Consider the following 116,199-nt stretch of genomic DNA (forward strand, 5'->3'; position numbering starts at 1 on the left):
TTCTCCTCCATTTGAAAACGTGGACGTCTGATTCCAATCAATGCAAGTCATCAGAATCAGGTAATACACCAATTTATATTCTTGTCTTCATGAAAGATAGGAATCTATATGTTAAACATGCATGTATATTCATTAAAACACCTTTAACATGTCAACAAAAACAGCAAAATAAATAAATATAAATTATATACTGTATATATAAATGTATGTGTATATATATGTGTGTGTATAAATGATGTGTGTGTATGTATGATATGTGTGTGTATGTATATATATATATGAGGTAGATCACCTCGACTTGATCATTTATTAAGTAATTGATTAACGTTGAAAAACTTATTGGGGTGTTACCATTTAGTGGTCAATTGTACGGAATATGTACTGTACTGTGCAATCTACTAATACAAGTTTCAATCAATCAATCAATCAATCAATCAATCAATCAATCAATCAATCAATCAATCAATCAAATCAATGAATGCCTACTGAAGCTATGGTGCTGTTAAGTTATTGTGGCTCAATGTGCCATTTTTTAATTTTATTTTAATGTACTATTATTTAATATATATTATTGTTTTAGTTGCTTAAGAGATATTCCTGGCTATGAATTTGCTCATTGCTATTTTTATGTTTTTGTGCATTATTTGTTGCCGTAATCATTAAACAAACAGGTTACTCATCAGTTACTCAGTACTTGAGTAGTTTTTTCACAACATACTTTTTACTTTTACTCAAGTAAATATTTGGGTGACTACTCCTTGCTTTTACTTGAGTAATAAATCTCTAAAGTAACAGTACTCTTACTTGAGTACAATTTCTGGCTACTCTACCCACCTCTACCCGTGAACACACACATCTGACTATCAGGTACTGTTAAACTCACTAAGACACTAGCAACACAATAGAAAGATAAGGGATTTCCCAGAATTATCCAAGTAAATGTGTTTAAAAACATCTGAATCCGTCCCAATGCAATCGCGTTTTTTTTTTTTTACTTGTTATTTTTTTTATTGTCCTTAGCTATCAATATCCTCAAACACGAATCTTTCATCCTCGCTCAAACTAATGGGGAAATTGTCGTTTTCTCTGTCCGAATAGTTGTTTTTGTTGGAGGCTCCCATTAAAATCAATGTGAAGATGTGAGGAGCCATCAACATGTGACGTCATCGTCTGAGACTTCCGGTAAAGGCAGGGCTTTTTTATCAGCACCAAAAGTTGCGAACTTTATCGTGGATGTTCTCTACTAAATCCTTTCAGCAAAAATATGGCAATATCGCGAAATGATCAAGTATGACACATCGTTTAAATAAGAAAATCTCATTTCAGTAGGCCTTTAAACATATATATATATGTAGGATTTTTTTTATATATATATATATATATATATATATATATATATATATATATATATATATATATAATCCTACATATTGGCAGCCATAGTGATTCATTTATTCAGCGGAGCAATACAACCTGGATCCGACAAAAAAGTAAACACAAATGCTGTCTTCCTCGCTGATAAAACATGATAGCAACATGCATCTGCTAGCTCAGGATTGCCCCCACTTCTCAGTGTGGCGAGTTGGAGTACTACAAGAGGCACTCTAATACAGTACTTAAATCTGTATTTTGATAATGATAACGATGATGATGATGTGTCCGTTCAAGTGAACAAATGGATCCACAAGGGACAACAACACTTTCCACAGACTACACACACACATCATAAACATCAATATTAGAAGCCTACAACAATGTATTTTAAGAAGACTTTAGGATTAAAAGTGAAGATGTGAGGTGAAATAAGTACAAATGCAACAATAAAAACAAGCAACTCCACTCACGGTGACTCTAAAGTTCAGTGATGTGTTGCTAACTTCAGCCTTTTTCTTCTTTGTTGATGTTTTGCTGTAGTTAACATCCATGATGTAACAATGCTGCTCATCTACCAGAGTCCACGTTTTGATTCATTCATACTTTTAATTGGATAATAATATTAATAAAATGCAATGGAAAAAATGTGTGGAAAAAAACAAATGAAAATAATAAAATGTCGCTACATATATAATGTTTAATACATGCACACAACTTAAAAAGTAACTACAGGACAACATATAACCTACTCAGTGACTTAGTAGTTAGAGTGTCCGTCCTGAGATGGGTAGGTCGTGAGTTCAAATCCCGGCCAAGTCATACCAAAGACTCAGCATTAAGGGTTGGAATTGGGGGTTAAATCACCAAAAAATGATTCCCAGGCGCGGCACCGCTGCTGCCCACTGCTCCCCTCAGCTCCCAGGGGGTGATCAAGGGTGATTGGTCAAATGAAGGGAATAATTTCGCCACACCTAGTGTGTGTGTGACAATCATTGCTACTTTAACTTTAGAAGCCTACTGAAATTAGATTTTCTAATTTAAACGGGAATAGCAGGTGCATTTTATGTATCATAATTGATCATTTCGCGATATTGCCATATTTTTGCTGAAAGTATTTAGTAGAGAACATCCACGATAAAGTAGGCAACTTTTGGTCGCTAATAAAAAAGCCCTGCCTTTACTGGAAGTATGTGCGCGTGACGTCACGAGTTGCAGGACTCCACGCATATTCACATTGTTTTTAATGGGAGCCACCAGCAGTAACAACAATTCGGACCAAGAAAGCGACAATTTCCCCATTAATTTGAGCGAGGATGAAAGATTTGTGAATTAGGATATTGATAGTAAAGGACTAGAAGAAAAAAAAAAAAAAAACGCGACGGCTCCGGGAGACGGCAGTGTGAGCGTTTCAGATGTAATTAGACACATTTACTAGGATAATTGTGGAAGATCACTTATCTGCTTATTGTTTTAATAGTGTTTTAGTAAGATTGTAAAAACATACCTCGAGGTCGGATGGCTGCGGTGAACACGCCAGTGTCTCAGAGAGAAGCCGAGGAGCCAAGCTCACAGCTGCTGCAGGGCGACAAATAATCCAATGATTTCTCCGGTAAGATATATATCACAATTTCCCCATCCAAAAACATGCTGGTTGACGTAGAGAAAACATGTTCGCTTGACCGCTCTGTGTTAAAAACAAACAAAGAAACACCGGCTGTGTCTCGGTGCTAAAGACAGCTGCAATCCACCGCTTTCCACCAACAGCATTCTTCTTTATAATCTCCATTATTAAATGAACAAATTGCAAAAGATTCAGCAACACAGATGTCCAAAATACTTTGTAATTGCGCGATGAAAAGAGACGACTTTTAGCCGTGTTTGGTGCTACGCTAATATGTCCCCTCCAACAGGTGATGTCACGCGTATGCGTCATCATTCCGCGACATTTTTAACAAGTAACTGGAGAGAAATTTAAAGGGTAACATTATCACAATTTCAGAAGGGTTAAAACCAATAAAAATCAGTTCCCAGTGGTTTATTTTATTTTTTGAAGTTTTTTTCAAAATGCTATCCATCATGGATTATCCCGAAAAAAGGCTTTAAGTGCCTGATTTTCGCTATCTGTAAATCCACCCGTCCATTTTCCTGTGACGTCATATAGTGACGCCAATACAAACAAACATGGCGGATAGAACAGCAAGATATAGCGACATTAGCACGGATTCAGACGTGGATTTCAGCAGATTCAACAGATTACGAATGTTTTGAAACGGATGGTTGGAGTGTGGAGGCAGATAGCGAAAACGAAATTGAAGAAGAAACTGAAGCTATTGAGCGAATAGCTATTGAAGCTATTCGGCGATCGCCTTCTAACCAACGATTGCATCTTTTGACCACAGGAGCAACTTAAATCCATCGATTAGTAAGTGTTTGTTTAGCATAACATGTGGGTGGAGGGAAAGGCTGGAGGCAAATATAGCTACAAATGTACATACAGCTAGACTAAATAGCATGTTAACATCGATTAGCTACCAGTCATGCCGTGACCAAATATGTCTGATTAGCACATAAGTCAATAACATCAACAAAACTCACCTTTGGGATTTCGTAGACTTTATCGTTGGAAATGCATCTGCTTTGAGTGTCGCAGGATATCCACACATCTCTGTGCCATCTGTCGTAGCATAGCTGTCGTCGGTAAAATGTGCAGAACAAACAAGGGCCTTTCGCATCTTTTGACCTTTGGTGTACTTGAATTCGTCGATTGGTATGTGTTTGTTTGGCATTAAATGTGGGTGGAGGGAAAGGCTGGATGCAAATATAGCTACAAATGAGGCATAACGATGCAATATGTACATACAGCTAGCCTAAATAGCATGTTAGCATCGATTAGCATGCCATGCTAATCGATGCACACGCCACGTAAGTCACCTTGAATCCGTCCCTGATCATGTTGTTACACCTCCGACAACACACCGACGAGGCATGATGTCTCCAAGGGACGGAAAACAGTAGAAAAAACGGAAAATAACAGAGCTGATTTGACTTGTGTGTGTAATGTGTTTGAAAAAATGGTGGATTGCTTCCCGTTGTAACGTCACAGGTGAAAGGTCATTGCTCCGACAGCAAACAATTGAAAGGCGTTTAAAATCGCCAAATTCACCCTTTTAGAGTTCGGAAATGGGTTAAAAAAACATATGGTCTTTTTTCTGCAATATCAAGGTATATATTGACTCTTACATAGGTCTGGTGATAATGTTCTCCTTTAAAATTGCAATTTAGTAAACTAAAGCGGCCGTATTGGCATGTGTTGCAATGTTAATATTTCATCATTGATATGTAAACTATCAGACTGCGTGGTCGGTAGTAGTGGCTTTCAGTAGGCCTTGAATTTAACAGTAGAAGATGAGAGGCACTACATACAACATCAAATATACATTCATATTAAACATGCTGTGTTTTTAAAGTACATTTAGCACAATCACTAAGTGTTTTTAAATCCCTGCAGCTTCCATGACTGTTACACACTTGTGTTTACTGTCCTGACACTTATGCCGGAACATCTTATCACACACAGTGCAACTAAATGTTTTTTCTCCAGTGTGTGTTCTCATGTGTGTGGTCATGACAAGATTTGTGGAGAAATGCTTCTTACAAACAGGGCAAGTCAAATGTTTCTCTCCAGTATGTGTTCTCATGTGTGCGGGCATCTTAGGCTTTGTGGAGAAACTCTTCTTACAAACAGAACAAGTAAAAGGTTTCTCTCCAGTGTGTGTTCTCATGTGTATGGAGATGTCAGGCTTTCTGGAGAAACACTTCTTACAAACAGAGCAAGTAAAAGGTTTCTCTCCAGTATGTGTTCTCATGTGTGAGATCATATGTTGCGTTGTGGAGAAATGCTTCTTACAAACAGAGCAAGTCAAAGGTTTCTCTCCAGTATGTGTTTTCATGTGTGAGGACATGTTAGACTTTGTGGAGAAACTCTTCTTACAAACAGAACAAGTAAAAGGTTTCTCTCCAGTGTGTGTTCTCATGTGTATGGAGATGTCAGGCTTTCTGGAGAAACACTTCTTACAAACAGAGCAAGTAAAAGGTTTCTCTCCAGTATGTGTTCTAATGTGTGTGATCATATGTTGCGTTGTGGAGAAACGCTTCTTACAAACAGAACAAGTCAAAGGTTTCTCTCCAGTATGTGTTCTCATGTGTGAGGACATGTTAGACTTTCTGGAGAAATTATTCTTACAAACAGAGCAAGTAAAAGGTTTCTCTCCAGTGTGTGTTCTCATGTGTCTGGTCATGGCAGGCTTAATGGAAAAACTCTTCTTACAAACAGAGCAAGTAAAAGGTTTCTCTCCAGTATGTATTCTCATGTGTATTGTAATATAACTCTTGTGTCTAAATGATTTCCCACATTCAGAGCAGTCCAAGTGTTTGTTGTTAGTGTGATGTCTCGTATCACCTTTGGAGTCATTTTTACTCTCCAAAGGTTTTTGGATGTGGTCACTGTGATCAGAAGAGTGTGACATCATGTGGTCCATGTCTGACAGTGGAGCAAAGATGCTGTCTGGTTCTGACTTTATATCTTCACAATGCTCTCCATCAGCTTCTGTGATGTGTTGACTTACAAGCTCCGCCCCTCTGTTCTCCTCACTTTGACTGTGATGAAGCTGTAAGGACTGAGCTTCATCTTCATCATTAGCCTCCTCCACCCTTTGAAGCTGCTTCCACAGTTCCTCCTCTTCCTCTTTAATGTGGGAGGGGGCCTGTAGCTCCTTCTGTCCCACACTGGAGCTCCACTCCTGCTGTTTGGAGGGAATCTCTTCATGACTCTCTGCTGACACCTGCTGGACGTCTGCAGAACATAAAACACAAATGAGGTGTTACTGTATTGAAGTTTGCAGTATTCAAACTATTCACATGTGAGCTAGGCCAAACAGACAGTGATGGGCAAGCGACCTGGAAAATGTAGTAAGCTAAGCTACAAGTTACTCTCCATTAAATGTAGCAAAGCTATCCTCAGAGAATTGTAGCAAGCTACACTACACACTACACTGCAAAAGCAGCGTAAAAATACCCATCATCTCAAACAGGTAAATTCCCAAACAAAATGAAAATAGCTAAAATTGCACCAATTTATCAGACTGGAGACAAACACCAATTTACAAATTATAGACCTGTTTCTTTACTTCCACAATTTTGTAAAATCATTGAAAAACTGTCGGATTAGAGAGTTTTACAAACAAACATAAAATATTAGATGAGAACCAATATGTATACAGAGCTAATATTTCAACTTCGATGGCTGTAATAGAAATGACAGAAGAAATGACCAATGCAATAGATAGTAAAAAAAAAAATATGCAGCAGCAGTGTTTATTGATCCAACTAAAGCATTTGACACTATTAATCACAATATTTTAATCAAAAAACTATACTGGTATGGCATCAGAGGGTTGGTCTTAAACTGGATTCGAAGATATTTAACCAACAGGAAACAATACGTGAAGCTAGACGAACACACTTCTACAACACTAAATATATCCTGTGGTGTACCTAAGGCAGGGGTGCCCACACTTTTTCTGCAGGTGAGCCACTTTTCAATTGACCAACTCGAGGGTATCTACCTCATTTATATATATCATTTATATTTATTTATTTATGAAAGAGACATTTTTGTAAACAAGTTAAATGTGTTTAATGATAATACAAGCATGTGTAACACATATAGATGTCTTTCTTTCACAAAGACAAGAATATAAGTTGGTGTATTACCTGATTCTGATGACTTGCATTGATTGGAATCAGACAGTAATGATGATAACGCCCACATTTTCAAATGGAGGAGAAAAAAAGTTGTCCTTTCTGTACAATACCACATGAAAGTAGTTGGTTTTTGGCATCTAATTCATCCAGCTTCCATACACTTTACAAGAAAAACATTGGCGGCAAATTCCGTAGCTTGCTTGATTGACATTCACGGCACCCGAGGGTCTTGTGAGATGACGCTGGCTGCTGCCAGTTCATTATTATGAAAAAATGACAGAGAGGAAGGCGAGAAACACTTTTTATTTCAACAGACTTTCGCGCCGTCCCTTCCGTCAAAACTCTAAAGGCCGACTGCACATTTCCTATCTTCACAATAAAAGCCCTGCTTCATGCTGCCTGCGCTAACAAAATAAGAGTCTCGGAAAGCTGGCGTGCACAAGTGATGTGCACGCCAGCTTTCTGAGGGATCGCTTGTGCACGCCAGTTTTCCGAGACTCTGTATTTAGTTAGCGCAGGCAGCATGAAGCAGGGCTTTTATTGTGAAGATAGGAAATGTGCAGTCGGCCTTTAGAGTTTTGACGGAAGGTACGGCACGAGAGTCTGTTGAAATAAAAAGTGTTTCTCACCTTCCTCTTGGTCATATTTTCATAATAATGATCTTGCAGCAGCCAGCGTCATCTCACAAGACCCTCCGGTACCGTGAATGTCATTTAAGTGACGTCTTGGTGAAGATTGATGATCACTCATTTTTAGGTCTATTTTTTTTAAAAGCCTGGCTGGAGATCGACTGACACACCCCCCGCGGTCGACTGGTAGCTCGCGATTGACGTAATGGGCACCCCTGATCTAAGGGATCAAAACTAGGACCAACATGGTTCAAGCTTTATATAAATGACATTTGTAAAGTTATAAAATATTTAAAATTAGTATTATTTGCGGATGATACAACAGTGTTTTGTTCAGGAGAGAACACACAGAAGATAATACAAATAATAACAGAAGAAATGAACAAATTAAAAAGATGGTTTGACAAAAACAGACTATCTTTGAATTTCGGTAAAACTAAAATAATGCTATTTGGTAGAAGTAGAAAAGAAGTGTCAAACACAAATACAAATAGACGGAATAGAAATTGAAAGAGTAAATGAAACTAAATTTCTAGGTATAATGATTGATGATAAAATGAACTGAAAATCTTATGTAAAAAATTTACAACATAAAGTAGCAAGAAACACGGCAATAATGAATGAAGCAAAACATGTTCTGGCCCAAAAATCACTTCATATTCTCTACTGCTCACTAGTGATACCATATCTGAGTTATTGTGCAGAAAAATGGGTAAATAATTACAAAAGTACACTTCATTCACTAACAGTGTTACAAAAAAGATCAGTTTGAATAATACATAATGTTGGATATAGACAACATACAAACCCTTTATTTATTGAATCAAAGATACTGAAATTCCACCACATAGTGAATTTGCAAACAGATAAAATTATACACAAAGCAAACTATAACCTGCTAGCCAAGAATATACAACAATTTTTCTCAAAAAAAAGAGGAGAAATATAATCTTAGAGAAAAATGTAATTTAAAACATTTGTATGCACGTACAACACTTAAGACCTTCAGTATATCAGGATGTGGAATTAAATGATGGGATGCATTAAGCAAAGCAATCAAACAATGTACTAATATCATCCACTTCAAGAAACTCTTCAAACTTCAAGTCTTTACAAAGTAGAAAGAAGAAGAACCATGATAATGAACATTCTGAATGTATTTCATCAATCCATTTGTTCATTTTCTAGATAATCTTACTCATCTCACCATATGAAATGTAACTTACTTCACCGGCTATTATTTATTTATTTTTATTGTGATTACTTATGGAGTATTTTGTCAATAAATTAAGAACTGGAAGTGAACAAAAGTTTTAGCAACTGTTATGTAAAAGAATCAATCATCAATCAATCAATGTTTATTTATATAGCCCCAAATCACAAATGTCTCAAAGGACTGCACAAATCATTACGACTACAACATCCTCGGAAGAACCCACAAAAGGGCAAGGAAAACTCACACCCAGTGGGCAGGGAGAATTCACATCCAGTGGGACTTCAGTGACAATGCTGACTATGAGAAACCTTGGAGAGGACCTCAGATGTGGGCAACCCCCCCCCCCCCCTCTAGGGGACCGAAAGCAATGGATGTCGAGCGGGTCTAACATGATACTGTGAAAGTTCAATCCATAGTGGCTCCAACACAGCCGCGAGAGTTCAGTTCAAGCGGATCCAAGACAGCAGCGAGAGTCCAGTCCACAGGAAACCATCCCAAGCGGAGGCGGAGGCTGGCAGGCCAGGGAGACCATTTCAGTATTGTAAAAGCCACAGGAGGCTTATTAGTAATAAGTACCATTTTAGAAGCATGTATATTTATGCTGAAACCCAGGATCGATCCAGGGAGCATTGGATCTTCAGTCTGACGCTCTCCCAACTGAGCTATTTCAGCTATACAACACCTTCTTGGGTTTACATATTCAAATGTAACCAAGGTCTGCCCTATTGGTGACTTTTGAGGGGTGGAAGGAGGTCTTTCCAAGGGGTCTCAAAGCCTAGTATTGGTCAGCAGAACAGGTACTTGAATCCCGGAAGCTCAAAAAGAATGTCTTGCGCTCCATGACTGAGCATGTCAGGGTCTCTAAAAAATGTACCAAAATGCTTCTGAAGAATGTTTTACTACCGAGAATGTTATGATTATTGCAAACATTTGGCAGATTTTTCAGAAATTTTCAAAAGTTTTTAGCAGGCTAATAAATAAGTCTTCAAGTATAGATGAAAAATGCTGAAAAGAAAAGCAGTTTAAGCGTCATGACCCGGAATTGAACCAGGGTTGCTGTGACCACAACACAGAGTACTAACCACTATACCATCACGGCTGTTCCTACTCATCTTGATTGATAATGTGTTTGCTCTCCTGATGTCTAATGTTAAACCATCTGCTCAAGCCACATTCTGTTTGAACGACATCATGGAAGAGAATCTCAATCAGTGTGCTAATACTTGATGTTCTGGGGAAATATTTAGGTTTTACTCCATTGTGGTGTAAAGAACAACTGCTAAGATGTAAAATAGTCACATTTATATTGTTGTGCTCACCTTTTTCCTCACCCACTTTATTCTGATTGAATGCCCCGAGTATAAGAACAGATACAAATACCAGTTATACATTCACAATAATAAAGAGAAAAAAAACACATTTTTCAGTTTGTAGATTTAGAAAAGCCAAAGCAAAGTAAACTCCCCCCAAAAATCACACAGAATACTGTTTCAGTTGAGTTAACAAACAACAGCACGCTGGCTAGGAGTTGAACCTAGAATCTTCTAGTCCGTAGTGAGACACATAATCCATTGCATCACTATCCCTACAGAAAGAAACATCTTACTGTAGGACAGGTTGTGTTTCGTAAACATCTTACGCCAAAACAACACACAGTTTACATCCTCAGGATGTAAGACATTATTCTGATTCTTATTTGAACCACATCACACAGAAATGTAATGTATGAATGAGTGAGAATGAGTGAGGGACAGTTTTTGGGTTGGTGCACTAATTGTAAGTGTATCTTGTGTTGTTTATCTTGATTTAATTTAAAAAAAAGAAGCGTAACGGGTGATCCTTCGAGCCAGATTTGAACCAGCGACCTAAGGATTTCAGCATGAGCAACTACAGTCCTCCGCTCTACCAACTGAGCTATCGAAGGTTAGTATCAAACAATACTAATTCTGATTTTTGAGTCACTTTAGTATCAAGCAATTAATCAATCAAAGTTGACTTCTATAGACCTAAATCACAAGTGTCTCAAAGGGCTGCACAAGCCACAATGACATCCTCGGCTCAGATCCCACATCAGGGCAAGAAAAAACTCAACCCAATGGGATGACAATGAGAAACCTTGTAGAGCAGTGGTCCCCAACCACCGGGCCGCGGCCACAGAATAAATGTTTATTTATTTATTTTTTAATCACAGTCAGTTTTTTACTGCATGCCACTGGTAAGCGCACGGGTGAGAAGAGGTTTTAAAATGATTAGCTCCTGCTTACTTTTACCGCATGCCTTGATTAAGCGCAGGAGTGAGAAGAGGTTTTAATCAATCAATCAATCAATCAATGTTTATTTATATAGCCCCAAATCACAAATGTCTCAAAGGACTGCACAAATCATTACGACTACAACATCCTCGGAAGAACCCACAAAAGGGCAAGGAAAACTCACACCCAGTGGGCAGGGAGAATTCACATTCAGTGGGACGCCAGCGACAATGCTGACTATGAGAAACCTTGGAGAGGACCTCAGATGTGGGCAACCCCCCCCCTCTAGGGGACCGAAAGCAATGGATGTCGAGCGGGTCCAACATGATACTGCGAAAGTTCAATCCACAGTGGCTCCAAGACAGCAGCGAGAGTCCCGTCCACAGGAAACCATCTCGAGCGGATCAGCAGCGTAGAGATGTCCCCAACCGATACAGGCGAGCGGTCCATCCTGGGTCCCGACGAGCGGTCCATCCTGGGTCTCGACTCTGGACAGCCAGTACTTCATCCATGGTCATCGGACCGGACCCCCTCCACAAGGGAGGGGGGGACATAGGAGAAAGAAAAGAAGCGGCAGATCAACTGGTCTAAAAAGGAGGTCTATTTAAAGGCTAGAGTATACAGATGAGTTTTAAGATGAGACTTAAATGCTTCTACTGAGGTAGCATCTCGAACTGTTACCGGGAGGGCATTCCAGAGTACTGGAGCCCGAACGGAAAACGCTCTATAGCCCGCAGACTTTTTTTGAGCTCTAGGAATCACTAATAAGCCGGAGTCTTTTGAACGCAGATTTCTTGCCGGGACATACGGTACAATACAATCGGCAAGATAGGCTGGAGCTAGACCGTGTAGTATTTTATACGTAAGTAGTAAAACCTTAAAGTCACATCTTAAGTGCACATCTTAAATTAATTAGCGCCCCGGCACCTATTCAAGGAACTACGGTATATTATCACACAACTCTTATGCTTAAAGGCTGTTGCTATGGTTATTATCAAGTGTGCTGACATTATTTTTTCTTTGTCTGTGCAAAGCTGGCAATCCACAAGATTGCAAGCAAGTCTCTTATCAGTGTTTGTTTCCAGAACCGGCCTGCTGACTGCCAAGACCGAACATCGAGTACCGTGACGTAGACAGAACAGAGACAAGGTGATATCACGACTGTCAGCACATTTGCATTTATGTATAATTATATATTGTGTCTAGCTGGAGCTGTGAAGATGACCCCCTTCCCTCAGCGACAGCCTCAGTGATGTAACCAGGGACCTCCCAAATAAATAGAGGCAGCACGTGGGCTGGACTTTTAGAACGTAGTTTGGATCTGTAACTAGAGTACAGCCCAAAACACATCTCTCCTCAATTGAGCAAAATGTAACTCTGTCTGTGCATGATTTCTTCCTTCTCGTCTGTTTAATAGACGCATCAGTGTTTGAACCTGACACCACTATAATCTTTTTCCTCTTTTCTACTCTTTTAGCACTCGACTTACCTTCATGACCTTCTCTCCCCTCTAGTCCTATCCATGTCCATACCTTCCTCATACATCAGCTCACTATCCCCTTCCATCTCTTTTCAACCAGCTACCACAATCCATAGCTGGATAATGGAGAGGTTTTGTGAAAAGATAATAATATAAAAAATTGCCTGAAACCAAAAATTAAAATGAAATACATCTCCTCTGTTCTGTACATCATTGTCCAAGTGACATTATATTGTCATCTTCCTCTTTATGCCATTTCCTCAAGGTGACAGAAAAACATGATACAACCTGCCTATCATGTGATTCTACCATGTTGGCAAAATACAAACACACAATATATTGACATATATAACACATAAAACATGGAATTAGAAGTGAACAGTACCCATCCCTACCAGCAAGTGTTGTTGTACTGGAAACTAATTTACAAACACAACTTCATCACACACAATACTCCACTATGGAATTGTTCTTATATTAAAATGAGAAACAAATCCATCTTTGTACAGCAATGGTTTGAAAAAGGCATTTGGTCACTGATGCACTTATTGAATGATAAAACTATTTTAATATTTCAAGATTTAATTAAGTATGACCTGCAAATAAGAAATATTACAAAATTTAAATAGGCTTTTATTTAAAATATTCTAGTTACTGCATCTTTTTTAATTGTTTTCTGTTTCTTCTTATTATTATTTTCTCTGAAACAAAAAAATACTTAAACGTTTCCATTCTTTCTGAGATAAAAGAGTTAATCTAAATTTTAAAAAAGGATGGAATTGACCACTTAAAATTATATTATGGATGTTATTTTGCAATTGAAGACAGCACTTGTTGGTTCTGTGATTGGGAAACACAATAAACAGTTTATTTTAAGAATGTATGCAAAGTAAATCTCTGTGGGATGATGTACAATATTGGCTTTTGTCTGACACTCCAAACTTTGACTGATATTGATGTTGTTTTGGGGATGTTGAAAAAAGAAAAAAATACATAAAACATGTTTAGAACACAATACTGGATTTATTTGATGTATCCACAAATGTAAGTTTGTAAAAACAAAATCCTTTCACAAAAACAAAAAAAAAATCTGCTATTTTCTCTCACTTGTATATTGCATAAAGGTCTGGGGACATACATATAAAACAATCACAACACAATCACTATAATACAGAGTAATAACGGTAATTAATAAAATAGATTATAGAGACCCAACAAATGAATCATAAAGTTGTTAGAAAGTCAAAATGAAAGTCTTGACAGTTTATTTCAAATCCTGCAGTTTCATTTGCTGCTGCTGTTCTCACCAGCACACTTGTGTTTCTTACACTGGTACTTAGAAGACAATCTTTCACCACACACACTGCAACTCAACACTTTCTCTCCTGGGTGTCTTCTCATGTGTGCTAAAAGGTTTGATCGGTCACAAAAGCTTCTGTTGCAGATTGAACAAGAATGTGATTTTTCACCAGTGTGTGTTCTAGTGTGTACTTTCAAACTGTTACTTTGTACAAAACCTTTACTGCAGATTGAACAGGAAAAAGGTTTTTCGCCAGTGTGTGTTCTCATGTGTACTTTCAAATATTGATTTTGTGTAAAACCTTTACCGCAGGTTGAACAGGAAAAAGGTTTTTCGCCAGTGTGTGTTCTCATGTGTACTTTCAAATATTGATTTTGTGTAAAACCTTTACCACAGGTTGAACAGGGAAAAGGTTTTTCTCCAGTGTGCGTTCTCATGTGCACTTTCAAATATTGACTTTGTGTAAAACCTTTACCACAGATTGAACAAGAAAACGTTTTTTCGCCAGTGTGTGTTCTCATGTGTACTTTCACATTATGACTTCGAACAAAACGTTTACCACAGACTGAACAGATAAAAGCTTTTTCACCAGTGTGTGTTCTCATGTGCACTTTCACATTGTGACTTCGAACAAAACGTTTACCACAGACTGAACAGATAAAAGGTTTTTCTCCAGTGTGTGTTCTCATGTGTCTTTTCAGATGACTATGGTTTTTAAATGTTTTGTGACAGTGAGAAGATGTGAAGTGAGTGTTGTCAGTGTGACATGTCTTATCATCTTTAGAGTCTTCATCATCAGTGTCAGGAGAGTGTGACGTTGTGTCCTCACTATCTGATAGTGGAGCTAAGAGCTTGTCTGCTTGTGATCCTCCACAGTGGTCTCCATCAGCTTCTGTTGTCATGTGTTGTGTTGAGCTGCTGCTTGGAGGCTCCCCCCCTCCCCTCTCCTCACTTTCACCTTTCACCTCATCATCTTCACTCTTCACAGGGACACCAGTCACTGGGAACTCATCCAGTCCTTCAAGATGATCTCCCTCTTGAGTGATGCTGTGTTCCTCCTCTTCCTCTTTAATGTGGGGCGTCAGTGAGTCTTCCTCTTCCTTTTTACAGGGAAGGGTCTGTGTCAAAGAGGAAAAGGAGACGCCAGAGGGTCCGTGGCGCCTGGTCTTCCTCTTTGAAGGATCCTCCTTCACCATCCTGAAGCTACTCTCCTTTTTTTCAGGCAGACGTTGTTCTCCACAGACGTCTGCAGGACACACAATGACAAACATGCTTGAGAAATGTCCAGATTTGCTCAGTCACATGAGACATTCAGTAAGTTTACATGTACTTAAAATAAAAAGTGATTATATTAATTGGCCTGAAAACAAACACATTGCTCTTTACAACATTATTCACAGGAATAGAAGACCACTTTTTACGAGGGATGGGCAATATGGCCTAAAATCTAAATTGTGATAAATTCCCTTTAACCTGAATGCAGCTGGGATAGGCTCCAGCGCCCCCTGTGATGTTAATGTCACTTACTGATGTATAAGCTTGGAGAAAAGATGAGGTTGTTTACAGTGTAAATCTGTATTCTGTATTGTTGTCTCAGCTATGATGGAAAGTTTGATCTCCGGGAATTTTAAACAAGGAATCACCATGTGTTTGTGTGGCTAAAGGCTAAAGCTTCCCAACTCCATCTTTCTACTTTGACTTCTGAAATATTAATTGAACAAATTGCAAAAGATTCAGCAACACAGATCTCCAAAATACTGTGTAATTATGCCGTTAAAGCAGACGACTTTTAGCTGTGTGTGTGTGCAGCGCTCATACTTCCTAAAAACCCGTGACGTCTTGCGTACACGTCATCATTACACAACGTTTTTAAGACGAAACTCCCGGGAAATTTTAAATTGCAATTTAGTAAACTAAAAAGGCCGTATTGGCATGTGTTGCAATGTTAATATTTCATCATTGATATATAAACTATCAGACTGCGTGGTCGCTAGTAGTGGCTTTCAGTAGACCTTTAGGAACCAGTACTAAAAAAAAAAAATGGTACTTGGTATACAGCTCTTATCTTCATCACTAAACCTTTGAAATATGCTGACATATGTGCTGCCAAAAGTAAATAAACAGTAGCCATATTGAATGATTGCCTTCATCTGACCACGTGAGGTAAGGAGGACGGCCTCTAGGTCACATGGTTACACCCCAGCAATTACACTGTTGATGATTGATGAGCATTCATTTTTGAATGGTGGTGTTAAAAAGCAAATATATCTCCATCTTTAGTGATAAATGTGGCCCCCGGATGAACATGTGTCACAAACATTGTATTAGATGATATGTGGATGTTGTGCTTACTTGGACTGTGATGAAGCTGTGAGGACTCAGGTGGTTTGTCTTCATGCTCTTCAGTCTTCACAGAGACAACAGTCAGTGGAAACTTGCTGACATCAGCCTCCTCCTGCCCTACAGGACACTCTCCCTCCTGACTGATCCACACTTCCTCCTCTTCCTCTTTAATGTGGGGGGGCTGTGGATCCTCCTGCTGCTGAAGGGGACGTTCTTCTTGACGAGCGTTCATCTGTTGGACGTCCGCAAGACAACACAAACAAACTTCAGCTCAGATGTGTCGAATATTTTTTAGTCTATCAAATATAATATTTTCCAAGTGGACTGACACCACTCTGTGGTGATGTTCTTCTACACATGGAATAATCATCAGTTATTGATTATTATGAATTGTGTCATTGATCCTGTTTTCTGCATTTACATTAATTATTGTTTAAAAAGTAACAACTTATAGAAAACCTCCTGCTGGGATTTTAATACCGTCATGACTGCATGAAGTCAGTCTGCACGTATAAAAGTGTCATTGTGCTGCAGCATCAAGTGACGCCAACTGGCTCCTCCCACTACCAACCTACCAGCCAACCTTGACGTGCACCTCCAAAATAGTCCCACCTCACGTCAACGGTGACCAGGACTACAGAGCTGTGGTCGGTTGGCTTTACTTTTACGCACAATATCCTCTCCTTGTTCTCCATTACCTCCCTGCTTGGCACTCAGCATCAAGGGTTGTGATTGGGGGTTAAATCACCATAAATGATTCCCGGGCGCAGCACTGCTGCTGCCCACTGCTCCCCTCACCTCCCAGGGTGTGATCAAGGGGATGGGTCAAATGCAGAGGACACATTTCACCACACCTAGTGTGTGTGTGACAATCATTGCTACTTTAACTTTCTTCTGCGAAAGCAACATTTTTAACCCAACAGAAAACAGCGAAGCACTTGGAACAAGTGCCAGCGAGTATCCATCCATCCATCCATTTTCTACCGCTTATTCCCTTTCGGGGTCGCGGGGGGCGCTGGCGCCTATCTCAGCTACAATCGGGCGGAAGGCGGGGTACACCCTGGACAAGTCGCCACCTCATCGCAGGGCCAACACGGATAGACAGACAACATTCACACTCACATTCACACACTAGGGCCAATTTAGTGTTGCCAATCAACCTATCCCCAGGTGCATGTCTTTGGAAGTGGGAGGAAGCCGGAGTACCCGGAGGGAACCCACGCATTCACGGGGAGAACATGCAAACTCCACACAGAAAGATCCCGAGCCTGGATTTGAACCCAGGACTGCAGGACCTTCGTATTGTGAGGCAGACGCCAGCGAGTATATATATATATATATATATATATATATATATATATGTATGTGTATATATATATATGTATATATATATATATATATATATATATATATATATATATATATATATATATATATATATAAATTCATAAATGTAAACAATTATTTAAAATATTTGGGTACCTCATGTTCTGACTACATACAAAATATTGATGCAAATTTTTTTAAATTTTATTTTAATATTCTATTCTTTTCTCCTACCCCCACCCCCCCCAACCCCATCTTTTTTGTAAGGGGCGCTGGAAGCCGGCAGACCCGTCAGCGATCCTGTTCTGTCTCCCTATAATGTTTGTCTGATCTTGAATGGGATTGTGCTGAAAATTGTAATTTTCCTGAAGGAACTCTCCTGACGGAATAAATAAAGTACTATCTAATCTAATTTAAATTCATTTTGTGTGCAGTATATTAAAGCTATTTTTAATATTTAACATTTATTTAATTAAATATTTATTTTAGTCTGACTGAATAAGCATTAGTCACTTACAATTGTGCAAATAGTGTTTTCGTAATAACAAACATCAGTTGATTTAATTTCCATATGTCCACCCAATGCAGCTGATAGGCTCCAACACCCCCTGTCCCCCTCGCAACCCCAAATAGGGACAAGCGGTAGAAAAATGGATGGATGGATGTTATCAAGGTAATAGAAGTGCGTGCAAACATCATTTGTATTTATTGCTAATACAGTTGACACCAACATAAAGCAGACCACTGCAATAGTACATTATATTACACTGTCATTACAATAACAATAATATTTTTTTTCATCCTGTAAAGCATCTTTGAGTACACTGAAAAGCGCTATACCAAATAAAATGTATTATTATTATTATTATACCTTGTGACTTATTCCAGACTTAAATTTCGAGACGTTCGTTTCTTTCTAGTAACAAATATTCAATGATGTTAAGCGTGACTGTAATATACAACAAAAAAACAGTTAAAAGTATTAAATAAGTCAATATAATTCTTACATAGAACATATAAAATACACTCCTCAAAAAAAAACGCTCGCATTTGCTACAAAGGCCTGCTAGCGGGCTAACGCTAGCACGTTAGCTTCGAACAACATATGAGGTAAATAAGATAAATAATATGAAAATATATCATGTATATTACCTCATAAGCCGCGTGTACAAGAGAGGAGTGGAATATATTCTTCCTATTGTTACACCAGCAACTCTTTTTTGTCTTCTGTGGCCGGGCGAAGGAAGTGTGCACCACTCACTATTGTCCCAGTGAAACACGTGTTTGAAGGAAGTGTGCACCACTCACTATTGTCCCAGTGAAACACGTGCTGGGCCAACATTTGTTCCGCGGTTGAGAACACCTCGATGACGTCACACAGGAGGAAGCACAAAACAAGATGGCGTCTGGCGGAGAATACGTTGTTTTGGTTATTATGGTTACATGTTTTAATTACAACGTACATGTGCACATGTGTGTCGTTTAACAGAGTAAACGTCCTTATTAATTGTTTGTATGCGGATACATTAGTCTGAGTGCACTTTGACGTGCTAGCCTAGCCTGCTGGTTAGCTTAGCTTGTTAGCTGCTAACAAAGAGAGGCGGAAGTGATCGACACATCAAAGCAGAGATCCAATGTAAGTGTAAAGTGTTTTTATTGTGTGAACATGTCTACATTACAAATGATGTGAGTGTTGGTGAATCAGCGACTAACTGCTGCCGTTGAAGAAATATTTGTGATTTTAGAAAAAAAAAAAAAAAACGACAACAGAATAAGAGGAGGAACTTTGTCCAACAAAAGAGGAGAAGGAGCGACAACATCAACTACTGGATGCTGTTTTCAAGAAACATCAAGTTGTGTTACACATCCAATCATCTATCTTCTTCTGCTTATCTGAGGTCGGGTCGCGGGGCCAGCAGCCTAAGTAGGGAAGCCCAGCCTTTCCTTTCCCCAGCCACGTCATACAGCTCTTCCCGGGGGATCCCGAGGCGTTCCCAGGCCAGCCAGTTTCTAACATAATAGTGAGAGTCCAGTCCATAGTGGGGCCAGCTGGAGACCATCCCGAGCGCAGACAGGTCAGCAACGCAGAGATGTCCCCAACCGTTGCACAGGCGAGCGGTCCACCCCAGGTCCCGACTCTGGACATATATATATATATATATATATATATATATATATATATATATATATATAAAATTAAAAACAAAATAAGATAAGGCTCTGAATTGGTTTCTTAACAAAACCTTTCTACTTATAAAATGCAACATTTTAACGTATAAAGTGCAACATAAAACTGCTTCAAGTTGTATCTCAGATTAAATAAAATGACAAAACTTTTCTTCTACATACAAAAAGTGCAACATTAAACAGTTTCAAGTCAACTCAGCCTCAGATTAACTTTTCTTCCCCCTCCCCACCCTATAACCCTGATGACTTTCACTCAATTTTCATGTTTTCTGCCAGAAAAATTAGTTTAACCACCTTGTCTGCAGAAAGAGCAGACTTGCTTGCAGTTACAATGTCTCCAGCTGTGAAAAATACCCTTTCGCTGGACACAGAGGTAGCAGGTATCGCGAGGTAGTGTCTGGCTAACTTGGCAGTAAGAGGATATATGGGCTCATTGTATTTCCACCATAGAAGTGTGTCAAAATCTAGTTTTTAATGCACTATGGTCTTAAATCTGCTGCTGTAAAAACACCAACAGCATTTGTTATTGCTTTAGCCCTGCCTGAGTTGCCGAGTAGAAGCTGCTTGAATGCAGTGGGAGCTGCGTTTGTTCGTCTTTCTCTTTGTTGAAGCCATGTTATCCATTGTTGTATCGCACTGCAAAGCCGAAGTGTTCCCAAACGGGAGATCTTAACGAGGCAGGAGTGTCTTTCAGCTCTGGTTTTTACTCTTTGTAGTAGCCCGGTCATTGCTAGCATGCCGTGTGTTGTGCCTCAGTGTTCATTGTTTACACAACGTGTGGTGCTCTACTTAATATGTCCGTGTGGAAACTTGTTCGATACACCACCGAACCGAACCCAAACCCCCGTACCGAAACGGTTCAATACAAATACACGTACCGTTACACCCTTAATACACACACATCTGAAGATTATAAAAAAATAAATATATTTGGTGAACTAAACAAAATGACTCGGCGAACCAATGTTTGGTATGAGTGATATGACCTCAAATCTATATCCTAATAACAATATATGTCACGATACATCATTTGGTATATGATTGATGACAGAAGAATTTCAAAACTGTTTACAAAAGCTCTTAATTTGGCAGCTGACATATGCAGTAACATATTGTGTCATTTCTAATTGTATTATTTTGTCGAAACGATTATTATTAATGTACTTGTTTATTTACTGTTAATATCTGGTTACTTTATTTGAGAACATAGTACTGGGAATGATGTAATAATAGGGACGGCGTGGCGCAGTGGGAGAGTGGCCGTGCGCAACTCGAGGGTCCCTGGTTCAATCCCCACCTAGTACTAACCTCGTCACGTCCATTGTGTCCTGAGCAAGACACTTCACCCTTGCTCCTGATGGGTGCTGGTTAGCACCTTGCATGGCAGCTCCCTCCATCAGTGTGTGAATGGGTAAATGTGGAAGTAGTGTCAAAGAGTACCTTGAAAGTAGAAAAGCGCGATACAAGTACAACCCATTTATAGAGGTTGTCGTCTGAAAACACACATGTCGTCTGAAAACACACATGAGCAGACACACTGGAGAAAAACCTTTTATCCGTTCAATATGTGGTAATGGTTTTACACAAAATTGGAGTTTGAAAGTGCACATGAGAATACACAGTGGTAAAAAACATTTTGTCTGTTCAACCTGTGTCAAAGGTTTTGTAGAAAGTCACAATTTGAAAATACACATGAGAACACACACTGGTAAAAAACCTTTTTCCTGTTCAACCTGTGGTAAAGGTTTTACAGAAAGTCAAAATTTGAAAAGACACATGAGAACGCACACTGGTGAAAAACCTTTTACCTGCTCAACCTGTGGTAAAGGTTTTACAGAAAGTCAAAATTTGAAAAGACACATGAGAACACACACTGGTGAAAAACCTTTTTCTTGCTCAGAATGTGGTAAAGATTTTGTACAAAGTCCCCTTTTAAAAGCACACATGAGAACACACACTGGTGAAAAACCTTTTGTCTGTTCAATCTGTGGTAAAGATTTTACAGAAAGTCGATGGTTAAAAGTGCACATGAGAACACACACTGGTGAAAAACCGTTTTCCTGTTCAGTCTGTGGTAAAGGTTTTACACAAAGTCATCATTTAAAACTGCACGACAGAACACACACTGGTGAAAAACCTTTTTCCTGTTCAATCTGTGATAAAGGTTTTACAGAAAACTGGTGTTTGAAAGTACACAAGAGAACACACACTGGTGAAAATTCACATTCCTGTTCAATCTGTAACAGAAGCTTTTGTCAACAATCAAAGCTTGTAGCACACATGAGAAGACACCCAGGAGAGAAAGTGTTGAGTTGCAGTGTGTGTGGTGAAAGATTGTCTTCTAAGTACCAGTGTAAGAAACACAAGTGTGCTGGTGAGAACAGCAGCAGCAAATGAAACTGCAGGATTTGAAATAAACTGTCAGGACTTTCATTTTGACTTTCTAACAACATCAGCACATATAACATGTGTGACATTGTTGTTTTTCCAACAATCTTTTTAAAATGCTTCCACATTTATAGATTAGATATTTTATATTAATCCTTTTTTCAGTCAAGCACATGCATTAATATGCAACATTGTGTACTTTTATTAAAAAATGGACAGAACAATTTGAGTAAAAAGCTGAGTAAACAGTACAACACACATTTTACATGCAATAAACATTTTGTGCGTATGTATACACACACACACATACACACACACACACATATATATATATATATATATATATATATATATATACATATATCCTGTATATTCATCATACAATTTTAGACTTAATTATATGAAATATTGTATTTGTAATTGTTAATAATCCCATAGATTATCACCTTTATATGATATACATATGTACTGGTTCACATCTGAAACATCTTCTGGACCACTTCAGGAAGCGTATTATTATTTACTTTATACATCATTTAAACAGTTGTCTTTTATACAATTTTAAAATGTGTCTTTTTAAACCATTTGTTGGGTCTCTACAATCATTTTTATTCATTATCGTCATTACTCTGTATTATGATGATTGTGTTGTGATTGTTTTATATGTATGTCCCCAGACCTTTATGCAGTATAAAAGTGAGAGAAAATGGCAGATTTTTTTTGTTGTGAAAGGATGGTTTTGTTTTTACAAACTTACATTTGTGTATTATATATATTGTGTTTTAAACATTTGTTTTAATGTTTTTTATTTTCTTTTTTAACATCCCCAAAACAACATCAATATCAGTCAAAGTTTGGAGTGTCAGACAAAAGCCAATATTGTACATCATCCCACAGAGATTTACTTTGCATACATTCTTAAAAAAAACAGTTTATTGTGTTTTCCTATCACAGATCGAACAAGTGTTGTCTTCAATTGCAAAACAACATCCAAAATATTACTTTAAGTGGTCAATTCCGTCGTTTTTTTCTCAAACTATTTATTTTGCCTTAGAAAGAATGGAAAATTTTAAGTTATGAGTTTTTTTCTTGTTCCAGGTTGTACTTAATGAAATCTTCAAATAATAAACTATTTTTATCAGTCAATAAGTGCATCAGTGACCAAATGCCTTTTTCAAACCATTGCTGTTCAAAGATGGATTTGTTTCTCATTTTAATGTACGAACAATTCCATAGTGGAGTATTGTGTGTGATGAAGTTGTGTTTGTAAATTAGTTTCCAATACAACAACACTTGCTGGTAGGGATGGGTACTGTTCACTTTTCAACTGATTCGGAACACATTCCACTACCTCCAAATCAATACCAGTCCTCAACAGTACGACTTTTTGGTACTTTTGTGTCTGTTAATAATTTTGATTGTTTGCGATAAATTTATATTGCAACGTTTAAAAATAAGATTATTATTGATAACTGTGGTCCTTTCGTTACCCTTTGTTTTTTGTTTTTTTGTTTTCATATCATCATTTACATGTAGCTTTATTTACATTTGCAAGTCCAGTACGCTAGATGGCTGTAGTGTAAATTCATAATGTTTTTTGAAGAGCCCAAAAAAGTGTCAATACTGTAAATATTGGATTTATTATGCACCAGCTGTCTGATTCTAACATTTATCTTAGTTATAGTTTTAATTAACTCATTTGGTGGGTGTTGACGTCATGAGAAATTGCTAATGCTAATCAGTAGCATGTCAATAGCAAAGCCAATGTATATTAGCATCAAGCTACCATAACTTTTATAGCGTTTTTTTGAGTCCATTTCTTTGTTGGCATTGACAATTGCAACATTTATCTCAAGGTAGTTTGACTCAGACTGCTCTCAGTGCTGCTGGAGTGATCTCCAAATGCCAAACAGAGGTCAAATGAGTTCCAAGTTGGATATTCAACAGACATTCAACATACAGCCAGGCTGACTGTTTGTTCCCGGCACTGAAAACTCATGCCACGTCTGTCAGTCCCTGCTGACAAGTGCTTTAGTTTAAGGGACCGTCAATAAAGTACTTGTCATTGGCTCACTAAGAACATTTCAATTGTCAGTAGCTTTAGTCATGTGACCTAGAACCTCAAACCTACTTTCATATTGTTTGTTCATCACTGCTGTAGTCGGCTCATGCCTTGAATTGTCCAGTTTTAAGGGATAAACAGTAGAAAATGGATGGATGGATGTTTAGTGACAGAGTGGAAACTGTCAAACCTCAAGCCCACCAAGTGCTTGAACCCAAGGCAGTTTTGGGAGAAAAGTTTACAGGTCAGATGAGACTTTGCCTCACCTCCAATCAAGAGTGAAAAGGCTGATCTTTGTACACAAGCAGCTTTTCCAACAAGACAACAATATTAAACACACATAAAAACTGTTTTCAAAGGGTTTCAGGCAGGTTTCTGGAATGTCCGTTCCAGAGACTGGACCTTAACCCTGCTAAACATTTGAGAACATTGCTTTGAACTGGCTCTGTGTCAAGAAAGCAACACATGTCAATCAAATCTACCAGTATTTCCAAGAACGGGGTCAAATATGCAAGTAAAATGTTGCCAGAAGCATCTTGCTTCATTTTTATTTATTGTTACGTGTTGTGAAGAAACCCTGAATCGCTCTGTTATAAGAACATCAGACTTTCATTCTGACTTCCAGGATTCAAGTCCATAACTTTTATGGACAGAATTTCGAGGCGCAGTCAAGGCGTTAAGGGGATCGCGTTTGGTGACTGCAGGATTAGGTCTCTGCTTTTTGCAGATGATGTGGTCCTGATGGCTTCATCTGGCCAGGATCTTCAGCTCTCACTGGATCGGTTCGCAGCCGAATGTGAAGCGACTGGGATGAGAATTGGCACCTCCAAGTGTGAGTCCATGGTTCTTGCCCGGAAAAGGGTGGAGTGCCATCTGCGCGTTGGGGAGGAGACCCTGCCCCAAGTGGAGGAGTTCAAGTACCTCGGAGTCTTGTTCACGAGTGAGGGAAGAGTGGATGGTGAGATCGACAGGCGGATCGTAATGCGGACGCTGTATCGATCTGTTGTGGTGAAGAAGGAGCTGAGCCGAGAGGCAAAGCTCTCAATTTACCGGTCGATCTACGTTCCCATCCTCACCTATGGTGATGAGCTTTGGGTTGTGACCGAAAGGACAAGATCACGGGTACAAGCGGCACAAATGAGTTTCCTCCGCCTGGGTGGTGGGTCTCTCCCTTAGAGATAGGGTGAGAAGCTCTGTCATCCGAGGGGACCTCAAAGTAAAGCCGCTGCTACTCCACATGGAGAGGAGCCAGATGAGGTGGTTCGGGCATCTGGTCAGGATTTAGGGCACACCTAACCGATAGGAGGCCACGGGGAAGACCCAGGACACGTTGGGAAGACTATGTCTCCCGGCTGGCCTGGGAACGCCTTGGGTTCCCCCGGGAAGAGCTGGACAAATTGACTGGGGAGAGGGAAGTCTGGGCTTCCCTGCTTAGGCTGCTGCCCCCGTGACCTGACCTCGGTTAAGTGGAAGAAGATGGGTGGATTGATGGATTAAGTAATGAAGTTAAAAATTGTACTGATATGATCCAGTTTAAGATGTTGTTCAGATTAATAGTGCTTATAAAGTACAAAGAAGAGGAAAAACTTCAACCTTATTGAAAATAAGATATTCTTCATCTCAGTATGCTAATAATGACTGAATTAATGAATTACATATTACAAAACTGTTGTATTACTCATTCACGGATGTCATTTCACTATTTGACTACAAAAAAGGTCAGTAAATGAATGTATATATTTGTAAACGCTCTGAAGTGGGAAAGGGGTAGGATTAAATAAGCTTTGCTTCATCCTACTCCTTTTCGGACATGATGTAATGTGAAATGGTATTAAAGTGTCTGATGTATTATGTTGTAAGTATGTTCATGTTCGAAATAAACTAAAGAAAGAAATAAAAGAAAGAAAGTATTGATCGATTGACTGAGTTTATAATGCAATTTTACCAAGTGATAAAGTAACAGCACAAAGCACACATCAGTCATATTAAATGATGCATCAAGGACAATACTGTAATGACATCAAATAGATATTTTTAATTTCACCAGAGTACCTGGTTGGTTTCACATCTTGTTCAACCACTTACCAGAGGGAACAAGATACCTCTTTTTTCAAAAATCATCAAAAAAGTACAGGAAGGGTATGGTGCCATGACCCGGAGTCACACCAGGGTTGCTGCAGCCACAACACAGAGTACTAACCACTATACCATCACAGCTGTAACAAACTATCCTGACTGATAATGTGTTTGCTTCCCTGTTCATGTTCATAGACAGAATAGTCACATCTAGTTTGAATGCTAGTGACCAAGCCCCAACATGTTTTACTCTAACAAGAGGAAGGCGTGCTCAGGTAAGATTTGTTTTGTTTCACCTTTTTCCTCTCCCACTTTATTCTAAATGAATGTCCCGAGTATAACAACAGATACAACTTCCAGTTATCTATTCACAATGATAACAAGACAAAAAAATGCATGTTCCAGTTAGTAGATATTTATTTTAAATGCAAAAAAACACTCTCAAAGAAACAGCACTGAATTTTGTTTCAGTTCAATTAACAAAAAACAGCGAGCTAGTCAGGAGTTGAACCTAGAATCTTCTGATCCGTAGTCAGACATGTTATCCAGTGCACCACTAGCTCCGTGCCCTGTAATTTCGTACAAGTTGTATATTGTAAACATCTTAGGCCAAAGGAACACACAGTTTACATGAGGCTTACTACCAAAACAGGGCTTTACTGACTGCTTATGTTGGACTTTAAAATCTAGTGACCTTCTATTTGTTGCAGCCTGGGCCTTCACCAGCTCTACCTGTTGCAGCTAACCTCCACTAAAAAATAAAACAAAATGCTTCTGGCAATATTTTGGGGAGCATCCAAGTTAAATCCAGCTCAGAGTTGGCAACTTCGGGAGAGGAGCTTCTTTTTTGGTCAAAACCTTCTTTGTTGATGACGATGTAAAACTGGCCTATCTGTCAAAAATGAGCTTTGGGTTCAAGCACTTGGGGAGCTTGAACTTTGACAGTTCCCAGCTTGTCACTGAACATGCTGACTAATTCGCTTTCACCTGAGATTGCCAATATGGATGTTATCTCAGATGTTGGACATATCAGCACATCAAAGGTCCTGGGTAGCTCAGTCGGCAGAGCATCAGACTTTTAATCTGAGGGTTCAAGTGGCTGATGCTGACCTCCATACATTTCTCAAAAAATGTCCCTTTGCCCCCCTGCAGCAGTCTTTCGAATCTATTTTTAATTTAAATAGTTTTCAAAAATGATTGTTTTTTCTCTATTTCATTTGAAAAACTGAAATTCAAAAACATCCCTCACATCCACTTTAGTTCAGGTGGGAGAGCGTTAGTGTGATCATCTGAAGGTTTAACCGCAATACCTTAAACACAAATTGTTAGACAGTGTATCTGTATGAAAAAGTTGTGGTTAATATTTTGCTGTAGGTGTGTTAGATGCACCTTCACCTCACACTGAGCTCAGCTTTATTACTCTCAGTTTCAAGTTATACAGTACAAGAAATACCACTAAGGCAACAAATTTGTGTTTGAAACAGCCCGATGTAAGGCTCAGTTAAAGACCAAACATTGGCTTAAGGAACGATACACCGTTAAACCACGTAACGGTTGTCCAAATTAAAAAGAGAGGAAAGGTGTGTCACTACTGATACTAGGATTCCACCAGCAAGGCTGGCAGGCCAGGGAGACCATTTCAGTATTGTAAGAGCCACAGAAGGCTTATTAGTAAAATGAATTGATTTGGAAACTCACCGAGTTGTGCTGAAACCCAGGATTGAACCAGGGACCTTCAGAACTTCAGTCTGACGCTCTCCCAACTGAGCTATTTCACCTATACAACAATTTCTTGGGTTTACACATTCAAATGTAACCAAGGTCTGCCCTATTGGTGACTTTTGAGGGGTGGAAGGAGGTCTTTCCAAGGGGTCTCAAAGTCTAGTATTGGTCAGCAGAACAGGTACTTGAATCCCGGAAGCTCAAAAAGAATGTCTTACGCTCCATGACTGAGCATGTCAGGGTCTCTAAAAAATGTACCAAAATGCTTCTGAAGAATGTTTTATTACCGAGAATGTTATGATTATTGCAAACATTTGGCAGATTTTTCAGAAATGTTCAAAAGTTCTTAGCAGGCTAATAATTAATTCTTCAAGTGTAGATGAACCTTGCTTAGAAGAAAGATAGTTTAAATGGTATAAGAACAGATACAACTACCAGTTATACATTCGCAATAATAAAGAGAAAACAAACACATGTTTCAGTTAGTAGATTTAAAAAAAAAAAAAAAAAAAAGCAAAATAAACTCCCCCCAAAATTGTACCGAATACTGTTTCAGTTGAGTTAACAAACAACAGCAGGCTGGCTAGGAGTTGAACCTAGAATCTTCTAGTCCGTAGTGAGACACATAATCCATTGCATCACTATCCCTACAGAAAGAAACATCTTACTGTAGGACAGGTTGTGTTTCGTAAATATCTTACGCCAAAACAACACACAGTTTACATCCTCAGGATGTAAGACATTATTTGGATTCTTATTTGAACGACGTCACACAGAAATGTAATGTATGAATGAGTGAGAATGAGGGAGGGATGTTTTGGGTTGGTGCACTAATTGTAAGTGTATCTTGTGTTGTTTATCTTGATTTAATCATTTTAAAAAAAAGAGTAATCCTTCGAGCCGGATTTGAACCAGCAACCTAAGGATTCCAGCATGAGCAACTACAGTCCTCCGCTCTACCAACTGAGCTATCGAAGGTTAGTATCACCACATACTTACTCTGATGTTTGAGTCACTTTAGTATCAAAGTTGACTTAGTTGACCTAAGTTGACTTAGTTGACCTAAATCACAAGTGTCTCAAAGGGCTGCACAAGCCCCAACAACGTCTTTGGCTCAGATCCCAAATCAGGGCAAGAAAAAACTCAACCCAATGGGATGACAATGAGAAACCTTGGAGGGGACCGCAGATGTAATTAAAAATATACCAAAATGAGGCCACGTCATTGAAGAATGTTTTACTACCATGAATGTTAGGAATATTGCATACAATTAAACTTCATGTAACCTGCCTGAAACCCTTTGAAACCATCCTGTTTAAATACCCTGTTGTGTACCTTGTTCATTTCGCTGTCAATTGGACTTCAACAAAAGTAGCTGACTATTTGTATGGCGTCACATTAGTGCCAAAAATCCAAGCGCATAAAAACTGTTATCGCGTGCTGATTCTCCACTTCGTGCGCGCGGTGCATTTTCGTTTTGGCACTTTGGGCGCGGGTATGCTTAGACGGCCCCTCCTTTCTGATTGGTCAGGCGAAAAAAGCTGAGCGTCAATCAGAAGTATAGCAGAGCGGGTCATGGTCAATATGTATCAAGATAATACAGCTCCTGTCGACAAACACATTCTAAATCATCCAAATTTAGTGGAGTTGTGGAAAATGTCAATTGAATTTGATCTAAAAGTCTTTGACGAAGGTAATGTCTCATCTGTTGAGAGAACATCACATAGTTAATGTGATTAATTTATTAATTTTCTTTCCTCTATCTACTTGAAGTTTACACCAGAGTCTACCCGAACCCACTTATCTATGCCTACTTCATATCAGGACCACATGATTAGCATTCTGTGGGTTCTTCCGAGGATGTCGTAGTCGTAGTGGTTTGTACAGTCCTTTGAGACATTTGTGATTTAGGGCTATATAAATAAACATTGATTGATATGGGCCTAATTATTCATGTTATGATTGCAATGACTATTTTAGTAGAATAATGAATGACAGGCTATCACTACAATTAATGAATATGGTTTTAATATTACTATAAAAAGTATTTACGTTTCTGCAAACAACTCAAATTATGGAACATGAGATATCAGCCCAGATCAGTACAGATGGCAGAGTTTAAAATATGTATTTAAAAAACAACCAAAAAAGCTAGCTCCCTACATTAGGCAAATTAATGAATGATATGATATGAATAAACACTCCATGTTTCTTCATTTTACCTCGGACTGCTGGTCCCCATCATTTTATTGGTGTCAATGGTACATGTACTATTTAAATATACAATACTCTGACATTTATAACAAATCGAACTGTTTGGAAAAGAGTTGAAGTGGAGAATCAGCGCGGGACAACAGTTTTTATGTGCTTGGATTTTTGGCACTAATGTGACGCCATACATGTACTATTTAAATAACCATAACTTTCTCAATTTTCAACTAATTTCCAAACGGTTCGATTTTTTATAAATGTCTGAGTATCGTATGTATGTGTATAATTAAATAGTACATGTATCATTGACATCAATAAAATGATGGGGGCCAGCAGTCCGAGGTAAGATGGAGAAACATGGAGTGTTTATTCATATCTATGATGGAAGGTCCATGGCAGTTCCCTGGGATTAAAAAGAAAGGAAATCAGGTTTTCATGGCTGAACAAGTAGGTCTTTAATACTATTATCTCTCAGATTGAATTTGCCTAATGTATGGAGCTAGCTTTTTTTGTTGTTTTTTTAAATACATATTTTAAACTCTGCCATCTATACTGATCTGGGCTGATATCTCATTTTCCATAGTTTGAGTTGTTTGCAGAAACGTAAATACTTTTTATAGTAATATTAAAACCATATTACTTAGTTGTAGTGATAACCTGTCATTCATTATTCTACTAAAATAGTCATTGCAATCATAACATCAATAATTAGGCCCATATGCTAATCATGTGGTCCTGATAAGAAGTACGCATAGATAAGTGGCTTCAGGTAGACTCTGGTGTAAACTTAAAGTAGATAGAGGAAAGAAAATTAATAGTCCCCCATTGTGGCATACATTCAATATTTACATATACAAATATTAAATGAATAAAAATATTTTTTTAAAACAGACAAGTGACGAAAGAAAACATTTGAAAATATAATTTCCATCATTGACTGACATGTGTGGACTGATTGTATGAAAAGAGAGATATTGATCTTGACTCTTCATTAACTATGTGATGTTCTCTCAACAGATGAGACATTACCTTCTTTAAAGACTTTTAGATCAAATTCAATTGGCATTTTCCACAACTCCACTAATTTGGACTTTTCTAATGTGTTTGTCGACAGGAGCTGTATCATCTTGATACATATTGACCATGACCCGCCCTGCTATACGTCTGATTGGCCTGCAGCTATTTTCGCCTGACCAATCAGAAAGGAGGGGCGGTCTAAACATAATCGCCCCCAAAGTGCCAAAACCAAGACGGCGCACAAAGACACTGGGCGCAAGCAAAAAGGACGCCATGCGCGTGCACAAAGGCACCAGACGCGCGCAAATGGGTGTCGCGCGCGTGTACGAAGTGGAGAATCAGCGCGCGATAACAGTTTTTATGCGCTTGGATTTTTGGCACTAATGTGACGCCATAGATTTGTCTCAACTGACCATTAAACTTGTGTCCCCAAGGCATTTGGCTCCAACTTCGGGAGAGTAGCTTCTTTTTTGGTCAAAACCTTCTTACTTGATGAGGATGTAAAAGTGTCTTAATTGTCATTAATGAGGTTTGTGTTCAAGCAATTGGTGAGTTGAGCTTTGACAGTTCCCAGCTTGTCACTGAACATCCTAACTAATTCACGTTCATCTGAGGTTGCCAATATGGCTGTTCTCTTAGATGTTGGGCAAATCAGGTTTGAAGAGGGACTGGGTAGCTCAGACAGCAGAGCATCACACTTTTAATCTGAGGGTCCAGGGTTCAAGTCCTTGTTCCAGCAACTGATGCTAGCCTCTTTACATTTCTGCAAAAACTTCACTTAGCAGTCCTGTAACCTGTATTTAGTGTGAGTAGTTTTCAAAAGCAGCCAACAAGATGCCTTACAACCACTTTAGCTCAGGTGGCAGAGCATTAAACTGATCATCTGAAGGTTAAGACGCAAAGTGTTAAAGTGAAGTTGTTAGACAGTGTATGAAAGTTGTGCTTCATCTCTTGCTGTAAGTGTGTTGGATGCACCCTCACGTCACACTGAGCCCCGCTTTACTACTCTCACTTTCAACTCATACATGTTTGTTTACTTTGGACTGTAAGTGTGTTGGATGCACCCTCACGTCACACTGAGCCCCGCTTTACTACTCTCACTTTCAACTCATACATGTTTGTTTACTTTGGACTGGCTTTGAGATTGATTGCAAGGTTTGCAGTATCACCAACAGTGACCCACGTGCCATCAAGGCACTTCAGTGCTAGCAGTGGCGTAAACGTCCAAAGAGTTGGAGAGGCTGAGAAAAAGAGCAGTGATTATTGTATCACACGCACCTTGCTCATTGCAGAAAGGTCCTGTCAAGCAGCTTGTCACATTTAACAATCTGATGTTGAGGTTATTTGCTCAGTTTACGGCCAGACTACACTGAGCATGCCGGATCTGGTCAGCTCTGAGAATGTAAGCCCGGTCAGGCCTGCTTAGTATTTGGATGGGAGAGTGAGCGGGAATACCATGTGCTTTACGCCTTTGGCAATGCACCCTTTTGCTTTTCTTACAACGCTTACAGGAACTTGCCATACTTGTCAATACAGCTACATATTGCTCGTCCAAACAAAACCTTGCTCTTCTGACAGAAAAACATGATACAACCTGCCTATCATGTGATTCTACCATGTTGGCAAAATACAAACACACAATATATTGACATATATAACACATAAAACATGGAATTAGAAGTGAACAGTACCCATCCCTACCAGCAAGTGTTGTTGTACTGGAAACTAATTTACAAACACAACTTCATCACACACAATACTCCACTGTGGAATTGTTCTTATATTAAAATGAGAAACAAATCCATCTTTGTACAGCAATGGTTTGAAAAAGGCATTTGGTCACTGATGCACTTATTGACTGATAAAGTATTTTATTATTAGAAGATTTCATTAAGTACGACCTGCAAACAGACAAAATATTTTAAGCAATTATAAAGGCTTTTGTTCAAAATATTGTAATTCCTGTAAATCTTTTTTTTTTTTACTTCTTTACTATTTCTTCTTTACTGTATTTTCTCTGGAACAAAAAAAAATAGAAAATACCCATAATTTGAAAGTTTCCATTCTTCCAAACGCCAAAGGGTTAATTTAAGAAAAAAAGCCCCGGATTGATAACTTTAAATAATCTTTAAGATGTTGTTTTGCAATTGAAGACAACACTTGCTCATTCTGTGATAGGGAAACAAAATAAACACTATATTTTATGAATGAAATGAATGAATGAAATCCCTGTGAGACGATGTACAATATCGGCTTTTGCCTGAAATTCCAAACTTTGATTGATATTAATATTGTTTTGGGGATGTTGAAAAAGAAGAAGAAAAAAAAAATGTCTAAAACACAATAAGGGATCTTTCTGTGTGGAGTTTGCATGTTCTCCCCGTGACTGCGTGGGTTCCCTCCGGGTACTCCGGCTTCCTCCCACCTCCAAAGACATGCACCTGGGGATAGGCCCCTCCCACCTCCACAGACATGCACCTGGGGATAGGCCCCTCCCACCTCCAAAGACATGCACCAGGGGATAGGCCCCTCCCACCTCCAAAGACATGCACCAGGGGATAGGCCCCTCCCACCTCCAAAAACATGCACCAGGGGATAGGCCCCTCCCACCTCCAAAGACATGCACCTGGGGATAGGCCCCTCCCACCTCCAAAGACATGCACCAGGGGATAGGCCCCTCCCACCTCCAAAGACATGCACCTGGGGATAGGTTGATTGGCAACACTAAATGGTCCCTAGTGTGTGAATGTGAGTGTGAATGTTGTCTGTCTATCTGTGTTGGCCCTGCCACGAGGTGGCGACTTGTCCAGGGTGTACACTGCCTTCCGCCTGATTGTAGCTGAGATAGGCACCAGCGCCCCCCGTGACCCCAAAGGGAAAAGTGGTAGAAAATGGATGGATGGATGTTTTTAATTCACAAATGTATGTTTGAAAAACAAAACCATCCTTCCACAAACAATTCAGACATTTTCTCTCACTTTTTATTGCATAAAGGTCTGGGGACATACATTTAAAATAATCACAACACAATTATCAGAATACAAAAGAGAGTAATAAAGATAATAATAAAATGGATTACAGATTCCCAACAAATGATTCATAAAATCACACATTTTAAAATTGTATAAAAGACAACTGTTCAACTGATGTATAAAGTAAATAATAATATGCTTCCTGAAGTGGTCCAGAAGATGTTTCAGATGTGAACCAGTACATATGTATATCATATAAAGGTGATAATCTATGGGATGATTAATAATTACAAGTCTAAATAAGTAATACCTTTATTTTTCAAACGGTCTAATCTATCAATGTAGAAGCATATTGAACAGATTGTTAGACAAACAACAATGTCACACATGTTATATGTGCTGATGTTGTTAGAAAGTCAAAATGAAAGTCTGGACAGTTTATTTCAAATCCTGCAGTTTCATTTGCTGCTGCTGTTCTCACCAGCACACTTGTGTTTCTTACACTGGTACTTAGAAGACAATCTTTCACCACACACACTGCAACTCAACACTTTCTCTCCTGGGTGTCTTCTCATGTGTCTTACAAGGTTTGGTCGTCGACAAAAGATTCTGTTGCAGATTGAACAGGAATGCGATTTTTTACCAGTGTGGGTTCTAGTGTGTCTTTTCACATCTGTACTTCTTGTAAAACCTTTACCACAGATTGAACAGGAAAAAGCTTTTTCACCAGTGTGTGTTCTCATGTGTCTTTTCACATCCTGACTTTGTGCAAAACCTTTACCACAGGTTGAACAGAAAAAAGGCTTTTCACCAGTGTGTGTTCTCATGTGTACTTTCAATTTCTGACTTTCTGTAAAACCTTTACCACAGGTTGAACATGAAAAAGGTTTTTCACCAGTGTGTGTTCTCATGTGTACTTTCAAATGTTGACTTTCTGTAAAACCTTTACCACATATTGAACAGGTAAAAAGGTTTTCTCCAGTGTGTGTTTTCATGTGTCTTTTCAAATTCTGACTTTGTGCATAACCTTTACTACAGATTGAACAAGAGAAAGGTTTTTCTCCAGTGTGTGTTCTCATGTGTCTTTTCAGACGACAATGGTATTTAAAGGTTTTGTGACAGTGAGAACATGTGAAGGGAGTGTTGTCAGTGTGACATGTCTTATCATCTTTAGAGTCTTCATCATCAGTGTCAGGAGAGTGTGACGTTGTGTCCTCACTATCTGATAGTGGAGCTAAGAGCTTGTCTGCTTGTGATCCTCCACAGTGGTCTCCATCAGCTTCTGTTGTCATGTGTTGTGTTGAGCTGCTGCTTGGAGGCTCCCCCCCTCCCCTCTCCTCACTTTCACCTTTCACCTCATCATCTTCACTCTTCACAGGGACACCAGTCACTGGGAACTCCTCCAACCATTTAGGCTGACTGATGCCCTCTTCCTCCTCTTCCTCTTTAATGTGCGGCGGCTCTTGGTCCTCCTCTTCCTCTTTAATGTGCGGCACCTCTTGGTCCTCCTCTTCCTCTTTAATGTGCGGCGCCTCTTGGTCCTCCTCTTCCTCTTTAAAGTAGGGGGTCAGTGGGTCCTCCTCTTCCTTTTTAATGTGAGCGGTCAGCAGGTTCTCTTGCTCCTTAAAGTGAGGAATCAGTGGGTCCACCTCTTCATTTTTGATGTGTAAGATCAGTGGGTCCTCCGCTTGCCCTTTAATGTGAAGGGTCAGTTTAACATTATGGGTCTGTGGCGTCTTGCCTTCCTCTTTAATGTGGGGGGGATGTGGCTCCTCTCCTCCCTCTTTGCTGTGCTGGGAATGTGGTACCTCTTCTTTCTCGCGTATGTTGGGGGACTGTGGTTCCTTCTCCTGCTCATGGGGTAGAGGTTCTTCTTCAACGTCTGCGGGACAGGAGAAAACAAACATTCTTTAGAAAAGTCCAGCTTTGCTCAAATCAAACCAAATCAACTTTACTTATAAAGCACATTTAATATTTACCACAAAGTGCTGTACAATAGACAGGTTAAAAGATAACACAAGGGAAACTAGCAAACACACCACAACACAAACAAAGCCCGATAGATAATAAATAAAACATAGAAACAGGTTCACAGCAGGTGCATAATGGGCTGCCATAGCAAAATGGAGATCACAGAATGTTAAAGGCCATGGAATAAAAGTGTGTTTTTAAGAGTGATTTAAAAACAGGAAGAGAGGAGGCCTGTCTAACACTCAAAGTTAAGTTGTTCCAGAGCTTGCGAGTAGCAGCGGCGAAAGCTCTGTCACCGCTTAGCTTCAGCCTTGTGTAAGAGAACGTCAACAGCAGCTGACGTTACTGCCCCCCCCCCCCCATTATCTAAGGGATCAGGTGGGGGTGGGGGGGCGTGTTCAGCAAGGCCGAAGGAGGTCGGAGATGTATGAACCACACACAGACTGTACAAAGTTAAATGAGTCAATTACATTCAGGAAGCTCCTGGAAAGCGACTCGTCTGGGCTTAGGTGTGAATATTAAAATCACCAGCAATAAGGACAAGATTATATTTAGGCAGGATTTCAGGCCAAATTTCAGAAAAGTCAGTTATAAAGTCTTTGTGGTACTTGGGTGGTCGATGGACGACGGCACACAGGACGACATCAGAAAGACCCAGTTCAAACATGCACAGTTCCAAGCTTGAAAAGGAGGATTGCAGGCGTATCAGACGGCATTTAAATTCATTTTTAAAAACCACTGCTAATCCTCCTCCTTTTCGACCAGACGACCGCGGAGAATAAACGTAGGAACACTCTGGAAGCAGAAGTTCATTAAGAGGGGCGGACTCACCGGCTCTCAGCCATGTTTCCGTCACACAGAATTGGTCAAGTCTGCGGGAAGTTCAGGATAATCGTTTTGTTTGTCAAAGATTTTGCGTTCACAAGACTGAACCTGGCAGGGGCCACCACGTCCAAGGCCGCAGCTATTCCAGGTGGGGCCCGACAGACAGCCCGCAGGTGGCGGGAATCCACCCCGCGCCTCCGGGGGCGGGGACAGCAGGAGCAACGGCGGCAAGTCTCATCCTCCAAACCAACGATATAGGAACAAGCCAGGAACTGATGGGATCCAGCGAGCATGGGTGCAGGAGGAGACCGGATACCGCACCATTCCTCCTTCGGGAAGCCATGGGAAGCCGGGCCAGGAGTGCCCTAAATTTCACCAGCTGGCCGCCACGTTTACCACGGCGCCGGAGACACTGCCGCTGGGGGAGAGGAACCAGGGGGCGGGAAAGGAAGGCAGGAATCCATGCAGGTGAAAAAGCTGACTTGGACCCCAGCAATTACACAGTCGATGCTTGTCCTGGACTGTGGTGCCGGGGAACCACACAGTGATGGAGGAGGTGAGGATGGACTCGATGATGGCTGAATAAAACTGCACCAGCATCTTGGTCGGCACCTTAAGTTACCTCAGCTGCCGCAGGAAGTACATCCTTTGTTGGGCCTTTTTCGTCATACACAAGCAGTGAGCTGACAGAGACGAAAATAGACGCAAACAACACAAAAACGAACAGAGCTGACAGCGAGACACAGCAGGCCAAAGCACATACTAGCGCCATCTTTGAAATACCTAAAACTCATTGTTATATCAACGATCAGAGACAGAAACTCTTCATTTAACATAATGTCCTTGTTTGATGCTTCAAAACAGCTCAATTAACACATAAAAAGGAAAAGTGAAATAACAGACGGACAGGGCTTTGCTGTTTGTAACACACACACACACACAGCAAAATGCGCTAATGTTAAAAGCTAATTAGCCTTCACCTCAAGCCAGGACTGCGAGCGAGCTGAGCTGCTGTTTGTTTCTAGAACGTCAACGGGCTCATAGTGATGTTACTAGTACAAACCTTGTTTCCATATGAGTTGGGAAATTGTGTTAGATGTAAATATAAACGGAATACAATGATTTGCAAATCCTTTTCAACCCATATTCAATTGAATGCACTACAAAGACAAGATAGTTGATGTTCAAAGTCATAAACTTTATTTTTTTTACAAATAATAATTAACTTAGAATATCATGGCTGCAACACGTGCCAAAGTAGTTGGGAAAGGGCATATTCACCACTGTGTTACATCACCTTTTCTTTTAACAACACTCAATAAACATTTGGGAACTGAGGAAACTAATTTTTGAAGCTTTGAAAGTGGATCATTTTTTACCATTCTTGTTTTATGGAGAGCTTCATTCGTTCAACAGTCCGGGGTCTCCACTGTCGTATTTTACGGTTCATAATGCGCCACACATTTTCCATGGGAGACAGGTCTGGACTGCAGGCAGGCTAGGAAAGTACCCGCACTCTTTTTTTACGAAGCCACACTGTTGTAACACTTGTCTTGCTGAAATAAGCAGGAGCGTCCTTGATAACGTTGCTTGGATGACAATATATGGTGCTCCAAAACCTGTATGGACCTTTCAGCATTAATGGTGCCTTCACAGATGTGTAAGTTACCTATGCCTTGGGCACTAATACACACCCATACTATCACAGATGCTGGCTTTTCAACTTTGCGCCTACAACAATCCGAATGGTTATTTTCCTCTTTGCTCTGGAGGACACCACGTCCTCTGTTTCCAAATATGATTTGAAATGTAGTTACTGACAGTGGTTTTATGAAGTATTCCTGAGCCCATGTGGTGATATCCTTTACACACTGATGTCGCTTTTTGATGCAGTAACGCCTGAGGGGTCAAAAGTCCGTAATATCATCGCTTACGTGCAGTGATTTCTCCAGATTCTCAAAACTTTTTGATGATTTTACGGACCGTAGATGGCAAAATCCCTAAATTCATTGCAATAGGTCGTTGAGAAATTTTGTTCTAAAACTGTTCGACAATATGCATACAAATTGGTGACCCTCAGCCCATTGTTGTTTGTGAATTACTTAGCATTTCATGGAAGCTGCTTTTATACCCAACCATGGCACTGAACTGTTCCCAATTAGCCTGCACACCTGTGGGATGTTCCACATAAGTGTTTGATGAGCATTCCTCAACTTTATCAGTATTTATTGCCACCGTTCCCAACTTCTTTGCTTCTTTGTCACATGTTGCTGGCATCAAATTCTAAAGTTAATGATTTGCGGAAAAAAAAAAAAAAGGTTTATCAGTTTGAACATCAAATATGTTGTCTTTGTAGCATATTCAACTGAATGTGGCTTGAAAATGATTTGCAAATCATTGTATTCCGTTTATATTTACATCTAACACAATTTCCCAACTCATATGGAAACGGGGTTTGTAGTTGACTGGGAGGTGTTTACTATAATTTGGGGGGAGTCCGCTGGCTGATGCTTACCTGCTAAACACCTACCTGCTCATGACGAAGGTGGAGCACTAACTCCTTGCACTGTGAATACACACTGCTGATTGGCTGTTACTGCTCTGTCTGTAACCAATCAGATGGTTGTGTGGGTGGGACAATGCTGGGTGCTGTGTAGAGTACTGATGGAAACAGGCAGAACGAAGCAGCGCAGCTTGTTAAGACTTTAGATTAATATGTTCGTGTGGAAACTCGTTCGTTACACATCCGAACCGAACCGAAACTCCCATACCGAAACGGTTCAATACAAATACACGTATACACAAATACATCCCCAATCTTCACTACTAAACCTTTGAAATGTGCTGACATATGTGCTGCTAAAGGTAAATAAATAGTAGCCATATTGAATGTTTGCCTTCATTTGACCACGTGAGGTAAGGAGGACGGCCTCTAGGTCACATGGTTACACCCCAGCAATTACACTGTTGATGATTGATTTTTAAATGGTGGTGTTAAAAAGCAAGTTTATCTCCATCTTTAGTGATAAATGTGGCCCCCGGAAGAATATGTGTCACAAACATTGTATTAGATGATATGTGGATGTTGTGCTTACTTGGACTGTGATGAAGCTGTGAGGACTCAGGTGGTTTGTCTTCATGCTCTTCAGTCTTCACAGAGACAACAGTCAGTGGAAACTTGCTGACATCAGCCTCCTCCTGCCCTAAAATAAGAGGGCTGTGGCTCATCTTTGTCCCCTTTAAAATGTGAGGGCTGTGGATACTCTAAAGTGAAACTGTCCCCCTGCAGATGAGGGAGACATTCTTCTTGGTGTCCAATCAGCTGACGGATGTCTACAGGACACAAACAAATCACATTTTAACTCCTACATGCTATGAAATAATGTGCTGTGGCTATTGAAAATGTTATTAATCAAGTGTTCCACTAAGAACGTTTTCGATTAATCGAGTAACTGGATAAAACATAGTGTTGCTTGGTTAAAAACAAATTTAAGCAACTATAAGACCCTTCACTTAATAATGAACGGCCAATTAGTCTGAGATGGTATGAGATCAAGATGTCATCTTTAGATCAGGCTTGGTTTTTCCACAATCACTGCCCCGTTAAAAAGTTAAAGTACCAATGATTGTCACACACACACTAGGTGTGGGGAGATTATTCTCTGCATTTGGCCCATTACCCTTGATCAACCCTTGGGAGGTGAAGTGAGCAGTGAGCAGCAGCGGTGGCCGCGCCCAGGAATCTGTTTTATGGGGATTTAACCCCCAATTCCAAACCCAATTCCAACCCTTGATGCTGAGTCCCAAGCAGGAAAGTAATGGGTCCAATTTTTATAGTCTTTGGTATGACTCAGTTGGGGTTTGAAATCACAACCTACCCATCTCAGGGCAGAAACTCTAACCACTAGAACACTGAGTAGGTGGATGTAGTAGGTGTTGTAGTAGGTTAATGGCTGCACCAATATGAAGGAAATAATAGCTTTGACACACATATATAACTTGTCAAACCTGCCAGCTAGCAGGCTAGGTTAACAGAGTCAGTCACCATGGTAACTGACTCTGACTTTGTCTTACCTTTCTTATTTTTCGAGGTAAAACTCTTAAGCTTTCCATACTCAGGACTTTGCACTTAACCAGCTCTCTGGAATATTCCCCCGGTGACTGTGTGAGTTTTGTGTAAACATGTTGATACACATTGTTACAAACATCAACCTCTCATAAATATTGTGTGTCTGAAACTGTCTCGTTTTTATGAACAACATAAAACAATTAGTGCATCATCCTCACATAACAATTCATCTTCCTACAGACAATCTATTTAGGAATAGTGTTAATAATGAATTATAAAGTTAGTAAAGATGTGAGAGTAAGAAGTAAACAAACCTGTTCTGTGTAACACAACTTGATGTTTTTCATGTTGTCGCTCCTTCTCCTCTTTTGTTGGACAAAGTTCCTCCTCGTACTCTGCTGTGGTTCTTTGGCACATTTTCACACAATCACAACACTTTACACTCACACTTGATCTCTACTTAGTGATGTGTTTTGATCACTTCCGCCTCTCTTTGTTAGCAGCTAACAAGCTAAGCTAACTAGCAGGCTAAGCTAGCTCGAGAAGCATCAAAGTGCGCTCAGACTAATATAACCGGATGCAAACAGTTATTAACGATGTTTACCCTATTTACAAGAGTCTAATAAAGGACATATATGTGTACATGGAGGCCCAGATTAAGAACACTGAACTGTGACGACTGCAATAACGTCTTCACCGTCAGACGCCATCTTGCTTTGTCCTCGCCGTGTTTGGTTCGCGCGCAGTGTTGTCAGATCTCGCGAGAGAAACAAGTAACCAGCTCTTTTCCAAATCTCGCGAGAGGAATAAGTACAACCAGCTTTCCACCCCCGGTTTACTTCTTGTGAAAATAAAAGTAAACTTGTCCATTTCAAATCAACCAAAAAAAAACAAAAAACAAAACCTATTTCCATAAAAATATTTAAATATTTGAAAATGTTTTGAAACAACAGTAGCATCAGGAAAGAAAAACAAGAAACAAAATAAATATTACACTCATGGTATTCTTTTTGTCTTTGATGGTAATCGTTTTTATAATGTATTTTAGAATGTGGGAGGTTTTCATGTCCTTTTAAAATTTCCTTTGTCGTTATTTATATTATATCTATCTATATACCTATATATCGATATATATATATATATATATATATATATATATATATATATATATATATATATATATATATATATTAGGACTGGGCAACAATTTAAAATTTTAATCAAAGTTAATCGCACTATTTCTCCGATTAATCGCGATTAACTGCATTGTATACGCAAAGCCCAATAATGAATTCAAAAGTAGTGTGTAGTGCACCTTTATTGGAATTTTCTCTCACATGAAGAAAAGGGCCAAAACATTTGTTGTGCAAACACAATTTAAATCAGTCCTTGTTAAACAGTAGCAGTTAAATAGCATATTTTATGAAAATCAACTCAAAAAATTTAAATACAAACATTTAAGCTTATTGCCACTGCCAGGGTATTAAAGTTATCCTGTTTGTTATGGAAAATAAATATAATCTACATACAAATCTCTGAGCCACAATCATAACATCTGAACAGGCAATTTCTGAGGTAACAGCAGAAACATTTTTTTTTATCAGGGATCTTATGTTTAAAAAACCTATATTACAGGTAGTGGGCTGTTTTAGGGAATGTTTGATCAAATTATCCGTAGTAGCAATATTAATAATGTTGTGTTTATTCTGCGTAGTGCACTTAAAATAATTATGACCATATCTAGGAATTGATATGATGGGAATTTTCCGATTGTTTGCTTGGTGCTTTGATAAACTGAACGCATCATATACATGGTACTATATTGTGATGTTATGAGCCAGGGAAAAAAAGAACTACCCTACCCAGCATGCAACAGGAGTGAGGAGCATGCGTGGTAGCCCGGTATAGGTTGTGTCGCCATGATGGCATCTTGTATGTTGTGATATGCACGCTCTGAAAGCAAACGTTAAGAACTCAGCCAACACTCCTGGTCTGCATTATTCATAAATAGACAGACAACACATATACTCCGCTGCTTCACAGGCCGCTGGATGTAGCCGGCAAAGTATTCCCATGCTAGCTAGCCGGTCTAGCAAGCACGCGTCATTCAGTCCAAAACGGCCCGATCCATCCACATTCAGAATTGTCTGGCGGTCGTAAGTGATCCCGGAGTGACCACGCTGTAAGCCAGCCAGGAAATTTGCAGAATTGTCCGGTATTTTTGCCAAATGTTCCATCTTTACCAAGAGCCCATCGACGCCGAAGTACATCCGGGAGATGCCATCTTGTTAAGAAAAGGCGTTAACAAAATAAAAGCATGTAAACAACATACGCAAATGTGAGATAAAATAATTGTCGGTGTTAATAGATTGATGAGTTAACGCATAATTAACCCATTAATTTGCCCACCCCTAATATATATATATATATATATATATATATATATATATATATATATATATATATATATACATATATAGTTTTTTTATATAAATAGTTGGCAGCAGAGGCTCCATGTATTACCTGAAGAAACATTTGACTTCTGACCTTTCCACATTATTTCTCTCATCTTTACTGCTGAAGTTCAGCTCACTGAGGATGTAAGCTCTGTTTTTTGTATTTTAATTATCTTTAATTCTTCATAAACAGGCTAAAAACAAACCATTATTATGACTACTTCCTCATTTGTTTCACTCTCTACTAATTAAAACTATTCCAGCATGAAAACATTCAGGATGTTAATTCAAACAATATTACACATCCCCAAACGTACCATTTTATTATTGTATTAATATCATACGATATTACATTGAATATTCACATGTTAATGAAAATGTTTATTTCCACTCAGGGATTAATAAAGTATTTCTGATTCTGATTCTGATAATTACATCACTCTCATAAAGCCTTCAAAGCTGAATATGTTTTTACCATAGCTCAGCTTCACAATGTTGGAATATTGACTGCGGATATTGATATTCTTCTATTGTTTACAATATTACACTTTACTCTCTTTCTTTGCTCAAATGAACAGGATGAAAGTGTCTTTAATTGTCACTACTATCTATATATAATTATGTATATAATAATCTTCCATTCTTCACCTTCATTACCGCTTGATTTAACTCTCATCTTATTTTATCCAGAGAGAACTTGACCATAAAAAGATGGCTTAACATCAATAAACTGTCACTAAACTTCAATAATCCAATCAATCCACTTTATTTATATAGCACATTTAAACAACAATAACGTTTCCAAAGTGCTGCACAGCCATGTTAAAAACAATATTATGCTCCACCAATGACTGAATAAAACAAAAATAAATACAAATAAAACCAATAAAAACAATACAAAAACAATTATAATTAAAAACTATTTTAAAGGGTAAAATCAATTAAAACTGTAAAATAAAAATCAAAGTGTATAAAAAACACAGAGGACAACAGAGGACAGAGGACCACACAACTCACGTAGTGTTAAAAGCCAAAGAATAAAAGTGGGATTTAAGACGAGACTTAAAACACTCCACTGTGGAAGCAGTTTGAACATGGAGGGGCAGAGTGTTCCAGAGCTTAGGGCCGACCACAGAGAGGGCCCTGTCTCCCCTGGTCTTAAGTCTGGTCTTGGGCACCACGAGCTGAAGCTGGCTCTCGGACCTCAGAGCGCGCGCAGGAATGTAAATTTGGATGAAGTCCGAGATATATTGAGGTGCCAGTCCATGTAAAGATTTAAAAACAAACAGCAATGTTTTAAAATCAATTCTAAAATGAACAGGGAGCCAGTGCAAACTCTGAAGAATTGGGGTTATATGCTGGCGTTTCCTGGCCCCTGTTAAAAGTCCTGCTGCCGCGTTCTGGACTAACTGCAACCGGGAGAGAGCTGTTTGGCTAATGCCAGCATAAAGTGCATTGCAGTAGTCCAGGCCACTTCAAATAAAAGCATGCACGACTTCTTCAAAAAGGTTAAAAAATAAAAACGGTTTAACCTTTACTAAAAGACGAAGGTGATAGAAACACGATTTTAAAACGCACTTGACTTGTTTGTCTAGTTTAAAATGGCTGTGTATAGTGACGCCAAGGCTGGTGACTTTGGGACGCACATCATTTTGCAATAGTCCCAAGTCAGTGAGGGCCAGACCAAAAACTAAAATTTCCGTTTTTCCCTCATTCATTATTAAAAAATTCTGGGCTAACCAAGCCTTGACGTGGCATAGACAGTTAAGGAGGGGTGTCAGGGGGCCGTGGCCTTTTGAAATCAGCATATAAATTTGGCAGTCTTCTGCATAAAAGTGATAAAACACTCCATGTTTCTTAAAGATATCTCCAAGAGGGAGGAAATAAAGAGCGAACAGGATGGGGCCTAAAATAGATTCCTGGGGGACACCACAGTAAAGCGGGGCAGAAGAGGAGGTGGCGTCCCCCAGCCTGACAGAGAAGGACCTCTCAGACAGGTAAGATCTGAACCACGCTAACGCAGTCCCCCTGACAGCCACACAGTCTCTCAGGCGCTCTAAAAGAATTGTGTGGTCGACTGTGTCAAAGGCAGCTGTAAGATCTAAAAGCACTAAAATGGCAGAGCTGCCAGAATCAGACATTAAAAGCAAGTCATTAAAAACCTTTAAAAGTGCAGATTCAGTACTGTGCAAAGCTTTGTATCCAGACTGAAATGGATCTAAAGTGCTATTTTCATCTAAAAAAGGCTGCAGTTGTGCAGAACACATTTCTACAAAATCTTTGACACAAAAGGTAATTTGGAAATGGGCCGATAATTTGACAAACTTGTCGAATCAAGACCTGGTTTTTTAATCAAAGGCTCAACAACAGCTCTTTCACAAAAGGAGGGGACACAGCCAGAAATCAAGCTGCTGTTGATGATGTTCCTAACAGACACATCAATAGTGTCCCAGATTTCTTTAAAAAAGCGAGGGGGGACTGGGTCTGTGGAACATAACGAGGGTTTTAGCTTGCCGACTATTCCTGTAAGTTCAGGCATGGACACAGGCTCAAAGTGACAGAACACAGTCGAGCACTGAGTGGCCACATTAAAACTTAATGGAAAACGAGAAAGATTTGCCAGAATAGAAGCAACCTTATCATTAAAAAAGGAGAGAAATTTTTCACAAGTTTCACTTGTCATCTCCAGTGAAGTGGCTGGATTCGGTTTAAGAACATTACTGATGTTATTAAAAAGAACACATGGCTTACTGATGCTACTTAAAATTAAGTCTGACAAATATTTTGTTTTCTCAGCTTTAACCACACTTTGATAATTTCAACAGTTTTCTTTTAAAATTTGATAGGAGACTTCCAATTGATCCCCTTTCCACTTGTTTCCACTTAAAACTAAATATACCATATTTGGAGATTGTAAAAATGTAAAACACAAATTATGATGGATAATATTGAAATGAAAGGAATAAAGGTCATCACATTTTTAGGAGTTAATATAGATGATGAAGTAAGCTGGACACTACATGTAAGTCATATAAAGAAAACATTAAAAAATGGAGTGCGTTACTAAATAGAACAAAATACATACTTATGAATATTAACTATAATTATTGTACCCAACTTTAGTTGAGTCATACAGTGTTTATTGCATAAAGGTCTGGGGACATACATATAAAACAATCACACATCAATATTCATATTACACAAGAAAGTAAAAAGGACAATTAATAGAATGGATTATAGAGACCCAACAAATAATTCATAAAGTCACACATTTTAAAAGTAAATGATCTTGTATAAAAAAACAATTGTTCAAATGATAGATAGATAGATAGATAGATAGATAGAGAGATAGATAGATAGATGGATAGATAGATAGATAGATAGATAGATAGATAGATAGATAGATAGATAGATAGATAGATAGATAGATAGATAGATAGATAGATAGATAGATAGATAGATAGATAGATAGACAGATAGATAGATGGATAGATAGATAGATAGATAGATAGATAGATAGATAGATAGATAGATGGATAGTACTTTATTGATTCCTTCAGGAAAATTAAAAATTCCAGCAGCAGTATACAGAGTTGAGATCAATTAAAAAAAAAAAATAGTAAAAAGTAAATAATGGGGGTTTAAAAGGAAACAAAATAGAGAAATATTACAAAAAGAATAAAAACAATGGGAATAAAAAATATAACAGTAAAATAAGAATATAACAAGACAAAGTAGGCAGTAGTGACCATGTTATGAAAACGTATTGCACTGTTAATGTTTTGCATCCCCTGTCATCCTAGTACCCCCCGCCCCCCGCCCCAGAGAGGAGTTGTACAGTCTAATGGCGTGTGGGACAAAGGAGTTCTTGAGTCTATTAGTCCTGCACTTGGGATGAAGCAGTCTAGAACTGAACAGGCTCCTCTGGCTGCTGATAACACTATGCAGAGGGTGACTGGCATCATCCAGGATGCTCACCAGTTTGTCCACAGTCCTCTTCTCTGCCACCATCACCAGTGAGTCCAGTTTCATTCCCATTGTAGAACCGGCCCGCCTGATCAGTTTCTCAAGTCTGGAGCTGTCCTTCTTAGATGTACTGCCCCCCCCAGCACACTACCATGTAGAACAGAACACTGGCAACCACAGACTGGTAGTACATCCACAGGAGTTTTCTACAAATGTTGAAGGAGTGCAGTCTCCTGAGGAAGTACAGCCTGCTCTGTCCTTTCTTGTACTGGTGGTCCGTGTTAACAGTCCAGTCCAGCTTATTGTCCACCCAAACCCCGAGGTACTTGAATGAGTCCACGGTCTGTACCTCAACTCCCTCGATCACAATAGGTTGTGACCGTGGACTCGACCTCCCAAAGTCAATGACCAGCTCCTTGGTCTTTGACGGATTGAGCTGCAAGACGTTCGTGTGGCACCTGACAACAATGTCCCTCACCAGGTTCCGAAACTCCTCCTCTCTGCCGTCCCTGATGCACCCGACGATGGCTGTGTCATCCGCGTACTTCTGGATGTGACACAGCTCTGAGTTGTAGCAGAAGTCAGCGGTGTACAGGGTGAAGAGAAGAGGGGCCAGCACCATTCCCTGCACCAATGATGTATAAAGTCAATAATAATATGCTTCCAGAAGTGGTCCAGAAGATGTTTCAGATGTGAACCAGTACATATGAACTAAGAGGGATTTATGTGTACTCAAAAGCAAAGGTATGAACACATGTAAAACAAATATGTACATCATATATAAGAGTTCATCTATGGAATCATCTACAATTAGAAAATAAAATATGCAACTCTTCATTATTACAAAAAACATATGAAACACTATTATAAATAAGTATAAAAGTAAATTATGGATATCTGCACTTAAAATGTTTACTGTAAGTAACATATTTTATATACTATTTATTCTCACATTTTCAGTCAAAAATCTGTTCATTTCAAAGTACACAAATGTGTATATTAACTCATGTACTTGACTGAAATAAAAGCACTAGTCTGAAGTGTCTAATCTATAAATGTTAGAAACATATTAACATTATTGTACACACACAACAATGATGTCACACATGTTATATGTGCTGATGTTGTTAGAAAGTCAAAATGAAAGTCCTGACAGTTTATTTCAAATCCTGCAGTTTCATTTGCTGCTGCTGTTCTCACCAGCACACTTGTGTTTCTTACACTGGTACTTAGAAGACAATCTTTCACCACACACACTGCAACTCAACACTTTCTCTCCTGGGTGTCTTCTCATGTGTACTGTGAAAGATTGTCGGTGACGAAAGCTTTTGTTGCATCTTGAACAGGAGTATGGTTTTTCACCAGAGTGTGTTCTCACGTGTGTTTTTAAAAGGGGCCTTAGAGTAAAATTTTTACCGCAGATTGAACCCGAAAAAGGTTTTTCACCAGTGTGTGTTCTCATGTGTGCTTTTAAGGTTTGATTTGTTACAAAACTTTTACCACATTCTGAGCAGGAAAAAGTTTTTTCTCTAGTGTGTATTCTCATGTGTACTTTTAACCTTTGATTTATTACAAAACTTTTGCCACATTCTGAGCAGGAAAAAGGTTTTTCACCAGTGTGTATTCTCATGTGTGTTTTCAAATTGTGCCAATGCGTAAAATCTTTACTGCAGATTGAACATGAAAAAGGTTTTTCTCCAGTGTGTGTTCTCATGTGTCTTTTTAAATCGTGCCTCTGAATAAAATCTTTACAGCAGATTGAACATGAAAAGGTTTTTCTCCAGTGTGTGTTCTCATGTGTCTTTTCAATTTACTAGGATATTTAAAAGTTTTGTGAGAGTGAGAAGATGTGAAGTGAGTGTTGTCAGTGTGACATGTCTTATCATCTTTAGAGTCTTCATCATCAGTGTCAGGAGAGTGTGACGTTGTGTCCTCACTATCTGATAGTGGAGCTAAGAGCTTGTCTGCTTGTGATCCTCCACAGTGGTCTCCATCAGCTTCTGTTGTCATGTGTTGTGTTGAGCTGCTGCTTGGAGGCTCCCCCCCTCCCCTCTCCTCACTTTCACCTTTCACCTCATCATCTTCACTCTTCACAGGGACACCAGTCACTGGCATCTTGGTGACATCAACCTCCTCCAGTCCTTCAAGATGCTCTCTCTGCTGACTGATGCTGTGCTCTTCCTCTTCCTCTTGAATGTGAGGGGTCAGTGGATCCACATATTCCTCTTTAAATCGGGGTGTCAGTGGGTCCTCCTCTTCCTTTTTAAAATGGGGCATCAGTAGGTATTTCTCTTCCTTCTTAATGTGGGAGGGCTGTGGCTCCTCCGTCCGCATCCTGAAGCTGCACTTCTGTTGCTCAGGGTGAAGATGTTCTTCACAGACGTCTGCAAGACAAACACACACCATGTCTGCTCAGTCACACAATGCATTCAGTACTTTTACATGCACTTAGGAAAAACAAGTTATCGTATGAAGTGTCTTGAAATCTCAGTGACGCACAAACACGCTGCTCTTTACAACATTATTTACAGGAATAGAAAAACAAACCAGGACGACAGGACTTTCTACTATGGATAGACGATATGGTTTAAAATGTATTTTGCGATACATTATTTCATATAGAATTACTAATAAAACCATTTTAAAACAGGCTACATGTCAGGTTCAAACACTGATGACATCAATTAAACAAGACAAGATGCAAAGAATCAAACAGAGACATAATTCAATTTGGATTCAATTGAGGAGAAACGTGTCGACCTCTAACTTTTTACAGTGTCACCCACGCTCTGGCGAAAGATTGTACTCCCCCTTCTTTATTTTACTTTCTTCGACCACATGACCACAGCTACTTCGAGAGGGAAGTGTGTCGTAAACAGCGTTGCCTTTGGTTACGGAACAGTTCAAAAGAAAAGGTCGGAAATGAGTTCAAAAAGAGGTTCGTAAAACAGTTCAAAAAGACGTTCGTAAAACAGTTGAAAAAGGAGGTTCAAAAAGAGGTCCCCTGGAGGGGACACTGGTTCTGCTTCCTCTTTGCTTTTGTAGTACTTGGGTCAGACAATATCTTTATGTTTGATTATAATACATGAAAGAAAACAGGAACACCTTCATCTTGCTTTCCCCAACACAGTGGAGTTTTACGAGCCTTACTCTTGGTAGGTTTCAAAGACAGCTTTTGCTTCTCACCAGTCACTCAATGCAACACAAAGTTTTTGTGATAACTTAGAAACAATTATTCTAACACTACACAGGCTCCTAATTTAGTTGCTGAAATATGCAGTCAAATATTACATAATTTCCAGTATTATTTTGTCAAATAAATTAACCAGATATTAATAGTAAATAAACAAGTACATTAATAATAATCGTTTCGACAAAATAATACAATTAGAAAAGACACAATATGATACTGCATATGTCAGCTGCCAAATTAGGAGCTTTTGTAACCCGCTTTGAATTTTTTCTATCATCAATCATATATCAAATGATGTATCGTGACATATATTGTTATTAAGATATAGATTTGAGGTCATATCACTCATACCAAACTTTGGTTTGCCGAGTCATTTTGTTTGGCCCACCAAATATATTTATTTTTTTATAATCTTCAGATGTGTGTGTATTAAGGGTGTAACGGTACGTGTATTTGTATTGAACCGTTTCGGTACGGGGGTTCTGGTTCGGAGGTGTATCGAACAAGTTTCCACACGGACATATTAAGTAGTGCACCACACGTTGTGTCAACAATGCACACTGAGGCACAACACACAGCATGCTAACAACGACCGGGCTACTACAAAGTGTAAAAGCCAGAGCTGGAAGACCCTCCTGCATCGTTAAGATCTCCCGTTTGGGAACACTTCGGCTTTGCAGTGCGATACAACAATGGGTAACATGGCTTCAACGAAGAGAAAGACGAACAAACGCAGCTCCCACTGCATTCAAGCAGCTTCTACTCGGCAACTCAGGCAGGGCTAAAGCAATAACAAATGCCGTTGGTGTTTTTACAGCAGCAGATTTAAGACCATAGTGCATTAAAAACTCGATTTTGACCCACTTCTGTGGTGGAAGAACAATGAGCCCACATATCTTCTTACTGCCAAGTTAGCCAGGCACTACCTCACCATACCTGCTACCTCTGTGTCCAGCGAAAGGGTATTTTTCACAGCTGGGGACATTGTAACTGCAAGCAGGTCTGCTCTTTCTGCAGACAATGTGGATAAACTGATTTTTCTGGCAGAAAACATGAAAATTGATTGAAAGTCATCAGGGTTAAAGGCTGGAGGATGGGAAAAAGAAAAGTTAATATGAGGCTGAGTTGACTTGAAATTGTTTAATGCTGCACTTTTTGTATGTAGAAGAAAAGTTTTGTCATTTTATTTAATCTGAGCAACAACTTGAAGCAGTTTAATGTTGCACTTTATATGTGAGAATGTTGCACTTTATATGTAGAAAGGTGTCATGACGCGGAGTCGAACCCGCGTTACCTCAGCGGCTGGAGCTGCGTGTGCCTCTGCTGACAGTGAGCCAAGAGGCGCCTCTGCTGACAGCGCACCAAGAAGCGCCCTCGCTCGTGCTGAGGGCACCACGCCCACGCAGCAACGAGCCTACACGCTATCAATAATCAACACACCTGGACTTGATGAGAGGGAGCAGCATAAAGACCAGCAGACCCGAGGACCCTTTGCCAGAACGTCGCTAACCTTCCAGTAAGCATCATGTCTGACATTCCCTGTTTTCCCAGTGAATTTCTTGCCCTTGTTTTGCTCTATCTCTCTGTTTTCCCCTGGTTCATGTCCTTTTGTATTTCCTCAGTGACTACGCTATCCTTCCTTATTTGTGCCTTGTCACTCAACTCGCATCCGGATTCCTGACTGCTCTCCTCGATCCACGACCTCCCTGCTCGGACCCAGACCACGCTGCCCTGCTCTTGCCCATGACCTCTTGCCTGTCCACGACCTGCCTCTTCGCCTTGCCCTCTTGGATTACGCCGAAAGATACAACCAACATTTACAGACAACAACCCTTGGTAACATTTACATATTTAATATTACACATAGTGAAGTGAAGTGAATTATATTTATATAGCGCTTTTCTCTAGTGACTCAAAGCGCTTAACATAGTGAAACCCAATATTTAAGTTACAGTTAAACCAGTGTGGGTGGCACTGGGAGCAGGTGGGTACTCATTCACTTTGAGTAGCATACACACGCCACGCATTCATCAAAGGTTTTAAATCAACCTTGTAAACCGCAGTCCTGCCCTGGTTGTTGCCTCCTTCCCTGCTCTGGTACACAACAAAAGGTTTGGTTAAGAAACCAATTCTGAGCCTTATCTTATTTAGTTTTTATTGTGTGTGTGTATATATATATATATATATATATATATATATATATATATATATATATATATCTCTGCCTAGAGTCGGGACCCAGGGTGGTCTGCTCGTCTGTGCATCGGTTGGGGGCATCTCTGCGTTGCTGACCTGTCCCTGCTCGGGATGGTCTCCGGCTGGCCCCACTATGGATTGGACTCTCACTATTATGTTAGAAACTGGCTGGCCTGGGAACGCTTTGGGATCCCCCGGGAAGAGCTGTACGAAGCGGCTGGGGAAAAGAAAGGCTGGGCCTCTCTTCTTAGGCTGCTGCCCCCGCAATCCGACCTCAGATAAGCAGAAGAAGATGGACGGATGGTTGGATGGATGGAAGGATGTGTAACACAACTTGATGTTTCTTGAAAACAGCGTCCAGTAGTTGATGTTGTCGCTCCTTCTCCTCTCTTGTTGAACAAAGTTCCTCCTTGTACTCTGCTATCGTTTTTTTTTTCTAACATCACAAATATTTCTTCAACAGCAGCAGTTAGTCGCAGATTCAGCAACACTCACATCATTTGTAATGTAGACATGTTCACACAATAAAAACACTTTACACTTACATTGGATCTCTGCTTTGATGTGTCGATCACTTCCGCCTCTCTTTGTTAGCAGCTAACAAGCTAAGCTAACCAGCAGGCTAGGCTAGCACGTCAAAGTGCACTCAGACTAATGTATCCGCATACAAACAATTAATAAGGACGTTTACTCTGTTAAACGACACACATGTGCACATGTACGTTGTAATTAAGACCTAGAAACCATAATAACCAAAACAACGTATTCTCCGCCAGACGCCATCTTGTTTTGTGCTTCCTCCTGTGTGACGTCATCGACGTGTTCTCAACCGCGGAACAAAATGTTGGCCCAGCACGTGTTTCACTGGGACAATAGTGAGTGGTGCACACTTCCTTCAAACACGTGTTTCACTGGGACAATAGTGAGTGGTGCACACTTCCTTCAAACACGCGTTTCACTGGGACAATAGTGAGTGGTGCACACTTCCTTCAAACACGTGTTTCACTGGGACAATAGTGGGTGGTGCACACTTCCTTCGCCCGGCCACAGAAGACAAAAAAGAGTTGCTGGTGTAACAATAGGAAGAATATATTCCACTCCTCTCTTGTACACGCGGCTTATGAGGTAATATACATGATATATTTTCATATTATTTATCTTATTTACCTCATATGTTGTTCGAAGCTAACGTGCTAGCGTTAGCCCGCTAGCAGGCCTTTGTAGCAAATGCGAGCGTTTTTTTTTGAGGAGTGTATTTTATATGTTCTCTATGAGAATTATATTGACTTATTTAATACTTTAACTGTTTTTTGTTGTATATTACAGTCACGCTTAACATCATTAAATATTTGTTACTAGAAAGAAACGAACGTCTCGTAATTTAAGTCTGGAATAAGTCACATGGTATAATAATAATAATAATACATTTTATTTGGTATAGCGCTTTTCAGTGTACTCAAAGATGCTTTACAGGATGAAAAAATAATTACAAATATTATTATTATAATGACAGTAGAATATTATTGCAGTGGTCTATTTTGTGTTGGTGTCAACTTTATTAACAATAAATATAAATTATGTTTGCATGCACTTCTATTCCTTTGATAACGTCCATCCATTTTCTACCGCTTGTCCCTATTTGGGGTTGCGAGGGGGGACAGGGGGTGTTGGAGCCTATCTCAGCTGCATTTGGTGGACATATCATGGAAATTAAATCAACTGGTGTTTGTTATTACGAAAACACTATTTGCACAATTGTAAGCGATTAATGCTTATTCAGTCAGACTAAAATAAATATTTAATTAAATAAATGTTAAATATGAAAAATGGCTTTAATATACTGCACACAAATTGAATATGCATCAATATTTTGTTTGTAATCAAATCATGAGGTACCCAAATATTCTGATATATATATATATATATATATATATATATATATATATATATATATTAGGGCTGGGTAACGATTAAAAATTGTAATCGAAGTTAATCGCACTATTTCTCCGAGTAATCGCGATTAACTGCATTGTATACACAAAGCCCAATAATGAATTCAAAAGTAGTGTGTAGTGCACCTTTATTGGAATATTCTCTCACATGAACAAAAGCGCCAAAACATTTGTTGTGCAAACACAATTTAAATCAGTCTTTGTTAAACAGTAGCAGTTAAATAGCATATTTTATGAAAATCAACTCAAAAAATGTAAATACAAACATTTAAGCTAATTGCCACTGCCAGGGTATTTAAGTTATCCTGTTTGTTATGGAAAATAAATATAATCTACATACAAATCTCTGAGCCACAATCATAACATCTGAACAGGCAATTTCTGAGGTAACAGCAGAAACATTTTTTTTTATCAGGGTCTTATGTTTAAAAAACCTATATTATAGGTAGTGGGCTGTTTTAGGGAATTTTTTATCAAATTATCCGTAGTAGCAATATTAATAATGTTGTGTTTATTCTGCGTAGTGCACTTAAAATAATTAAGACCATATCTAGGAATTGATATGATGGGAATTTTCCGATTGTTTGCTTGGTGCTTTGATAAACTGAACGCATCATATACATGGTACTATATTGTGATGTTATGAGCCAGGGAAAAAAAGAACTACCCTACCCAGCATGCAACAGGAGTGACGAGCATGCGCGGTAGCCCGGTATAGGTTGTGTCGCCATGACGGAATCTTGTATGTTGTGATATGCACGCTCTGAAAGCAAACGTTAAGAACTCAGCCAACACTCCTGGTCTGCATTATTGATAAATAGACAGACAACACAAATACTCCGCTGCTTCACAGGCCGCTGGATGTAGCCGGCAAAGTATTCCCATGCTAGCTAGCCGGTCTAGCAAGCACGCGTCATTCAGTCCAAAACGGCCCGATCTATCCACATCCAGAATTGTCTGGCGGTCGTAAGTGATCCCGGAGTGACCACGCTGTAAGCCAGCCAGGAAATTTGCAGAATCGTCCGGTATTTTTGCCAAATGTTCCATCTTTACCAAGAGCCCCTCGACGCCGGGCGACGCCATCTTGTTACGAAAAGGCGTTAACAAAATAAAAGCATGTAAACAACATACGCAAATGTGAGATAAAATAATTGTCGGTGTTAATAGAGTGATGAATTAACTCGTAATTAATTTGCCCACCCCTAATATATATATATATATATATATATATATATATATATATTCTCACGCCAGCACATTCCTTAAGGTGTGAGTGAGGTTCAAGCAACATACTATCACACGGCCACACTCGCTGGCACTTGTTACACGTGCTTCGCTGCACTTCTGTTTCTTGTCTGTTGGGCTAAAAATGTTGCTTTTGCAGAAGGAAAAACAAGGAGAGGATATTGCGCGTAAAAGTAAAGCCAACCGACCACAGCTCTGTAGTCCTGGTCACCGTTGACGTGAGGTGGGACTATTTTGGAGGTGCACGTCAAGGTTGGCTGGTAGGTTGGTAGTGGGAGGAGCCAGTTGGCGTCACTTGATGCTGCAGCACAATGACACTTTTATACGTGCAGACTGACTTCATGCAGTCATGACGGTATTAAAATCCCAGCAGGAGGTTTTCCATAAGTTGTTACTTTTTAATCAATAATTAATGTAAATGCAGAAAACAGGATCAATGACACAATTCATAATAATCAATAACTGATGATTATTCCATGTGTAGAAGAACATCACCACAAAGTGGTGTCAGTCCACTTGGAAAATTTTATATTTGATAGACTAAAAAACATTTGACACATCTGAGCTGAAGTTTGTTTGTGTTGTCTTGCGGACGTCCAACAGATGAACGCTCGTCAAGAAGAACGTCCCCTTCAGCAGCAGGAGGATCCACAGCCCCCCCACATTAAAGAGGAAGAGGAGGAAGTGTGGATGAGTCAGGAGGGAGAGTGTCCTGTAGGGCAGGAGGAGGCTGATGTCAGCAAGTTTCCACTGACTGTTGTCTCTGTGAAGACTGAAGAGCATGAAGACAAACCACCTGAGTCCTCACAGCTTCATCACAGTCCAAGTAAGCACAACATCCACATATCATCTAATACAATGTTTGTGACACATGTTCATCCGGGGGACACATTTATCACTAAAGATGGAGATATATTTGCTTTTTAACACCACCATTTAAAAATGAATGCTCATCAATCATCAACAGTGTAATTGCTGGGGTGTAACCATGTGACCTAGAGGCCGTCCTCCTTACCTCACGTGGTCAAATGAAGGCACACATTCAATATGGCTACTATTTATTTACCTTTGGCAGCACATATGTCAGCATATTTCAAAGGTTTAGTGATGAAGATAAGAGCTGTATACCAAGTACCATTTTTTTTTTTTAGTACTGGTTCCTAAAGGCCTACTGAAAGCCACTACTAGCCACCACGCAGTCTGATAGTTTATATATCAATGATGAAATATTAACATTGCAACACATGCCAATACGGCCTTTTTAGTTTACTAAATTGAAATTTTACATTTCCAGGGAGTTTCGTCTTAAAAACGTTGTGTTACGATGACGTCTACGCAAGACGTCACGGGTTTATAGGAAGTATGAGCGCTGCACACACACACAGCTAAAAGTCGTCTGCTTTAACGGCATAATTACACAGTATTTTGGAGATCTGTGTTGCTGAATCTTTTGCAATTTGTTCAATTAATATTGGAGAAGTCACAGTAGAAAGATGGAGTTGGGAAGCTTTACCCTTTAGCCACACAAACACACGGTGATTCCTTGTTTAAAATTCCCGGAGGTGAAACTTTCCTATGGATCAGAGCGCGGTCAAGAGAACATGAATCACGACCACACGTCAACCAGCAGGTTTCGGTGAGATAATTGTGGTTAAAACGTCGCTTCTTACCGGAGAAAAGCTGAGCTTGTGCCATCCATAAAGCTGCCGTCAACTCCTCTGAGACACTGGCGTCAAGACACCCGTGGAGACACACCTCCGACTATCAGGTACTATTTAACTCACTAAAACAATAGCAACACAATAGAAAGATAAGGGATTTCCCAGAATTATCCTAGTAAATGTGTCTAAAAACATCAGAATCCGTCCCAATGCAATCGCGTTTTTTTTTTTTTCTAGTCCGTCGCTATCAATATCTTCAACCACAAATCTTTCATCCTCACTCAAATTAAAGGGGAAATTGTCGTTTTCTCCTGTCCGAATAGCACTTTTTGTTGGAGGCTCCCATTAAAATCAATGTGAATATGTGAGGAGCCCCCACACTTGTGACGTCATCGTCTGCGACTTCCGTTAGAGTCAGGGCTTTTCTCTTAGCACCGAAAGTTGCAAACTTTATCGTGGATGTTCTCTACTAAATCCTTTCAGCAAAAATATGGCAATATCGCGAAATGATCAAGTATGACACATAGAATGGACCTGCTATCCCCGTTTAAATAAGAAAATCTCATTTCAGTAGGCCTTTAATTATGTTGTCCATGAAGACCGTGAAGATTCTGGACTAACGACACAACTATTTGTATTTTTAATTCCAGCTGACTGAGGTAACTATGACACGTTGTCACATTGAGTTCAGCTGCCGCTGCTACACATTACAATCAGCTTTGAATGATGACAAATAAGGAAGCAACCAAAGTTTGATGTGTGTGTTATTGAGAAGAAGATGACATAACTGCATTTCACCTTGCACTGCACACATAGTTGACTTCTTTAAGACTTCAACCTCTTCTGCAAATAGGAATGCTATTTAAAATGCCTCTTTTCCACTTTTTTATTTCCACAAATGACATGTAGTACCGACAAGAGTACCGATAAATACTGGTATCGATAAGGAATATTGATTAGGGTATCATATCCATAAATCTATAAATGTACATCCCTACTGAAGATACAAGCCAGATATTGGTCTCAAGATGGCGGCGCCCTGCTCGGCTGCGGCTGCAGAGGCTCTTGGTAGTAATAGAACATTTTGGCAAATCTACCAGTAATTTCTGTGAATTTCATGGCTGGCTTCCAGCGTGGACACTCCGTAGTAACGTACGACCGCCAGACAATTTTGGATGTGGATGGATCGGGCAGTATTAGACCGAAAGATGCGTATACGTTGGACCTCCTCGCTATCCTGGGAATACTACGCCGGCTACATCCAGCGGCCCGTGAGGCAGCGGAGCCTAGTACCAGAGGGGACCGCAGACAGAGGAGACATAAGCGGTGGGATCAGAAACAGAAACGGAGATGCCGAGCGGGGCTAACAACAAAGCTAAAGGCTAATCCTCACAGAACGCCGCTTCCTTCCATCCTGCTCTCAAATGTCCGCTCACTGGAGAACAAACTGGACTACCTGACGCTGGATTCATATGCAAGACACTGCTGCTGGAATTGTAATTTTCCTGAAGGAACTCTCCTGAAGGAATCAATAAAGTACTATCTATCTATCTATCTAGATGAGAGACTGCTGCGCCATATTTCTCACAGAAACGTGGCTGAAACCATTCTTCCCGGGCGAGGCAGTTAGCATCGAGGAGCTAACTATGTTTCGGTCGGATAGGAGCAGCACTCTCTCTGGTAAATCCCGAGGCGGTGGTGTTTGTATATACATCAATAACAACTGGTGCAACAACGGGAAGAACGTCTCATGTCACTGCTCTCCCGATGTAGAAATATTAACTATAAAATGCAGGCCATTTTATTTACCTCGAGAATTCAGTGCTATGATCTTCACAACAGTGTACATTCCCCCCAGTGCTCACACCAAAGAAGCTTTGAATGCTTTGTGCTGCTCCATCAATGAACTGCAAACTACACATCCAGAGGAAGTTTTCATCGTTGCAGGGGATTTTAATCAAGCTTACATGAAAACAGTTTTCCCTCATTTCCATCAATATGTGAATTTTGCAACCAGGGATGGAAGCAAGCTGGACTTGGTTTATAGTAATATTAAACAGGCGTATAAAGCTGCACCACGCCCCCACCTGGGCTCCTCAGACCATCTATATGTGATGCTAATTCCTGCATACAAGCCCCTGCTGATCAGAAAGCAAGCTACAGTGAAGCAGGTGAGGACCTGGCCAGAGGGAGCAATGGAAGCATTACAAGACTGCTTCGGAACCACAGACTGGGACATGTTCAAGGCAGCCGTCACCGATAATCATAACACATGTGTGGAGGAGTATGCAAAGTCTGTGTCCGCATACATTCAGAAGTGCATGGAGGATGTCAGTGTGATCAGATTAGGGGCGGCATGGCGTAGTGGGTAGAGCGGCCGTGCCAGAAACCTGGGGGTTGCAGGTTCGCTTCCCACCTATTAACATCCAAATCGCTGCCGTTGTGTCCTTGGGCAGGACACTTCACCCTTGCCCGTGGTGCCGCTCACACTGGTGAATGAATGATGAATGAATGATTGGTGGTGGTAGGAGGGGCCGTAGGCGCAAATTGGCAGCCACGCTTCCGTTGGTCTACCCCAGGGCAGCTACAGATGTAACTTACCACCACCAGGTGTGAATGAATGATGGCTTCCCACTTCTCTGTGAGCGCTTTGAGTATTTAACAATAGAAAAGCGCGATATAAATCGAATCCATTATTATTATTATTATTATTATTATCAAGAACATCCCCACACGGGCCAACGAGAAACTCTGGATGGATGAACAGTGAGGTACTGCGTGCAATGCTGAAGGCTCGGAACAAGGCGTTTAAGTCTAGCGACATGGTAGCAGTAAAAACAGCCAGAGCTAACCTGAACCGTGCCATTAAGGTTGCAAAGGTGCTCACAGTCAGAAAGTGCAGGACTTCTTCCAGAACCCCACGAACACTCGACAAATGTGGCAGGGCATACAGGTCATCACGGACTATAAAGCTGCCCCCCGTCCCTGTGACAACAGTATCAGCTTCCTAAATGACCTAAACAACTACTTTGAAAGGTTTGAGGCACTTAACACCCCCCTGGCGAGAAAATCCATCACTCCGGCGAGAAAAAACACCCCTCGCTCTGATGAGCAGCCGCTCAACTTGGACACAGCGGATGTCCTGAATACCCTGAGGAAAGTGAACCCCCGGACCTGATGACATTCCGGGCCAGGTGCTTCAGGGATGTGCAGACCAGTTGGCGGGGGTTCTCACAGACATCTTCAACATCTCGCAGGGAGGTGGTGAAACATCTGGTTGACTGGTGCAGAACCAACAACCTGGTCCTGAACGTCGACAAGACCAAGGAGATCATCGTTGACTTCAGGAAGCACCAGTCCAGCCACACTTCACTCATCATCAACGGCACAGCGGTGGAGATGGTAAGCAGCACCAAGTTCCTGGGGGTGCAGATTACTGACAATATAACCTTGTCCCTACACACCGGAGATCTTGTAAAAAGAGCTCAGCAGCGCATGCACTTTTTGCGTCGGATGTAAAGAGCACAGCTCCCTCCCCCCATTCTCAGCACATTCTACAGAGGAACTATAGAGAGCCTGCTGACCAACAGCATCTCTGTCTGGACTGGAGCCTGCAATGGCTCAGACTGGAAGTCTCTCCAGAGAGTGGTGAGGACGACGGAAAAGATTATCAGGTACCTGAGGCAGAGCAACAGTCCCAGAGCATGATTGACCCCCCACCATGCTTAACAGTAGGAATGGTGTTCTTCTCTTTGTAAGCTTCATTTTTTTCTCCTCCAGACATAACGTTGATTCATAGGCCCAAAGAGTTCCAGTTTTGTCTCATCACTCCATAGAACAGTTTCCTAAAACATTTGGGGTTTGTCCAGATGATTTTTTGGCATACTGGAGTCTATTTTTCTTGTGCCTGGTAGTCAGAAGTGGGGTGCGCCTGGGAGTTTTGGCATGGAGGCCTTCATCTCGTAGTGCGCGCCTTATTGTCTGGGACGAAACCTGCGTTCCCCCCTCTGCAATGTCCTGTTGTAGTTCCTCAGTTGTTACCCGGGGGTTTTTCATCACTGTACGCACACAGCATCCTCTTTCTACCACGCCCAGGTAGTGTTTCCACTGTGCCTTTAGCTTTAAACTTGCGAATTATGCTCCCAACTGTGTCTCTTGGAATGTGTAATGTCTTTGCTATTTTCTTATATCCATATCCTTTCTTATGAAGAGAAATGACCTCCTCTCTTGACTTCTTTGACCACTCCCTGGACTTCACCATGTTGCAAATACACCATTGACCATCTACAAGAAGCTGAGCGTCAGTCTTTTTCAATCACTTTAATTGTTGCTCGTTATGGTTCTAATCACATCTACAGGTGTGTTCAACACCTGATTGAAAAGACCTTATTCAAATTCTGTTCTTAAGAGTTATGATCTGCAAGGGGTTGAATAATTTTGTCAATGAGATATTAAGAAAAATGTCCTTTTTTGGTATTTTGTAAAATACAGTGTTACGATTTGAGTTGCATTTATCTATTTGAAACATCTTTATTTGATATGACTATAAACAAAATACGGAATAAATGTCCAACTTTCTAAAACACCAAAATTGTGTGGCGGTTTAATAATTTGGATCACAACTGTATATCTGCACCTTATTGTTTTTTTTATCCTGCACTACCAAGAGATAATTCAACAAAATTGCGTTCTTATTTGTACTGTAAAGTTCAACTTTGAATGACAATAAAAAGGAAGTCTAAGTCTAAATATCTTATAAAAAAATAAAATCATTTTTTTATTTGGATTTAGTTACTTCTCCGCTGTCCAGCAATGTCTCAACACCTTTGAGAGATGATTTAATCTAGTTCATTTCTACTAATTAGCTATGTTTTGTTGATATCAAACATCAGAATCAGACATACTTTATTAATCCCTGAGGGGAAATAAACATTTTCAGCACAATCCCATTCAAGGTCAGACAAACATTCCAGGGAGACAGAACAGGATCGCTGACGGGTCTGCCAACTTGCGGCGCCCCTTGCAAAAAAGGTGAGATACATACATGTAAACAAGTGGGGGCAATGTGAGAAAAAATTAAAAATCGGTCTCAGCCTGGGCCCCTGGAGAGGGGGTCCAGACTGAGGCCAAGGGAAAAAAACAACTTATAGCCCTAGCATACATCCCTCTTTCATGTGTAAGAGGGAAACATCAAAGAAGACAAAGGACATTAAAAGAGCAGAGCTGATGCAACCAGACACTTCTACATACATACATGAATAAAAAGTAAAAGAAACAAATACACTGTGGTGGCTTTTGCGGTGTCCCACGCCATCGTCTGCTGGGGTGGAGGGAGGATGGCCAGAGACGGGAGCAGACCCAACAAAGCAACCAAGAGAGCCGACTCCACTCTCGGCCGCCGACCAAGTCTCGGCCAGTGTCCAGTCCGCATGGATGAGTGAGGATATGTCCAAAGAGACCGAGGTGTCCGATACCTGCTCATTCAGCCAAGACACTGTGAAGCTTTTCCGTCCCGGCGCTCAGTGCTAGCTCCACAGTCCTGTCTCTTCATCTGCATCTCCTCCAGTCTCTCCAAACGGATTCTGGTGTGGCAGAGACCCAGCAGCTGGTCTCCATGGCCAAAACGCTCCAAGGAGGCAGATCCAGAAGTTCACAAAAAAGCTTCGCAGAAGTCACGAAAGTGCCACCCCTTGTCACACAGTCCCAAAGGGTCCGGACCAAAAGGCAAAAAAAAAAATATATATATATATGTATATATATATATATATATATATATATATATATATATATATATATATATATATATATATATATATATATATATGTATATATGTATATATATATGTATATATGTATATATGTGTATATGTATATATGTATATGTATATATATATATATATATATATATGTATATGTATATGTATATATGTATATGTATATATATATATATATATGCATATGTATATGTATATAAACACATGAAAAGAAGATGGAAACACAAAAGGATGACACAAGAGCACAGAGCTCCTGCCAACAGCAGCCACTACAGGGTCGCCATCTTGGGGGGGGAATTGCAGCATACAAGCTACAACAACACAGAAATCGTAAAAGTTTCCTAAAGGAAAATGTTCATATTTAAATAAGTAGAGTAAATAAATCATAAACAGGATTTTACAGTTTAAATGCAAATGTTGATGCTCCTCTTAGACACTGTTCTTTGTTCTCTTTCGGGTGTACAAGCAGCTGTCTTGTTTGTATGTAAGTGTTTTACTGCTGTGTTTATTTTTTTCATGAGTTTTTGTATTGCTTCCCTGATGTACCGTATGGTTTTGACATCTTGAAAGTCAACGTGGGGACTGATAAAATCCTCAGAGACATTATCAGAATATATGCAGGACAAAGTGTCATGTGACTGGGTAAATCTGGACTTTTCTAAAGCATTTGTTCGTCTAACTTGTGTATTGAAGAACATTTCCCTGAGCAGCAAGAGCGGACCTCAAGGATGGAGCAGAATCAGTCACAACCCCTTGTATTAAAAAGGAAATGGAGGTTCTGCAGTACCCCAAGATTAAAGAGGAAGAGGATTCAAAGCAACCCCACATTAAAGGGAAGGAGGAGCCAGATAGCTCTCACATTAAGGAGACAAATGAATCACAGCCCTCCCTTACCTTACAGAGAAAGAGGAGTCACAGCTCTACTCACAATAAAGAGGAAGAGTAGGACTCACTGACTTTTTGCTGCGTCAACACAGAAAAAGGTTAAGTGAAATAACTTAGATGTTAACTATCGGTCAATAATGCTTGTCTTTCTCTCAAACAGACAGGGCTTTACTGTCCGTAACACACACACACGCACGCACACGCACGCACGCACACATCGCAAAATGAGCTAACGTTACGCTAAAAGCTAATCAGCCTTCACCTCAAGGACTGTGAGCGAGCTGAGCTACCGCCTATACCTCCAGATCGTCAACGGGCTCATAGTGATGTTACAAGTAGTTGACTGGGAGGTGTTTATTATGATATGGGGATCGTCCGCTGCATTATGCTCACCTGCTGAACACCTTTCTGCTAACATGCACCGTCTCTCCTCTCTGCCTGCCTCTGCCGTGAGCCCTGATTCCATGCACTCTGAATACGCACTGCTGATTGGCTCTTACCGCTTTGCCTGTAACCAATCAGATGGTTGTGTGGGTGGGACAATGCTGGGGGCTGCAGAGACATAGTGACAGAGACAGAGGCAGTACGAAGCGTACCAGCTTGTTAAGACTTTAGTTTAGCACAAAATGATAATATCAATACGTCTAATGAAGTCAAATACAAATAAGGCAACAAGAGAAGTATCCTACACTTCTCTTTTGTAAAGTAAATGTGAACATGCGATATGGGCATCTACATCGACTATATGATTTGCCTGAGAAGCCGGACAGGACAAAAAAACAAAAAATGTTTTGGTTTTTTTAAGACTTTAGTTTAGGCGGTGGGTAATGTGTTGATGTTGTTAACGTGGCCTGGCAGTATAGCTCGGTTGGTAGCGCGGCCATGCCAGCAACTTGAGGGTTCCAGGTTCAATCCCAGCTTCTGCCATCTGAGCCATTGTGTCCTTGGGAAGGACACTTTACCCACCTGCTCCCAGTGCCACCCACATTGGTTTAAATGTACACTTCCACGTGATGTAGAACAGTAGTACCACATTTTAAACATACACACACATCTAAAGAATATAAAAATAAATATATTTGGTGGGCCAAACAAAATGACTCGGGGAAACAATGTTTGGTATGGGCCATATGACTTAAAATCTATATCTTAATAACAATATATGTCACGATATATCATTTGGTATATGATTGCTAATAAAATAATTTCAAAATGGGTTACAAAAGCTCCTAATTTGGCAGCTGACATATGCAGTAACATATTGTGTCTTTTCTAATTGTATTAATTTGGCGAAACAATTATTATTAATGTACTTGTTTATTTACTGTTAATATCTGGTTGCTTTATTTGAGAAAATAATACTGGAAATGATGAAATATTTTACTGCATATTTCATCAACTAAATTAGGAGCCTGTGTAGCCTGTTTTAAAACGGTTCTATTAATAATTCTATAAGAAATAATATATGACAGAATCAATTTTAAACCATCAACCGTCTATCCATAGTAGAAAGTCCTGTTGTGCTGGTTTGTTTTTCCTTCCTGTGAATAATGTTGTAAAGAGCAGCGTGTTTGTGCGTCACTGAGATTTCAAGACAGTTCATACGATAACTTGTTTTTCCTAAGTGCATGTAAAAGTACTGAATGCATTGTGTGACTGAGCAGAGATGGATGTTTCTAAAACGTGTTTGTCTTCTTGTGGCCTGCAGACGTCTGTGAAGAACATCTTCTCCCTGAGCAACAGAAGTGGAGCTTCAGGATGGAGCCACAGCCCTCCCACATTAAAAAGGAAAAGAAACACCCACTGATCCCCCATTTTAAAGCGGAAGAGGATGACCCACTGACCACTCACATCAAAGAGGAAGAGGAGGACTCATTGACCCCCAATTTTAAAAAGGAAGAGGAGAAGCCACTAATAACCCATTTTAAAGAGGAAGAGGAGGACCTACTGACCCCTTACTTTAAAGAGGAAGAGGAGGACCAAGAGCCGCCGCACATTAAAGAGGAAGAGGAGGACCAAGAGCCGCCGCAGATTAAAGAGGAAGAGGAGGAAAAGGGCATCAGTCAGCCTAAATGGTTGGAGGAGTTCCCAGTGACTGGTGTCCCTGTGAAGAGTGAAGATGATGAGGTGAAAGGTGAAAGTGAGGAGAGGGGAGGGGGGGAGCCTCCAAGCAGCAGCTCAACACAACACATGACAACAGAAGCTGATGGAGACCACTGTGGAGGATCACAAGCAGACAAGCTCTTAGCTCCACTATCAGATAGTGAGGACACAACGTCACACTCTCCTGACACTGATGATGAAGACTCTAAAGATGATAAGACATGTCACACTGACAACACTCACTTCAAATGTTCTCACTGTCACAAAACTTTTAAATATCCTAGTAAATTGAAAAGACACATGAGAACACACACTGGAGAAAAACCTTTTTCATGTTCAATCTGTAGTAAAGGTTTTGCAGAAAGTCGATATTTGAAAGAACATATGAGAACACACACTTGTGAAAAACGTTTTTCCTGTTCAACCTGTGGTAAAGGTTTTACACAAAATCAGAGTTTGAAAATACATATTAGAACACACACTAGAGAAAAACCTTTTTCTTGTTCACTCTGTAGTAAAGGTTTTACACAAAGTATCAATTTGAAGGTACACATGAGAACACACACCAGTGAAAAACATTTTTCCTGTTCAATCTGTGGTAAAGGTTTTAGAGAAAGTCAACATTTGAAAAGACACATGAGAACACACACTGGTGAAAAACCTTTTTCATGTTCAAACTGCGGTAAACATTTTACTCAGAGGCCAGATTTAAAAGTACACATGAGAACACACACTGGAGAAAAACCTTTTTCATGTTCTATCTGTGGTAAAGATTTTACTCAGAGGCCACATTTGAAAGTACACATGAGAACACACACTGGAGAAAAACCTTTTTCATGTTCAATCTGCGGTAAAGATTTTACTCGAAGGGAAAATTTCAAAAAGCACATGAGAATACACACTGGAGAAAAACCTTTTCCTGTTCAATCTGCAGTAAATATTTTGCGCAACGGCACTATTTGAAAGAACACGTGAGAACACACACTGGAGAAAAACCTTTTACATGTTCAGTATGTTGTAAAAGTTTTTTACAAAGTCAGCATTTGAAAAGACACATGAGAAGACACCCAGGAGAGAAAGTGTTGAGTTGCAGTGTGTGTGGTGAAAGATTGTCTTCTAAGTACCAGTGTAAGAAACACAAGTGTGCTGGTGAGAACAGCAGCAGCAAATGAAACTGCAGGATTTGAAATAAACTGTCCAGACTTTAACTTTGACCTTCTAAAAACATCAGCACATAGTTTCTAAGATTTATAGATGAGATATTTTAGATTATTACCTTTTTTCAGTCAAGTACTACACATGACAAGTGTTTTTTAAAGTTGTTCATGATTTATCCCCCTTTTTTAGAATTCCTCAAACATTATCAATTTCAGAAAACATGGGAACGTTTGGAATGTTTGGGAAAAGTTAATTATGTACATCATCCCACAGAGCTTTACTGTACATCCATCCATTTGTTCTACCACTTGTCTCTTTCATTTTATATGTATAGCATTTAATCACATACTTTTCCGCCAAAGGGTGTTGTGTTTTGGAGGAACTCCTTCTGTCAGAGTGCTGTTCACACTTCTTTTACTGCGGAAATCTACTCACAAAAACAATCCAAACAGTAGGTAACAAAAAACGATGGTGCGAAAAAGAGAAGACTAAATGTGCATTTTGGAAAAAATAACAAAAGCTACTTCTATACACAAATAAAGTCAACTTGGTTTGGAGTTACAAGACGTGCACACTACAAAACAACACCAAGATGGATGGCACTGGGAATGGCCAAGGTAGCAAAATACTCAAAGCATAGAATCAACTGGCGTGGAGTAGAATCGCCGAGTGCCATCCAGCTGTCAAGGTGCTGCTTAAGTAGCACCAGGGTCAATTGGAAGCAGCTGTGCACGTCCCACAACTCCGCCCACAAGGGCAACACAGGGACTTTAGGAGGAAGGAGAAATGTAAGAACAAGGTCAACTGCACCAAAAGACGAAAACTGACTGTTGGAGCCAAATTTCCTTATTTGCTTATATTGTTTTTATTTTGTTTTCTCTGATTGATAGCTGGCTTCAGTTCATGCTGAATGTCCCTTTCTGCAGATTGCTCCGTCCACTTCCTGTTGAGAACCAGGAAGTGTTGACAGGGATGGGACTGTTGCTATGGTGCGGTTGCCATGGTAGCCTCCTTTAATTGTGTTCAGCTGGGAACACTGGGGGGTGATTGCATGGAGGACAAACAGTTTTGGAGCGTGTGGTGTGGTGTGTGGTCAGGTCTCACTGCTGTGACAATGTGCCATTCAAGGTCAGCATACATAATGTTCTAGAACCTACTTTTCATTTCATTTTGATAGCTTGGAATAAAGGGATTGTCATATCCAAACACATTTCTACAGTACTGGACATTCAATCATCAAACTGGTCAACACAGTATCAGTATCAGTATCAGTATCAGCCCAAAGGTAAGTGCTGTACAATGAGAATAAAATGCCTCATAGCCGATTATACAAATGTGATCAATTCATCTAGATACTGTCCTGCCACAGTGAATAGGTTTCCCTGCGAAAGGGCAAAGTCCTTGCAGGGTCTTTTGTCCTAATGACTGTCTGGATAAAGTGAGGAGACTATAATATAGGAAAACAATTTATTTTTACAAATAAACTAGAATAAATAACACATTTTTACAGGAAGCTAAATTGGACAGAACACCTGCATCATCTTCTCAACAACACCCACATTCTTACAAACAACATATTTAAGAATGGTGGTGTTAAATACAAAGTGCATTCAGATACAAATATTTTTGATGTTTACTCTATTAAAGGACATATATGTGCACATGTATGCACTGATTAAAATATTTTCACACAACAAAGTGTGAATACATGTTATAAAGTGTGGGGTTGAGTTATAATTGATATAATACAACTAGGTATGGCAAAGGCATTTTGTTTACTTGCCAACTATTCAAATTATATTTAATATACATATTTATATAATGTCATGTAATATGACTTCAACATTATTTTTGTTAAAATAAGAGTTTATTTGCTAACCAGTTCTACTTCTATTTATTTTATTTTGTTATTGAACAATTAAACACACATAAACAATGTTTAGACACATTAAGGTACTTTCAATACAATATGAGTGTCAGGCCTTGACATGGATTGAGTGTGCTCCTTCGACGCAGCGGGATTACAGGACGAGCCAGGCGTGAATTCAGGTACATGTTTTTATTTAAACACTCTAATCAAAAATAATCAAACTAAGGGCGCTCACAAAGAGGAAGAAACTTGGCTAAACAGTACAAACGTGAAACAAAAACACCTGCTCAAGGGCATGAAAGAAAATTTAACTATAAACTTAAACAGCACGATGGCAAGACTAAAGACATGAAACAAAAGAGTGCACTGTGGCATAAATATATAAACTTACTCGGCATGGAACTGTGGACAGGGCGTAAAGGTTTGGACAGCATGGGTAGGGTGCGTGTGAGTGTGAAGATCCCAGGACGAAGACAAGAAAAAGAGTGACTTAAATAGCTGTGACTATTAGTGAAAACAGGTGTGAGGCTGAGAACAGGGATGTGACAGGTGAAAACTCATGAGGTTGGCATGGAAACAAACAAAACCAGGAAGTGCAAAACGTGACTGATTGTCCAAAATCAAAAACATAACATGACAAAACAAAACATGATCCATAGGTGTGACAATGAGTCAATGTTTTTTCAATATTTTACACAGCAATATAAAAAAAAACATCACCATCCATCCATCCATCCATCTTCTTCCGCTTATCCGAGGTCGGGTCGCGGGGGCAACAGCCTAAGCAGGGAAACCCAGACTTCCCTTTCCCCAGCCACTTCGTCTAGCTCTTCCCGGGGGATCCCGAGGCGTTCCCAGGACAGCCGGGAGACATAGTCTTCCCAACGTGTCCTGGGTCTTCCCCGTGGCCTCCTACCGGTTGGACGTGCCCTAAACACCTCCCTAGGGAGGCGTTCGGGTGGCATCCTGACCAGATGCCCGAACCACCTCATCTGGCTCCTCTCCATGTGAAGGAGCAGCGGCTTTACTTTGAGTTCCTCCCAGATGGCAGATCTTCTCACCCTATCTCTAAGGGAGAGACCCGCCACACGGCGGAGGAAACTCATTTGGGCCGCTTGTACCCGTGATCTTATCCTTTTGGTCATGACCCAAAGCTCATGACCATAGGTGAGGATGGGAACGTAGATCGACCGGTAAATTGAGAGCTTTGCCTTCCTGCTCAGCTCCTTCTTCACCACAACGGATCGGTACAACGTCCGCATTACTGAAGACACCGCACCGATCCGCCTGTCGATCTCACGATCCACTCTTCCCCCACTCGTGAACAAGACTCCTAGGTACTTGAACTCCTCCACTTGGGGCAGGGTCTCCTCCCCAACCCGGAGATGGCACTCCACCCTTTTCCGGATGAGAACCGTGGCCTCGGACTTGGAGGTGCTGATTCTCATTCCGGTCGCTTCACACTCGGCTGCGAACCGATCCAGTGAGAGCTGAAGATCCCGGTCAGATGAAGCCATCAGGACCACATCATCTGCAAAAAGCAGAGACCTAATCCTGCGGTCACCAAACCGGAACCCCTCAACGCCTTGACTGTGCCTAGAAATTATGTCCATAAAAGTTATGAATGAACAGAATCGGTGACAAAGGACAGCCTTGGCGGAGTCCAACCCTCACTGGAAATGTGTTCGACTTACTGCCAGCAATGCGGACCAAGCTCTGGCACTGATCGTACAGGGATCGGACCGCCACAATAACACAGTCCGATACCCCATACTCTCTGAGCACTCCCCACAGGACTCCCCGAGGGACACGGTCGAATGCCTTCTCCAAGTCCACAAAGCACATGTAGACTGGTTGGGCAAACTCCCATGCACCCTCAAGAACCCTGCCGAGAGTGTAGAGCTGGTCCACAGTTCCACGACCAGGACGAAAACCACACTGTTCCTCCTGAATCCGAGGTTCGACTATCCGACGTAGCCTCCTCTCCAGTACACCTGAATAAACCTTACCGGGAAGGCTGAGGAGTGTGATCCCACGATAGTTGGAACACACCCTCCGGTCCCCCTTCGTAAAGAGAGGAACCACCACCCCGGTCTGCCAATCCAGAGGTACCGCCCCCGATGTCCACGTGATGCTGCAGAGTCTTGTCAACCAAGACAGCCCCACAGCATCCAGAGCCTTAAGGAACTCCGGGCGGACCTCATCCACCCCTGGGGCCTTGCCACCGAGGAGCTTTTTAACTTCCTCAGGGACCTCAGCCCCAGAAATATGAGAGTCCAGAATCGCTTCGAAGCCGTCCGGAAGTCGTTTTCCATGGCTTCCCCGAACTCCTCCCATGTCCGAGTTTTTGCCTCCGCTTCCGCTGAAGCTGCACACCGCTTGGCCTGTCGGTACTTGTCCACTGCCTCCGGAGTCCTATGAGCCAAAAGGACCCGATAGGACTCCTTCTTCAGCTTGACGGCATCCCTCACCGCTGGTGTCCACCAAGGGGTTCTGGGATTGCCGCCCCGACAGGCACCAACTACCTTGCAGCCACAGCTCTGATCTGTCGCCTCGACAATAGAGGTGCGGAACATGGTCCACTCGGACTCAATGTCCAGCACCTCCCTCGTGACATGTTCAAAGTTCTTCCGGAGGTGGGAATTGAAACTTTGTCTGACAGGAGACTCTGCCAGACGTTCCCAGCAGACCCTCAAAATGCGTTTGGGCCTCCCAGGTCTGTCCGGCATCCTCCCCCACCATCGCAGCCAACTCACCACCAGGTGGTGATCGGTAGAAAGCTCCGCCCCTCTCTTCACCCGAGTGTCCAAAACATATTATTGTACATGTTATACTGTACAATTGAATAAATCAGAAACTGATGACATAGTGCTGTATTTTACTTCTTTATCTTTTTTTCAACCAAAAATGCTTTGCTCTGATTTACTTGAATTAAAAAAAATGTTCCCAGGGGGTACATCACTGAAAAAAGGTTGAGAACCACTGTTGTAGTAATTTGCTCCCTGGCCCCCAAAGTCCTAGTGGCAGGTGCTAACCACCGACAGGCAATCAGCCTAATTCTTACCTGTATGATAAGGCTATGGAACGCCTCTACCTTGGAAGTCTGGTGTTTACTCGACAGCATGGCGATATCTTTCAGCAGGGACTTGTTGTTGACAACCTCCTCCAGTTTCACTGCTGAGCGTGAGACTAAACATACATTTAAAATAGAACAATGTTTATACAAAATGTTCCAGTCAACTTGAAAACTGGTTATCTATTCACAAGTTTATCTGAATTTTTTGACTTTCAAAAGATCCATCCATCCATTTTTCTACCGCTTATTCCCTTTGGGTTTGCGGGGGGAGCTGGTGCCTACCTCAGCTACAATCGGGCGGAAGGCGGCGTACAGCCTGTACAAGTCGCCACCTCAACGCAGGGCACTTTCAAAAGATGTGCAGTAAAATATTGCTATTCCCTCACTGCTTTCGGGCAACTTATTTGCCTACTTACTTGGTTTGAGACATTTCTTTTGCATACTTCTACCGTGCAGTTGTCCAAGAGCACAAATTGGGAAGAGGTGGCCATGGTCCTTGTGGATGTTCTGAATGTGTCTCTCCACAGACTTCCACTAGGCAACCAGAAGTTCCCCCTCTCCAGGCGGTGTAGACGCTGCACTCCCATGCTGTTCAGCACTTGCAATACCTTGCCAGAAGATCCGCCAGCCAAGAGAATGCCAGCAGATAGCAGGATGTTGCCCGCGGCATAAGGGCCAATGTTTGGCTGGCTGCTCCACCTACTCCTCCGGTCACATGATGTACATTGTATGGTCATGATCAGCTGTGTACCGTTCCAATCCCAAGAAGGGCTTATGTCCTGGCTGCCACAGGCTGGACAGTGACACCACTTGACGAGACTCTGGAGGCACGACTCAAAGATGATGTACTTCGGTACCTTGTGGGCGCCCTCTTCCCGCATCTTGGGAGTACGTGTGGGATCTGGCGGCCCGTCAGATTGACACGGATCCGACGTCGATGACCCACTCGGCACGTAGCTGACATCGGAAGAACCACTATCAGGACTTGATGCTGGTCCTTCATCAAACAATGCAGGAGGTGGTCGTAGCTTGGCTTGCATTCCAGACACACCTGGAGATGCTATGTTGGGCTGCATCTCGGGGCTGCTGCACTTGACGATGGGACTTCACTAACCCTGGCTGGCCCAGCTCTAACCCTCTCGAGGATCTCTGGGGTCACCTGCTGTCCTAGCAATAAAATAAAACACAAGTTGTTTTATATAATCTGTTAAATTTGAACTAGGATCACATACTAATTATTATCTTTGAATCCACTGCTTTCCACCAACAGCTTTCTTCTTCGTAGTCTCCATTATTAATTGAACAAGTTGCAAAAGATTCAGCAACACAGATGTCCAAAATACTCTGTAATTACGCGTTGAACAGAGACGACTATTAGCCGTGTGTGGACGTGAGCCAAGATGTCCCCAACAATTTGTGACGTCACGCGCACGCGTAATCATAAACGTCATCATTCCGCCACGTTTTAACTCCGAGGGAAATTTAAAATTGCAATTTAGTAAACTAAAAAGGCCGTATTTGCATGTGTTGCAATGTTAATATTTCATCATTGATATATAAACTATCAGACTGCGTGGTGGCTAGTAGTGGCTTTCAGTAGGCCTTTAAAGATGTTCTGTGAAAAACTTGAACAAAATAATGCACAATGAAGAAAAACAATTAATGTGCTCAGTTTGTAATAAAATATTTTCTGTGAAAAACTTGATAAACAAAAGTATGCGGATTGGAGAATAAACATTCAAAAGCTCAGTTTGTAAACAAGGATTCTCTGCGAATAATCTATTGATAACAGATTAAAAAAATACACACAGAAGTAAAAACATTATTGTGCTCAGTTTGTAATAAAATAGTCTTTGTGAAAAAACTTGATGAACAAAATAATGCACACTGAAGAAAAAACATTAATGTACTCAGTTTGTGATAAAAGATGCTCTGTAAAAAAAAGTGCTAACAGACAAAAGAATGCACACTCGGGAAAAACCATTAATGTACTCAGTTTGTGAAAAAGGATTCTGCGTGAAGAAACTTTTGATAACAGACAAAATAATACAAACTAAAGAAAAACCATTAAAGTGCTTGGTTTGTAATAAAAGATGCTCTGGAAAAAAACATGATAACAAGCAAAATAATGTACACTGGGGAAACACTCATGTGCTCAGTTTGTAAAAAAAAGGATTATCTGTGAAGAAACTATTGATAACAAATAAAACAAATGACACACTGGGTAAAACCATAAATGTGCTTAGTTTGTAATAAAAATATTATCTGTGAAGAAACGTATGATAACAGACAAAAAATTACACAAAGTAGAAAAACCATTAATGTGCTCAGTTTGTAATAAAAGACTCTGTGAATAAAATTTAGCTAACAAACAAAATAATACACACTGGAGAAAAACATTAAAGTGCTCAGTTTGTAATCAAATGTTATCTGTGAAGAAAGTCTTGATAACAGAAAAAATTATGCACACTGAAGAAAAGCCATTAATGTGCTCAGTTTGTTACAAAGATGCTGTGTAAACAAAACTTGATAAACAAACAAATTCACACAGGAGAAAAACACATTAATGTGCTCAGTTTGTAATACAAGATTCTGTGTTGAAGACTTTAAGATTCTATGCACACATGGAGACAAACCATTAATGTGCTCAGTTTGTAATACAAGATTCTGTGTTGAAGACTTTAAGATTCTATGCACACATGGAGACAAACCATTAATGTGCTCAGTTTGTGAAAAAAAAAAAAAAAAGATGCTCTAAGAAAAACTTGATAAACAAAAGAATGCACACTGGAAAATCAAGTGCTCAGTTTGTAAACAAAGATTCTCTGTGAAGAATCTATTAATAACAGATTAGAGAAATTCTAAAGGAATCATAATTAAAGTGAGAGAGTATAAATTGGCCAGATGTGGATGACATTTTAGTCTTCCTCTGGCACCCAACATACTCTCTTCCTAAATGAATGCACTCATTTGAACGGTAGGGTCTATTATCAGGATATAAAATCAACATCGGTAAAACTCAACTCCTCTCGTATAATTATAACCCAGAAGCAGTGAAATTATGTACAAAAATCACACACAAAGGAATATTTTCTTATATTGTTTTTTTAATCTCTATAGTTCAAGTTTTACTTAGCTATTGTCTCCATCCAAAATGGATGGAGACAATATATATATATATATATATATATATATATATATATATATTTATACCCCCTGATATGTCTTTTAAATACCTGGGCCTCATTTTATCAAAATATATAACAACATTATCAGTATAAAATTATCTACCCATACATAAGAAAATAAAAGATGACATAGCACGATGGAACTTAATTCCTTTTTTTCGCCTTAGCTGTAAAATTGATTGTATTAAAAGGAATGCACTTCCAAGACTGCTGTACCGATTTCAAACTCTGCCAATAGAGATCAACAAAAAATAATTCAGCTTCATGTAGTGTAATGAAAGATTAAAAAAATGCTCAGTTTTGAAACTATTAAAGGGGAACATTATCAGCAGACCTATGTAAGCGTCAATATATACCTTAATGGTGCAGAAAAAAGACCACATATTTTTTTAACCGATTTCCGAACTCTAAATGGGTGAATTTTGGCGAATTAAACGCCTTTTTGTTTATTGCGCTGGAGGCGATGACGTCAGAATGTGATACAGCCGCCATTTTCATTTTCAACACATTACAAAGACCAGGTCTCAGCTCTGTTATTTTCCGTTTTTTCGACTATTTTTTGGAACCTTGGAGACATCATGCCTGGTGGGTGTGTTGTCGGAGGGTGTAACAACACTAATAGGGAGGGATTCAAGTTGCACCACTGGCCCCAAGATGCCAAAGTGTCTGCCGCCAGACCCCCATTGAATGTACCAGAGTGTCTCCACATTTTACCGGCGATGACAGACATGGCACAGAGATGTATGGATAACCTGCAAATGCATTTGCAACGATAAAGTCAACGAAATCATAAAGGTGAGTTTTGTTGATGTTGACTGCCAGCTAATCGATGCTAACATGCTACGCTAATCGATGCTGACATGCTATTTACCGGCGGTGCTAAAGCAGACATGGCACAGAGATGTATGGATAACCTGCAAATGCATTTGCAACGATAAAGTCAACGAAATCATAAAGGTGAGTTTTGTTGATGTTGACTGCCAGCTAATCGATGCTAACATGCTACGCTAATCGATGCTGACATGCTATTTACCGGCGGTGCTAAAGCAGACATGGCACAGAGATGTATGGATAACCTGCAGATGCATTTGCAACGATAAAGTCAACGAAATCATAAAGGTGAGTTTTGTTGATGTTGACTGCCAGCTAATCGATGCTAACATGCTACGCTAATCGATGCTAACATGCTATTTACCGGCGGTGCTAAAGCAGACATGGTACAGAGATGTATGGATAACCTGGAGAGACATTTGCAACTATATTACGTTTCCTTCCACCCACATTTTATGCGAAAAAACCACTTACCAATCGACGGATTTAAGTTGCTCCAGTGTCACAAGATGCGAAAGTCCTGATCGTTTGGTCCGCACATTTTACCGGCAATGCTAACGTAGCTATTCGGCCATGCTATGGCTATGAATAGCGTCAATAGCTATTTGCTCAATAGCTTCAGTTTCTTCTTCAATACTTTCATACTCCAACCATCCGTTTCAATAGATGCGTAATCTGTTGAATCGCTTGAGCCGCTGAAATCCGAGTGTGAATCCGAGCTAATGTCGCTATATCTTGCTGTGGTATTCCCATTGTTTGTTTACATTGGCAGCACTGTGTGACGTCACAGGGAAATGGACAGTCGCATCGCAAATAGCGAAAATCAAGAACTTTAAAGCTTTATTTAGGGATATTCCGAGACCGGTAAAATTTTGAGTAAAACTTCAAAAAATACAACAAGCCCCTGGGAACTGATTGTTATTGTTTTAACCCTTTTGAAATTGTGATAATGTTCCCCTTTAAAAGGACACATTTAAAAAAAAAAACAAGACTTATATCAATATCTGCAGTTGCAGCATTTTGTTAATATGAAGGTGAAAAATGTAACATAGACAAGCATTTGTTTCATTGAACTATTTACAAAAGCATATAATTCAGAAACTATTGATAGAAGTGTTTCATGCTTGTATAAGAAATCATATTTAACTTCATATGTTAAAACAAAATGGGAGAAGGAAGGAGGGATAACTACATCTGAGGAAGAATGGACAATAAAAAGGAGATATCAATGGACTTGTAGCAGCTCACCCAAGTGGAGAGTTTGGCTGGGAAAGTTTTATTCCACCTTCTCAGAAGTCTCAGTATGATAACAACTCCCCTGCCTGTTGGACAAATTGTGGGAATCTAAAGGCAAACCACTAGCATGTTTTCTGGGACTGCTCTGCCATAAAGGACTATTGGAAAGAGATACACCAAGCTCTACAGGATATTTTCACATCACCCCTTGAAAGTAACATTCTGTTTTTCACACATCGCACCTCAGGATTGGCTGAAAAAAGAGAAATACTTCATGAATATCCTACTAGTGGTTTGTAAAAAGAGCATTACCAGGAAATGGATATTACAGGAGAGCCCAACTTTGAAGAAAATGATGGAAATCACAATGGACATTTATAAAACACAGAAGATAACAGCTTTTATTATTTATAAACTAGAGATATTTACTTCATACTGGGAATACTGGGTTGATTATGTCACGCCACATAAGCCTATTTTTTTTTCTGATTAGTGATTAAACTGTTTTAAAAAAAAAAAGATTACTCCCTATATGTATATAGTTTTATCTGTTTATATTATTTGTTATTAATATTATTATTACTTTGTTTTTTGTTTTCGTTTTTTTGCTGTCTTTCTTTTTTTGTGGGGGAGGGGTGCAGGTGTCATCGTTGGGAAATAAACAAAAAATAATATTTTGATCTTTCGGGCAGACAATAGATGTATGATGTATGCACATATGATGTAATGGATAACAATGTCAGATGATGGATGTCCATGAAAAAAACAATAATAATAATAATTTGTAAGTAAAAAATACATTTAAATGAAATAAGAGTAGTTGTAGTAGTGACTTCTGTCATGTGGAGTGTAGCCTCCACATGAGAGAGAAGTGAGAAGAAGATTGTGTGAATCCTGCCTTCCAGTCCCAGTGTGCTGACATGACACTAGATTGCTTCTCCCTCATTATCCAGCCTGTCAATCTTGGCTCAGCTCATTTCTGACACTCCATTTGTCACATCTGGCAAATTTTGTTCACATTTTGTTTGTGTTTTCCGCTGTTTAATGTTTGAATTCCTGTCCTGTGCTTTTATTTTGGTGGCTCTCCCAGTTTTGTTGGTGTTTTCCCGTGGCAGCTTCACTTCTGTCCCCGAGCATTTCCCCTCACCTTTTTTCTGTTTGCAATCAAGACTATTTCAATTGATCCTCTTGCTACCTTTGTTGTCCGGACATTATTCTTTGTTCACGGGTGACTATCCTTTTAGATGTCAAGCTCGAGTACGCACATATTTTGTGGACGCCGTCTGCTCCACATTTCCTGTGAGAGTTTTGCTGGGTTTCAGCGGTTTGTTTTGTTGTCTTCACAGTTCCCTGTTGCTCTCGGTTTTTGTTCGTTTATCAAAAACATCCATTTTTTTTACTGCATGGTGCCACCTGGTTCATCTGCATCTTAAGAAATCATTCCCAATTTCCGATTTTTGGTGAATTATTGTGAAATTTCCACTGTCATGTTACTCTTTAAGGCTTCACGGTGGAAGAGGGGTTAGTGTGTCTGCCTCACAATATGAAGGTCCTGAGTAGTCAGGGTTCAATCCCGGGCTCAGGATCTTTCTGTGGGGAGTTTGCATGTTCTCCCCGTGAATGCGTGGGTTCCCTCCAGGTACTCCGGTTTCCTCCCACCTCCAAACACATGCACCTGGGGATAGGCCCCTCCCACCTCCAAAGACATGCACCTGGGGATAGGCCCCTCCCACCTCCAAAGACATGCACCTGGGGATAGGCCCCTCCCACTTCCAAAGACATGCACCTGGGGATAGGTTGATTGGCAACACTAAATGGTCCCTAGTGTGTGAATGTGAGTGTGAATGTTGTCTGTCTATCTGTGTTGGCCCTGCGATGAGGTGGCGACTTGTCCAGGGTGTACAACGCCTTCCGCCCGATTGTAGCTGAGGTAGGCAGCAGCGCCCCCCGCGACCCCAAAGGGGAATAAGCGGTAGAAAATGGATGGATGTTACTCTTTATAGTTAACTAATTAGAAAATTAAAAAAATATTTACTGAGTCAGCTGCTAGTTCACATTTTGTGGAGTCATTTTGCTACCTGTCAAGGAGGGAATTTGTTCTTAAATATCTATAAATAATCCTTAATATTGCCAGCCATAGTGATTAATTTATTAATGAAAAGAACATTAAAACTTGAATCTGACAAAAAAGTAAAGACAAATGCTGTCTTCCTCGCTGATAAAACATGATAAAAACATGCAACTGCTAGCCCCCAATTCTCACAATGTGGCGAGGTGGAATACTACAAGAGGCACTCTAATATGGTACTTAAATCTCTATTTTTAGACTTATTATCGAGGAATATTGAGGTCACACTTATATTAAAAAAAGTAATGTTAAAGTTTCATCCAGTATTCTGATGATGATGATGATGATGACGATGAATCTGTGTCCGAACTTAGGGTCCAAATTTTTTTAACAATGTTATTAATTCATACTTTTAATTGGAAAATAACATCAATAAAGTGCAATGGAGAAAATGTGTTGGAAAAAAAAATAAAAAATAAGATGACCTCTCTTTAACAATGGGAAAATAGAATAAAAATTTAGCAACATATATAATATTCAATAAATGCACACAACTTAAAAAGTCATTCCAGGACAACATATAAGAGTAGAAGATAAGAAGCACAACATTGAACATAAAATATACGTTCATATTAATCATGCTGTGTTTTTAAAGTACATTTAGCACAATCACCGTTTGAGTGTTTTTACATCCCTGCAGCTTCCATGACTGTTACACACTTGTGTTTACTGACCTGATACTTAAACCTGATTGTTTTATCACACAAACGGTTTCTCTCCATTGTGTGTTCTCATGTGTTTGGTCACACATTGCTTTCTGGAGAAACTCTTCTTACAAACAGGGCAAGTAAAAGGTTTCTCTCCAGTATGTATTCTCATGTGTGTGGTCATGTCAGGCTTCATGGAGAAACTCTTCTTACAAACAGAGCAAGGAAAAGGTTTCTCACCAGTGTGTGTCCTCATGTGTGTGGTCATGTGTTGCCATCTGGAGAAACTCTTCTTACAAACAGAGCAAATAAAAGGTTTCTCTCCAGTGTGTGTGTTCTCATGTGTGTGGTCATGTTACGCTTTGTGGAGAAACTCTTCTTACAAACAGAGCAAGTAAAAGGTTTTTCTCCAGTATGTATTCTCATGTGTGTGGTCATGTCAGGCTTCATGGAGAAACTCTTCTTACAGACAGAGCAAGTAAAAGGTTTCTCTCCAGTGTGTGTTCTCATGTGTGTGGTCATGTGATGCTTTCTGGTGAAGCTCTTCTTACAGACAGAGCAAGTGAAAGGTTTCTCACCTGTGTGTATTTTCATGTGTAATGTCATGATACTCTTAGCGTTGAATCTTTTAGCACAAATTGAGCAAGCAAAAGGTTTCTCTCCAGTATGTGTTCTCATGTGTGTGGTCATGTCATTCTTTCTGGGGAAACTCTTCTTACAAACAGAGCAAGTAAAAGGTTTCTTTCCAGTATGTATTGTCATGTGTGTGGTCATGTATTGCTTTCTGGAGAAACTCTTCTTACAAACAGGGCAAGTATAAGGTTTCTCTCCAGTATGTGTTCTCATGTGTACTGTAAAATTACTCTTATGTCTAAAAGATTTTTCACATTCAGAGCAGTCAAAGTGTTTGTTGTTATTTTGATGTCTCGTATCACCTTCAGAGTCATTTTTACTCTTCAAAGGTTTTTGGATGTGGTCACTGTGATCAGAAGAGTCTGACATCATGTGGTCCATGTCTGACAGTGGAGCAAAGATGCTGTCTGGTTCTGACTTTATATCATCTTCGTCATTAACCTCCTCCAACCTTGGAAGCTGCTCCCACAGTTCCTCTTCTTCCTCTATATGAGTGGGCTCGAGCTTCTTCTGTCCCACACTGGAGCTCCACTCCTGCTGCTTGGAGGGAATCTCTTCATGACTCTCTGCTGACACCTGCTGGACGTCTGCAGAACATAAAACACAAATGAGGTGTTACTTATTGAAGTTTGCAGTATTCAAACTATTCACAGGTGAGTTAGGCCAAATAGACAGCACTCCACGTTATGCATTTATTTAGTTTACCTTTTCTTTGGCCCACCCCTATAAAGTTATTCATTTTCTCCACCTACATTAAAAAGACCGCATCCATCTATATCTTGAAAAACAAAAACAATGATGTGTGTGGTGTTTGAGAACAGTTTGTAAGAGCTTGACAGTAAAACTTTTCATGAACTTTAACTCACCTTAATGTGCTGGACGTCTTTGATCATTATGATTTTGGTTTTGGTTTAGAGCAGGGGTCTCAAACATGCGGCCCGCGGGCAGAATTGCGTTCCGCGAAACGTTATTATGCGGCGCGCACTTTGATGTGACAATTTTATGTTGGTGCGGCCCATGAGTTTAATCTGAACGGCGCTTGATAGGTCATGCTTGCCCACGTCCCCAATTTTCCCGGGAGACCCCTGAATTTCAGGGCACCAATTCTCTCGAAGCCCCTGTCAATTTTTACCAGATCAACAATATTCAGGGAGTGCCATAAAGGCACTGTCTTTAGCGCCCCCTATATCCTGAATTGACAGCGTTCAAGCCCGAATAGAATAGAATAGAATAGAATAGACTTTATTGTCATTATATTTGCATATAACGAGATTAAAGACTCCAACTTGAGTGGCGGTTGTGGGAACAAATATGGGGTGAAATAAATAACACAAGGGGTAATAAAGGAAAAACTAACAATTGAAATAAACAGACTACTATCCAATAAAAATAACAAGCAATCCTGTACAATATACAGCACACTGTCGAAATACAAAATACTGTACAATATACAGAACAAGACAAGAGTACGGAAGTAATAAATAACAATCAGTATTGCACAGTAGGGTATTAGGGCATGATATTGTGTAGGGGTGAATTATTATTATTATAAGTTAGATTTTAACATGGTGACAGCTCTGGAGAAGAAGCTGTCTCTGAGCCTGTTTGTTCTGGCTCTGATGCACCTGTAGCGCCTGCCTGATGGTAGCAGGTGGAACAGGTGGTAGCCAGGGTGTGTGCTGTCTTTGGTGATGGTTTTTGCTTTCTTGAGGCAACGGGAGTTATGTAAATGCTTCAAGGAGGGGAGGGGGCAGCCGATAATTTTTTGTGCAGACTTTATGACCCTCTAATTCGCCTGTTTGTCTGCTTCAGTGCAGCTGGCGTAACACACTGTTATGCAGAGTGGTCCAGAGTCCAGAAGAAAGCAAATTTTGTATTTCATTTGGAAGTCAAGGCGCTATAGTCTGGAGGAAAGCTGGAGAGGAGCAAAATCCAAGTTGCTTGAAATCCAGTGTGTTCCCACAGTCAGCAATGGTTTGGGGAGCCATGTCAGCTGCTGGTTTTTGTCCACTGTGTTTAATCAAGTCTAGAGTCAATGCAGCTGTGTACCAAGAGCACTCCATGCTTCCATCTGTTGTAAAGCTCTATGGAGATGATGACTTCATCTTCCAGCATGATCTGCCAGAACCAGCAGTAACTGGTGTACTGACCATGGCATTACTGTCCGCGATTGGCCTGCCAACTCCCCTGACCTGAACCCCTTAGAGAATTTGTGGGGTATTGTGAAGAAGAAGCTGTAAGACACCAGACCCAATAATGCAAATGAGTTTAAGGCCACTAGCGAAGCATCCTGAGCATCCATAACACCTCAGCAATGCCACAGGCCGATTGCCTCCATGCCACGCCGCATTGATGCAGTAATCCATGCGAAAGGATTCCCAACCAAGTACTTAGTGCATTATTTGACATTTTCAAATATTTGATTTTGTTTTGCTGTTATAGTTTTTTTTTACTTGGTCCGAGGAAATATTCAAATTTTTTGAGATAGGATTTTTGAGTTTTCTTAAGCTGTATGCCATAATCAGCAATATTAAAATAATAAAAGGATTGCAATATTTCAGTTGATGTGTAATGCATCCAGAATGTCTGACATTTCCATGTTTTTGGTTTCATTACAGAAAATAATTTTCTGAGACAATCCTATACATATATATATATATATATATATATATATATATATATATATATATATATATATATATATATATACATACATAAGAGAGAGAGACAGAGGTATTGTAATAACTTGAAGTAAATAATGAAGATTGAAAACCAATTACAAAAAACAGAATCCCAAACAAATTTACTAAAAGCTTACCTTTTTTAATTTGGCATAGTATGTATATATTATTAATGTTGTAAATAAACTCTTAATACATCTAGAACAGGGGTGGGCAACCCGCAGCTCCGGAGCCACATGCAGCTCTTTGGCCACTCTGATAAGGCTCAGCTGCATAATCACCGACCCCCTTGGTTATTTCGGGAGGTTTCCTTATTTTGGTGCATCTCCCGGACATCAACCGGGGCTAATAGTCTCCGATTTTCAGTCGGACAACAATATTGAGGGTGTGCCGTGATGGCTTTACTTTTAACATCCTCTGCGAACAGAACAGAACGTGTGTCGCTTGAGGTGGGTGGGGTTGGGGGGCAGGGTTTGGTGCTAGCGGGGTGTATAATGTAGCCACGGAAAGTCATGGATGCATGGGATTGTGGGTATTTGTTCTGTTCTGTTTATGTTGTGTTACTGTGAGAATGTCCTCCCGAAATGTGTTTGTCATTCTTGTATAATCTTGTATAATGTTGTGCTTACTTGGACTGTGATGAAGCTGTGAGGACTCAGGTGGTTTGTCTTCATGCTCTTCAGTCTTCACAGAGACAACAGTCAGTGGAAACTTGCTGACATCAGCCTCCTCCTGCCCTACAGGACACTCTCCCTCCTGACTGATCCACACTTCCTCCTCTTCCTCTTTCATGTGGGGGGGCTGTGGATCCTCCCCTTCCTCTTTAATGTGAGGAGGCTGCTGGATGTCTGTTGGGTAAATAAGTAAATAAGATAAAGAGAGTATAGAAATAGTTTTGAACTGACGCTGTTAACACAATGACATGATTTGTGTTCTTTTGTGTATTGTGTTAAAAGTGTGTAGCAAAACAACCAATAAAAACACTGGAAATACCTACTTTTTTCCTAAAAATTATTCAAAAGTGGTACAGTGAGTACAAAAACAGACTCGGAAATTTGATGGGGGGCAATTTGAAAAGTTTGTATAAGTGTGAGGCAGCATTGATTGAAGCATTCTTAACTTCACTGATGTAAAGTGGGTAAATATTTAATTCTGTACACGGTCTGTTAAACCTACTCTTTATCTCTAAACTTAACCATAATATTATAATGACATTGTCATTACCATAACTTAAATATCATGGAAATAAAAAAATATATAATTCCAAAATCACTAAAAAAAAACAAAAAACATTCATGGTATGTTTTTGTTATCATGCAACATACTTTCTTGAGGTCATTTTGTTGGCTGGGCCAAAAGGAACTTTCACCAAAAACATGGAGATACTCCATAAAACATTATGGAGTATCTCCATCAACAATTCCTCTTTAGGAATTGGAGACCATCTACGACACGCTGAAGGAAAGTCAGTCACCTTTATGTTCTTTTAATAATTCAAGTTTTGACTACTTTGGTTACTGAAAATAAATGTTTACTTTCACTTATTGATGCATGTAGGTCAGAATCATGACGTGAAATAATTAGATTTGATTACAGTATAAAATATATTTGGTGAGTGTATGAGTTTAGTGTAAAAATGTTGACACATGTTTACATCTTCTTGGGGACTGGAACACAGATATGTCCTGAAAGGATGCACCCATTTTTAAAACCTTCACTAAGCTGTGCCACCAACATTGTCTCACTTAGCTCATTAAGCAAACTACCAGGGTGAGTGAGTCCTTTTAAACCTTCATAGACCTCCTTGTTACTTCTGACCAGTCTCAGATCACCACAAGTGGAACTACTGTATGTGGCGGCTTAAGTGACCATTCCATCATTTTCTGTACCCATGAAGAACAGAACCGAGGCTAACGGCCACAAAACAAGAGAGGCTAGAATCCTCAAGACCTAGACTAGCAAGGATTTCAATCACAAACTGCCGAAATAAGACTTGCCTCGGTACTTGCAAGTACACAGGTCTTTGGGTCAATTCCTAACCTCAGAAAAGTAAATAACTTCACAGTCAAAGTGGGCGACAATATTATAACAAACAAAAATTAGATTAACTTTCTTGGTTGCATCGTAGAGACTAATCTCTCCAGTGAAAAAATGACTACTCAGGTAGTGAAAGAATCAACCGACAAATTATAATCTTACTAATGTTGTCCGATACCAATATTTTGGTACCGAGACCTGTACAAAAATGTATTTTGATACTTTTCTAAAAAAAAGGGATCACAGAAAAGTGCTTTATTGGCTTTCTTAAAATAACATTTTTTTTGGGGTACATCAAACATGTTTCCTATTGCAAGTTTGTGAACATACTGGACAACTTGTCTTTTAGTAGTAAGTATATAAAGAAAAGCTCCTAATTTAGTCTGTTGACATATGCAGTAACATATTGTGTCATTTATATTCTATTATTATTAGGTCAATATTATTAAGGACATGTGGTAAAATGTGGATTATTAATTTACTTGTTCATTAACTGTAAATATCTGCTTATTTTCTGTTTTAACATGTTCTACCTACACTTCTGTTAAAATGTAATAATCACTTATGTTTCTGTTGTTTGGATACTTTACATTAGTTTTGGATGATACCATAAATGTGGGTATCAATCTGATACCAAGTAGTTACAGGATCATACATTGGTCATATTCAAAGTCCTCACGGGTCCAGTGACATTTTTCCTGAGTTTATAAACATAATATAAATAATTACAAATAAAAAAACGGAAGAAGATGTGATGGCAAAACATTTTGATGTAAACATAGAAGTAGTACTTTTTAGAGGCGGTTTAGTACCGAATATGATTAATGCAGTTGAGATGGGGTCCAACACCCCCCGCGACCCCAAACGTGACAAGCAGTAGAAAATGGATGGATGGATAGTATCACGGTACTTTACCAATACCGGCATACCATACACCCTTACTTCTTATATAGTAGGATCACCCCGCTGGTGGGTAGAAATACACTTAAGACTGTTGGATGTTGTATACGCCCAACTGTTTGATTGGAACACTGAGGAAGAAGAATTAGAGGGATTAGTGGATGAGGAATAACTTAATAAAGTGAGCTTTACATGTTTATTTTGTGTTTTGTGACATTAGGGTTTGAGCAACGTTGAGTTATTGATATATTATTGCTTTGCACTATTTCCAGTGTTACTATATTGTGATTGCACTAACCTTTGATTTACCGTAACAGTATCAGACTGTTTTTTACCTGTTTATTGAATCGGGGAAAATAATAAAACAGCTGTTTATTCATTTTGGGAGTGAACGGAGCTGTCAGAACGCTGGTTTGTAATCTATTAATAAAGTTTGACTGACCTATCTGACTGTTTTGTTGACATTCCCTTTAGCTCAGCTCCCTCCAAAGCAGGGGTGTCAAACATTTTAGGTGGGGGGCCTTATGGAGAGAAATCTACTCCCAAGTGGGCCGGACTGGTAAAATCACGGCACAATAACTTAAAAATAAAGACAACTTCGGATTGTTTTCTTTTTTTCGAAAATAGAACAAGCACATTCTGAATTTTATTTATTTTTTTTTTACATTTATATGTTGCTGTTGATAGTATTCTATCTTTATTTGTTGTTATCTATACTTTCTGATTAAATTATGTGATAAGGTTCATCAATCAACTCGTTGGTGTTAATGTTCCATCCATCAAGATAAAAAAAAAATATTAAAATCAAATTACAGGATGCTATTTATGTACTTTGATCATTTTTGTCTACCGGTGCACTAAAATCATGTGTGTTTTTTGTGTTTTTAGATATGTAGCATCATCTACAAAAATACACAAAATTGCTATTGCGACATCTAGTGGACACATTTAGAACAGCAGTTTCTTTCATTCAAACATTTTGGCTCATCTTCATACTTAGCCACCTCATTCCGCGGGCCGGATAAAACCTGTTTGAGGACCTGATCCGGCCCGCGGGCTTTACGTTTGACACCCCTGATGTAAAGGATGCATAACGTGACCCCAGCCTCTACTCAGTGGCCTAGTGGTTAGAGTGTCCGCCCTGAGATCGATAGGTTGTGAGTTCAAACCCTGGCTGACTCATACTATAGAATATAAAAATGGGACTCATTACCTCCCTGCTTGGCACTCAGCATCAAGGGTTGGAATTGGGGGTTAAATCACCAAAAATGATTTCCGGGCGCGGCACCACTGCTGCCCACTGCTCCCCTCACCTCCCAGGGCGTGATCAAGGGTGATGAGTCAAATGCAGAGGATAATTTCGCCACACCAAGAGTGTGTGTGACAATCATTGGTACTTTAACTTTAACTTTACTGTTCCATCTATTCTATGCACCTTATAATGCGGTGTGCTTTATATATGAACAAAGTTTTAAAATAGGCCAATCATTGAAGGTGCACCTTATAATCCGGTGTGCCTTATAGTGTGGAAAATACGGTATATCTCCATCTTTAGTGATAAATGTGTCCCCCGGATGAACATGTGTCACAAACATTGTATTAGATGATATGTGGATGTTGTGCTTACTTGGACTGTGATGAAGCTGTGAGGACTCAGGTGGTTTGTCTTCATGCTCTTCAGTCTTCACAGAGACAACAGTCAGTGGAAACTTGCTGACATCAGCCTCCTCCTGCCCTACAGGACACTCTCCCTCCTGACTGATCCACACTTCCTCCTCTTCCTCTTTAATGTGGGGGGGCTGTGGATCCTCCTGCTGCTGAAGGGGACGTTCTTCTTGACGAGCGTTCATCTGTTGGACGTCCGCAAGACAACACAAACAAACTTCAGCTCAGATGTGTCAAATGTTTTTTAGACCATCAAATATAATATTTTCCAAGTGGACTGACACCACTTTGTGGTGATGTTCTTCTACACATGGAATAATCATCAGTTATTGATTATTATGAATTGTGTTATTGATCCTGTTTTCTGCATATGCATTAATTATTGATTAAAAAGTAACAACTTATAGAAAACCTCCTGCTGGGATTTTAATACCGTCATGACTGCATGAAGTCAGTCTGCACGTATAAAAGTGTCATTGTGCTGCAGCATCAAGTGACGCCAACTGGCTCCTCCCACTACCAACCTACCAGCCAACCTTGACGTGCACCTCCAAAATAGTCCCACCTCACGTCAACGGTGACCAGGACTACAGAGCTGTGGTCGGTTGGCTTTACTTTTACGCGCAATATCCTCTCCTTGTTCTCCATTACCTACCTGCTTGGCACTCAGCATCAAGGGTTGTGATTGGGGGTTAAATCACCATAAATGATTCCCGGGCGCGGCACCACTGCTGCCCACTGCTCCCCTCACCTCCCAGGGTGTGATCAAGGGGATGGGTCAAATGCAGAGGACACATTTCACCACACCTAGTGTGTGTGTGACAATCATTGCTACTTTAACTTTCTTCTGCGAAAGCAACATTTTTAATCCAACAGAAAACAAACAGAAGTGCAGCGAAGCACGTGGAACAAGTGCCAGTGAGTATATATATAAATATATACATATACACATACATATATATATATATATATATATATATATATATATATATATACATATATATATATATATATATATATATATATATATATATATATATATGTGTATATATATATATATATATATATATACATATATATATATATATATATATATATATATATATATATACAAATTCATAAATGTAAACAAATATTTAGAATATTTGGGTACCTCATGTTTCGACTACATACAAAATATTGATGCAAATTCATTTTGTGTGCAGTATATTAAAGCTATTTTTAATATTTAACATTTATTTAATTAAATATTTATTTTAGTCCGACTGAATAAGCATTAATCGCTTACAATTGTGCAAATAGTGTATTCGTAATAACAAACATCAGTTGATTTAATTTCCATGATATGTCCACCCAATGCAGCTGAGATAGGCTCCAACTCCCCCCCGCTCCCCCCACCGCAACACCAAATAGGGACAAGCGGTAGAAAAATGGATGGATGGTTGTTATCAAGGTAATAGAAGTGCGTGCAAACATCATTTGTATTTATTGCTAATAAAGTTGACACCAACATAAAGCAGACCACTGCAATAATACATTATATTACACTGTCATTACAATAACAATAATATTTTTTTTCATCCTGTAAAGCATCTTTGAGTACACTGAAAAGCGCTATACCAAATAAAATGTATTATTATACCATGTGACTTATTCCAGACTTAAATTACGAGACGATCGTTTCTTTCTAGTAACAAATATTTAATGATGTTAAGCGTGACTGTAATATACAACAAAAAACAGTTAAAGTATTAAATAAGTCAATATAATTCTCATAGAGAACATATAAAATACACTCCTCAAAAAAAAAAACGCTCGCATTTGCTACAAAGGCCTGCTAGCGGGCTAACGCTAGCACGTTAGCTTCGAACAACATATGAGGTAAATAAGATAAATAATATGAAAATATATCATGTATATTACCTCATAAGCCGCGTGTACAAGAGAGGAGTGGAATAATTTCTTCCTATTGTTACACCAGCAACTCTTTTTTGTCTTCTGTGGCCGGGCGAAGGAAGTGTGCACCACTCACTATTGTCCCAGTGAAACACGTGTTTGAAGGAAGTGTGCACCACTCACTATTGTCCCAGTGAAACACGTGTTTGAAGGAAGTGTGCACCACTCACTAGTGTCCCAGTGAAACACGTGTTTGAAGGAAGTGTGCACCACTCACTAGTGTCCCAGTGAAACACGTGTTTGAAGGAAGTGTGTACCACTCACTATTGTCCCAGTGAAACACGTGTTTGAAGGAAGTGTGCACCACTCACTAGTGTCCCAGTGAAACACGTGTTTGAAGGAAGTGTGCACCACTCACTATTGTCCGAGTGAAACACGTGTTTGAAGGAAGTGTGCACCACTCACTATTGTCCCAGTGAAACACGTGTTTGAAGGAAGTGTGCACCACTCACTATTGTCCCAGTGAAACACGTGTTTGAAGGAAGTGTGCACCACTCACTATTGTCCCAGTGAAACACGTGTTTGAAGGGAGTGTGCAACACTCACTATTGTCCCAGTGAAACACAAGTTTGAAGGAAGTGTGCACCACTCACTATTGTCCCAGTGAAACACGTGTTTGGAGGAAGTGTGCGCGACTCACTAGTGTCCCAGTGAAACACGTGTTTGAAGGAAGTGTGCACCACTCACTATTGTCCGAGTGAAACACGTGTTTGAAGGAAGTGTGCACCACTCACTATTGTCCCAGTGAAGCACGTGTTTGAAGGAAGTGTGCACCACTCACTATTGTCCCAGTGAAACACGTGTTTGAAGGAAGTGTGCACCACTCACTATTGTCCCAGTGAAACACGTGTTTGAAGGAAGTGTGCACCACTCACTATTGTCCCAGTGAAACACGTGTTTGAAGGAAGTGTGCACCACTCACTATTGTCCCAGTGAAACACGTGTTTGAAGGAAGTGTGCACCACTCACTATTGTCCCAGTGAAACACGCGTTTGAAGGAAAAGTGCACCACTCACTATTGTCCCAGTGAAACACGTGTTTGAAGGAAGTGTGCACCACTCACTATTGTCCCAGTGAAACACGTGTTTGAAGGAAGTGTGCACCACTCACTATTGTCCCAGTGAAACACGCGTTTGAAGGAAAAGTGCACCACTCACTATTGTCCCAGTGAAACACGTGTTTGAAGGAAGTGTGCACCACTCACTATTGTCCCAGTGAAACACGTGTTTGAAGGAAGTGTGCACCACTCACTATTGTCCCAGTGAAACACGTGTTTGAAGGAAGTGTGCACCACTCACTATTGTCCCAGTGAAACACGTGTTTGAAGGAAGTGTGCACCACTCACTATTGTCCCAGTGAAACACGTGTTTGAAGGAAGTGTGCACCACTCACTATTGTCCCAGTGAAACACGCGTTTGAAGGAAAAGTGCACCACTCACTATTGTCCCAGTGAAACACGTGTTTGAAGGAAGTGTGCACCACTCACTATTGTCCCAGTGAAACACGTGTTTGAAGGAAGTGTGCACCACTCACTATTGTCCCAGTGAAACACGCGTTTGAAGGAAAAGTGCACCACTCACTATTGTCCCAGTGAAACACGTGTTTGAAGGAAGTGTGCACCACTCACTATTGTCCCAGTGAAACACGTGTTTGAAGGAAGTGTGCACCACTCACTATTGTCCCAGTGAAACACGTGTTTGAAGGAAGTGTGCACCACTCACTATTGTCCCAGTGAAACACGTGTTTGAAGGAAGTGTGCACCACTCACTATTGTCCCAGTGAAACACGTGTTTGAAGGAGGTGTGCACCACTCACTATTGTCCCAGTGAAACACGTGTTTGAAGGAAGTGTGCACCACTCACTATTGTCCCAGTGAAACACGTGTTTGAAGGAAGTGTGCACCACTCACTATTGTCCCAGTGAAACACGTGTTTGAAGGAAGTGTGCACCCCTCACTATTGTCCCAGTGAAACACGTGTTTGAAGGAAGTGTGCACCACTCACTATTGTCCCAGTGAAACACGTGTTTGAAGGAAGTGTGCACCCCTCACTATTGTCCCAGTGAAACACGTGTTTGAAGGAAGTGTGCACCACTCACTATTGTCCCAGTGAAACACGTGTTTGAAGGAAGTGTGCACCACTCACTATTGTCCCAGTGAAACACGTGTTTGAAGGAAGTGTGCACCACTCACTATTGTCCCGGTGAAACACGTGTTTGGCCAACATTTGTTCCGCGGTTGATAACACCTCGATGACGTCACACAGGAGGAAGACCAGAACAAAATGGCGTCTGGCGGAGAATACGTTGTTTTGGTTATTATGGTTTCTAGGTCTTAATTACAACGTACATGTGCACATGTGTGTCGTTTAACAGAGTAAACGTCGTTATTAATTGTTTGTATGCGGATACATTAGTCTGAGTGCACTTTGACGTGCTAGCCTAGCCTGCTGGTTAGCTTAGCTTGTTAGCTGCTAACAAAGAGAGGCGGAAGTGATCGACACATCAAAGCAGAGATCCAATGTAAGTGTAAAGTGTTTTTATTGTGTGAACATGTCTACATTACAAATGATGTGAGTGTTGCTGAATCAGCGACTAATGCTGCTGTTGAAGAAATATTTGTGATGTTAGAAAAAAAAAAAAACGATAGCAGAGTACAAGGAGGAACTTTGTCCAACAAAAGAGGAGAAGGAGCGACAACATCAACTACTGGACGCTGCTTTCAAGAAACATCAAGTTGTGTTACACATCCAGCCTTCCATCCCTCTTCTTCTGCTTATCTGAGGTCGGGTCGCGGGGGCAGCAGCCTAAGCAGGGAAGCCCAGACTTTCCTCTCCCCAGCCACTTCATCCAGCTCTTCCCGGGGGATCCCAAGGCGTTCCCAGGCCAGCTGGGAGACATAGTCTACCCAACGTTTCCTGGGTCTTCCCCGGTGCCTCCTACCGGTCGGATGTGCCCTAAACACCTCCCTAGGGAGGCGTTCGGGTGGCATCCTGACCAGATGCCTGGACCACCTTATCTGGCTGTTCTCGATGTGGAGGAGCAGCAGCTTTACTTTGAGTTCCTCCCGGATGACAGAGCTTCTCAGCCTATCTCTAAGGGAGAGACCCGCCACCCGGCAGAGGAAACTCATTTAAAATAGAATAGGATAGACTTGATTGTCATTATATTTGCGTATAACTAGATCAAAGACTAAAGGTGCGGTAGGGGGGAACAAATATAGGGTCAAATAAATAACACAAGAGCTAATAAGGGAAAACTAACACTTGAAATAAACAGACCGCTTCGGCCACTTGTACTAGTGATCTTATCCTTTCGGTCATGACCCAAAGCTCATGACCATAGGTGAGGATGGGAACGTAGATCGACCGGTAAATTGAGAGCTTTGCCTTCCGGCTCAGCTCCTTCTTCACCACAACAGATCGGTACAACGTCCGCATTACTGAAGACGCCGCACCGATCCGCCTGTCGATCTCACGATCCACTCTTCCCTCGCTTGTGAACAAGACTCCTAGGTACTTGAACTCCTCCACTTGGGGCAGGGTCTCCTCCCCAACCCGGAGATGGCACCCCACCCTTTTCTGTACGAGAACCTTGGACTCGGACTTGGAGGTTCTGATTCTCATCCCAGTCGCTTCACACTCTGTTGCAAACCGATCCAGTTAGAGCTAAAGTTCCTGGCCAGATGAAGAGACCTAATCCTGCAGCCACCAAACCGGATCCCCTCAACGCCTTGACTGCGCCTAGAAATTCTGTCCATAAAAGTTATGAACAGAATCGGCGCTTTGGCGGAGTCCAACCCTCACTGGAAAAGTGTCCGACTTACTGCCGGCAATGCGGACCAAGCTCTGACACTGATCGTACAGGGAGCGGACCGCCACAATCAGACAGTCCAATACCCCATACTCTCTGAGCACTCCCCACAGGACTTGCCGAGGGACACGGTTGAATGCCTTCTCCAAGTCCACAAAGCACATGTAGACTGGTTGGGCAAACTCCCATGCACCCTCAAGAACCCTGCCCAGAGTATAGAGCTGGTCCACAGTTCCACGACCAGGATGAAAACCACACTGTTCCTCCTAAATCTGAGGTTCGACTGTCTGACTTAGGCTCCTCTCCAGTACACCTGAATGGACCTTCCCGGGAAGGCTGAGGATGCTTCTACATATTGACACAAATATATAAAAAACACTAACCTTATGACGGATGCTTTTGCAATTGTTTTATTTGATCTTTCACAACACCTGGTGGCCACAATAATTCATGAAGTCAAGCTCATGGCGCAGAATGTTGGCTAACGCAGACTTGTTTGTTACTGGATACTTGCTATCAGACTTTTGTTTTGGAGACTTTGTGTACGTATTAAGCAACTATAATTATTTGATATGCTTAAAAGTGCTGTTTTAGCTTAGCTGTTGTGTAGCTGCTGGCTCCTCGTAGCCTACAGCAGGTGTGTCCAAAGTGCAGCCCATAACTATGTTTTTAATTGACAACGGGGAGTTTTGAAAATGTGGTATTTGCGTGTCGGTCCAATCAGCAGCAGTTACGCCCTGTTTCATCATTGGACCTAAGTCTTTGGCTTGGTAGGCGGGTACGAGGCTACCAAGCCAGGTGGTACGAGCACGAGCACAGAGGAGCCTTTGTAGTGGTGTCGCAGCTCAGTGGTCGTGCCGTCAGGTAACACCAGGAAGGTTCCTTCTGTGCGATATTGACTGGTGCTTTTTTTCTCCCTGGACTCTGACTTCATATCTGGTGTTGTCCCTCAGACCTCGGCCAAGAAGCCACGTAAACAGTGTGAAGAATGTGGGCGATAAGAGTGTGTGTACGTGGGCATGAACTTGCACCCACTTTCAACTGGAACTCAGGACATATGATTAGTTGCACGGCCTATTCTAATCTATATTAAACAGCGTCCGGGGCTTGCGTCCACTGCGGGGGTGCGTCATCGCTCTCTCGGTGTGGGTCGTTGCGCTCTTCGTCTGCTGGCCGTTGTTTCCTCCTCCGTGCTGCTCCCCCGCTCGTTCCTCCCTCGCCCTTTTTGTACTCTAGCAGCAGATAGACAGATTGTAAGCAGGTGTGTAATATACGCACCTGGCTCAGATTGCCGCTGCAGTGTCGCTTCGCGTGTGTCATGCCTCTCCTCGCCGCCGCATGCCCCGCCTCCTGGCCTCCAGGTGGGCCCGCGCTGCTGCTTTCCGCCCATTGTCGGCCCGTCGGCTGTGTCCCTCCACACATACAATGTCTGCTTTCACTGGGATGCCGACTGATGGGATGTTCATATCTTCCCGTTTAGATGAAGAATTAATCATCGCAAACGGTTAAAAAGGGTGGGTGCAAAAGAGCATATTACTTAATCTTTCTAGCCATCTCCAGGTCTAAGTTGGATGTCAGTGTTGACCAAGTTCTCGGTTTATGTCCACAACCTTCTACTACATAAGTGAGAAGCATGATTTATATTCTAGAATTAGCTTTCACCATCTTAGAGGCGAGAAAGCAGCTCAGTATGTCAATATAGCAGCATAAGCTAGTTACTTCTGTGATCAATGCGCCGCTAAAAGTAGGTCCTTAGTGTTAGCGCTTATAATAACAATATCACTAATACTTGGTTAATATTCAGGTCACAAAATGTAAATGGTGTATTGTTGGCAGTTTTTTTGGAGGACTTTGTGGGTCAAATAGAGGAGCTCCCATTGACTCCAATGTTAGCTGATTTTTGCTCACGTTTATTAAATAATTCAATTTATAAAAGTTTAAAACATATGTCTTACATAAGGATTGTGAATGATAGGCAACATTTTAAAAAGTGCAGTTTCCTTTGAATTTGTCAGATAAGTAAACAGTCCTTCAAATTAAATATGTAAAACAATTGAGGTTGTTTATAGATGTTATCCACTATGAAGTTACAGTAAAACTAAGCACACAAGGGAAAGTACATTCATATACACATGAAGTACACACACGTGTAAGAATCATGTTAAACACCAAAATATTGTCTTGTTCTCCTAAATCCAATATCGAGTATCCTTTGGTGAGCTGACCGTATCGTCACACCCTTAGTTGAAAGCACACCATCCCCATGACATGACACTTCCACGTGATGTAGAACAGTAGTCCCACATTTTAAACATACACACACATCTGAAGAATATTAAAATTAAATATATTTGGTGGGCCAAACAAAATGACTTGGCGAACTAATGTTTGGTATGGGCCATATGACCTCAAATCTATATCCTAATAACAATATATGTCACGATATATAATTTGGTGTATAATTGATACTAGAAGAATTTTAAAGTGGGTTACAAAAGCTCCTAATTTGGCAGCTGACATATGCAGTAACATATTGTATCATTTATAATTGTATTATTTTGTTGAAAAAAATATTTTTAATGTACTTGTTTATTTACTGTTAATATCTGGTTACTTTATTTGAGAAAATAATACTGGAAATGATGTAATATTTTACTGCATATTTCAACAACTAAATTAGGAGCCTGTGTAGCCTGTTTTAAAATGGTTCTATTAGTAATTCAATATGAAATAATATATCGTAAAATCAATTTTAAACCAAATCGTTTATCCATAGTAAAAAGTCCTGTTGTTCTAGTTGGTTTTTATTTTCCTGTGAAAAATGTTGTAAAGAGTAACGTGTTTGTGCATCACTGAGATTTCAAGACAGTTGATACAATAACTTGTTTTTCCTAAGTGCATGTCAAAGTACTTAATGCATTATGTGACTGAGCAGATATGGATGTTTCTCAAACTTGTGTTTGTCTTGCAGACGTCTGTGAAGAACATCTTCACCCTGAGCAACAGAAGTGGAGCTTCAGGATGCAGACGGAGGAGCCACAGCACAACCTCATTAAGCAGGAAAAGGAATACCCACTGATCCCCCATTTTAAAAATGAAGAGGAACACCCACTAATCCCCCATTTTAAAGAGGAAGAGGAGGACCCACTGACACCCCATTTTAAAAAGGAAGCAGTGGATCCACAGACCCCTCACATTAAGGCGGAAGAGGAATACCTACTGATCCCCCATTTCAAAAATGAAGAGGAACACCAATGGCTACCCTTTTTTAAAGAGGAGATGGAGGAACCACTGACACCACATTTTAAAAAGGAAGCAGTGGATCCACAGACCCCTCACATTAAGGCGGAAGAGGTGGATCCACTGACCCCTCACATTAAAGAGGAAGAGGAGGAACACAGCATCAGTCAGCAGGGAGAGCATCTTGAAGGACTGGAGGAGGTTGATGTCACCAAGATGCCAGTGACTGGTGTCCCTGTGAAGAGTGAAGATGATGAGGTGAAAGGTGAAAGTGAGGAGAGGGGAGGGGGGGAGCCTCCAAGCAGCAGCTCAACACAACACATGACAACAGAAGCTGATGGAGACCACTGTGGAGGATCACAAGCAGACAAGCTCTTAGCTCCACTATCAGATAGTGAGGACACAACGTCACACTCTCCTGACACTGATGATGAAGACTCTAAAGATGATAAGACATGTCACACTGACAACACTCACTTCACATCTTCTCACTGTCACAAAACTTTTAAATACCCTAGTGTTCTGAAAGAACACATGAGAACACACACTGGAGAAAGACATTTTTTGTGTTCAATCTGCGGTAAAGATTTTACTCAAAGATACATTTTGAAAATACACATGAGAATACACACTGGAGAAAAACCTTTTTCCTGCTCAGAATGTGGTAAAAGTTTTGGAAAAAATTAAAGTTTAAAAGTACACATGAGAACACACACAGGAGAAAAACCGTTTTCCTGCTCAGAATGTGGTAAAAGTTTTGTAAGAAATGAACATTTAAATGTACACATGAGATCACACACTGGAGACAAACCTTTTTCATGTTCAATCTGCGGTAAAGATTTTACTCGAAGGGACCATTTCAAAAAACACATGAGAATACACACTGGAGAACAACCTTTTTCATGTTCAATATGCGGTAAATATTTTGCTCGAAAGAACTACTTGAAAATACACATGAGTACACACACTGGTGAAAACCTTATACTTGTTCAGTATGTTGTAGAAGTTTTATACAAAGTATGCATTTGAAAAGACACATGAGAATACACACTGGAGAAAAACCTTTTTCATGTTCAGTCTGCAGTAAAGATTTTACTCAAATGCACCATTTCAAAGCACACATGACAAGACACACTGCGGACAAACCTTAAACATGTTCAGTGTGTTGTAAAAGTTGTATACAAAGTCCGTATTTTGAATAGACTCATGAGAAGACACCCAGGAGAGAAAGTGTTGAGTTGCAGTGTGTGTGGTGAAAGATTGTCTTCTAAGTAGCAGTGTAAGAAACACAAGTGTGCTGGTGAGAACAGCAGCAGCAAATGAAACTGCAGGATTTGAAATAAACTGTCAAATCTTAACTTCGACTTTGTAACAACATCAGCACATAGATTCTAACATTTATAGATTAGATATTTCAGATTATTGCTTTTTTCAGTCAAGTACATGTTTTAATATACAACATTGTGTACTTTTATTTAAAAATGAACACAACACTTTGACTGTAATGGTGAGAATAAACAGGACAAAACATGTTACGAATACTTTTTATGTGTATAGAGATATTCAGAAATCATGTTTGATTTTTAATGATGTTGTAGAGTAACTCCTTTAAATGATGTACATATTTGTTTTACATGTGTTCATACCTTTGCTTTTGAATACACATAAATCCCTCTTAGTTCATATTTACTGGTTCACACTTGAAACATCTTCTGGACCACTTCTGGAAGCATATTATTATTTACTTTATACATCATTTAAACAGTTGTCTTTTATACAAGATCATTTACTTTTAAAATCTGTGACTTCATGAATCATTTGTTGGCTCTCAATAATCCATTCTTTTAATTATCTTTATTACTCTCCTTTGTAATATGAATATGGTTTTATATGTATGTCCCCTTTATGCAATATGTAGATTACAGAAAATGGCAACATTATATGTGGAAGGTTATGAAGGATAGTTTTGTTTTTAATAATCTACATTTCTTATTTTTTTTAAAAACTACACGACAATTTAAAAAAAAAAGTTGTTTATGATTTTGTTCCCCCTTTTTTAGAATCCCTCAAACATTATCAATTTCAGAAAACATGGGGAAGTTTGGATTGTTAGGGAAAAGTCAATAAAAGTCAATCCATCCATTGTTTCTACCGCTTGTCCCTTTCATTTTTTATGTATAGCATTTAATCACAAACTTGTCCGCCAAAGGGTGTTGTGTTTTGGAGAAACTCCTTCTGTCAGAGTGCTGTTCAACACTGTAAAGAGGAACCCAAGGATGTGCAGGACGCTGAGTAAAACACATTTTTTACTGCGGAAATCTACTCACAAAAACAATCCAAACAGGAGGAAACAAAAAGCGACAGTGCGAAAGAGAGAAGACAAAATGTGCATTGTGGACAAAATAAAAGATACATATATACAAAAATGAACTAAACTTGGTTTGGAGTTACAAGACGTGCACACTACAAAACAACACCAAGATGGATGGCACTGGGAATGGCCAAGGTAGGAAAATACTCAAAGCATAGAATCAACTGGCGTGGAGTAGAATCGCCGAGTGCCATCCAGCTGTCACGGTGCTGCTTAAGTAGCACCAGGGTCAATTGGAAGCAGCTGTGCACGTCCCACAACTCCGCCCACAAGGGCAACACAGGGACTTTAGGAGGAAGGAGAAATGTAAGAACAAGATCAACTGCACCAAAAGAGGAAAACTGACAATACAAACCACTAGGTGGCAGCAGGTGGTGACAACTTCCCTCAAATTAAATTTGGGAAAAAATGGACTGAGCATAAGAGATGAATCATCACAAATGAAGTTAAATCATTCAAAAGTTTACCTTTGTAATTCATTTCTATCCAAATAAATCCAGGATGGTTCTCCAGAATGTTCCATTCGAGAATTCTGTCAAACTGTTATGTCTACTAGGAAAATTAGATTCCAATACATTGTTAAATATTTGAATATTTTTACGAAAATAAGTTGTATGTCTTTGTTTAGAAATTTTGAAATTGACAGGTTTACTTTTATTTTCACAATAAGTAAATAGTATATAATAAAATAGTTTTACCGTTGTGGGAAACTGGTTGTACTTATTTCTCTCGCGATATTTGGAAAAGAGCTGGTTACTTGTTTCTCTCGCGAGATCTGACAACACTGCGCGCGAACCAAACACGGCGAGGATAAAGCAAGATGGCGTCTGACGGTGAAGACGTTATTGCAGTCGTCACAGTTCAATGTTCTTAATCTGTGCCTCCATGTACACATATATGTCCTTTATTACACTCTAGTAAATAGAGTAAACATCGTTAATAACTGTTTGCATCCGGTTATATTAGTCTGAGCGCACTTTGATGCTTCTCGAGCTAGCTTAGCCTGCTAGTTAGCTTAGCTTGTTAGCTGCTAACAAAGAGAGGCGGAAGTGATCAAAACACATCACTAAGTAAAGATCAAGTGTGAGTGTAAAGTGTTGTGATTGTGTGAAAATGTGCCAAAGAACCACAGCAGAGTACGAGGAGGAACTTTGTCCAACAAAAGAGGAGAAGGAGCGACAACATGAAAAACATCAAGTTGTGTTACACAGAACAGGTTTGTTTACTTCTTACTCTCACATCTTTAATAACTTTATATTTCATTATTAACACTATTCTTAAATAGATTGTCTACAGGAAGATTAATTGTTATGTGAGGATGATGCACTAATTGTTTTACATTGTTGATAAGAAGGAGACATTGTCCGACACACAATATTTATGAGAGGTTGATGTTTGTAACAATGTGTATCAACATGTTTACACAAAACTCACACAGTCACCGGGGGAATATTCCAGAGAGCAGGTTAAGTGCAAAGTCCTGAGTATGTAAAGCTCGAGAGTTTTACCTCCAAAAATAAGAAAGGTAAGACAAAGTCAGAGTCAGTTACCATGGTTACTGATGCTGTAAACCTAGCCTGCTAGCTGGCAGGTTTGACAAGTTATATATGTGTGTCAAAGCATACTGACCTGTTATTTCCTTCATGTCGGTGCACCCTCCCTGAGATCGGTAGGTTGTGAGTTCAAACCCCAACCCAGTCATACCAAATACTATAAAAATGGGACCCATTACTTCTCTGCCTTGCACTCAGCATCAAGGGTTGGAATTGGGGTTTAATCACCATAAAAGTTCTTCCCGGGCATGGCCACCGCTGCTGCTCACTGCTCCCCTCACCTCCCAGGGTGTGATCAAGGGTGATGGGCCAAATACAGGAAATAATCTCCCCACACCTAGTGTGTGTGTGACAATCATTGGTACTTTAACTTTTTAACGTGGCTGTGATTGTCAAAAAAACAAAGCCTGATCTAAAGATGACATCTTGATCTCATACCATCTCAAACCAACTGGCCGTTCATTATTAAATGAAATGTCTTATAGTCGCTTAAATTTTTCTTTAACCAAGCAACACTATGTTTTTTCCAGTTACTCAACTAATCGGAAACATTTCCAGTAGAACACTTGATTAATAACATTTTCAATAGCCACAGCCCTATATTTCATGTACAATTTAATATTTAGCATGTAGGAGTTAAAATGTGTTTTGTTTGTGTCCTGTAGACATCCATCAGCTGATTGGACACCAAGAAGAATGTCTCCCTCATCTGCAGGGGGACAGTTTCACTGTAAAGTATCCACAGCCCTCACATTTTAAAGGGAACAAAGATGAGCCACAGCCCTCTTATTTCAAAGAGGAAGAGGAGGGAGAGTGTCCTGTAGGGCAGGAGGAGGCTGATGTCAGCAAGTTTCCACTGACTGTTGTCTCTGTGAAGACTGAAGAGCATGAAGACAAACCACCTGAGTCCTCACAGCTTCATCACAGTCCAAGTAAGCACAACATCCACATATCATCTAATACAATGTTTGTGACACATGTTCATCCGGGGGCCACATTTATCACTAAAGATGAAGATATGTTTGCTTTTTAACACCACCATTTAAAAATGATTGCTCATCAATCATCAACAGTGTAATTGCTGGGGTGTAACCATGTGACCTAGAGGCCGTCCTCCTTACCTCACGTGGTCAAATGAAGGCAAACATTCAATATGGCTACTGTTTATTTACCTTAGCAGCACATATGTCAGCATATTTCAAAGGTTTAGTAGTGAAGATTGGGGATGTATTTGTGTATACGTGTATTTGTATTGAACCGTTTCGGTATGGGGGTTTCGGTTCAGTTCGGAGGTGTACCGAATGAGTTTCCACACGAACATATTAATCTAAAGTCTTAACAAGCTGTGCCGCTTCGTTCTGCCTGTTTCCATCGGTACTCTACACAGCACCCAGCATTGTCCCACCCACACAACCATCTGATTGGTTACAGAAAGAGCAGTAACAGCCAATCAGCAGTGTGTATTCACAGTGCAAGGAGTTAGTGCTCCACCGTCGTCATGAGCAGGTAGGTGTTTAGCAGGTAAGCATCAGCCAGCGGACTCTCCCCAAATTATAGTAAACACCTCCCAGTCAACTACAAACCATGTTTCCATATGAGTTGGGAAATTGTGTTAGATGTAAATATAAACGGAATACAATGATTTGCAAATCATTTTCAAGCCATATTCAGTTGAATATGCTACAAAGACAACATATTTGATGTTCAAACTGATAAACCATTTTTTTTTTTTTTCGCAAATCATTAACTTTAGAATTTGATGCCAGCAACATGTGACAAAGAAGTTGGGAACGGTGGCAATAAATACTGATAAAGTTGAGGAATGCTCATCAAACACTTATGTGGAACATCCCACAGGTGTGCAGGCTAATTGGGAACAGGTGGGTGCCATGGTTGGGTATAAAAGCAGCTTCCATGAAATGCTAAGTAATTCACAAACAACAATGGGCTGAGGGTCACCAATTTGTAAGCAAATTGTCGAACAGTTTTGGAACAACATTTCTCAACGACCTATTGCAAGGAATTTAGGGATTTTGCCATCTACGGTCCGTAAAATCATCAAAAAGTTTAGAGAATCTGGAGAAATCACTGCACGTAAGCCATGATATTACGAACTTTTGACCCCTCAGGCGTTACTGCATCAAAAAGCGACATCAGTGTGTAAAGGATATCACCACATGGGCTCAGGAATACTTCATAAAACCACTGTCAGTAACTACATTTCAAATTATATTTGGAAACAGAGGACGTGGTGTCCTCCAGAGCAAAGAGGAAAATAACCATTCGGATTGTTGTAGGCGCAAAGTTCAAAAGCCAGCATCTGTGATGGTATGGGTGTGTATTAGTGCCCAAGGCATAGGTAACTTACACATCTGTGAAGGCACCATTAATGCTGAAAGGTCCATAAAGGTTTTGGAGCACCATATGTTGTCATCCAAGCAACGTTATCAAGGACGCCCCTGCTTATTTCAGCAAGACAAGTGTTACAACAGTGTGGCTTCGTAAAAAAAGAGTGCGGGTACTTTCCTAGCCTGCCTGCAGTCCAGACCTGTCTCCCATGGAAAATGTGTGGCGCATTATGAAGCGTAAAATACGACAGTGGAGACCCCGGACTGTTGAACGACTGAAGCTCTCCATAAAACAAGAATGGTAAAAAATGATCCACTTTCAAAGCTTCAAAAATTAGTTTCCTCAGTTCCCAAATGTTTATTGAGTGTTGTTAAAAGAAAAGGTGATGTAACACAGTGGTGAACATGTCCTTTCCCAACTACTTTGTCACGTGTTGCAGCCATGATATTCCAAGTTAATTATTATTTGCAAAAAAAAAATAAAGTTTATGACTTTGAACATCAAATATCTTGTCTTTGTAGTGCATTCAATTGAATATGGGTTGAAAAGGATTTGCAAATCATTGTATTCCGTTTATATTTACATCTAACACAATTTCCCAACTCATATGGAAACAAGGTTTGTACTAGTAACATCACTATGAGCCCGTTGACGTTCTAGAAACAAACAGCAGCTCAGCTCGCTCGCAGTCCTGGCTTGAGGTGAAGGCTAATTAGCTTTTAACGTTAGCGCATTTTGCTGTGTGTGTGTGTGTGTTACAAACAGCAAAGCCCTGTCCGTCTGTTATTTCACTTTTCCTTTTTATGTGTTAATTGAGCTGTTTTGAAGCATCAAACAAGGACATTATGTGAAATGAAGAGTTTCTGTCTCTGATCGTTGATATAATAATGAGTTTTAGGTATTTCAAAGATGGCGCTAGTATGTGCTTTGGCCTGCTGTGTCTCGCTGTCAGCTCTGTTCGTTTTTGTGTTGTTTGCGTCTATTTTCGTCTCTGTCAGCTCACTGCTTGTGTATGACGAAGAAGGCCCAACAAAGGATGTACTTCCTGCGGCAGCTGAGGAAACTTAAGGTGCCGACCAAGATGCTGGTGCAGTTTTATTCAGCCATCATCGAGTCCATCCTCACCTCCTCCATCACCGTGTGGTTCCCCGGCGCCACAGTCCAGGACAAGCATCGACTGCAGCGCATCGTATGTGCTGCTGAGAAGGTGATTGGCTGCAAGCTCCCATCCCTCCAGGACCAGGAGGCGTGTGGGTCAGATCACAGCTGTCTCTTCTCACCGTCCCAGTCAGCTTTTTCACCTGGATGGATTCCTGCCTTCCTTTCCCGGCCCCTGGTTCCTCTCCCCCAGCGGCGGTGTCTCCGGCGCCGTGGTAAACGTGGCGGCCAGCTGGTGAAATTTAGGGCACTCCTGGCCCGGCTTCCCATGGCTTCCCGAAGGAGGAATGGTGCGGTATCCGGTCTCCTCCTGCACCCATGCTCGCTGGATCCCATTGGTTCCTGGCTTGTTCCTATATCGTTGGTTTGGAGGATGAGACTTGCCGCCGTTGCTCCTGCTGTCCCCGCCCCCGGAGGCGCGGGGTGGATTCCCGCCACCTGCGGGCTGTCTGTCGGGCCCCACCTGGAATAGCTGCGGCCTTGGACGTGGTGGCCCCTGCCAGGTTCAGTCTTGTGAACGCAAAATCTTTGACAAACAAAACGATTATCCTGAACTTCCCGCAGACTTGACCAATTCTGTGTGACGGAAACATGGCTGAGAGCCGGTGAGTCCGCCCCTCTTAATGAACTTCTGCTTCCAGAGTGTTCCTACGTTTATTCTCCGCGGTCGTCTGGTCGAAAAGGAGGAGGATTAGCAGTGTTTTTTAAAAATGAATTTAAATGCCGTCTGATACACCTGCAATCCTCCTTTTCAAGCTTGGAACTGAGCAAGTTTGAACTGGGTCTTTCTGATGTCGTCCTGTGTGCCGTCGTCCATCGACCACCCAAGTACCACAAAGACTTTATAACTGACTTTTCTGAAATTTGGGCTGAAATCCTGCCTAAATATAATCTTGTCCTTATTGCTGGTGATTTTAATATTCACACCTAAGCCCAGACGAGTCGCTTTCCAGGAGCTTCCTGAATGTAATTGACTCATTTAACTTTGTACAGTCTGTGTGTGGTTCCACACATGAACGCAGGCATAAACTCCATTTAGTGCTCTCGTATGGTTTGCGACGCTGTGTTCTCTGATCATATGCCGATCCTGTTTGATATTCCCACTCAGTGTCCGTTACATTGTGCGCTCCGCCTCAACGCTCTCGCATGTTTAATTCTTGGTCTCCTGCTCTGTTTTCTCTTCCATTTTTTAGAATCTTTGTGATGATAATTCTGCAGCCTCTGTGTGTCTGAATACTGAAGAGTTGGTTTCTGGGTTCAACTCTATTTGTTTACAAACATTGGATATTATCCCTCCTTTCAAGTTCCGCCGCGCCAAACCCACACCTGAGCCCTGGTTGAATGACATCACTCGTGCGGCCAGGCGCGAATGTAGGAGAGCAGAGAGAACAATGGAAAAAAGACAGGCTGCATGTGTCCTTTGCCATTTTTAAAGAGAGCATGTTATCTGAGATTATAGCTTCTTACTGTAACAACCCCAGAGTTCTGTTCAAGACCATTAGCATTGTCATTGATGCTCCCAAATCTGTTGGTTTTGATGCTTCTTCAGAATTCTGTGAAAATTCTGTCCACTTTTTCACTGACTAAATTGTGTCACCTAGAGCCAGTTTATTTCAGCTTTCCTTGGACCTTTCTATTCCTCTGCACTTTTCTTCTGTTTTCCATCAGTTTGAGCCGGTGTCCTTTTCCTTTCTAAAGGACACGGTTAGTCATTTGAAGCCCTCTGGTTCTCCTGCAGATGCCCTCCCACCTCGCGTGTTTAAGGAGGTACTTGCTACTATTGGATCAAGCGTCCTTAACATTATCAATAGTAGCCTCTCTTCTGGAATAGTACCAGCAGAGTTTACAGGATGGAAGAGGGGTTAGTGCGTCTGCCTCACAATATGAAGGCCCTGAGTAGTCAGGGTTCAATCCCGGGCTCGGGATCTTTTTGTGTGGAGTGTGCATGTCCTCCCCGTGAATGTGTGGGTTCCCTCCGGGTACTCCGGCTTCCTCCTACTTCCAAAGAAATGTACCTGGGGATAGGTTGATTGGCAACACTAAATTGGCCCTAGTGTGTGAATGTGAGTGTGAATGTTGTCTGTCTATCTGTGTTGGCCCTGTGATTTTATGTTGTTTAGTCCAAGTCGCTCTCCCTCCCCTCGGCACTTATAACTACTGTACGTAGGGATTTATCTCGACTCGTCTTGACGACTGCAACGCCCTGTATGTAGGCATTAGCCAGGCCTCCCTCGCCTGCCTGCAGCTCGTGCAGAACTCTGCTGCTCGTCTGCTAACACAGACCCACAGGCGTGAGCACATCACCCCCATACTAGCGTCCCTTCACTGGCTCCCTGGGCTCTACCGAATCAATTAGTAGAACTACTATTTGTTTTCAAATGTCTAAACAACATCGCTCCAACATACATCTCCGACCTCCTTCGGCCTTGCTGAACACGCCCCCCCACCCCCTCCTGATCCCTTAGATCATGGGGGGGGGGGGGGGGGGGCAGTAACGTCAGCTGCTGTTGACGGTCTCTTACACAAGGCTGAAGCTAAGCGGTGACAGAGCTTTCGCCGCTGCTACTCGCAAGCTCTGGAACAACTTAACTTTGAGTGTTAGACAGGCCTCCTCTCTTCCTGTTTTTAAATCACTCTTAAAAACACACTTTTATTCCATGGCCTTTAACATTCTGTGATCTCCTTTTTGCTATGGCAGCCCATTATGCACCTGCTGTGAACCTGTTTCTATGTTTTATTTATTATCTATTGGGCTTTGTTTGTGTTGTGGTGTGTTTGCTAGTTTCCCTTGTGTTATCTTTTAACCTGTCTATTGTACAGCACTTTGTGGTAAATATTAAATGTGCTTTATAAGTAAAGTTGATTTGGTTTGATTTGAGCAAAGCTGGACTTTTCTAAAGAATGTTTGTTTTCTCCTGTCCCGCAGACGTTGAAGAAGAACCTCTACCCCATGAGCAGGAGAAGGAACCACAGTCCCCCAACATACGCGAGAAAGAAGAGGTACCACATTCCCAGCACAGCAAAGAGGGAGGAGAGGAACCACATCCCCCCCACATTAAAGAGGAAGGCGAGACGCCACAGACCCATAATGTTAAACTGACCCTTCACATTAAAGGGCAAGTGGAGGACCCACTGATCTTACACATCAAAAATGAAGAGGAGGACCCACTGACCCCTCACTTTAAGGAGCAAGAGAACCTGCTGACCCCTCACATTAAAAAGGAAGAGGAGGACCCACTGACACCCTACTTTAAAGAGGAAGAGGAGGAAGAGGGCATCATTCAGCCTAAATGGTTGGAGGAGTTCCCAGTGACTGGTGTCCCTGTGAAGAGTGAAGATGATGAGGTGAAAGGTGAAAGTGAGGAGAGGGGAGGGGGGGAGCCTCCAAGCAGCAGCTCAACACAACACATGACAACAGAAGCTGATGGAGACCACTGTGGAGGATCACAAGCAGACAAGCTCTTAGCTCCACTATCAGATAGTGAGGACACAACGTCACACTCTCCTGACACTGATGATGAAGACTCTAAAGATGATAAGACATGTCACACTGACAACACTCACTTCACATCTTCTCTCTGTCACAAAACATTTAAATTCCATAGTTCTCTGAAATTACACATAAGATCACACACTGGAGAAAAACCTTTTTCTTGTTCACTCTGTAGTAAAGGTTTTACACAATGTCAGAATTTGAAAAGACACATGAAAACACACACTGGAGAAAACCTTTCTACCTGTTCAATATGTGGTAAAGGTTTTACAGAAAGTCAACATTTGAAAGTACACATGAGAACACACACTGGTGAAAACCTTTTTACCTGTTCAATATGTGGTAAAGGTTTTACAGAAAGTCAACATTTGAAAGTACACATGAGAACACACACTGGTGAAAAACCTTTTTCATGTTCAACCTGTGGTAAAGGTTTTACAGAAAGTCAGAGTTTGAAAGTACACATGAGAACACACACTGGTGAAAAGCCTTTTTTCTGTTCAATCTGTGGTAAAGGTTTTGCACAAAGTCAGGATGTGAAAAGACACATGAGAACACACACTGGTGAAAAAGCTTTTTCCTGTTCAATCTGTGGTAAAGGTTTTACAAGAAGTACAGATGTGAAAAGACACATGAGAACACACACTGGGAAAAAATCGCATTCCTATTCAATCTGCAACAGAATCTTTTGTCGACAATCAAAGCTTGTAGCACACATGAGAAGACACCCAGGAGAGAAAGTGTTGAGTTGCAGTGTGTGTGGTGAAAGATTGTCTTCTAAGTACCAGTGTAAGAAACACAAGTGTGCTGGTGAGAACAGCAGCAGCAAATGAAACTGCAGGATTTGAAATAAACTGTCCAGACTTTCATTTTGACTTTCTAACAACATCAGCACATATAACATGTGTGACATTGTTGTTTGTCTAACACAATCTTGTTAATATGAGTCTAACATTTATAGATTAGATAGTTGGAAATATAAAAGTATTACTTATTTGTATTTGTAATTGTTAATAATCCCATAGATTATCACCTTTATATGATATACATATGTACTGGTTCACATCTGAAACATCTTCTGGACCACTTCAGGAAGCATATTATTATTTACTTTATACATCATTTAAACAGTTGTCTTTTATACAATTTTAAAATGTGTGATTTTATGAATCATTTGTTGGGAATCTGTAATCCATTTTATAATTATCTTTATTACTCTCTTTTGTATTCTGATAATTGTGTTGTGATTATTTTAAATGTATGTCCCCAGACCTCTATGCAATAAAAAGTGAGAGAAAATGTCTGAATTGTTTGTGGAAGGATGGTTTTGTTTTTCAAACATACATTTGTGAATTAAAAACATCCATCCATCCATTTTCTACCACTTTTCCCTTTGGGGTCACAGGGGGCGCTGGTGCCTATCTCAGCTACAATCAGGCGGAAGGCAGTGTACAACCTGGATAAGTCGCCACCTCATCACAGGGCCAACACAGATAGACAGACAACATTCACACTCACATTCACACACTAGGGACCATTTAGTGTTGCCAATCAACCTATCCCCAGGTGCATGTCTTTGGGGGTGGGAGGGGCCTATCCCCAGGTGCATGTCTTTGGAGGTGGGAGGGGCCTATCCCCAGGTGCATGTCTTTGGAGGTGGGAGGAAGCTGGAGTACCCGGAGGGAACCCACGCAGTCACGGGGAGAACATGCAAACTCCACACAGAAAGATCCCTTATTGTGTTTTAGACATTTTTTTTTTTCTTTTTCAACATCCCCAAAACAATATTAATATCAATCAAAGTTTGGAATGTCAGGGAAAAGCCGATATTGTACATCGTCTCACAGGGATTTCATTCATTCATTTCATTCATAAAATATAGTGTTTATTTTGTTTCCCTATCACAGAATGAACAAGTGTTGTCTTCAATTGCAAAACAACATCTTAAAAATTATTTAAAGTTATCAATTCGGGGCTTTTTTTCTTAAATTAACCCTTTGGCGTTTGGAAGAATGGAAACTTTCAAATTATGGGTATTTTCTATTTTTTTTGTTCCAGAGAAAATACAGTAAAGAATAACTGGTAAAGAAGTAAAAAAAAAAAAAAAAAGATTTACTGGAATTACAATATTTTGAACAAAAGCCTTTATAATCGTTTAAAATATTGTGTCTGTTTGCAGGTCGTACTTAATGAAACATTCAAGTAATAAAATACTTTTATCATTCAATAAGTGCATCAGCGACCAAATGCCTTTTTCAAACCATTGCTGTACAAAGATGGATTTGTTTCTCATTTTAATATAAGAACAATTCCACAGTGGAGTATTGTGTGTGATGAAGTTGTGTTTGTAAATTAGTTTCCAGTACAACAACACTTGCTGGTAGGGATGGGTACTGTTCACTTCTAATTCCATGTTTTATGTGTTATATATGTCAATATATTGTGTGTTTGTATTTTGCCAACATGGTAGAATCACATGATAGGCAGGTTGTATCATGTTTTTCTGTCAGAAGAGCAAGGTTTTGTTTGGACGAGCAATATGTAGCTGTATTGACAAGTATGGCAAGTTCCTGTAAGCGTTGTAAGAAAAGCAAAAGGGTGCATTGCCAAAGGCGTAAAGCACATGGTATTCCCGCTCACTCTCCCATCCAAATACTAAGCAGGCCTGACCGGGCTTACATTCTCAGAGCTGACCAGATCCGGCATGCTCAGTGTAGTCTGGCCGTAAACTGAGCAAATAACCTCAACATCAGATTGTTAAATGTGACAAGCTGCTTGACAGGACCTTTCTGCAATGAGCAAGGTGCGTGTGATACAATAATCACTGCTCTTTTTCTCAGCCTCGCCAACTCTTTGGACGTTTACGCCACTGCTAGCACTGAAGTGCCTTGATGGCACGTGGGTCACTGTTGGTGATACTGCAAACCTTGCAATCAATCTCAAAGCCGGTCAAAAGTAAACAAACATGTATGAGTTGAAAGTGAGAGTAGTAAAGCGGGGCTCAGTGTGACGTGAGGGTGCATCCAACACACTTACAGTCCAAAGTAAACAAACATGTATGAGTTGAAAGTGAGAGTAGTAAAGCTGGGCTCAGTGTGACGTGAGGGTGCATCCAACACACTTACAGTCCAAAGTAAACAAACATGTATGAGTTGAAAGTGAGAGTAGTAAAGCGGGGCTCAGTGTGACGTGAGGGTGCATCCAACACACTTACAGTCCAAAGTAAACAAACATGTATGAGTTGAAAGTGAGAGTAGTAAAGCTGGGCTCAGTGTGACGTGAGGGTGCATCCAACACACTTACAGTCCAAAGTAAACAAACATGTATGAGTTGAAAGTGAGAGTAGTAAAGCTGGGCTCAGTGTGACGTGAGGGTGCATCCAACACACTTACAGTCCAAAGTAAACAAACATGTATGAGTTGAAAGTGAGAGTAGTAAAGCTGGGCTCAGTGTGACGTGAGGGTGCATCCAACACACTTACAGTCCAAAGTAAACAAACATGTATGAGTTGAAAGTGAGAGTAGTAAAGCGGGGCTCAGTGTGACGTGAGGGTGCATCCAACACACTTACAGTCCAAAGTAAACAAACATGTAAGAGTTGAAAGTGAGAGTAGTAAAGCGGGGCTCAGTGTGACGTGAGGGTGCATCCAACACACTTACAGTCCAAAGTAAACAAACATGTATGAGTTGAAAGTGAGAGTAGTAAAGCGGGGCTCAGTGTGACGTGAGGGTGCATCCAACACACTTACAGTCCAAAGTAAACAAACATGTATGAGTTGAAAGTGAGAGTAGTAAAGCGGGGCTCAGTGTGACGTGAGGGTGCATCCAACACACTTACAGTCCAAAGTAAACAAACATGTATGAGTTGAAAGTGAGAGTAGTAAAGCGGGGCTCAGTGTGACGTGAGGGTGCATCCAACACACTTACAGTCCAAAGTAAACAAACATGTATGAGTTGAAAGTGAGAGTAGTAAAGCGGGGCTCAGTGTGACGTGAGGGTGCATCCAACACACTTACAGTCCAAAGTAAACAAACATGTATGAGTTGAAAGTGAGAGTAGTAAAGCGGGGCTCAGTGTGACGTGAGGGTGCATCCAACACACTTACAGTCCAAAGTAAACAAACATGTATGAGTTGAAAGTGAGAGTAGTAAAGCGGGGCTCAGTGTGACGTGAGGGTGCATCCAACACACTTACAGTCCAAAGTAAACAAACATGTATGAGTTGAAAGTGAGAGTAGTAAAGCGGGGCTCAGTGTGACGTGAGGGTGCATCCAACACACTTACAGTCCAAAGTAAACAAACATGTATGAGTTGAAAGTGAGAGTAGTAAAGCGGGGCTCAGTGTGACGTGAGGGTGCATCCAACACACTTACAGTCCAAAGTAAACAAACATGTATGAGTTGAAAGTGAGAGTAGTAAAGCGGGGCTCAGTGTGACGTGAGGGTGCATCCAACACACTTACAGTCCAAAGTAAACAAACATGTATGAGTTGAAAGTGAGAGTAGTAAAGCTGGGCTCAGTGTGACGTGAGGGTGCATCCAACACACTTACAGTCCAAAGTAAACAAACATGTATGAGTTGAAAGTGAGAGTAGTAAAGCGGGGCTCAGTGTGACGTGAGGGTGCATCCAACACACTTACAGTCCAAAGTAAACAAACATGTATGAGTTGAAAGTGAGAGTAGTAAAGCGGGGCTCAGTGTGACGTGAGGGTGCATCCAACACACTTACAGTCCAAAGTAAACAAACATGTATGAGTTGAAAGTGAGAGTAGTAAAGCTGGGCTCAGTGTGACGTGAGGGTGCATCCAACACACTTACAGTCCAAAGTAAACAAACATGTATGAGTTGAAAGTGAGAGTAGTAAAGCGGGGCTCAGTGTGACGTGAGGGTGCATCCAACACACTTACAGTCCAAAGTAAACAAACATGTAAGAGTTGAAAGTGAGAGTAGTAAAGCGGGGCTCAGTGTGACGTGAGGGTGCATCCAACACACTTACAGTCCAAAGTAAACAAACATGTATGAGTTGAAAGTGAGAGTAGTAAAGCGGGGCTCAGTGTGACGTGAGGGTGCATCCAACACACTTACAGTCCAAAGTAAACAAACATGTATGAGTTGAAAGTGAGAGTAGTAAAGCGGGGCTCAGTGTGACGTGAGGGTGCATCCAACACACTTACAGTCCAAAGTAAACAAACATGTATGAGTTGAAAGTGAGAGTAGTAAAGCGGGGCTCAGTGTGACGTGAGGGTGCATCCAACACACTTACAGTCCAAAGTAAACAAACATGTATGAGTTGAAAGTGAGAGTAGTAAAGCTGGGCTCAGTGTGACGTGAGGGGGCATCCAACACACTTACAGTCCAAAGTAAACAAACATGTATGAGTTGAAAGTGAGAGTAGTAAAGCGGGGCTCAGTGTGACGTGAGGGTGCATCCAACACACTTACAGTCCAAAGTAAACAAACATGTATGAGTTGAAAGTGAGAGTAGTAAAGCTGGGCTCAGTGTGACGTGAGGGTGCATCCAACACACTTACAGTCCAAAGTAAACAAACATGTATGAGTTGAAAGTGAGAGTAGTAAAGCTGGGCTCAGTGTGACGTGAGGGTGCATCCAACACACTTACAGTCCAAAGTAAACAAACATGTATGAGTTGAAAGTGAGAGTAGTAAAGCGGGGCTCAGTGTGACGTGAGGGTGCATCCAACACACTTACAGCAAGAGATGAAGCACAACTTTCATACAGTCTAACAACTTCACTTTAACACTTTGCGTCTTAACCTTCAGATGATCAGTTTAACGCTCTGCCACCTGAGCTAAAGTGGTTGTAAGGCCTCTTGTTGGCTGCTTTTGAAAACTACTCAAACTAAATACAGGTTACAGGACTGCTAAGTGAAGTTTTTGCAGAAATGTAAAGAGGCTAGCATCAGTTGCCTGAATCAGGACTTGAACCCTGGACCCTCAGATTAAAAGTGTGATGCTCTGCTGTCTGAGCTACCCAGTCCCTCTTCAAACCTGATTTGCCCAACATCTAAGAGAACAGCCATGTTGGCAACCTCAGGTGGACATGAATTAGTTAGGATGTTCAGTGACAAGCTGGGAACTGTCAAAGCTCAACTCACCAATTGCTTGAACACAAACCTCATTATTGACAATTAAGACACTTTTACATCCTCATCAAGTAAGAAGGTTTTGACCAAAAAAGAAGCTACTCTCCCGAAGTTGGAGCCAAATGCCTTGGGGACACAAGTTTAATGGTCAGTTGAGACAAATCTATGGCGTCACATTAGTGCCAAAAATCCAAGCGCATAAAAACTGTTATCGCGCGCTGATTCTCCACTTCGTACACGCGCGCGACACCCATTTGCGCGCGTCTGGTGCCTTTGTGCACGCGCGTGGCGTCCTTTTTGCTTGCGCCCGGTGTCTTTGTGCGCCGTCTTGGTTTTGGCACTTTGGGGGCGATTATGTTTAGACCGCCCCTCCTTTCTGATTGGTCAGGCGAAAATAGCTGCAGGCCAATCAGAAGTATAGCAGGGCGGGTCATGGTCAATATGTATCAAGATGATACAGCTCCTGTCGACAATATGTATCAAGATGATACAGCTCCTGTCGACAAACACATTAGAAAAGTCCAAATTAGTGGAGTTTTGGAAAATGTCAATTGAATTTGATCTAAAAGTCTTTAAAGAAGGTAATGTCTCATCTGTTGAGAGAACATCACATAGTTAATGAAGAGTCAAGATCAATATCTCTCTTTTCATACAATCAGTCCACACATGTCAGTCAATGATGGAAATTATATTTTCAAATGTGTTTTCTTTCCTCACTTGTCTGTTTTAAAAAATATTGTTATTCATTTAATATTTGTATATGTAAATATTGAATGTATGCCACAATGGGGGACTATTAATTTTCTTTCCTCTATCTACTTTAAGTTTACACCAGAGTCTACCTGAAGCCACTTATCTATGCGTACTTCTTATCAGGACCACATGATTAGCATATGGGCCTAATTATTGATGTTATGATTGCAATGACTATTTTAGTAGAATAATGAATGACAGGTTATCACTACAACTAAGTAATGTGGTTTTAATATTACTATAAAAAGTATTTACGTTTCTGCAAACAACTCAAACTATGGAAAATGAGATATCAGCCCAGATCAGTATAGATGGCAGAGTTAAAAATATGTATTTAAAAAAACAACCAAAAAAGCTAGCTCCATACATTAGGCAAATTAAATCTGAGAGATAATAGTATTAAAGACTTACTTGTTCAGCCATGAAAACCTGATTTCCTTTCTTTTTAATCCCAGGGAACTGCCATGGACCTTTCATCATAGATATGAATAAACACTCCATGTTTCTCCATCTTACCTCGGACTGCTGGTCCCCATCATTTTATTGATGTCAATGATACATGTACTATTTAAATATACACATACATACAATACTCAGACATTTATAACAAATCGAACCGTTTGGAAATTAGTTGAAAATTCAGAAAGTTATGGTTATTTAAATAGTACATGTATGGCGTCACATTAGTGCCAAAAATCCAAGCACATAAAAACTGTTGTCCCGCGCTGATTCTCCACTTCAACTCATTTCCA

General features: G+C 40.4%; 4 protein-coding genes, 3 non-coding genes and 1 pseudogene across 9 annotated transcripts; 2 read left to right on the plus strand and 6 right to left on the minus strand.

Annotated features, from left to right (window-relative positions):
• Window positions 1-5,027: 5,027 nt before the first annotated feature.
• LOC133546971 (gastrula zinc finger protein XlCGF57.1-like) lies at window positions 5,028-18,990 on the minus strand (the record flags this gene model as incomplete). The annotated part of the gene is made up of 3 exons (XM_061892822.1): window positions 18,836-18,990; window positions 16,367-16,589; window positions 5,028-6,226 (listed from the first exon to the last, which is right to left on the minus strand). Coding segments are annotated over exons 2-3 (1,422 nt in total), but the record flags the coding sequence as incomplete, so codon positions are not given.
• Window positions 10,820-10,906, minus strand: trnay-gua (transfer RNA tyrosine (anticodon GUA)). Its single transcript is given in 2 exon segments — window positions 10,820-10,855; window positions 10,870-10,906. It is a non-coding gene; the product is annotated as a tRNA-Tyr (tRNA).
• A 9,111-nt stretch (window positions 18,991-28,101) lies between the features above and the next one.
• trnaf-gaa (transfer RNA phenylalanine (anticodon GAA)) lies at window positions 28,102-28,174 on the minus strand. The gene has a single exon. It is a non-coding gene; the product is annotated as a tRNA-Phe (tRNA).
• Window positions 28,175-29,009: 835 nt separating this feature from the next.
• Window positions 29,010-29,096, minus strand: trnay-gua (transfer RNA tyrosine (anticodon GUA)). Its single transcript is given in 2 exon segments — window positions 29,010-29,045; window positions 29,060-29,096. It is a non-coding gene; the product is annotated as a tRNA-Tyr (tRNA).
• A 5,209-nt stretch (window positions 29,097-34,305) lies between these two features.
• On the minus strand, window positions 34,306-41,833 carry LOC133546970 (zinc finger protein 771-like). Its single transcript, XM_061892821.1, has 3 exons — window positions 41,498-41,833; window positions 40,210-40,447; window positions 34,306-36,200 (listed from the first exon to the last, which is right to left on the minus strand). Exons 2-3 carry the CDS (start codon window positions 40,340-40,342, stop codon window positions 34,777-34,779), a joined length of 1,557 nt encoding a protein of 518 aa, XP_061748805.1. The 5' UTR covers window positions 40,343-40,447; window positions 41,498-41,833; the 3' UTR covers window positions 34,306-34,776.
• A 12,150-nt stretch (window positions 41,834-53,983) lies between these two features.
• On the plus strand, window positions 53,984-68,988 carry LOC133546969 (oocyte zinc finger protein XlCOF6.1-like). 3 transcript variants are annotated; one of them, XM_061892818.1, is made up of 3 exons: window positions 53,984-54,119; window positions 56,795-57,017; window positions 66,220-68,988. In XM_061892818.1, exons 2-3 carry the CDS (start codon window positions 56,795-56,797, stop codon window positions 67,575-67,577), a joined length of 1,581 nt encoding a protein of 526 aa, XP_061748802.1. In that variant the 5' UTR covers window positions 53,984-54,119; the 3' UTR covers window positions 67,578-68,988. The 3 variants fall into 3 exon arrangements, with proteins under 3 accessions (XP_061748802.1, XP_061748804.1, XP_061748803.1); XM_061892820.1 differs by lacking the exon at window positions 66,220-68,988 and adding an exon at window positions 62,063-62,392; XM_061892819.1 differs by lacking the exons at window positions 53,984-54,119; window positions 56,795-57,017 and adding an exon at window positions 57,822-57,959.
• An 11,543-nt stretch (window positions 68,989-80,531) lies between these two features.
• Window positions 80,532-84,889, minus strand: LOC133546966 (zinc finger protein OZF-like; annotated as a pseudogene).
• Window positions 84,890-107,864: 22,975 nt separating this feature from the next.
• Window positions 107,865-109,903, plus strand: LOC133546958 (gastrula zinc finger protein XlCGF57.1-like). Its single transcript, XM_061892807.1, has one exon. It carries the CDS (start codon window positions 108,003-108,005, stop codon window positions 109,425-109,427), a length of 1,425 nt encoding a protein of 474 aa, XP_061748791.1. The 5' UTR covers window positions 107,865-108,002; the 3' UTR covers window positions 109,428-109,903.
• Window positions 109,904-116,199: the final 6,296 nt, after the last annotated feature.

This window comes from Nerophis ophidion, unplaced genomic scaffold, assembly GCF_033978795.1.
Source record: "Nerophis ophidion isolate RoL-2023_Sa unplaced genomic scaffold, RoL_Noph_v1.0 HiC_scaffold_53, whole genome shotgun sequence".
Taxonomy (NCBI): domain Eukaryota; kingdom Metazoa; phylum Chordata; class Actinopteri; order Syngnathiformes; family Syngnathidae; genus Nerophis; species Nerophis ophidion.

Coding starts and splice junctions, on each gene's coding strand:
- LOC133546958 (XM_061892807.1), top strand. CDS start 108,003: ATGTTTGTTTTCTCCTGTCCCGCAGACGTTGAAGAAGAACCTCTACCC.
- LOC133546969 (XM_061892818.1), top strand. CDS start 56,795: ATGAACGCTCGTCAAGAAGAACGTCCCCTTCAGCAGCAGGAGGATCCA. Junction 57,018..66,219: donor ACAGCTTCATCACAGTCCAA/GTAAGCACAACA, acceptor TGTGGCCTGCAG/ACGTCTGTGAAGAACATCTT.
- LOC133546970 (XM_061892821.1), bottom strand. CDS start 40,342: ATGAGCCACAGCCCTCTTATTTTAGGGCAGGAGGAGGCTGATGTCAGC. Junction 36,201..40,209: donor ACAGCTTCATCACAGTCCAA/GTAAGCACAACA, acceptor CCTGTCCCGCAG/ACGTTGAAGAAGAACCTCTA.